Source organism: Rhineura floridana, chromosome 22 (assembly GCF_030035675.1).
Source record: "Rhineura floridana isolate rRhiFlo1 chromosome 22, rRhiFlo1.hap2, whole genome shotgun sequence".
NCBI lineage: Eukaryota > Metazoa > Chordata > Lepidosauria > Squamata > Rhineuridae > Rhineura > Rhineura floridana.
In genome coordinates, this window is record NC_084501.1 from 2,321,402 (window position 1) to 2,439,245 (window position 117,844).

Below are 117,844 nucleotides of genomic sequence, written 5' to 3' on the forward strand. Positions count from 1 at the left end.
AAGACTTTATTGGGGGATAGCTAAATAAAATGTTGAGAAACCATTCTCTGTGACAACAGGCACAATCGTAGCACTCCACGCAATATATACCAGACCCAGAAAAAGTTCCCTTCAAGCTAAAACCAAGCAGATTGTCAACAGCTGAAAAAATATATTTCCAAATTAGATGAATGAGCAAAATGAAAACTAAGGTCCAAGGAAAGCAAAGTAAAGTTGTTCACACATTGGGCAAAGTCTCCAAAAACTGACATATATTATTAAGGGCTCTGCTGATGATGATTAACCCGTTGTGGTAGACAGAACAATGAATGTGTCTATTCAGAGCACAACAGCAGTGAAAAAGCCATGCTAGAGACTACTAGGAAAAGGGCTGAAAAGAAGAGCCATTATATTTGTCTATTTTCATAAGTCTATGGTGTAGCTGCATTTGGACCACCCGGGGAGGAGGAACTGGGAGGGCAAGGGTTGGGGGGGGCACTGACATGGCACTGGCTTCACAATGGTGGTGCTGCTGCTGCTCCTTATTCCTCTTCTTTGCCTCCTTCTTGCTCGAGAAGGCGAAATGGGTGAGGGCGCCTGCGTCACCCACCAACAGAACTGACCCTGGAAGAATCGTGCCAAGAAGTTGCAATGTCATTCCTTGGAAACCACCCCTATCCGCCACACGAGCACAAGGACCCCTGCACTCCCATCACCTCAGCCCACAGCACCTCTGCCTAGCACCAAGCAGTAGTGCAGTGGCAAATTCAGAAGTGCAGGGTCCCTTCGTGACAGTCACAGCCATGCCCTTCCATCTTTTTTTGCTGCTGGTTGGGAATGAGATCCTTGTTAATGCCTTCTCCCACAACAACAGACATCCCTAGGAGCCAATAAGCATGAAAGAGGGCAGCGTTAGCTACTGAGAAGAGTCTTCTCAGTGGCTGACTCACCTCCTTTCACTCTGATTGGCTCCAATCAGCAGGAAAGAACAAGGAAGCATGTTAGAAGACTCTTCTCTGTGGCTAACACGCTCTTTTCATGCTGATTGGCTTGCAGGATGCTGGAGACATTGGGACCCTGCTCCCAAAGAAGTAAGGTGCCTAAGGCCCCCTGGACAACTACACCACTGGCACCGTGACACATCTGGCTCAGCATTGTCCTGATTTTTCTTAACACTTCACCTGCTCAGGCAAGGAGCAAGCCTCATCTGTAACTCTCTCTCTCACACTCAAATGCTTTCTTCCACTTTGCTTTCTATTTATGATGATGAAACCCAGGATCTTAATAATAAATGATTGATTATGCATGTAGCGGCTGTTGCCCATCTGGCAATTGCTTGTTTCTGGAGGACCCCACAAGTGGACTTAATGGAAATCTGGTTCCAAGAACTTTGGGACCTGGCTGTTAAGAAAAAGCCAACTAAAGCTATTAGAGAAAGACAGTTACATAAAGAAACGGACACTTTTTATTCAACTTTGGTCAAGTTTATTCCCCTATGCTGTTCAAACAGAACATGGATATGGGGCACTAGGCTCACGTGGGACTTTGTGAGTCAATACCTTTGTTTGATGAGCAATGTTTTGGCATGTTTTGGAACTGTTGGTGACATTCATCGGGGGGGGGAAGGGCGTTCTTCCTTTGTTGCAGCTTTGTATTTCTGCTGTTATCTGGAAAATCAATAAAAATATATGTATTTTAAAATGCTTTCTTTCTATTTCTACCCTGGATATATTAACAGTATTACGCTATGCATGCTTAGTGAATAAGAAGCCCCACTAGGTCCTCCTAGATGGGAATGTGACATTGCTCTAAAAAAAAGTGCAGGTACTCCATTCCACAGAATACCACCGGAAAAAAAGCACTGAGCCCTGCGATGAATAAAACTCAGAAAAGAAGCACTCTATTCATGTCATGGCTTGGTACAGAGCCTGTAAAGCCAAGGCTGGCTCCAGGTTTGAAGAGACCCAGAGCAAACTACTCTCTAGTGGACCTGCAATTGTGAGAAATTTCCCATAACTCCCCTGATGTAGTTTTGTTCTGGGGCATAGTGAGAAATTAAAATGGTGGCCTCTGAAACCAGGGGGGGGGATTTTAATTTTTCACCATTGGAATACCCCTGAGCAATTTGGCATTAGGAAAATCATGATGAAATTTAAAATGTTGGCTCTCAAGGTGCAAAAGTCATCATCAACAGGCCCTCCCAGAGGGCTGGGGCCTCAACAGCTGCCCAAGGATACTAGGTACTGACCCAGAGCCTAACTACAACCAACCTCATGATTAATGTAAGGGAGTTTGTGAGCAGGAGGCTAATATGCATTAATAATGGCTCAAACAGAATGCAGAAAGAAAAGAGCACCAGTTATTTCCCCTTAAATCCAAAGTAGGGTGTGTGTCTACAGAAGACGGTCCTCTGTTTGAAGGGTTGTTAGGTCTAAGTCTGGTTTAAAGAGAAAGAACCTTAAGAAAGGGGGGTGGGGGGAGCTTCAAGTTGTCCATCAACAGCAGCACCTGACCAGTGCACTAAGCAGATTCACAGGTCACTATAGGTAAGGAGAAGTGTTTCTATTTAAATGTTAGTAATTATACATTTGGAATGCTTGGGAAAACGGGAGGGAGTAGAAAAAGAGGAAGGCCAAAGAAGAGATGGGTTGATTCCATAAAGGAAGCCCCAGACCTGAAGTTACAAGATCTGAGCAGGGTGGTTCATGTCAGATGCTCTTGGAGATCGCTGATTCATAGGGGCGCCATAAGTCGTAATCGACTTGAAGGCACATAACAACAACAAATACATTTGTATCTGCATATATAAATCACGCAGTCCCATCACTTGCCATTTGCTACTCGAAAGGATAAATAGACACAGATCTGACATTAACAAGCAGGAACACCGAGAAGTTGGTGGAATAAAAATTTAGTCTGCCAGGCCACTCTTCTGCTGACCTTGGAGTCACTGGCCTTCCAACAAAATGACTTCAAAGGGGAAGTTTCAATGTGAAATTGCAGTACGTTTGAGTATATTAAAAGGCAGCTCAGTGAAGATGGAAGAGCATTTAGAAGAGGAAATATTGGAGGAGCCCTGACTGCAGGAGTGTGTGTGTGGGGGGGAAGCTGCAGCAGCCGCAGCCACCAGGGAGCGAGCCCGGAGCAAAGAGACTGGTGCCATTTGATGATCTGGGTTGGGGCAGTCGGTGGTGGCTGGACTGGAATCCACTCTGAGTGGCATGGCGTCGCTGGTTCATCATCTCAGTCGTCATGGAGGGGGGATCTCTCCTCCAGGACTTTCCCCTCGGCATCCATTCCTTTGGACTTCTCCTGTGCCCATCCTTGTTCTCACCCACATTTATTTATTTATGTATTGCTTATTGTAAATTGTATTGTTTTTATTGATGTATTTTTATATTTGTGTTTTTTGTAAGCCGCCTTGAGAGCCTTTTGGCCCAAAGGTGGGGTAGAAACAAACAACAACAACAGTAATAACATATTGTTTAGGAGTCAATCAAGTCTGAGGTTTTCTTTCCCACTAAAGTGCTCAACTGGGATAGGCAAAGCTGGGAGTCACCAACTGTGCATGCATTGTGAATAGTCAATTGTGCTTATCCTATATATAAGCCTGAGCCTAGAAAAGTCACAGATCTATTGTGTCACATGAATTTTGTGGCCTTTTCCCTTCTATGTTTCAACCCCCTCATTTTGGAGGTTAACTTGCTAGGCCTGCATGCCTGTTCCTGTGGAATTTGGCTTTGGGAACTGAGTAGCTCGAAGCCCGCTGTTCAAACTCCTCACCAAGCTCAGGCTTTTGTAGAGAACTGAGCAAAACAGATACTGATCAGATGGCAGGAAACACTAAGATCAACAGTTATCATGTTTGAACAGTGATCAAACAGAGCTCATCTCTGGGGATGCATAGGAAGTAAACCAGATAAGACACTAGTTGCCATTCTCAAGGGATGGGAAGTTTAAGACCATTCAAAACTTGAAATCAGACAGAGGGTGTTTTCCATTAGCAGAGAGAGCACAGGAGGCCTGCAGTGTTATAATAATGCTTTGCACATATGCCGGTTAGGAAGGTATGAGGGCACAGAAGCAAGCACACAGGTGGGTGCATAACAACATCTGTATCTTAGAATGTAGAAACAAAACTTCTCTCCAAAAATATCTGTTGGTTCTACCAGTACACCTGATCTGACTTTGCTTTCACTTAGACCACAGTGTGGGACTCCAGGTACATTCCAAGCAGCACTTGAAGCACGGAGATCTGTGGTGCTGCCCATTAGTGCCCAACAACAACTAGGTCCTAGTAAGGTCTAAAGCAGAGGTGGGCAGTCTGTGGCCCTCATGATAGGGCAGCAGGTGTGCTGTGTTGGACTTGGTAGGTCACATGCTATGTAGGCCTGGCTTAGATAGAAAGGGAATGACAAGGATTCTGGAATGTGTTCATGCTAGGGCTCTGGAGAATCTCTGGAACCTGCAATCTGTTAAAAGCAGTTCACCATGAGTTTCACAGGCTGCTAGTGCCCTTGCATTGTGCTTTAACGCAGAGCTTGGGAAAGTTACTTTTTTGAACTACAACTCCCATCAGCCCAATCCAGTGGCCATGCTGGCTGGGGCTGATAGGAGTTGTAGTTCAAGAAAGTAACTTTTCCAAGCTCTGCTTTAATGGTCATGTTTGTGAGTTTACATGGATGTGTGCTATAGGCAAGATCCATCCATCCATCCATCCATCCATCCATCCATCCATCCATCCATCCACCCCTTCTCAGAAATGTAACTTCTGGAAACCTTGGAGGTGAATACAATTGGAGCAATTAGGTAGTCTTCTGGACTTAATGGTCTTACAAGGGTAAGTGGGCAGGGAAGGGTCTTTAGACAGGAATGAATATTATTTCACTCAAAAAATGGGGTAATACAGCCCTACTGCATTTGGGGACCTCTTGCTCCTCAGGGCCCCCCCGGTTGCCCGCCCTAAAGTCCTGCCCTGCTGATACCACTGACTGAACTCTGCAGAATGACACAGCCTAGCAAGCCATTCACACCAACAATATTGTAACAAGACAGCTTATAATGGCAAAAATAGAGATCAAGACCAAAAGGAACTGACCCTGATACAGACCTGAAGCACACATTTAAAAAAAAACATTTACTGCATTTAGCTGATCACATCCATGCCTTCCAGTAGGAGTTGTGTGTGTTTTAAAACTCAGAAGCCTGGAGGGTGGGGCCAGGCAAGCCATCCCCACCTGGGCTGGTTAAACAGGTTTGAAAGTCCAAGAGAAGGAGAGAAAGCAAAGGCTAGACTGAGCATCACAAGAAAATTATAGCCGCTACAAGGAACAACCATTCACAAACTGGATCTACTTCCTGGTGATTGGAGCAAACCTTCTTTTGTTTGCCCAGGTAAAAAAGTGAGTCTGAACTCTGAAGGGGGGTGGGATTTGGTGAAGTGGATAGTGGGGGATTAGGGGGCACTGTGGGATCCATGTCTTCCTCCATTCCGGTAAGGTCTGTTTTAATTTTCTTGTGCACCTTTTCCTTGTTAGAAGTAGTAGTAACCTTCCTTATACCTTTACTGGTTTTCCTCTCTGCAGGCTAACTTTTTTAAAAAATCCCATTGTGTTTGGTGCAATCTATGTCCCTCCGCCATAATGAGAGTTTGTGCGGGTTTGTCAGGGCGAGCGAGGTGGGTAGTTGGTAGTTGGGGAAATGATCAAACTGTCTACAAATGTCACAGACTGGACTGAGTCTCTTGCATTTCATGGGCTTTGGGCTCTAATGTCAACATTTGTTTTTCCGTGTTAGTTGCATGCAAATAAAACCTGGCAACTGAGAATAAGTGAGTTCTAGCTGACAGAAATTTCTACCACCATAACAGCATGTGATCCTTACTCAGAAGTAAGAACACTGACGCTCAGTGGAGTTCCATTCCAGAGAAATGTAGACACAACTGCAGCATTACAGAGCAATTCTATGGATCTTTACTTGGATGGGAGTCCTATTAAGCTCTAGATAAACAGGCATAAGACAGAAAGTGTGCGCACAACGTGTCCACACACACACACACATTGATCTATAGCATATGGGGACATTTTCCAGAGAGCTAGGCATGCTAGTCAGTTACAGCAACTAGCCCCTTTCCAAAAAGAGTGAGGTAACACTTTTAAAAAATGTTGGCAGGGGGTGCTGATGGCTGTAACTGACAAGAAAAGTTAGCCCTTTGAAATCTTGGCACCTATGAAACTGGTCAGTCATAGCCCATCTCCCAAACAGTTTGTGCATCATTTAATTTCTATCCTAACATTCAAGCATACTCCCCCAACCCTTCCCCATTTTATCTTCACAACAACCCTGACAGGTAGGTTAGACTGAGAGCCAGAGTGGCTCAAAGTCATCCAGTTAGCTTTATGGTCAGGTGAGGATTTGAACTTTGGTCTTCCTGGTTCTTGTCCTACTCTCTACCCCACCTTCCACAATATGTGTCTCTTCAGATATTGTTGGACTCCAACTCCCATCAGCCCCAGCCCACATGGCCAATGGGTCAGGCGTCATGGGAGCTGCAGTCCATCAATCTGGAGGACACAAGGTAGGGAAAAGCTGCTCTAATCACAGTACCAGAAAGCATTTTCTTTGCACTAGTAATTTTATAATAATAATAATAATAAATACCTACCCTTCACCAACAGGTCCTAGGGTGGATTACAACAGTTTAAAATTTAATATTAAAAACAATTAAATATTATATTGCCTTTCACCTGGTTGAAATTAAGCCATGATTCAGCCTTGGAATCTCTGCTCTGTACCAGAGCTCTTTGTACATGCTCCAAGTGTCATTAGCCAAACCCCATCGCATATCCTTTTAGATGTTAGCTGCTGCTCTCAAATGCAGGGGTTCATGACAGTCAGGTGCTTCACTGTCTCCCTAGAGTAGCCTTTGCCAACCTGATGCCCTCCAGATGTTGAGGACTACAATTCCCATCAGCCCCAGCATGGAGGGCGACAGGTTGGCTACCCCCCACCCAATGATCCAGCGGTGTTGAGCAGCCCAAAAAAATGAAAAAAGCCACTCTAAACCCTGTTTGCCTGTTGTACATTTTCAAAGCTCTAACCGTATTCTGGGTTTTAAACTAAACCCCTACTAATGTGGTGTACTGTCTAATCTCACCATGTCTCTGAAGACCTTTGAAACAGCAGAAAGCCCGATACGAATGCTCATGATCCAAATAAAGAAGCGGCTGTGGGCTGGCTGCTTTTTAGCTGATCTTAGGAACAGAGGAAGGTCCCTCACTCAGAGCCAGACCCTTGGCCCAGCATTGTTGACCGGCAGTCAGATGTCCTACGGGGTTCCGGAGAGGGGTCTTTCTCAACCCTAGCTGAAGACTGAACCGGGACCTTCTGGATGAAATGCAGGTGCTCAGCCTCCTGACTGATGGCTCTTCCCTCCATATGGAGCAACTCTCAGCCTGGAGGAGCCTTCCACACGGGGCCTTTAGTATATTGGTGGTGAGAGAAGGAAGGTTGTTTCACCGGGCCAGTCGTTCCTGATCGAGAGCTGGTGGCCCAGAAGCAGCTGCCAAAGCAGTGGATCATTTCAAACAGACTGAATTAATTTATTTATTTCAGTCGTAGACCAGCAAAGTTCAAACAGACTTTAAAGTGCTGTTGGTTGGTTTGCATGAGCCGGGCCAAGATTTCTACCCCCAGGTTCCTCTTTTTTTGCAGAACCTCCTCAGCTAACATCCTCCCCCGTTACTCGCCTGCCTTATCTTTGCCCCACAGCTCAGTGGCAGAGCATCTGCTTTGCATGCAGGAAGTCCGAGGTTCAACCCTGGCATCTCTAGGTAGGGCTGGGAAACCTGGCCCCTCTATCTGAAACCCTGGAAAGGTGCTGTCGGTCAGTGTGGATGATAGTGAACTAGATGGACTCTTGGTAGCCTCTGCTTCTCCAGGCTTCAGGACAATTTCATGACCTCCCTTGCTATCGCTACACCAACAATTGGGCTCTCAGCATCTCACAGAGCATAATTTCATCCACCACCAGGATTGGTGCCTTGCATTTTCCAAACTTCCAGCATCTCAGGGTAAGTCCCTTCAAGCATGTGCAAAAAAAGAGAGTGTATACTTTTTAAACAAAATTTCTGACCACCCCCACAGGTTTGCTTTTGGAAGGCAGCCTTGAGAACTGAAGTTCTTGACAGACCCAGCTTTATACTTTGGCCACACCCACTTTGGGAGGCGGCCCCCGGAAGGCTGGCCATGGGTCATTGTGGCCCTTGGCCCCAAAAAGGTTAGTCACCCTTGGTTTTCCTGCCTTAGATGAAAGTCAGATGCACCTTTTAGCACAGTCTGGAAAGTAATTTTGAACGAGACTGCAGATGTTTCATCGCTAAGGGTGTCCAACTTGCTAAGGCTGGCCAAGTTGTCGCTGTAGCCGTATCCACAAGGCCAACAAGTGTGTGTGGAACTGCAGGAAACAGGCCCCACAAAATGGCACAAGTACCTTTCCATGGGTCTTTGTAGGTGCATTCACAGCACATGCACAATAAATGCAGCCCCTCGTGACACATGTTACTGCATCATGCAAAGAATATGTCATTCTCTCTTATTCGTGTAGCACCATCCAGGTTCATCAGCCTTCGCCATCCTGGCGCTCTCCAGATGTTTCAGACTACAACTCCCATCAACCTCAACCAGCATGACTGATGGAGGTTGTAGCCTGAAACATCTGAGGAGCACCAGGATGGGTAGTGCTTTACTGCAGGGGTGGAAAGATTTTCAGCCAGTGGGATCAAGATCTCTGAAATCTACCAAGGAGAACCATCTACAAAAGACAAACACATTTAAAGAGTTCTGAGCCCAAGATTTTTAAAACATTTTTATTTTTATTTTCAGTATCAGACTGAATTGAGCTCACAGTTCTTCTGCACAAAAATCCTCTCCTTGCCCCTTGTTACCCCGGCAAGCTTCCTTCATTTCAGTACAATAATTAGGGCAGAGGGGGAGTCATTTTGTTGTTGCTATTGGTAAGTGATTAGGAATCGGAAACCCCTGTAGATCTACTCCAAAATAACCCAGTAGATCTGGATCTATCCTTTGCCCACCTCTACTTTACATGATAATGTAAGGAAGAGGCTGTGGTGGATTTAATGGTCTTATTGGAGTCTATTTATGTAGAGAGGGTAACGTGTGGTGTTTAAGCCGTGGCAACCCAGCCCATCTGCATTTGATTTGGGGACCCTTCTGAGTGGGGTTCCTGGATTTCTATGGCACCATTGAGGTGAGGAAAAAAGACTTGGGGTCACAGATAGGGAGAACTGAAGCACACCAGCATCTGGGGGGCAGTCACAGGCAATCCCTGCTCTAGAGGTTACAGCCTACATTTCGGCAGGCAGAGCAGGGGAGGAGAGGGCAACAGGTGGTTAAAACAGGGCAGGGTGAGGTGGAGAAGCCAACATGGTGCCCTCCAGACGTTGTAGACTTCAGATCCTATCAGAACCCAGCCAATGTGTCCAAAGGCCAGGGATGCTGAGTGCTGCCGTCACAAACATCTGGAGGGCCCCCCACGTTGACTAGCCTGGCCTTCAGGGGTAACGGGGAATTCATGCTGAAATCCTGTGTCCACTTAACCTGGGAGTAAGCCTTGCTGAACTCTGTGGGGCTTACCTCCAAACAGACATGTCTGTAGACTTTGTTTCAGTTGAGAATTACCGGGTTAAGTGTGATCTATGAAAAATTTCCGTTGATCCTCTTTTTATTGATCCTCTTTTATTAAAAGAGCCGGGACAACTGGATGCATTTTACACTCTCTTAGTCTTCTCCAATCAAAATGCAGCCATTTCTCTTTGTGTAGCTAAACTTTGTGCCGCAGCGTGTAAGGAATTAATTTTAGCCATTTCATAATCTCTTTTTCTGGAGTTTGCAATATGATTATGACTCTGTCATATTGCTGTCCAAACAATTATGTCTTATCTGTTTTACGCTGTCTCACTTTATTTTATTGTATTTGACATATTTGATATATTTGGATAATATGTTTTATGTAGTTTTTATTATGTTCTGGTAATTGATTGATTGTGTTAAGCTTAAAGTTTCACACAAGGGGAGGGAGGTGACACCACATTGATGTTCTTCTGGGATGGAGTTCCAAGTATCAGGGTAGCAAAGGAAAATGGTTAGAACAGCATGGGTGTCTTTCTCTTGCAACAGGCCAAGAAGGTAATATTCTGGTTGGGCCAGGTTCTGCCTTCTGGCTAGGTGACAGCCCAGTTCATCATCACTGAGTAACCAGCACCTCCTTAGTCCTGTCTGTTCTGGATTTAGGAGCCTGGGAATCCAGTTCAAGGGTCTGTGGCTTCCTCTTCAGGCTGGCGACTTCTCTTTTAAAGATTAACCCAGGGTTACAGGTCCCATATTGACTCTCTCTGTAAGCCCTCCTGAAAGAGAGAGAAGGTTGCCTGTGCCAGATCTGTTCAACTGTTGATATTTGCTTGACTTGCGAGGCCTGGATTCATAGGGCTTCGTCCCTCCTGTCACGTACAGATGGGCGTCTTTAAACTGAGTTATTTTGTATGCTTTTCCCTCCCTTCATAGAGACAGACGGAGAAAATGAGAGCAACCAGGCTCTAAACTAGTTCGCATGAGACAGACTTTACCTCTGATTTCCAGATGTACCTGGAACTTTTGGCCACCTAGCTTGAAAAGCCCACGGGATACACTGTAACTGGAACGTCCTGGAAAGATCTGAGGCCTCGAGATGGCAGCTGTTATTCCTTCGGAGGAGGTGGTGATGGTGGTTTTGGGAAAGCACTCGCCTGAGAGGCAGGTGGCCCGAAGTCTCTCGCAAGAGCAGAGCTCCGAGGCTACCCTGCCATGGGATCGAGCCTGCCATGGTTTGACTTGCAAGACGGCGATGCTCGAGGCGTTGGGCAGCGACACAAGGCCTAGTCCTGAGGGAAGCTGGGGAGAGGCCATGGTGGGGCTAGATGCAGACAGTGAGGCTCTCCTCGGAGCTCCCGCCAGCGAGGAGGAGGAAGAAGAGGACAGCAACAGGATGCCTGTGACGGCAGCTCATGTCTTTGTCCCCATTGACCCCTACTGCATCGACTGCACGCCGGTGGCAACTGATGACAGGAAGCAGCAGCCAGAATCTGAGGAGGAGGAAGAGGAGGAGGAGATGGTGCGCTGCGAGAAGAATCTTCTCCAGCTGGAGAACCAGAACTTCATCTCCCGCGCCTACTCAGCCCGCTTTGACGACTTGCCCAGCGACGAGGGGAAGCAAGCCAAGACGTGCGCGGAGAGGCTGCCCTGCCTGCAGAACGGCAGCTGTAGCTCGGCCAACCTCAAGGCTGTGGCCTCCATGGCTGGGGCCACCATCATTTTCCCCTGCCTGATCTACGGCGCGTACGTCTTCCTGCCCTTTGACGCCCCTCTATTGCCGACCATGAGCTCTCGCCTGGTCTACACCCTTCGCTGCGGGGTCTTTGCCACCTTCCCGATCGTTATAGGTGAGCGTGGCTGCATGGGCCATGCCTTTTGGTCTAGAGGGGAGTTTCCCAGCTGCCCTGGGCCAAAGATCAGTGTCCAGCTGAAGGGCTGCATTTCCTTCCGGGCAACCATCTGGGGGCCAGTCACAGGGGGTGGCGAGAGGTAAAAGAGGGCTGAACAAGAAATGTGACTTCGTAGAGTAGGCCAGTGTCTCTACACACTCACACACCCCTCTCCACCCAGGCAGGCAAGATGAGGGCTCCAGGCAGGCTCCCAGGCAGGCAGAAAGACTCAAGGAGGAGGGGGCAAAGCAAGGCCAGTGAGGGGTGTAGCCTGAGGCGAGTCCCAAGGGCCAGGTACAGAGGCCTTGAGGGCCACATTTGGCCCCAGGACTGACTCACAAGCATGTCCCACCTGCTGAATTGGCTATGCAAAACAAGCACATGTTGTTATTTCCAGGTAGTATAAAAGCTGCCATAACTGCTGGTCGTTGTGCTCACTCTCCCTGTTTTTACCAGCTTTTCTTTACAGTCATATTGACCAGAATTTGCATTTGTCAGTACAGAAACAAATACGCAGCTCAGGTGATGCCCGTCCGCCTCCTGGTAATGTCCTCCAGGGCTTTTTCTGCTTTTGTTTTCCGTGTTGACATATTCTTAGGGTGTGTGTACAGAGTCAGACACACTGTGCGAGAGATCAAGCTGGGACCTGTCCTCCCTTTGCTCAGTGAAGGGTTGTGCACACTGAGGATGTTACTTAAATATGCCAGAGTTGCATACAGATCTAGGAGTCCCTGTCCAGGACTGCAGTTGGAGGGAACTGGCGGTGCTATTCACAGTAGAAGCTAGTGATGCACAATGCTGATTGGCCCATACTTGTAATGTCACAAACCCACTTCTTCTCCTCCATTCCAATCCCCAGAGTGGTTTTGCATCTCTTGTATGTGGAAATCCATTTTAAGATGTATAGCAGTGCTAAATTAGGGTATCCCTGTCTCTTTCCTCCCATAACTGAAATCCACAAGCCCCACCCTTTCACCTCCTCCCAGTTCTAGCCAAATTGCTCCTGTGCCAATAGCCTTCTGAAAACAGTTGCTAAGGGGGTTATTGCAAAAAGGGGAAGGGGCCAGGCCTCCTCTGCAACCGCCACCACTGCCATCATCCCCCAGTAATCAAAGCGCTGAACTTGGGTGGATCTTGATCAAGATCCTGAGTGAACTAAGCAATGTGGAACTAGAGCCCAAACTGTGCTCCTTGGCCAGGCACAGAGGCCAAGAGAGGCATGGCTGAGAGATCCAGGCGGGGGGCAGGAGAGGAGGCTTGAATAAAGGTAGGTGCCAAATTAAAGGGGATGGTTTGAGTGTTAGGCTTGGTAGTACAGTGGCCAGTTCAGAAGTGCAGTTTCTTCATCATAGTCATGCTACATCTCCTCACTTGCTCGCTCTCCATCATCGCTAAGAGCTAATCAGCATGAAAGAGGAAAAGGTTAACTACTGAGAAGAGACTTCTCAGTGGCTGACTCACCTCCTTTCACTCTAATTGGCTCCAATCAGCAGGAAAGGACAAGGAAGCAAGTTAGGGGACTCTTTTCAGTGGCCAGCACACTGCTGATTGGCTCATAAGACACTGGAGACATTGGGACCCTGCTCCCAAAAAAGGGGTCTAATCCCCCTCCAAGACCCCAAACAGCTACTCCCCTGGTTAGGCTATCGCCTCAGGTTTAAATCCTACTGGCTATGAAGCTCAGTGAGTGACCTTGTGCTGGTCTCTCTCTCTCAGCGTAACCTACCTTACAGGGTTGTTGTCAAGATAAAATGATGGGGAGGAACCCTGTAGGCTGCCATGGACTTTTTGTAGGACGGATAGGATTTCAGCTTGAGGCAGCGTTCCGTGGGCTGCATGTCAGGGGTGAGGGCCAGAGATTTGGTGGGGCCAGGAGCTGTGGCTGTGACTTCTACTTTTGCATGGTAGGCTACACACACACCCCTCTCCGCCCTCCAGCCAGGCGAGCAAGAGCCATGATCGCAGTTCCAGGACACATCCAGCCGGGCCCAAACACTCAAGGGGAGCAAGGAGCAAGGCTGGGGAGGGGGCATGGCCTGGGAGAGTGTCAAGGGCCAGGTGCTGAGGCTAGGAGGGCCGCACTTGGCCCCTGGCCCTAAACTTCCTTGCTGCTACTTGAGATGAATCTCTCTCCGTGCTCCACTTTGAAAAATAAAAAAATTAAAATGAGAGGCTGGCAGCTGACCTAAAGTTTGCAGGGAGGCTTATGTGGGACGAGGCAAATCAGCCTCCAAAGCACTGTCAGATACATGGCCGCATTGTGAAGGGAAGAAGTAGTTTGTCTAGAGCAGCTTTTGTCAACCTAGTGCCCTCCAGATGTTTTGGACTAATAGAAATTCATCTGGAGGGCTGGGGAAGGCTGGCGTAAGCTTTTAGCATCCCTCCGGCACAGGGAATATTCAGAGTCCTGGAGCACCTTGACGTCTGCTAGCAAAATCCCATCTTGATGATCAGATGCATGTACATGCTTTCTCTCCTCTCCAGGGATGATTGTGTATGGGGTCTCCCGCCTCTGCTTCTCCTCCTTGCAGCCTTTTGGGGAGCTGCGCAGGGAAGTGGAGATCCACCGCCATTATGTCTCCCAGTCGGTCCACCTCTTCATCCTGTACTTCTTCAACATTGCAGTCCTCTCTACTTACCTGCCCCAGGAAGCCCTCAAGCTCATCCCTCTACTGACAGCGCTCTTTGCCATTTCACGGTAAGAGAGAAGAGCCCAACAGCCCTTCCTCCTCGCTGCTGCTCACCTTGAATGGGAAACGTGCAGCCATCCCAGTGAATGGCTGCTGGGGGCAGGGCTACAATTTAAACAACAGGTCCAGTGGGGTCTGGTGGGGAGTTGTGCAGCAACTTTGGGCTCATCTACATGGGAGCATTTCTTCGTAGGAAATACACTTCTTTTACCTTTGCTTTTGATTTGCATTAACTGCAGTTCCTGCTCAATGTTAGCTGCCAATTGCTTTTTTCCCATTCACACAAGCAGGCATTCCTCTGGGAAGGATTAGTCCTGCTTTTTCCCTGTGGCCCTGCCCTCTAATTATACATTTCCACTCACTCTGGTCACTAGGTGACCAAGCATGCTCAGTCTGTTCTACCAGCTGCAGTCAGTTCCTTTATAAAAAACCTGGAAGTGCTAGTATCTGTGTTTTCCCCGATAGGATACAGCTGAAATAGAAATATTTGTTTGAGCAGTGTTAAGCTTTTGCGCATAAGTTAGGTGAAAAAGAAAAGAAAGGCACCATTTGTGAGCAATTGGAAGTTGCTTGTCAGCCTACAGGAAACAAAATGAACAAAGGGTGGAGAGGGGAATGATTGACACACCCACCTAAAAGCATGGGAGTAAAGCTTATGCAAGCACTAGAGAAAGGAAGACTTTTTTTCCCTTCCCTTTTCGTATTATCAGAGGATTGAGTTAGTATGGATTTACAGAGGGAAACTGCGTGATAGCTTCTGTTTGCTGGTAACATCATGTGAACCATGAGAATTAAAAGGACATGTGAGTAGCACCAAGCACACAGTAAACCGCCATGTAGATGAACCCTTTGTTAAAGCTAAGCAGGTACAAATCTGGTCAGTGATTGGAAGGGAGACTGCAGTTGTTTATCGAGCATATATTCTGATTGTTTGTGAGGTTATTTGATGTCACGTCAAGCAATTGCTATCTCACACTTTCCAGTGCATTTTCCTGCCACTTTCCTAAGTGCAAAATGTCTGTTGTGTGGGTATTTCGAAGCGGGTTGGCTGTGCAAGAGTACCAAATCCCCTTTAATTGCGCAAGCTGAATTTGCTGGTGTGTGGCTAAATCTGACTGGCAGAGTAGCGATAGTCTGGAGAATTCTGGATTGTCATGAATGAAAGGTGGAGTGTAGATAAGGAGAAAACAAACAAGTAGTAGTTTGCAAACAGTGTGGCGAAACAATTCATTTAATTTTAAAATATCTATATATCTATATTGGGTAGATCAATATTCCACCTGTCTTTCATCAGGTAACTGAAGAGGGCATTTATCAAGTTCTTGGGTGACCCTCACTCAGGCATTGATCAGGCCAAAGGCTGCTTAGTTTCAGCAGGAGGCTGCCATTAAATATTCCTGAGCGACCCAGCCAGAAGAGAGAATACCTCTGCACAACTCCCTGCTCTGACAGAGCCTCCTGCCTCTGCTGCAGGACAGCTGTTCTGTTGTGGGTCTGAACCGTCCACAATTCAATCCTTCATTCATTGCTGATGCTTGCTGGATGCCCAGTGAGTGAGAATCAGTGGCTTTCCCCCATGCATACACACTCATGCACTGTGCACACTGCAAGCACCACCTGAGGGGTTGCTTCTGATTCACCAGGCACACACCCTCCCCCCCCAAAAAGTGACAAGTGAGCTTCTCTGCAAGGTGTCTGGCTGGGCCATGGAGGTGAACTACAGGGCAGGCCACGTGTGCTTCTGGCTTAGAGAGGTGTTGAAAGGCCCACAGCTCAGGGGCAGAGCACCTGGTTTGCGTGCAGGATGTTCCCTGATGGATCCCTCCTACGAGCAAGGCATTCTCAACAAGTTGGCTCTGGAAACGCTTGTGCCGCTGCCACAGTTTGCTGCAGCAGCTAATGTGGCCTAAAATTGGAAGGGGGAACCCCCCTTTCCCAATCTGTGCCCAGATTGCCTTGCTGTGAGGGAAGAAGGTCCTCCCTAGAGCCGGGCAGGGAGCAAGACTGGATGGGTGGGTAGGTGCTGGCCCAGGGGTGCAAGTGGCTAGCCAGCAGGGCACGGATGTGCTGCCACCAGAGGCCGTTGCCTGAGTTGGTCTGCCAGAAGGACAGTTCTGAGCTAGAGAGGCAGTTCCCCACATTCCTTCTTTCCTGCCAGTGACTTTCCCTCTTGGTTTGGTGAGACGGGGCCACCAGCAAGCGGTCCAGGCGAGTTGAATTGAGCTCCTCAAGAGTGAGGTTGAGCTACAGGTGTGGCGTTTCATATCTATTGGGGAGACTTCTGGAGATTCTTATTCATTCATTTCTTACATTTATTTCCTGCCTTTCCTCCAAGGAGCTCAAGGTGGTGGACGTGGTTCTCCCCCTCCTAATTTGTCCTCTCAACAACCCTGGGAGGTAGGTTAGGCTGAGAGATAGTGACTGGCCCAAGGTCACCCAGTGAACTTTGTGGCTGAGTGGAGATCCGAACCCTGGTGTCGCCGGGTCGTAGTCCAACACCCTAACCATTACACCACACTGGCTCACCCTCTCCTGCTGCTCCGATGTCCCACGAAAGCCAATTAGATTTCCCTCATTCCTCGTGAAGGCAGAGGCAGCAGCCTCTGACACCACTGCCCTGTTTTGACCCTTGCTTTTCCTCTGCTATCCCCCAGGCTCCTCTACTGGCTGGCCTACGCCATGGGCCGCTCTTTCCGTGGTTTTGGCTTTGGCCTGACGTTCCTGCCTCTCTTCACCATGCTCCTGTTCAACCTCTACAGCATGTTTATCATGGACCCGGAGGACATGTTTGTCATGGCAGGCAGTGGCGAGAAGGAGCAGCGGCTGGCCTCCAAGCCTTCATTCTGGGGGTGAAAGAAGAAGCAGGCGGGGAGGGAAAAGACCTCTGGCCTGGCCCCTCTGTTGGGTGGCAGATGTGCTGCCTTCACCTCTGGTCAAGAAGGGGAGGTGAATTGGGCCTTGACCTAATGGAAATATGATAGAATCATAGAATAGTAGAGTTGGAAGGGGCCTACAAGGCCATCGAGTCCAACCCCCTGCTCAATGCAGGAATCCAAATCAAAGCATTCCTGACAGATGGCTGTCCAGCTGCCTCTTGAATGCCTCCAGTGTCAGAGAGCCCACCACCTCTCTAGGTAATTGGTTCCATTGTCATATGGCTCTAACAGTTATGAAGTTTTTCCTGATGTCCAGTCGAAATCTGGCTTCCTGCAACTTGAGCCCATTATTCCGTGTCCTGCACTCTGGGACGATCGAGAAGAGATCCCGGCCCTCCTCTGTGTGACAACCTTTCATGTACTTCAAGAGTGCTATCATATCTCCCCTCAGCCTTCTCTTCTCCAGGCTAAACGTGCCCAGTTCTTTCAGTCTCTCCTCACAGGGCTTTCTTTCCAGTCCCCTGATCATCCTCGTTGCCCTCCTCTGAACACGTTCTAGTTATACAGACCCTCAGGCCTCACTGACTGCTGGGGTACTGCCCCCCTTCCTGGATGAGCTGCAGCCCTGACATTTGGGGCACCTGATGGGCAGGGCACCCTCTCCCTCCATTACTAGACAAATCTGAAAACATTTGCTCCCCTTGTCTTCAAAATGGGGGCCAAATTCTACCCCGCAGGTATTTGAGCTATTCCATATTAGCTACAAAGATGAAATGTGGAGCGCAGGCAGCCCGAGACCCCCGTGTTGTTTGAGAAGTCCGAGGGGGGGCAGCATTTGTAAGTCACTGTCTCCTGAAAGTGGGAGGAGATTAGAGCACCCACAAATGGTTCAAGGACGACCAGGCTGCTGAAATCTCATTGTCCCAACTCCTAGGAAAATCTGGAAGTGGAACCGGCTGCAGCCACCAAAGTCTGAACCAGGAAGTTAGCCTCGTCAAAGGGCAGCATCCCAGTCCAAAGTAAGCCAGACCAGAGGACCTTTGGGCAACGTGGCTTTTGTTGCCTCAGAGTTTTGAGATGACGTGCAGCCAGGAACCATGCCTGCTTCCAGAATGCTTCCCTTGCTGGCATGTTATTATAACAAAAAAGACTGCATCAGCTGGCAACAGCTCTGCAGAAGCCTCTTCCCAGGCTTTGATCTTTTACAGGCTGATGTCGTTTATGTCGGTGGACCCTGTTCTCTAGAGTTACAACTGCTCCTTATCTCTGTCTCTGAATGTGAAGGCCTTTAAACTGGACTAGAACACTCAACTTTGGATAAGTAACTCATACCACAACAAACCTTTCAAAACCACACAGCCATTTTGGTGATTATACAATGAAACTAAAACCACTTGTTACGCAAGTAAATGGGTATATTTCATTGGCACCTTGGCTATCATTCTCAGCCACCGTGTTTGCCTTACAAGCAGTCCCCTCTGATGATCCTCCCAGGGTAGCAACTGTGCGTCACTGCATAGGTTTCCTGCCTTGAGTTGATTTCTCCCAACCCAAGTGGGCGTGGCAGGCAGATTGGGAAATGACAAACAGCAATCTCATCTGTGTTGATCAGGTCAGAAATGCAACCATGGGGTTGTATTCAACTATGTCCTACTCTGAGTAGACCCACTGAAATGCATGAACCTAAGTTAGTCTTCTCTATTAACTTCAGTAGGTCCACTCTGAGTAGGACCAGCATTGAATACCACCATTTTAAGTGGCATTTGACCCTGGAAAGGTTAAGAAAAATATATGGGGGATTTGTCAGCTGAATGTTAGCAACATCACCAAATAAAAACAATATACACATATGTGACAAAATTAAAACTTTGGTGCAGGAGGCTGTAACTCTCAGTTCAACTATTTTTCTGTTGTGATGTGAGACACTTTATACTAATAAAATGTGATGAAATAGTGCTCAGCTGCCAGAAATGACGTGTGCTTCCCAGCTAGGGTGTTCTGCTTCAAACAGGCGGTTCAGATCAGGTTTCGCTCGTGAGCCCAGCCCCACTTTTCAGCCATGGCTCTCCATTGCTATTCCGCTGCTTGCTGGTCACACCAGTGGGTGGAGCCTAACAGAACAGATTGTCTTCAATGCTGGTCCTACTCAGAGCAGACCCACTGAAGTTGACTAACGGAGGTCCATTCATTTCAATGGGTCTGAGTGGAACTCGGTAGTACGGTACAACCCCAGGTATCTGGACAGGGTTTTTTTATCCCTCCCCTTGGTCACTCCTCTGCCTTTTCCCATTCTAACACTGCATGCAAGTATTTTGGTCCCTGTGTGCATGCACCTTTCCAAAAAAGGAAAAATCCCAAGACGTGCACAAGAGCAAATGTGAACACCCTTCGTTATTATATTTCACAGTGGGCAAAACAGAGGCTTCTGTGTTTCGGGGCCACGTGCTGGAGCAACATCCATTTAATTGTGAGGTCTTGCACAAGAGTGATATTTAGGAAGATAGGAATTGCCTTACACCGAGTCAGACCATTGGTCTATCTAGCTCAATGGTGCCTATCCTGACTGGTTTCAGAGAAGGAATCTTTCCCAGTCCTTCCTGGAGATGCTGGGGACTGAACATGGGACGTTCTGCATTTATTTATTATTTGATTTATATTCCGCCCTTCCTCCCTGCAGGAGCCCAGGGCGGCGAACAAAAGCACTAAAAACACTTTAAAACATCATAAAAACAGACATTAAAACAAAACATTTTTTAAAAACGCATGCAAAGCAGGTGCTCTTACCACTGAGCTACAGCCCATCCCCTGAAGCAATTTACCTGACTAATGCTTGCAAAGACTCCCTATTGATTTTTTAAAAGCCTCACGTATGCACTACAGAGATCTTGAGAGAACATTTCCTCCTAACCGGGTTGCTGAAATTTGAACATGCCTGAGCAGGCAGCAATCGGTGAAATGGAAACGGGAACACTCCTGTCATTTGGTTTGCTGGAAACAAAAAACAAGGGTGTGCTGTGGGGAGAAGGCAACGCGAGTAAGGGGTGTGTAGGTGTTAGAGGCCACCCACAGAAACCTCAGATGAGAAACAGCCCACACGACAAAGAAGTGCTAATGCGCTTCCACAGCAGCAGTGACTGTGGCTGTATCACTGGGTGTGTTCTTCTTATTGGGTTTTTTTGCAGAAAGTGAAAATACTACAGACCAAATCACAAGTGCCAAAGACACTTGAAGAGAGAGAGTGTATATACAAGGGTTTATGAACTAATGCTAGACACCTCTGATCCAAGATCAGCAGAAATGCTTGCTCTTAGAGGACACCGTTGATGTAGCGAGTATAGCGGAAACCTGGTGGAACAGAGAAAACCAGTGGGACAGAGTTATCCCCGGCTATAAACTACATCAGAAGGACAGGGAAAGATGGATTTGAGGTGGTGTCGCTCTAAACGTGGAAGAGGGCATTGAATCCAGCAAGCTAAAAGCTTCTAAAGAGGCAGACACCTCCACTGAATTGCTGAGAGAGGTGGTACCAGGCCCCAAGAGTCATTAGTACTGGGGACATCCTATTGTCCCCCTGATCAAAATGCTCAGGGGGATGATGAGGAAAAATGAAATCAAGGAACTAATAATAATAATAATTTAATTTATGTGTCGCCTCTCTGGCCAACGGCCACTCTAGGCGACGTACAAATCAGTTGCAGTAAATGCAGCACGATAAAATACACATAAAATACAATATAACAGGAAACTATAAATAGGAATGATAACAGTTCAGAGTAATAGGCAGTTAGTCCTGAAAATTAACCCTCCCCGGAAGTCCCAAAGGCCTGTCTGAAAAGCCAGGTCTTCAAGGCTTTGCGGAATACATTCAGGGAAGGGGCATGCCGGAGATCGAACGGGGGGGAATTCCAGAGAGTCGGGGCCGCCACTGAGAAGGCCCTCTCTCTAGTCCCTACCAACCTAGCTGTTTTAGTTGGTGGGACTGAGAGAAGGCCTTGAGTGGCTGATCTTGTCGGGCGGCATAATTGGTGACGCTGGAGGCGCTCCATCAGGTAAACTGGGCCAAACAAATGAGAACAGTTGGTCCCGGAACTGACCAGAGGGATGGCGACCTTGGACATAAATCTTAAGTGGCATCCAGGACCTGGTGCAAGAAGCGTTGTCAAACCAACTGGGAGCAGTGACCACAGTGCTATTAAATTAATCATACACATAAATGCCCAATTGCCAAGAAAACCCCAACATTTGAGGCGAATGGTAAAAAAAAAAAGTTAAAAGGCAAAGTCCAGAGGGTCAGATCACTCCAAAATGCTTGGGAGCTGTTTAAAACCACAATATTAGAAGCTAACTGGTGTGTATACCGCAGATCAAGGAAAGTACCACCAGGGCCAAGAGGAAGCCAGTGTGGTTAATGAGTCAATGTATTGGAGGCAGGAAGGCTTTCTTCAAAAAATGGAGGTCTAGTCCAAATGAGGAGAATTAAAAAGGAACACACTCTGGAAAAAGAAATGCAAGAGAATAAAGGATACTAAAAAGGAAATTGAGGAGCACACCGCTAAAAACATTTAAAAAAGATATTTAAATACATTCAAAGCAGAAGACCATCTAGGGAGGTGACTGGACCCTTGAATGACAAGGGAATCAAAGGTGTGCTAATGCAGGTTAAGTAGATTGCAGAGAAGCTAAATGAACTCTTTACATCCGTCTTCACAGTAGATGATATACGGCAGATGCCTGTACCTGAACTAACTTTTGCAGGAAGGGAGTCTGAAGAACTGAGGCAAATAGCGGTGACAAAAGATGAAGTTCTTGGCTTAATAGACAAAATAAAAACTGACGAATTGCCATGTCCAGATGGCATCCACCTGAGAGTTCTCAAAGAACTCAAACGTGAAATTGCTGATCTTCTAAGAAAAATATGTAATTTGTCCCTCAGATCTGCCTCCGTACATAAGGACTGAAAAGTGTCCAATGTAAACCCCAATCTCTAAAAATTGACCTGGGGAGAAGCCCAGAAATTCCAGACCATCTGTCCCAGAAAAACTGGTGGAAATTATTGTTAAAGATAAAATAACCAAGCATATAGAAGCGTGAGCCTTGCTGAAGCGCAACCAGCATGGTTTGTGTAAGGGTAAATCTTGTCTCATCACCTATTGCAGTTCTTTGAGAGTGTCAACAAGCATATTGACATAGTTACTTGCACTTTCAAAAAACTTTTAATAAGTTACCTCACCAAAGACTCCTGAGTAAGCTTTGCAGTCATGGAATAACAGGAGAGGTGCTCTTGTGGATCAGGAATTGGTTAAGTAGCAGGAAGCAGAGAGGAAGAATAAATGGACCGTTCCCCCAATGGAGGGATGTAGAAAGTGGAGTCCCCCAAGGATCGGTGCTGGGGTCTCCTGTGCTTTTTCACTTGTTCATAAACAATCTAGAATTAGGAGTGAGCAGTGCGGTGGCCAAGTTTAATGATACTAAATTGTTCAGGGTCGTTAAAACAAAAAGAGCTTTTGAAGAGCTCCAAAGACTTCTCCAAACTGAGTGAATGGGCAGTAAAATGGCAAATGCAATTCAATGTGAGCAAGTGTAAAGTGAGGCATGTTGACCGCTGGGACTAAAAAATCTTACTTTCACATATACACTCATGTGGTCTGAACTGGCAGTAACTGACCACGAAGAGGCCTTAGGGTCACAGTGGCCAGCTCAATGAAGATGTCAACCCAGTGTGCAGCAGATGTGAAAAAGGCGAATTCCACGCTAGGGATAATTAGGAAATGTATTGAAAATAAAACTGGTATTATTTATTATATCATAACGCCATTGTACAAATCTATCGTGCGACTGCAGTTGGAATACTGTGTATAGTTCTGATCACCCCACCTCAAAAAGGGTATTGTAGAGTTGGAAAAGGTTTGGAAAAAGGCAAGCAGAATGATCAAGGGGGTGGAGCAACTCCCCTATGAGGAAAGGTTGCAGCATTTGGGGCTTTTCAGTTTAGAGAAAAGGCACGTCAGAGGCGACATGATAGACATGTATAAAACTATGCATGGCATGGAAAAAGGAGATAAAGTTTTTCTCCCTCTCAACACTAGAACTCTGGACACCCAATGAAGCTGAATGTTGGAAGATTCAAGACAGACAAAAGGACTCCTTCATGCAGCGCACAGTTAAAACACTGGGAATGGCCTGCCTTCAAGTCGATTCCAACTTATGGCGACCCTATGCACAGGGTTTTCAGAGGTGGTTTTACCTTTCCCTCCCTCTGAGGCTGAGAGGCAGTGACTGGCCCAAGGTCACCCAGGGAGCTTCATCGCTGTATGGGGATTCAAACCCTGGTCTCCCAGGTCGTAGTCCAGCACTCTAACCACTACACCACACTGGCACTCTAGCGCATAGTTAAAACAATGGAATTTGCTCCCTCATCTTGGATGGCGTTAAAAGAGGATTAGACAAATTAATAAAGCTGTCAAAGACTACTAGCCATGAAGGCTGTGCTCTGCCTCCATAGTCAGAGGCAGTCTACTTCTGAAAACCAGTTGCCGGAAGCTGCAGTAAGGGAAGGTGCTCTTGCACGCAGGTCCTGCTTACGGGCTTCCTGTTGGGGCATTTGGTTGGCCACTGTGTGAACAGGATGCTGGACTAGATGGGCCTCCTTTGGCCTGACCCAGCAGGCTCTTCCTATGTTCTTATGATATCCCTCCCTCAATTGCTGCAGTCCCAGAGCAAGTAGCTGTTAGAGCAGAGTGCAAAGGCCGTCACTATCATCCTTCTTGCATTGCAGGGGAGTGGATTGTTGGAAGTGTGGCAAGAGCAACCCGCATTTGGTTCTCTTTGCCTATCTAAGGGGAGATACAGAGAGGGTCCTCCAGCTGACTAGCCTGCCTATGCTTACCTGTGTTCCTTCCATTTTAAACTGATTCTTTCAGGGAGCTGACCTCACTTCCATCCTTCCCAGACCAGCCGAGGGAGAGCAGATATCTTCCCTTTGTCTCTCTCTCCTCTAGCATGGAGACAATGTCCAAGCCTGGCCATTGCACTTCCAACTTAGAACCAGAGCCTTTCCCATCAGGTATGTATTTCTACTAAAAAAGTAGCATTTTCTTATTTTACTAAGTCTAAAGTCTCAGTGATTCAAAGCAAAGTAAAAGCTTGCTTTCTCTCAGGTAAACCACATGCACTCATGCTGCACACAGCTAAACTCTGCTAAATTTTATCAATTCTCCAACAGGGATGAGGGGGAGGGAACAGCAGCCAGGCTTCCTAAGGCCAGCTGCCAAATGCATCCCAGGGGTAACATCTGAACCAGGGACCCTCTTGGCTCACAGCTCAAGTCTCTGCCACACTGAATCCTCAAAGCACCACAAAACACCGGCATTGCCTTAGCGCCAGTTTCCAGGTGAGATGCTTTGGCAGCAACCACATCATCTATATTGCTATCTGGAAACAGATTTGCTTTTAATGCTTTTGAGTTTAGAGTACCCCATTTCATCAAATTCCAGCAATTCATTCAGTTATATGGAAAAGGCCAAACTGGCTGTCACTTCCTATACAAATCCAGAGTCACTCCCCTGGATCTGTGGCTGGGCTGAAAATACAGCATTTCCATCAGATCCAATTTTAGTAGTAGCTGCCTCGCTAAGGCACTAACAATAGCCGAGGCGGAAGGAAAGCACGACTCTCAACAACAGAAAGCAGCCTTGTCAGGAGGCCTCTATCTTACCCTCTTGCTTTTTCCCATTTCTGTCCCCAAGAGAGAAAGCGCAACACAGGCAGGTTGCCTGAAAGACAAGCCAAGGATGAGGGCAGAGGAAGTTCCAAAAATGATGGAGACTAGGAGGGCTCCTCTTCTCAGAGCTCTCTGCATTGCACAATTCCATGCAGGCACAAAGTGGAATCGGTAGAAGACAGCAGTGGCAGTTGGTGGCGCCTTTGACGACTCCTTGAAAGTTCAGATTAAAACCCGGAGCGGATTCCACTGCTCCACTGACATCAAAGCCACCAGCCGCCACTGGAGAATGGGGCCGGGGGGAGGCATCCCAAAGGATTATGAAGTCATCAACAGTGTGGAGGAAGTGAAGGCAGATTCCTCTCTCACATAACATAAACTCAGGGTCACTCCGTGAAAAAAATAGATGAGCAGGCAACTGAGGACCAAAAAATGCAGAAAGAACTTGTGCAACTCACTGCCACAAGATGTGGCGATGGCTTTGAAAAGATTAGACATATTCACGGAGAGGACTAGATTTCTAAAACAACCAAGTAGAACCTGGAATCACAGAGCTGGGAGGGACCTCCCATTCATCCAGCCTCATCCCAGCAATGCAAAAAAGCTACTACAGCATCCCTGCTAAGAGCCATCCGCCCTCTGCCAAAAGCATCTAACAAAGGAGTGATCACCACCCTGCAAGACAATTTGTTCTGCTATCAGACAGCTCACGCTATCATGGGGACGTTCCTCCCGATGCTCAGGTGAAATCTCCCTTCTTTTAATTTCTACTCAAATGATTTGTGTCCTACTAACAAATCCACTCCATCATCTATGCGACAGCCCTCCAAATATTGGAAGGTGACTGTCACAGTCCTCTCTTCACCAGTCTAAAACATACCAAGCTCCTCCAATCTTTTCTTGCAGGACTTGGTCTCCAGGCCTCTCACCATCTTTGTGTCCCTCTTCTGGACACGTCCCAGTTTTGACAATATCCTTCTTAAACTGTGACACCCAGAACTGGACCAGTACTCTAGGTGAAGTTTGGCCAAAGCAGAATAGAGGGCTACCGCTTCTTCTCACAGTTTGGACCATACACATCTGCTGATGCGACTGAGAACTGCATTAGCCCTTTTAGCTGCCATAGCACACTGCTGGCTCATGTTTAGCTTGTGGTCAACCAAAACCTGCTGGGAGGAAGGGCAGGAGGAAGGAGGTGGGGAGGGCGGGAGGAGGAGCCCCATTGTGCTCCTGCTGGAAGGGCGGGATATAAATCCAATAATAAATAAAACCTGTAGATCCTTTTCACATTCTACTGTCATGAGTCACCCATCCTGTATTTTTGCATTTGATGCTTTCTATCCAAATGCAGGTCTTGACATTTGATTTCTGTTGAAATTCATTCTGTGACTTTTGGCCCAGTTCTCCATCCTTCAAAATCTTCTAGAATCCTGATTCTGTCTTCTATGGTGTTAGCTACCCCACCGGAGTCTAGCTCCCCCTCCCTGCTCGAGCCCAGAGACATGGGGAACCTGTCCCCCCCCCCCCACTTCTGCAAGATGTGGCCAGATTACAGTTATCATCCCTGACTCTTGGTTACGCCGACTGGAATGGATGGGAATTGGTTTAACATATAGATGGTCAGATTCCCCACTGCTGCCATAAAAGTTCCCAGGGGGCAGCAGTGAGGAAAAGGGTCCAGCTGAAGAGAGCTCTAGTGATGCCACCCTGGGCTCTTACTGGGAGGAAGGGCAGGATATAAATCTAATAAACAAATAACTAAATAATAAATAGTGATGACGTTCTCAGGCGGAGATCCTGGGGGCTGAACCTGGGGTCTGAACCTGGGGCCTTCTCCACATGCTGGGGCCTTATTTTCATGCTCTCCATTCAGCATCCCTGAACCTAGTGTCATCAGCCACATTGCCTTACTGCCTTGAGATGCCCAAGTGAGAGACAAAATCACCCTCTCTAGTCTGTTAAAGGCTTTATAAGCCCCTTCAAAGTGGTCCTTGTGATGCGTCCTTCCCTGGCTCTCCCTGTCAGGTTCCTACCTGCGCGTGGCTACTGCCTGTCACTAGGCACCACCAGGGACTCCACCAGTCCGGACCGCACTCTCTTATGGTTTACCTATCCGCTCTAGCACAGATCTCAACAGATCCCCCTGCTAGGCAACCACCAGTCACATCTTAATACTAGTATTCCGAGACTCTGAATACTGGTATTGTTACTCTCTTCACCGCTGCCACCATTTGTTACAGTTCCCCTTCAGCCTTGGTCATTACCTTACCCTCCCTTCTGGTCTGTGAAACCCCAGCCAAGGATCAGGCCTTTGGTAAACCAAATTAAGTATTTATTAAAGATAACAGAGCTAACAAGATTAACAAGATTTCTTCTTAAGGCACATAAGCATATGGTTTTACTCAATACTAATCCGAACTCCACCCCCCTCCTTCTTCACTCTCTCCTGGCAAACAACTCTCTAAACCCCACCAAGCAATCCACTCTTTCTCTTCTCCCCCCTATTCCACTCTCACTCTTCCTTTTATACATTCAGCCATTTTAAACACTCAGCCAATCATCTCCCCTTCTACTGCCCATTCACTCCCTCTCTTTCACTCCACTTACCATGTATCTTCTAAAACAACAACACTTACCATATATACATTAATATAGGAACATCACATTTCCCACCCCCTTAAACAACAGCAGAGTATTATTCCTGTTCCAGGATGTATACGTCGCGTTAACAAATAAAAGTCTCTATGGGGAAAATGTCTTTCTTTGTTCCTCTGTCTGGTCACGTCACTGCAGTCCCAGCCACTTGCCTGGAAAGTGTCCTTGCCTTTGATGAACTGGAAGTCCGCTTGATAGTCCTGTAGGGCCCAGGACCACCTCTGCAGCATAGTGTTATGGTTTTTCATAGTCTGCAACCATAACAAGGCCCGATGATCCGTAGTCACTGTGAATCTTCGTCCCCACACGTATGTGCGCAACTTGTTCAGTCCCCACACGACCGCTAGGCACTCCTTCTGGACCGACGAATAGTTTTTCTCCCTCGGCGTCAGCTTGCGACTCAGGTACGCCACTGGATGTCTGCTGCCTTCTCTCTCCTGCAGCAAGACGACTCCCAGCGCCAGGTCCGACGCATCTGTAGCCACGATGAATGGTTTCTCATAGTCTGGTGCTATTAATATGGGTCCTTGGCACAAGGCTTGCTTCAGTAGATCAAAAGCCTTCTGACATTCATCCGTCCATACCACACGCTCAGCACACTTCTCCTTTGTTAATTCATGCAAGGGGGTTGCTATTTCCCCAAAATTTCTCACAAACTTCCTATAAAATCCAGCCACACCCAGAAATGCCCTTACTTGTTTTTTGGTTAAGGGGATCGGCCACGCTTGTATTGCCTCCACCTTGCTCCATAAGGGGGTGATTTTCCCACTCCCCACCTTATGTCCTAAATAGATTACTTCCTGTAGTCCAAACTGGCATTTCTTAGCTTTTATTGTGAGGCCTGCTTTTCTTAAGGCCTCCAATACTGTTGTCAGGTGTTGGACATGCTCAGGCACCAACTTGCTAAAAATGGCCACGTCATCGATATAGGCCACTGCAAAATCTGACATGCCTCGCAACACAGTATTGATTAGCCTCTGAAATGAACTTGGTGAGTTCCTTAGTCCCATGGGTAAGGTCACAAACTCATATAACCCATCTGGTGTACTGAAGGCAGTTTTGGCTCTGGATTGCTCGTCTAGTTCCATTTGCCAAAATCCTTTACAGAGATCTAGTGTAGAGATAATGGTTGCTGCCCCCAGTAACTCTAACATTGCATCTACCCTAGGCATAGGATACGCATCTGGGACAGTAATTTTATTGATTAGCCGATAATCAATGCAAAACCTGGTCGTTCCATCTTTTTTCGGAACCAGGACAATACCTGGCCCAGGGACTGATGGATTCCTTGATCACTCCTAATTCCAGCATATCTTCCACCTCCTTTTTGATCTCATTCAAAACTTTCCCATTCACACGGTACGGAACAGATCTGATTGGGGCATGATCTCCAGTATCAATGGAATGTATAACTATACTGGTTCGGCCAGGTTTGTTGCTAAAGAGATTCCTATAGGTTTTCAAAACTCTCAGAATCTTCTCTTTTACTTCCTCCTTCACCTCCTCTGACCATTCCACTTGATCTACCCCTCCTTTGTCTTTGCTTTCCTGTACCAAATCTGGAAGTTCAGGCCCACTTCCCTCAGGGAATAAGGTAACTTGCAACACCTTTGCATCCCTGGTATGGTAAGGCTTTAACATATTTACATGAACCACTTTGCTTTTGTTTAATTGGTCTGTGGTGATTACATATGTCACTGTGTCAAGCCTTTCTCTGATGGTATATGGTCCTTCCCAGTTAGCCTGTAATTTGTCATGTTTCCTGGGTATGAACGCCATAACCATATCTCCCACATCATACACACGTTCTCTGGCTGTTCTGTCATACCAGTAACTTTGCTTCTCCTGTGCATGACTCAAATTCTCTTTCACTACTTCCATCATTGATGTTAATTTATTGCGGAATTCCAATACAAAATCTACTACAGAAGTTTTGTACTCTCCCAGAGTTCCTTCCCATGAATTTTTTAGCAGTTCCAAAGGTCCCCTCGCTTTTCTAGTAAACATTAGTTCAAAGGGTGAGAAGCCTGTTGACTCCTGAGGGACTTCTCTATATGCAAATAAGAAGCATCCCAACCGTTCATCCCAGTCTTGTGGGTGATCTGGAACATAGCTTCTTATCATGCCCTTCAAAACTCCATTAAATCTGGTTCTGTATTTGCTAGGTACTATCAATTGCTTCACTGGTTCACATTCATCCTTTCTCTCAGCAGGCATCCACAGTCTATATAAAATTCCATTCTCACACACAACTTGATTCCTCAGTTTGTCAGTGAAAGGAATCTGTTGGGTCAGAGCTTGTTCCTTTATCTGCTTCAAACTTATATCTTTATGCAGCTATTCCCTGAATTGATCTGCTTCTTCCCCAGAGACCACTTGATACAGTTTGTCTCCTTCACCAGGCCTCCTAGTGGTTGCTATGGTGACCTGAGGCTGGTTAACAGATTCCACCCTGTTTGTTTCAGCCCCCCTTAATATGGCTTCTTTTTCTCTGCCAAGTTGCTGTCTGGTCACTACATAGATCTTTCCTTGGGCGCCCATTACATCCCTTCCCAGTATTACTGGTTCTTGTTGCTGGGCATTAATGCCTACTTTATATCAGCCCTCTCGGCCTCTCCAAGTCATATCCACCAGGGCCACAGGCAAACTTTCTGGTTGACCTCTCACTCCTTGGATAGTCACAGTTTCCTGAGGTAATATTACCTCAGATTTTATTAAATCTGGCCTCAGTAATGTCTGAGCGGCACCAGTATCAAGCAATGCCCAATAATTTGCCCCTTGTACACTCACTTCCTCTCTCAGACTTGAATCAAGGTCTGTTACTTCTGTCCAGTTTATCTGGCAGAACTGAACCTTTTTCGCTGTTTCTAAAGCCTTGGGCTCTGTTTTCACTGCCCTTGTCTGAGCAGGATTACTAATGGGGTTGGCAACCTCACATTGAAAACGTAGGTGCCCCGGTCTACCACATTTGTAGCATAATTTCTCCTCACTTTTAGGGTACACAGATCCACTCTGGGGTGTCCTGTGCCCTTCAGATTTTAATGGAGGACTCACTCGCTGTGGTACCACATCCCTTCTGCCAGCACTATATGGTCTGGGTTTAAACTCTCTTGATGTTTTCCCCACCCAGCCAGTTCTATTGGAGGCGAAGTGATCCGCCAGCTCTGCGGCCTCCTGCACAGATGTAGGGGAACGGTCTTTGACCAGGAGCCTTATTTCTGGTGGTAACTGATGGTATAATTGATCCAGTATCATGAGGCTTTTCACCTCTTCCACTGACTGAGCTTTGGCACTACTCATCCACTTTCCAAATATATCCATCAACTTTGCTCCCAGTTCCACAAAAGACCTCCCTGTCTGTATCTGGCAGTTTCTGAAAAGCTTTCTAAAATAATCAGGCCCCAGTCTGAATCTTTTAAACACTGCTTCTTTGAATTCAGCATAGGTGACGGGCCTGTCTGAGGGGAAATATTGGTATACCTCAGCCAATTCCCCTTTAATCAGATTTGATAAATACTGCATGTATTTATCTTCAGGTAGCCCCCACAACTGAGCTGCTTTTTCAAAGGTGCTGAGGTAAATTTGAGGATCTTGACCAGGCTCATAGACAGCAAAGTCCTTTGGAGTAATTTTTATTTTTGCTCCATCTCTGTCTTTCCTTGTCTCCTCAGAGTGAAATTTCTCTCTATCAAATTTTAACTTTTCTACTTGTAATTCAGCATCCACTGCTCGTTGCTTCTCCCTCTCCTCAAACCCCAATCTCATTCTCTCAATTTCCAACTCCCTCTGTTTTTCCTTCTCTGCACCTTCCATCCTCAATCTCTCAGCTTCCATCCTCAGTCTCTCAGCTTCCAACTCCCGCTGTTTATCTTTTTCCTCAGCCTCAAAGACCCGCTGCTTTTCTTTCTCATCAGCCTTCCTCCTCAATCTCTCAGCTTCCAACTCCCTCTGCTTGTCTTTTTCCTCAGCCTCCCATCTTAACTTCTCTCTCAAGTACTCTATATAAGCGGGATTGCTTGAATATCCTTCTGGGGTCTCTTCCCTGACAGGTTGTTTTTGCTGGGCAGTTGCAAATCCTATAAGTGCTACCCTCAATTCATCTACCCCTTTACCCTCGTGAGGTAAATTGAATGTTATGCACTTCTCCACCAGCTCCTCTCTTTTCATTTTTATGTATTCAGCCATGGTGTTTGAGTTCACTCACTCTTTGCCACACACTCTTTGCCAGTCACTCACAAGTAATCTTGTTTTGTTATTTCTGTTTGCCACACAACTATTAGGGATTGTCTAGTATTCGTATCTCACTGCTACAGCCAACACCTGTGACGTAGTCTCCTTTGTCACCACGTGTCTTTGGGACTCTCTTTGGTTCGTATCTGGATTCTCTGTTGTTCGTATCCCACCGCTACTGCCACCACATTTCTTCTTAAGGCACATAAGCATATGGTTTTACTCAATACTAATCTGAACTCCACCTCCCTCCTTCTTCACGCTCTCCTGGCAAACAACTCTTTCAAACCCCACCAAGCAATCCACTCTTTCTCTTCTCCCCCCCAGATTCCACTCCCACTCTTCCTTTTATACATTCAGCCATTTTAAACACTCAGCCAATCATCTCCCCTTCTACTGCCCATTCACTCCCTCTTTCACTCCACTTACCATGTATCTTCTAAAACAACAACACTTACCATATATACATTAATATAGGAACATCACAGTCCTCACCCTTCGTCAAATTGCTTTCTAAACTAAGAGCCCCTGCTTTGACCTTTGCTGCAGGGAAATTAAAATAAATAAATAAAAATCATTAAAAACATCAAAGCAGTTTACAACAAAAAGAAAACAATCACACAATAAAAACATTAAAAATACAATAAAAACAAAGGTCAACTATTGCAAAAGGACACGTTTTAAAATGCAATGTGATTACATTTTTCAGCTGAGAACTATATAGGAACATTCAGGAAGGACAAAGATTGCTAGATAATTCAAGTTTCAATCCACACATAAGTCCGGAAGATGCAAATCAGTTCCGCTGATAGTCACAAAGTTCAAATTTTTCAAGCATCCCCAACAGGTGATTATTCCTTCTGCACACGAAGAGTGTTGCGCTTGGAGGGCTGCGAATGCATTTCATCTCACTGTCTTCAAATGGTGATGGTGATTTCTATTATTGTTGCTCTCCTATCGTCAACAAAAAATCCAGAAGACTGGCAGAGTATCATTATAGCTACTTCAGAACAGAAAAGAATCTTTGTGATCATGAACCATTGGAAATTTCCACTGAACCAATTTGGCAGAATACTCCCCTACATGGGAACCCCAGAATCTTGAAGGGGGGGGGGAGACTGCACATCATACATATATAGCTGGAAAACATTGAGCTTCATCATAAATATATATATTGGGGGATTTAAAATATGTATTAACCAAAAAATGCAGATCTGAAATGCAGATTTAAAAAACATATCCCAATGTTTAAAATTAAGAAAGGTGTGTGTGTGGGGGGGGTGCGTGCGCACCCCTCCATCTAGCCACTGTCTTCACCCAAGCCCAGGTACCAGCACAGCCACAAATCACACACACTCATCTGTTAGGATGGTTCACCTCCCCAAATCCACACTTTGGAACAGAAAGACGTGAGCAGGCAACAACCACAGGAAGCAATTTCCAAAGTGAAACCATCTTCTTTAATTGGTCCACGAAAAGACAGGTGGGGTAGACATGCGCTCCCTGACCACCTCTGCAAGTGATCACGTCCCTTTAGACCAAACTCCGCCCCTCCTCCAGATGTTGTTGGACTACATTTCCCATTGTCCCCTGAGCATCGCTCATGCTGGCGGGAACTGACGGAAGTTGGAGTCAGACAGCATCTGGAGGGCACCAAGCTGAGGAGGGGTGCTTTCGATTATGTTGCAAACCTGTGTGCCAAAGCAGCTGGGAGAATCAGCTCCCTCTACCCCCAGCCCAAAAAGGCAAGATATTCGCACAGTCCAAATCAAAGCCCTCCCCCCCCCGCACCTTTGAATGAGAGCTTCAGAACTGATTCCAGTTCTTCAGGCACCCTCTAACAGTTGGACTTAGCCCCCCCACCTCCAATTAAAAAAAATCCCTACCCTGAGACATGAAGGCAGAGACAGACTAATCAGGTATGCCCCCTGTGTTGAGCTGTCTCTCCAAGGCAGCTCCTTTCCCCAACCTGGTGCCCTTCACATGTTTCAGACTACAACTCTGTTTAGGCTACAACTATTATGGCTGTGCTGGGTGGGTGGGAGGGCACATGGCAGTTGTAGTTCAAAACATCTGAAAGGCACCAGGTTGGGACATCAAAAGCCAACAAGGTTCCACAGCAGCCCAGGCAGGGCTGGCTACCTTTTCATAGGGTCCAGCCCTGCCAAACCCTCGACTCCGCCTGACCCCTTAGTCCACCCTTCCATCCCTATCGCTCAGGAGACCAGCAGGCAGGACAGATGAGGTGAGCAATGCTTTGAGGAACAGAGGAAGAATGGAAACTAGTGCAAGGAGATGGAACTAACTCCAGGAAGAAAAAGGTGCATTACTTTAAAATCAATAGTGCAATTTGTCATTTGAGTTTGTTTTGTGGCCAATAGCCTGTAAACACAACAACTAGTGGTTTAACCTTTTGTGGGGGGGGGGGGGGGAGACAAACATGTTGCCAACTTCTTCCCAAATGCTCCTGTGCCGTTCGGCAGCTGTATAATGGGGAAGAGATCCAAAGAGAGATTTTAACAGGAGAGATCCTGTTGAAGTAATAATCATACACTGCCAAGAGAAACTGTTGTAGCCTCCACCATCTCTGCAGAACCGTATCAGGGGAAAAAGTTGTTTCTTTAAAAAAAAAAAAAAAAAAGACACAGGAGCCTTAGTCAGAAAAAAGTTGGCAACTGCAGAAAGGAGGTATTTCAGAGCAGTGATATAAAAAACAGTTCCTTCGTAAATCTAACCCGTTGAACGCAAGACAAAGCTTTTTTTTTTTTTTTTTTTTTTTAAGGCAGACCATCTCCTTTAGGATGGGAAGATGTCTGGTCAAAGATCATTGATTAAACTACACAGCGCAAAATGCTGTTATCTTTCAGAGGGCAGAAGAGAGAGGAATGATTTTGGGGGGAAAGAGCCACCCACCCCACTCTCCAAGCAGAGATTTATACACTCTGGCAAAATTATAGATACTATGCAGTGTGTCACGTTTTAAAAAACAATGTCTGGTGAAGGAAGCGGAACAGGAAATTGCAGCCCCACCTTCCCAAGGCTTCTCGCAGGGTGCGAGGCGGAGAAACGTAGAGATAATTCAGCCTCTCCAACATGGCCAATGCCAGAAAAACACAGAAGCCCATTTGGGCAATCCAGGCCGCAAACCAGGGATGAAGAAGCTGTGGCTCTCTAGATGCAGCTGGGCTCTAGCGCCCACCAGCCCCAGCCAGCATGGCCAATGGTCAGGGCTGATGACGATGGGTGCTGGAGTCCGAGAACACCTGAAGGGTCCCCCTCCCTGTCACAGGTTCCCCGTCCCTGCTGCAAACAGAAATGTCATCGATGCAACCAAGAACTGTGGACCCCTCTTAGCGATGATCATTTCAAGTGGCTGGAAGGAAACCTTTGAGGAGTGATCATTAGAAGCAGAGTCAAACTGTAAAAATGCATTGTCCTCATCCCTCCACAATAAGTTACAGGTTGGGACAAAGCAGGTTACCCCCCTCCAGGTAGCACCATCGAAAATGAGGACACCAGAACATATTAAGTTTTCAGCCACTGAGAAGCCCCCCCCCAGAACAAACTGAAGTAACACACCCCAGAAACAGCAGCAAGAGATGCCCCTGAGGTAAGAAGCCACCAGCAGCCAGTTTGGCCAAGAAGCTCTGGGCAAACGTCCATTTCTGGTTTCACGACAATCAGTTGATTGGTTCATACTCTGAATAGCGATTCTTCCGTGTGAGCAGCACAGTGATGCTCCCCCCAACCAAAAGCGCCACTGGGGTCCCCAGTGCCACTGCAAGAATTGTGATCACGAGTGGGGAAAACCCATCCTTGGGGGGTTCACCAAAGCCGATCAATGCAGACCTGGAAGGAATAGCCGGGGTGGGGAAGGGAAGAGAAGGGTGAGAAATGGTTGTCAGCTAATACTCCACTTTTAGACTTGCTTCTCCCTCCTCTCTATTTATTGTCCACTGTCAAAATCAAGTTTAAAAGATCCTTGGGGCAGGGACCTCTTTGTTTGTATATCTTTGAAAAATAGGGCGATAACGATAGGGTGACACCTTTATTAAGGCCACGTATAAAGTCACAAAATAGCCAGCAAGCTTTAGACTTCCCTAGAACTCTTCTTCAGGCTGAATCCACACTTTGGAGCAAAAACATATTAGAAAAAGCTGGGCATGGTCCTGCAGTCGTAAATGCCAGCAGTTTGTTATGACTCCTTCTAAGATGAAAAGCAGGAGGTGCCTGCTTTTTTAACTACTCTGGTAGGTGCAGAACGATTTCAGGCTGCATTAAAGGCCACCAGGACAATGAAAGCATCACTCTCATTCCCTCATATTTTGACAAGGAATTCTAGCAGTGACTTGGATCTGTACACTTCAGATCTGTGCTGCAGAGTAATTTCAGGCGGTGCGCTAGGTGAGAAGCGGCTTGTTCGGCTGTGGTTCCTCTGTAAAGCACTACTCAGCCTTAGCTAACCTGGTGCCCTCCAGATATTTTGGACCACAACTCCCATCAGCCTCAGCCAGAACGGCCATCTGAGAGCACTAGGCTTGCAAAGGCTGCTGTATGGCAAGGTTGTCAATTAAAAAAATATTATTAATTACAAATGAACTTGCAACCTCTCACTCCTGTCTGCTTCTGAATCCTGCACAACCTCCCAATCCTTCCCTTCAGACTTTCCTCCACCCCCATCACGCCCCTTCCTCTGCCCTTCGCTCCACCAGCCTCCACAGCTCACGCATCTCCCCAGTGCCTCTACCCTTTTACCCTTGTTGGCCTTCCCCCTTGGAACTACCTCCCAAAGCATCAGCATGAAGCCCATTGCTTCACCTTGCCTGAAATCCCTCCCTCCTCAACTCCTTCCCTGATCAGTCCTCCCTCCTTTTGTTCCTAAAGCACTCAGCCCCCCCCCCAATGAGCAGCTCCCCACCTGTAAAAAAAGCCAAAACGTGACCTTGCACTGCTCAGGGGGAGCTGTCAGCAACAGAAGGTTGGCAAACATTTCAGGAAGTGTTCAAAAAGCTTCTGTGAGGTCACAGCAGCTCAGCTAACAGGCAGGCGAGAGGCATTTTCTCCCACCCATCCTTACGCAGGAAGAAAAGACCCAGCTCTTGAGATGGCTTCTCACCAGCTTAGGTGGCCGTTTTCTTCGTAGGCCTCGTTGTCCTCGCTGCCGAAGGATATATTGATGGCGGCCACGCTGTAGTCTCGCCCCTGCTCCTCTCCAAAGTAGCCGTGGGCTATGCTAGGCCTGGGCAGGGTGCGGTTCACCATCTGCAGCGGGTAATACTGGCAGTGGACAGTGTCTCCTCGCTTTGGCTGCAGGGCGCTGTACGCCGCCGTCTTCCACTGGAGGAAGCTTGAGCCAAGACTGCCATTGAGGGGCACAGAAACCAGCTGGGCCATCTGCGCCAAGGGGGCAGCGAGAAGGGAAAGGGGGAAGCAGCCGTAAGATTAGGCAAGGCAGGCAATCATCATCAACATCATCATCATCATCATGGTTTATTTGTATGCTGCCTTTCCATAAGAATCTATGCTCAAGGCGGCTCACACCATGAAAAAAAAAAGTTACATAATTCAATCAGTTGCAAAACAAAATTCATAGTCAAACAGTAAGTTAAAGAAAACAACTCATTAAGAAATATATAATAAATTGAAACAATGCCCTTAAAATTCATAATAAGCTCCAACAACAGAAACACCAAAACATAATCCCAACAACAGCAAAAATAACTTGAAATGTTCTGGCAAATGAATAAAAAAGTATTTCTCTAAAAGTTTTAACTTTCATTGCTGGAAGCTCAAACTCCACAAATTCCACCAAATGTGGAATACCCTGAGACATGCCACAGCCCCATAACTCCCCCCAAAAGCTGTCCTGGCTTCTTCTCAATGGTGGCGCTGTCCTCCTCCGTTAGCCACCCAAATTCCGTGTTGCTCCTGGTTGGTAGAAGGGGCTGCTACAAAGGCAGGAGTTCCACTTCCCATGTCATACCATACAAGGCACTGCCTGTCGATTCAGGATCACAGTTAACTTCAGTGGCTGCTTGTGATGTTCCTATATATTAGTGTATATATGGTAAGTGCTGGTTGTTTAGAGTATACATGGTAAGTAGTGAAAGAGGAGGGGGAGTGAATGGGCAATAGAATGCTTGATGATTGGCTGAATGTTTAAAATGGCTGACAGTATAAATGAAAGGATGACAGGTAAATCTGGGGGAATGTGAGGTGGTGAATTGTGGAATCTGGGGGGAGAAGAGAAAGAGTGGATTGCTTGGTGGGGTTTGAGAGAGTTGTTTGCCAGGAGAGCGTGAAGAAGGAGGGAGGTGGAGTTCGGATTAGTATTGAGTAAAACCATATGCTTATGTGCCTGAAGAAGAAATCTTGTTAATCTTGTTAGCTTTGTTATCTTTAATAAATACTTAATTTGGTTTACCAAAGGCCTGATCCTTGGCTGGGGTTTCACAGACCAGAAGGGAGGGTAAGGTAATGACCAAGGCTGAAGGGGAACTGTAACAAAGGGTGGCAGCGGTGAAGAGAATAACAATACCAGTATTCAGAGTCTCTGGGAATACTAGTATTGGGACGTTACTGGTGGTTGCCTAGCAGGGGGATCTGTTGAGATCTGTGCTAGAGCGGATAGGTAAACCATAAGAGAGTGCGGTCCAGACTGGTGGAGTCCTTGGTGGTGCCTAGAGACAGGCAGTAACCACGAGCAGGTAGGAACCTGACAGGGAGAGCCAGGGAAGGACGCATCACACTGCTCCCCTACAACGGCCACCCCCGCTGGAGTGGAGGGAAGATGTGGGCCTGTGGCAGGCAACGGCAACACAGAGGGGGCGCTAGAGAGCAAGGGAAGAACCCCATAAACAACCATCAACCACCCCCTGCTACTGGGGCTGCAGCAGACGAGCATCACAGCCCCTTGGCACCCTGAATGGGACTTCCCATGGGCAGAAGGCCTCTCCCCATAAAAGATTCATGCCACAAAACCCATTGGTGAGTCTGCTGGCTTAGATGGCTTTCAAAATGACGAGATAAATCCATGGAGAAGGGAGAGGAGGTGGTCTGTAAGTTACCGTGGCTAGTAAGTTAAAATGGGACATCCACGTTCAAAGGCAGTCTACCTCTGAATACCAAATGCTGGGAAGGCAAAGGGCAGGGAAGGGCAGCTACTTTGTGCCCTGCCTATGAAGCGGCCACCGTTGCAAAGAGGGAGCTGAACCCAGCTGGGTCTAATCCAACACAGTTGGTGTTTAGGTTCAAAAGGGATAACGCAGTTTAATCAGGTATGGGAATGCAGGGATGTAGAAAGGCTCTAACCCAACTCGCTCAAGTGCTAGCTTTCTGCTTGCAAGAAAGGTTTGTGTGTGCTTGTTTCAAAAAGAGAACCTTCAAACAGCATTCCAAACCAGCAGTGACAGTACTCACTGCACAGTATCAGGATCCTACCATCTGATTCTGTGGCAGGCGTGGGCCAGGCGTCAGTCAACGCAGCCTCACCAGCCTGTTCAGCTCACCCCCTCACACGAACTAAGAAAACATCGAATACTCCCTCCCCTACAGCAGCAGATGCCAAAGGAAGACCGACGGGACGACTGCCATCTTCCAGAGGCATCTGCCTGCCGTGACAGCCCTTATTGCTGAGCAGCCCCTCTGAAAGCAGGCCATCTGCTCCCTTATGGGCTGGATTTCACAATCGGCCACAGAGGCCCTGTTCGCTCTGCTCCCCACCTGGGCCGCAAGTGCAGAAGCTGGGGCCTTCTCCGTGGAGGTTCCACACCTCTGGAACAGCCTGCCCAGGGAGATCTGGAGAACTCCCTCATTACTGAAAAGCACCCAGGAGCTTTAGCGTGTTGTAAATGCCTCTGCCAGGCGACTCACTGGAGCCAGGATTCAAGGTATGTTACCTCATTGCTCAAACAGCATCAGTCCTCTAATGGTTCGAGTGCCCACTTCAAAGTGGGCACTTTTTTTTTTTTTTTATCTTGTACGTCGCCCAGAGTGGCTGGACAACCAGCCAGATGGGCGACTAATAAATTTAATAAATAAATAAATAAATAAATAAAGTGCTGGCACTGAGCTTTAAAGCCCAGTACCAGAGGTGGCTAAAAGTTTTTGGCCCAAGGGCCAAATTCATCCTTGGCCAGCTCTCCAGGGGCTGCATGCCTCTCTCTCTCTCTCTCTGTGTGTGTGTGTGTGTGTGTGTGTGTGTGTGAGACCTCACACTCTTGCATGCGCACCTGCACCAACAGCACCCTCACCTAATCTGCACCCATCAGCTGAGAAGAGGGTAACCTTCCCCTCTCTGCCCATCAAATGATCGCTCTGAATGACCGGGGAAGAGGCACTTTGCATCTCTATCAGAGTGCAAAGTGTGTAGTTTTTAAATATAAATATATATATATATATATATATTTGCTGGCCTCCAACTCCCATCATCCCAGACCACTGGCTGCTCCGACTGGGGCTGATGGGAAACGGAGTCCAAGAGCACAACTGGGAGGCCATGCAGGCCCTTCACTCCTGCTTTTGAGGCTGGATTGTTACTGCCTCCCATAATTATGCACAATCCTGTTGTTTTTTGCTCACACTGGCTTTCTGTTTTGTTTTATGACCTGCATCTTGCTGCAGTTGCTTTTAAATGTTATCAGTGGCTTTTACTGTGTATTCCTTTTACATTTTGTGTGTGTACTTTACTATTTTTGGAACCTGACCTGAACTATACAAGGATATAAATATCTCAAATAAAGAAGCGATTGCCTTTTAAAACAAAACTAAAGGTAAGAACGCAAGAGCCCTACACCTGGATCAAGTCAAAAAGGGCCCAGCTAGTCTAGCATTTTCAAAGTAGCCAAACAGACAGAAGCCTCTTCTGGGAAGTGTGAAAACCACAATGGCCTTGTTTACACCCCTTCCCTAAGAATTTTGTCACCATCCTCAGTTAAAACTGGGCCTATATGTAATCAACGTGGTGCAGTGGTTAGAGGACTCAACTGGGACTGTGGAGATCTGAGTTCAAATCCTTGCTCAGCCATGAAGCTTGCTGAGTGAACTTGGGGCAGTTCTCTCTCTTTCTAACCTACCTCACAGGACTGTTGTAATGATAAAATGAGGCAGGGGTGGGAGAACCACACATACCCAAGACGCTTGGAGGAAATGGCAGTATAAAAATGAATAATTAAAAACAAATAAAAATAAACAATTTCTAGACAAGAGAAATGATAAGGCTAATGCTTACCTGTCTGGAAGTCACACCCTCTTACCTGGAAACCCCTTTTCCTAACCTCAAATACTTGGAACCAAGTGTTGCTGGTCAGCAGTGAAAAGGCACTCTGCACATGTTTAAGATGTTTAACATGTTGCAAGTTTCAAGTCCCAGCACAGGGCATACCTCAAATATCGTCGGGGTATACTCATCATCAATGGAGCGGATGGATTCCAGCTGCTTACGCCCACCTCTCTTTTCCACCGTGGCAATCTCCAGGGCAAAACGAGAGCGGTTGCCACGGGGAGCAACCTCATGCATGATGAACTCCACCTTGGAGCTGTTGGCTGTGTGCAGGAGGCGTGGGAGTGGGCCGTCGCGGCTGGCCCCTTCGTAAGCGGTCACCTGTGGAGCAGTCATGGGGACAGACAATGAAAAGCTGACTAGGTAAGCAAAGAAGTCTCACCGTGTGTGCGCCAGGGTGGCAGGAGTTGCTAGCGATGGGCTGCAGCATATCTGGAAAAATTAAGCCAGGGTGGGGAAGCCTTAGCTGTCCAGATATCCTTGGACTGCCAGCATTCATCAGCCCCAAGCCAGCACGGCCAACAGTTAGAAAACAAAAATGTATTCCTGCATTGAGCAGGGGGTTGGACTTGATGGTCTTATAGGCCCCTTCCAACTCTACTGTTCTATGATTCTATTCAATGGTGTCTGGAACGTGCAAACAGTTGGGTGCCTGTCGTATCTCGACAGGGATGCTGTTTCACAGAACAGGAGCAGCCCCACTGAAAGCCCCACTCCAAGTTATTGTGGTGCAGGCTTCTGATATTTTAGGGCCTTCAAGGAGAAACTCCTGCAGAAGACAGTGACCCACTGGCTATATTAAGAATAGGGGGTCTCTAAGTAAGGTCCTGAGCTGTACAGGGCCTTGTATGTTTGAACCAAAACCTTGAACCTGGCCTGGTAGCAGACTGGCAGCCTGTGCAAATCTTGCAAGCAAGGTGTATATATGATAGCAACTAACCCCCAACCCCCAGCAACCTAGTCATCGTGTTCTGCACTAGCTGCAGCTCCAGGGTGACCTCAAGGGTAGCCCCACATAGAGCACATTGCAGTAATCCAACTTTGAAGTTACTAATGCATGGACAATGCCATTCCTCACAACTGGGAGCTTGAGTCCAACAACATCTGAAGGGCCAAAGGTTACCTAATTTTGCATGTTTATTTTACTTGTATTTAGTTTAAAAAAGTTTAAAACTTTGAAACTGCTCAATGTTTATTTGCAATTGGCATTAGTTCACTGTTACTAATGAACTCATGAAACAGAAATTTTTCCACAGAAAAATAAAGCACTGGAAAATCTCCTGTTTTGAAACATTTTCCACCCCACATCTCTGATTTGGTACATGCATTATACACACTCACAGGATGTGGCCCATGACAAAAAGATGCAGCCCCGGTCATTTGACCTATTGGAGGGGAAGCAACATACTCTTTTACCTGAAAGGATATGCTTCCATTCCAGGTGGTTCCTCTGGGATTTGAGCAGACTCCCCGAAATGTTGCTGTCAAGGTGGTCTCATTCAGCCGACCATCAAGGCTGTCCCAGGTGAAGTTGGCCAAATTGTAGGTGGGATAGAAGTCATCTGCATGAGCCTTGGAGAGATTGGATGTCTTGGTGCCATTGTACTCAAACACCTAGAAGCATCAACGTTGCGAAACTACTGACTGCAATCCATGTCAAAATACACACATCTCAGCCTCCTCTAGATTCCACTTACACAGCCATCTTCTCACAAAGAGTCCCTCACAAAGCAACATTCAAAAAGGAAACTTATACAAAAACTGACTCACTTTACTCAAGCTGAACAAAAATGTCTTCTGGAAGACTCACAGGCTCACACTTTGGGGTGCCTCCCATGTTGGAAATGACAGACGAATGAGAAGAAAAATGTACAGAGAGGAGGGCTCCTCTGTTAATGCCTCCTGCTGTCTCTGCATTTGGCACAAGGATTGGAATAGCCAGAAGAATCCCAAAGCCATCCAGCATCCTATCCACTCCGATGCAAAAGTCTTAAACAGCCTTGCAAGAAGCTGTGAACTAGAGCAGGACCTAGTTCAAATCTCACCTCAGCCACGGATTACTCTCCTTAGGTAAGCCACAGTCATTCTCCTATCCTTATCTTGCCCCCCCCTCAAAAAAAAAAAAAAAAAACATGCGGCACAATGACAGTGTATTCCCTCACAGGGCTACTGTTACAAGAATTAGCACTTTAAGGTCACCATGTGAAATCTAAGCATCCCCCAGATAAAACTGCAGATCCTGTCGGGTATCGCAGGATATCGCCCTCCAATGGTCTCTAGTGTTTAAGATTTGGTGACCCTCTTGCAGAGGAGCATTAAGTCACGAGGGTTGCAACTCAACAGATGCTGCCATAGGAGGAAACCCCACTGACCTCAAGAGGGACTGCTCGGCTTCCCATCCAGCTGCATGATACCAACTCTTAAGGAATCATTGCATAGTCAGAGTAGGAAAAGTGACCCACCTTGCTCTCTTTCCTACACCAGGTAAAACCCCTTTTTATTTTCCAAGGCCTTCTAAATAGTTATTCTCCCTTTGAAGTGGGTTTTAGGCTGATTTGAGTGTTCCACAACCAAGGGGCCACCACGGAGGAGGCCTTCTCTCGCATCACCACCACTTCACTTCAGGTGGTGGAAGCACACAGAGGAGGGCGCCCAAAAATGGCCCATGTGCCAGCCTGATGTTGAGGCAGGTGATCCTTCAAGTCCAACACTCTGTCGAGTACCCACACAGGCTCTTTGGGGGTGGGGTGGGGCGCTTAGGCCTTTGCAGCTAATCCCTCCCAGTTGACCCGAGAGCACATCTTTCCACACCCCTTTCCAGCCCCATCAAGATGACATCCCTTTCTCCACTCTCCACCCTCCACCTCCCCAGATCCCCACCATACCTTGGAAAAGACAACAGCTGTGGCATACAAGACGCTGTCCGCGGGCTCAACCCAGATAGCTCCAGAGGGACCGGGAGACAGCAGCCTGGTCCAGTTGACATGGAGGCTGCTATTCTGGCTCTGTGTGTACAGCAGCAACACCGTGGGCGCCCCAATGGTGCTCCAGACGTAATGGATGGTGTCCTTGAGACCCACGGCCCGGACATGCAGGAGGTTCACGGCAGAGGAGTTCAAGCCTGGGTTGTATTCCAGAGAGATCTGGAAAAGGATGTTCCCACAAAGGGTTAATTCTGCGTCACAAACATTTAGCAAAATTGGGCCCCTGTTCTCACACAGCAGGGGTGGGGAAAATGTTTTTTAGAAACACTATCTACCTGTATATCTACCTATCTATAAAACACTATTACCTTTTAAATTTTTATTAACTGTTAGTTGCTCTGAGTGCACATATTTGTATAGAAAAGCAACTGACTAATTCAATAAATAAAGAAACAAACCAACCTATGGCCCCTCCCCACCATCTCCCATCAGCCCCAGCCAACGTGTCCCACTGTCGAGGTGATGGGAGATCAAGGCCAGCAATGTCCGGAGGGGCGAGAGGTGTTCTTGCTTTGCTTTATGATGGGGTGGGGGGCCTTTTTCAGCCCAAGGAGGGCCGCATTCCCTTCTGGGCGACCTTCCTGGGGCCACATCCCAGTGGTGGGCAGGGCCAGAAGCAAAAGTGGGTGGAGCTACAAGTGTAAATGTTACCTTTGAACAGTAGGCTAGTTTCCACACACACACACACACACACACACACACACACACACACACACACCCCCCTACCTACCTACCTACCTCTGCAGAAGAAAACGCCGGGCTCCAGGGAAGCAAGAGCCATAATCCGTGTTGAAGGACACATTCTAGCCAAGCAAAAGCACTTGAGGAGGGGGCAAAGCAGGGCCAGGAGGACTGTGGCCTGGAGAAGAAGGTGTGCTATGGGTCAGGCCCCCAGGGCTTGCAGGACCACGCTTGGCACCCGAGCCAGAGGCTGAGAAGGGAGAGGGGCACACAGGAAGCGGTGGTAGCGAACCCAACGTTTCCTTCTGCCAACAAAAAGAGGTTCTCCAGGAAGAGATATTTGCAGCAGGATCTGCAAAGTGGTTTCGCTTGGAATGTGCTACTGAGGTCACAACATTGCATTGCACTCTGCTTTTCATTTTGTTTGTAGAAGCTGTTCACCCTTTGTGCCATGAAGCAGTATTAATGACAGGTTCAGATTCCCATCCCTCTTGCTCCTCCCTGGGTCAGAAGGAAGGCTAGAAGCTCCCTCTCAGGACACAGGCCTGCTGTTTCCGCTTGTGTTACTCAGTATACACATACACTGCTCATTTATTTATAGATTGTGCCATCATTGTGCACGATCCTTTTACAGAGTAGAAGTCTCTGCCCCAAGAAGATTACATTCCAAAAATTCTAAGCAGCCATTCTATCAGGTGGGAAGAGCGGGAGAGAGCCAGGACTGCCGGCCCTTTCTACCTGATGTGCCAAAAGGCTAGCAAGGTTTGATGCCCCCCTCCTTTCATCCAGCTGGCCATTACAAGAATTCTGTAACTGAGAAACAGTGCCCAAGTTTGATCCCCCCCAAACTTCCCCCCCCAACCCCTTTCCCTCTTGGGTCGTGTCTTTTAGACTGTACGCCTGATGGCAGGGATTGCCATTGCCATTTGCAAGACTTTGTAGATGAAGAAACTGTTTTGATTCATACTCCATTCTCTAAGAGCCAGTGTGGCGTAGTGGTTGGACTACGACCTGGGAGACCAGGGTTCGAATCCCCACAAAGCCATGAAGCTCACTGGGTGACCTTGGGCCAGTCACTGCCTCTCAGCCTCATGAAAACCCCATTCACAGGGTCGCCATAAGTCGGAATCGACTTGAAGGCAGTCCATTTACATTGAACCATTCTCTAAAACAGCCTTTGCCAACCTAGTGCCCTCTAGCTGTAAAAACCTTGGATTATAGCCTAATGTACAAAGGTAAGAGTCATACCTTTTGCTCCACCCACTTTTCACTTTGGCCCACCCACCACTGGCATGCAGTGCCCATGAGGAAATAATAATAATAGGTCGCTTTTTTTCAAAAACGTGAAACTCAACGTGATCTACAAAAACATTTAAAATAAGTGTAAAAGTAAGTACAACCTAAAAGGCCCAAACAACATATATAAAAGACCAGATCCAACTCAATCCTACCCCACTAAAAGACAAGCAAAAAATTAAGGTCCAACGGCCTGGGAGAATATGCATGTTCTGGACTACAAATCCCATCAGCCTCAGCCATCCTGCGTGATCTGGGCCTGATGGGAATTGCTGCCCCAAACGGCCAGTGGGCACCAGCTTGGCAAAGGCTGTTTTAGAACTTTTGCGGGCGGGTGGGAGATGAAATATGACCAGATCAGCATATCTACTTCCTGCTGTAAAAAAAGAAATCAAGAACTGAAAACATCACAGAACTGAAAAACAAGGAACACTCACTCTACAAACCAGCTCATTAGAAACTTATTCTAGGCTTGACAATGTTTGAAAATAAAGAGTAAAAGAATCTCTAAATTGCTTTACCAGATGAGGCTTAGGGCAGACAAACAGGCAGCGACAGTGGACCGTGCTCACAAACTTTTATTACTCCCAAAGCTTACCGGAAATGAATGGCTTTGATTCCCTAACTTTGCAACTCAATTGCAGTAGAGACTCACCAGGAGGAAAAGAAAGAGAAAATCCTGCAGACTCTGATCTGGCTTCTAAGAGGGGAATTCCAGAGCATGTTGACATATTTTTCACAGGACAAAGAAGTCAGGATTTGAGGTCAGAAACTCCAGCCTGGAACTACCTACTGCTCTCCCCAGCCTAAGGGACAGGGCCCCAGAGTTGTCTCAAATTGTAGGACATTTAACACACACACAGGTGCCCCACCCGGAGATGAGAGGAGCAAGTGAATCAGAATAATCGAATCCTAGAGCTGAAAGGGGCCTATAAAGCCATTGAGTCCAGTCCAGCTGCCTCTTGAGTATCTCCAGTGTCGGAGAGCCCACTACCTCTCTAGGTAATTGGTTCCATTGTCGTATGGCTCTAACAGTTAGGAAGTTTTTCCTGATGTCCAGTCGAAATCTGGCTTCCTGCAACTTGAGCCCATTATTCCGTGTCCTGCACTCTGGGACGATCGAGAAGAGATCCCGGCCCTCCTGTGTGGCAGCCTTTCATGTACTTGAAGAGTGCTATGATATCTCCCCTCAGTCTTCTCTTCTCCAAGCTAAACATGCCCAGTTCTTTCAGTCTCTCCTCACAGGGCTTTGTTTCCAGTCCCCTGATCATCCTCATTGCCCTCCTCTGACCCCATTCCAGTTTGTCTGCATCCTTAAACTTAAGTGTTCATAACTGGACGCAGGACCCAAGATGAGGCCTAACCAGTGCTGAACAGAGGGGAACTAGGACTTTACATGATTTGAAAACTATACTTCTGTTAATGCTGCCTAATATAGCATTTGCCTTTTTTTGCAGCCACATTAGCCTGTTGGCTCATATTCAGCCAGGTGCACAGTTTTCAGGAGGGAAAATGAGACAATGCAAGAACACAACAGCTTCAAACAGTTCAGAGCCTGGGCCCAGACTACCAGAAGGAACACCACTGTAGTTTCTACAACATGGATATACTCCCTTCTTTGGGTTTTAATCCCACTCTTCTTGCTAGGAAGCTCAGGGTGGCATATAAGGCCCTCCCCCCATTTTAACCCTAGCAACCACCTTAAGAGGCGAGTTAGGCTAAGAGGTGGAGAGCCAGTATGGTTTAGCGGAGCAGGTGTCAGATTAGGGCCAAGGAGACTCAGGTTCAAATCCCCACTGAGGCACGGACCTCACCGGGCAAACACCTGCTTTCAGCCTGACCTATTTCGCAGGGCTGCCATGAGGATAAAACGGAGGAGGCACCCGCCTTCCTGAACAAGTATGGTGACCGGCCCCGAAAGGGATCCGGCTAGGTTGTCAAGGAGGAGCAGAGACTGGAACTCATACACCTGGAAAGCGCACCTGGCTAAGTGCAACCCCTGGCTCCCCTCTGGGAGACTAAGATTCACATGTGGCTCCAGGCCTTAAAATGCTCGGAGCCCGCAAGGAATCCCACCCTCCCTCTCCTTTCCCGTTTCCCTCATCTTTGCCTCTCTGCTCACTCGCCTTGCTTCTCCTTCAACAAAGAAACCCCCCCACAACAAACGTACACAATAACGTCCAAACTCGGCCGTGTATGTGCGTGTGTGCCTTCCCCCTTCCTTTGGGGCACGGCACAAGCTACCAGGGGAAAAGAGTGCCTCTTTGCATGTGCAGAGCGCTCTCTTCTCCTCACGGTCTCGGCCTGCGGGGCGGGAGCCACATGCCCCCAGTTTCGCCTTGCAGCTCCGGCAGCTCCCGAGCTCAAGCAGCGAGAAGAGCGCCAGCGGAGGGTCCCCGGCCTGGAGCCCCCAGCCGGGGTCGGCGAGGGAAGAGGACCCCCAAAGGGGGCTGGGCGCCCACCCACCAGCAGCTGGCGGGCCACGGGGGCTCCCCCGTTCCTGGCCGAGGCAACACCGACTCCCCCAGCCGCCAACGCAGCGCCGCTTAAGGGCAGATCCAGACCTCCCAGCCCCAGCGCGCCGCCGGCCTCACCTTCCTCTGGTAGGGCGCGGGGTCCCCGGCCCGGCCCCCCGCCAGCCACCCGAGCGGCAGCAACAGCAGCAGCCCGCGCCAGCCGCCCGCCGCCCCCGGCATCGCGCCTTCCCGCAGCGCCGATGTTGCAAGGCTCCACGTGACGCAGCGGCTGATCCGTCCGGTTCCGACTTCAAAGGGGAGAGGAGGCTCTTAAAGGGGCCGCGGCACGGAAGAGGCCGCTGTCCGAAAAGGGGCGGAGCGACTCCCTTGTGAGCCGGAGCAGTCGTCCAGGGTAGATCTCTTACTTTTGGGGGAGCAGGGTCCCAATGTCTATAGCATCCTATGAGCCAATCAGCATGAAAGGGGAGCGTGCTGGCCACTGAAAAGAGTCTCCTAACATGCTTCTTTGTTCTTTCCTGCTGATTGGAGCCAATCAGAGTGAACAGAGGTGAGTCAGCCACTGAGAAGACTCTTCTCAGTAGCTAACACTCTCCTCTTTCATGTTGATTGGCTCCTAGGGATGTCTCTTGTTGTGGGAGAAGGCATTAACAAGGATCTCATTCCCAACCAGCAGCAAAAAAAGATGGCGGGGCATGGCTGTGACTATCACGGAGGAACCCTGCACTTCTGAATTTGCCACTGCACTACTGGGATTAGACAAATTCATGGAAGAAAAGGCTACCCATGACTACAAGCCACCATAGTCAGAGGCAGGCTGCTGCTGAAAATTTATTTATTTAAAATATTTCTACCCTACAATAGGGCACTCAGGGCAGCTTACACTAAAACCGAATACATACATAATAAAATTGTACACAAGACCACAAAAACATTAAAATAAATAAAATACAACACACACACACACACATATATATATATATAGGGGAGTGGTGCTGAAGGGACTAAAGAGGTAAAATTAAAATGTAAGGTATAAAATCAGTGTCAGGCTCTACCTTCAGTCCCTCCCAAAGGCTCTCTGGAACAAGATGGTTTTCAGAAGTCTCCAGAAAACCATCAGGGAGGGAGCAGAGCGGGCTTCTTGTTATAAACTAAACAAACAAAATTCTGATTACAAAAGAAAGGCACTTGAAAACACATACTTGAAAGCAAATACTGTAGGGACTTCAAATTGTTTTCTTCCAGGCCTTCAAGCAGCAGCCCTGGCAGCCCCAGGAGGGGAGAGCACTCCTGCGCTAAGGTCCTGTTTGCAGGCTTCTTATTGGGGCATTTGTTGGCCACTGTTGAGAACAGGATGCTGGACTAGATGGGCCCCCTTTGGCCTGAGCCAGCAGCCAGGCTGTTCTTAGGCTCTTACGCTGCATTGAGCCATTTTTTTGTTTTTGGCCAGGCTGGAGGGGATGTCACCAAAATTTTCCAAGAGTGGAACAGCACCAGAGAGGCAGCCAGCTGAGTTGCTTGCGGCAGAAAGAAAATACCACCTTAGTCTTGCAGACCAGAATACAGTACGATGGGCTATGTACAAAGGCCCTGATCTTACAGTGGCCAACCGGATGCCCCAAGGGAAGCTTAAAGCAGGACCTGAGCGCAACAGCAATGCTCTCCCCACTTGTGATTCCCAGCAACTGGCACTCAGAAGCATAGTGCCTCCAACAGTGGAAGGACATGGCCACTGTATAGCTAGTAGCTCTTGATAGCCTTTTCCTCCATGAATTTGTCTGATCCCCTTTTAAAGTCATCCAAGTTGGTGGCCGTCGGTCTCTTGTGGCTGCCAATTTCACAGTTTATTTTATCTGCCTTTAATACCCCAACATTCAGTTTAAAAGGAAAGCCTTATTTGGGTTCTTGTATTATTTATTATTTGATTTATATCCTGCCCTTCCTCCCAGCAGAACCCCATTATGAGAGAATGGGGGGCACTTCAGCTTTCTCTATGCCGTGCATAATTTTGTTCACCTCTGTCATTCATCCAGGCTGCTACAACAAAGAAAAGTGACCAAGGAAGTGACCACCCCTTCCTCACCCATTTAAGAGTGTATATATTCCATGTGTGTTCAGCATCTGAGGGCATATAATTCTTATTTTTAAAACTGTTTTGTACTGCTATTTATAAAATGTTGCTTTGAGTTCTCCCAATGAGGGAAAAGTGGGATAACTTTAAGATATGTGGCTAGTGACCAGGTGTTTCAGATGCATGCACGAGACAGCCAAGATTGGCTACAGTCCTCTCCCAAGGCAAGCCTGGGTTTGCTGGTGTGCAATGTGCGGAACTGGCCTGTGGCGGCTGGGTTTGAGACCACGCCACGGAGAAAGGCCTGCTACAGCTACAGAGAGGGAAAAGTGACCAAAAAAATGTGAAGGGATGTTTTTATTAATAAAGCCACAAAGAAGCTACAGTATACATTTAAATAAAGCGTCAGTGTCTCCTTAACAGAATGAGGGGAGCTGACACGTCACCAGCCTCCCCTCTTTCCTCTCCACTGCAGACTTCAAACAAATCAGTATTTGGACTCTGACTGCACCTGACCACACGGTCAAGAAGAAGATCCATCCAGATTGTTCCCATTTCCTGCAACCCCAGTGCACGGCTTTCCCTGTTGCCTTCCTAACCCCACAGAGTTACTCTTGGGATGCATCTGGAGGTCCAGGCTGCTGCTGGCTTTGATCATTTCCTTTCTTCTTATGGCCTGAAACAATGTCATCAATACGCAGGAGGAGGACGGCAGTCTGGGATGGAGAAAGTTTTTCATTAGTAAGAGAAGAGGCAAAATTCGCATTCAGTACTCCTGTGATTTGCAAGACAACACAAGTTGCTGTCAACTAGTATGAGGCACCCAGATTTTTATGTGGTTTAAAGTGCAAGCCCCAGGGATTTCACTGAAGCCCAGATTGTATCCAAATGCCCAATTCCCATCTTGTATGATGCCAAGGATCTCCCACCTTGGTGTACCCAACACCAGCACGTAACTGAGCATCCATCATTCCCCCCCCCTTCACCAGCATCAAGTAACGCTACTATATTTTTAAAAATTCAGCATGTCGTAAGCTACGGGTGGGATGTGTGGGGAGAAGAGAGATTAAAGAATTATTAATTAAACTAATGTATAATGCATTCAAGAAAGTCAGACTAGCAAAACAGGCCACCTCTGCACTCTCATCAGCCAACTTCATGTACTGCAGAGCTGGATAACCTGTGTCCCTCTAGGTGCTGTTGGACTCTACCTCCAATCAGCCCCAGCCAGCACTGCCAACAGTCAGGGATGATGGAAGTTGTATGCAGTCCAGCAACTTGGCAAATCAAGGTCCAGAGTTGTGGAGCAACCCCTCAGAATTCTTTCAGCGCTCTTGTACGGACACAGCAGCAGACAGACTGCAGAGGGAAGGAAGAGTTTCCCCCAGAAGCGAACTTTGGAATGAGAATTTACTTGTAATTAACAAGGAAGCATCAAGACCTCTTCTGCCGGAGGATGAAAAATCTGGCTTCCACAGAATCATGCTTGCCATTTCTTTCTTACCTCTACAGCAGTCTTGTAGGTCTGCAGTTTGACCGACAACGGCTCCCATATACCCAGCTCTTTCATGTCTGCCAAGGCTCCGGTCTCCCCATTTACTCCCCAGGTCTGACTGCCTTCCTGGGTGTGCTTTGCCTGGAAACAACAATAGCAACTCCTGATGCATTATGATACCAGAAGTGTCTGATGTCCACCTCCTGAATTTGATCCAACAATCCAGATGCCCTTCCACCCACCACTCATACCAGGCCTCTGAAAAGCAGGCAATTCCAGAGGCCATGAAGCAGCCCTAGGACTAATTTTGAAGGATTCCCACCTACTTTTCTTATAATAATAATAAATTTAATTTCTTCGTCGCCTATCTGGCCAATGGCCACTCTAGGCGACTTACAAAATTGTTAAAATACAATTAATAAAATACAGTAATACAATATAAAAAACAACACATCTGCAGCAACAATATTAAAACTGGGCAGGAGGCATTTCAGTTATAACAATTAACCCTCCCCGGATACCCCGAAGGCCTGCTGAAAGAGCCAGGTCTTTAAGGCTTTCCGAAACACATTTAGGGAAGAGGCGTGCCGGAGGTCTTGTGGGAGGGAGTTCCAGAGAGTGGGGGCCGCCACTGAGAATGCCCTCTCTCTTGTACCCGCCAATCTGGCTGTTTTTGTTGGCGGGATTGAGAGAAGGCCCTGTGTGGCCGATCTTGTCGGGCGGCATAATTGGTGGCGTTGAAGGCGCTCCGTGAGATAAACTGGGCCGGAACCGTGTAGGGATTTAAAGGTCAATACCAACACCTTGAATTGGGCTCGGAAAACAACTGGTAGCCAGTGTAGGTCAAACAACACTGGTGTGATGTGATCTCGGCGGCGACTATTCGTAAGTAGTCGAGCCGCCGCATTTTGTATCACTTGTAATTTCCGGACCGTTTTCAAGGGTAACCCCACGTAGAGCGCATTACAGTAGTCTTTCACTCCCTCCCAGCAGGTAACATCTAATATTCAAATTTCACAATTTTGTCTGAGAAAATTTCTAGGGACACATTACAATGCCTTGCCCTCCACCCTGTCTGAGCAGAGAACACATCATTTCTATTCGTGTGACTGCAGCGATATGGAGCATCTAGCACAATTCTTGCTTCTGACAACAGTCAACTATTAGCAGAAATGGCAAAAGGCTGGGACTTAGAACGGGTGCCAGCAAGAGCTGCCCGCGCACACATCAGAACAGTCGCAACAGTGAAAACATCCCTTACCCGTAGCGAAGTGAGTGCACGGATAGTACTTGCACCGCAGTTCTGAATGAGTGTCCTGGGAATGACTTCTAGAGCCTGGGCAACAGCACGATAGGGCCACTGCTCCACCCCAGTCATGACTTTTGACCTCTCTGTCAAGGCATGGGCGACAGCCATCTCAGATGCGCCACCTCCTGGCACCAGCTGAGGGTCTACCAGGACATTACGGCAGACCTGCATAGCATCCTGGAGGTTGCGCTCCACCTCCTGCAAGAAGGCGGGGTGGGGAGAGATTGCAAAGGTTCACATTTCAGTCAGAATGTTTAGCAAACTAGAGCATTTCAAAGCGGAACTAGAGGGGCTTGTTTGTGGGTACAACAACTATATTGGGGGTGTTGTCATGGCATTGCTACCTTCCACCTGACAGTATGGGATGTGCCTGCTTCTGGGCCTCAGTTTATTATCTGTGGTTCTAATCTCCCAGCTGTATATAGTGATACCAAAAGATGGTGCTAGGTTGTGTCTGAATAGTGGGCAGGAGAAGGTATAGTTAGAGTGCAGTGGCTGAACACTACCTGTGCCGGAGGTCTAGATATTCGATCTCTGCCCCCCGTTTCAGCCCTCAGTAGCTTATCCGTTGAGCCCTCTGGTTTGGGTGGTGTTACTGAAGGCCAGGTCAGTCCATAGTGAGATCATGCTTATCCATGACTTGCTTGTGAAGGGGCTGACTTGGCACATATTAGCAAGACCTGGAGAGGTGAGCAGGGTGGTTTTGACCTAACTCCGCTGTGCCAACGAAGCACCAGGCTAGACTGGAGGGTTGAAGGTGTGTGTGTTGCTACTGAACACAGAAGCTTCATCTTTAAGCAGAAAGCCTCTTGATCCCGGGATGGGCTGAAGAGGGTTGGCATCTGATGCTGGGCCACAGATACAGACTGGGGATACTGCTGATCTATCTACCACCTTGTTCACCTGCAGCATTCCTGATCAAGGTGGTCTCTAGAGTGGCTTTGGAGTGTGGCTCCATCCACCTGGAGGTTGTCACCGGGCTGCCACAGGACATCATGGCTTCCATGACAACCAAGGGGGCTCTCTCCAACATATCAGGTAGGGCATATTCTTGATGCAGTCTTTGTCCCAAATGATTCGAGGGATGGACTGAAGGTGGTGGTGGTGATAGGAAAGCAACGCACGCCCGTCATCGTTGGACCATTACCTGGTGAAGTTTGGGCTAGTAGCGGGAACTCCCCCCTGTAAGCTTGGGTGGACCCGTTCAGATAGCCTGCCCTCGGAGACTGATGGAACCTGACCTGTGCCTGAACTCTCTGGGGATTTTCCAGTGGAGAAAGGTGATGAACCTGTCAAAGCCCTGGTCTCGCTATGGAATGACAAGATGAAACGGGCAGCTGGCAGAATTGCTCCTGTCCTCTCCAGCACTGTGGAGCCCAAGTGGCTCCATGCTATTCTGGGGAGCTTACGGCTATGAAGCAAGCTGGATGAGGACCAGAGTGCAAGTAGCACGAGTCTCGCTCCAAAGCCAACCACACGCTGGTTAGTGAACAAAACTGTACCTATCATGCAGCAGTGCAGACCACAAGGAAACATCGTTCTGCAGCTGGCATCCTCAAGGAGCCGGCTGGCAGAGTCGTTTTGGACAGTTCAGAGGTTACTACTCACACTGTGGGGGAGGGACCTCTGGAACATTCGAGGACCTGCTGTGACCAACTGGCTACACACTCTGAGGATGAAGCCGCTGACTTTGGAGTCATCTCGACTCCATCATGGTTGCAGTTCCTGATGAAGCATCCAATGCCAAAGAGAGTGATGTGATGTGGGATCAGTTTCAACTTATGCCATTAGCTGATGTGGACAAGGTGCTGGCAGCTGTATGCTCAACCACTGTGCCCTCTTGACCCCTGTCCCACCCAGGTTATTAAATCTAGCGGGGGGAAGTTCAGTGCTGGCATCCACAGCATATTTAACACTTCTTTGCACAAGGAGGTGGTCCCTGCTGCTTTGAAAGGCAGGAAGCCTGCCCTGGACCCCTTAGATTGGAATAACTATGAACTAGTTGGAACTTGGGGAAAGTGGTGGGAAGACTAGGGGTGGGGCAGCTGCAAGCATTCTTGGATGACACAGATTGTTTAAATCTATTACAATCTGGATTCAGGCCTGGCCTTGGGACTGAGCGGGACTGAAGGGCGACCTTCAGAGAGAGTGAAAGGGGAGTGAGACCTTGCTCCAGTTTCTTGATCTCTCTGCGGCTTCCAACACCACTGAAAATGCTATTCTCCTGGACCCGCTCCATGAAATGGGGGTTGGGAGCACTGTTTTACGGCGGTTCTGGCTCTACCTATGGGGCTGAGTCTGGACAGTAGTACCGGGAGAGTGCCTTTTGGGCCCCCAGCATTCATTCTATGCAGGTGCTGGGGGGCAGTATTTTACAACCACCGCTATTACTATCGATATGAAGCCACTGGCCATTAGCAGTTTTGGGGCAAGGTGCCATCAGTGCACTGATGACACTCAGCTGTTTCTCTCCATAACACCAGAATCATGAGACATCTCTCCTGCTGTTGGAAAATCCCCAGCATAGACTAGGCGCTGCTTACCGCTAAAATCTCTTTGCTAGCACCTCGGAGCATAATGGTGCAGGCCTTGGGCTCCTTGCAGTCGGTGATGAAGCTGAAGTACTCATCCCCAATTTTCTTCACTTCAAAAAGCCTTGCACCAGTCCCAACATCCTCTTCACGCAGCTCATCTGTGCGGCTGACAACACGAGCCCCACAGGCCCTGCCGAGAAAGAGAAGAAATCTCTCCAATGTCGAGGCTCCATATCTGTACCCATGATGGCTGACATTACAATGTTGCACTTCTTCCAGGGATTACTCACAGGTTGTTTTTTCTTGCTAGCAGGTAATTCTAAAGAGGGAAGTGCTGGGGCTCAAGACCTGCCAGGACACTGTGTGTGATCTGCTGTCCAACCCTTCCTTCGAGGCACATCAAGACAGCATTTAATCTAGTTCCCTGCCTGGACTTGCTAGAGTTGCCCACTGCCTGCTCTATCTAGCTACAAAAAGGTTTTTAGTTTTGTAGGTAGGCCAGGCAGTGAAGTGTCCTCCCCAAATGATCCATCTTTCGTACTAGTGATTTTAAGGAGCTTTTGAACCCTTAACAAGCCCCTTACCCCTCACAGCTGGCTTAAGCAAGCTCTCTCATGCTTCCTAAATTTCTGCAACATACACTTATAGAACCCCCACTAAACAGACAGAGCATTAGAGCTTTTACATGCCCTCAGCCAGCATGTAGTAACATGGGAGATTAGAAGGAAATCTGCCCCCTCACCACTGTGCCCTGCACTGGCTAAGATAGCTGCCATCATAAGGATTAAATAGGAAATGTCAGAATGGAGGGGAAGGAAAAGCACCCTGCCCATGCCACGAAGCAGTGTTCCTCCAGCTCAGCATTTGTCTTGCAAAACATTCAGTTGCAATCACCTTGCAATACGGTTGTTGTCAGTTTTTCTCACCCGGCGGATAGCAGTGATGTTGGCTCTCATCAGGAAATGTTGTGCCAGGTCTGAAGACAAAGAGAGCTTGTAAATACAATACACACACAGGGAGGGAAGATTTTATAACCAGATGTTTACCCACACAAACACACTTTTTGTTTACCTGAGATTCCCTTCTCTGTGATGATGAGATCTGGCTTGACTCTGATCAAATGCTCACACATCTGCTGAATAAACTCCTCCTCCATTTGTAGGACGCGAGCAAAGTCCTCCTCACGTGTTATTTCAATGTCAGTCTGTGGAAAAGAACACAAGTGTTTTGGGTGAGGGCTACAGTCCACCGGGCATATTTGATTATAGCATGAACTTGGAATTTTTTGTTGTTGTTTATTTCAATATTTGTATGCCGCTTTTCAGGCCAAAGCCCTTCCATGGCAGCTCAGGTATGTTTCCAATTCATGCAGAATACATGTTTACAGTGGGAATATTTTCCTCCTTTTTGACAATACCCAACGCCTGTAATTCTGTCGAAAGAATTAGACAGAAAGTGACAGATCAGCGTTCCCCAACCCGATGTCCTCTTGATGCTTTGGACTACAACTTCCACCAGCCCCAATTGAAGTCCAAAATATCTGGAGGGCAACAAGTTGCGGGAAGCTGCTACACAACAGTCTTTGCTGTGGTATTAGATCCTAACACCCAAAGAGACAGCACAACTAGGTCCTAGGTCCATATGCTCCAATTCTGCAAAAAAAGAGGGGGAAAAGAGGCTAGATATAGCTGTGAATGCAGAATTCAGTTTCCTCAGAATCTCAGTTTTAAAAAGAAAACTCCAACCTTCTGGCTCTAGGTCTAACACACGTTAACAGTTGTGTGGCCAATACCTGGTGAAATCTCAGAGGCCAGAGGAGGGGCTGAATCAGATTCTGAATGCTCAAAGGGGAGTATTTCAATGCTCTTGTCCCCTCAACGAATTAATTATGCAGAACAACAAAAAAGAAACTGTTATTAGATGTGTTATGGGTTTCAAGGAGTTAATGGAATGCCTGGGAGTATGAGTGATGTAAGGTCGCCAGGCGTGTGTGTCTGTGAGTGAGTGAGAGTTCTAAGGGAAGTCTGAATAAAAGAGAGAGTTTGGTTGTGACAGTTAGGAGTTTTTGTTGTTGGGATTTGGAACGGAAGGAGGGAGGTTGTGTTGGGGGAGTGAGCTGGGTGGAAAAGGGTGGATTACATATTAGTTGGGGGTTAGGATAGGTAGGGAAGAGAGGGACTAAAGATCCATATACTATTCAACATCTTGTATTTTAATAAAGTTATTTTGTTCGTTTAAAATCCTGCCTGTCTGCCTGGTCACATGAGCTATCGTATCAGGATCCTAAAGCTTGTGGTGCAGAGAGCACATCTGTCCCAGGCTGAGGCAAGTGTCCCACAGGGTGGGGATTTCCTGAACCAAGTGTGGGGTGTCAGGAGGGATTATCCCTGGTGAAGGGCGGGTTCGCGACAGTCACCTTCAAGCTATAGGAGAACTTTCAACATAAATAAGATCAATAAGCTTGAGTAGATTTCCAACAATGCAAAGCTCAGGCAAGCACGCCAGAATCACATGCCAATTATGTGGGAAGTGTAAGTGGCTGCTAAAACCTTATTAAATATAATTAAGCAAATTACATGAAATCATTATAATCAATACAACAAATAATTCCTTTCGAAGTACATGGGAGAGGGTTCTTTGACATGAAATCCCATTGGACCAGGATTTGGTAAAGCGCCCCTTAGTACACAATTAGTTCACATCTTAAAAAAAGATTTTTTAAAAACTTTTCATTGATATTTAACACCATTATGACTCAATTTGTTTTTATAGCACAGCAAGTAAATTATGCTGGAGGTATAAGGCATCTAATGTTGAGATGCAACATATGTTTTGGGTCTGCCCTAAATTTTAGACTGACATAGTAAAAAAGTTTGAAATGGGATATATATTACCAATGGATCCTTTAATAAACCTACTTGGGTATATAAAAGATTTATTATTATCAGAAGACAGAGCAACACTTACTGACAGCTGCTACCATGACCATTAGTTATAAATGGAGAAAAACAGGGAGCACCAACTTTGGAGGAATGGCTAACTAAAGAAGGGATGCTGTGAATATGAGTAAACTGACAAATATGGGAAGAGTTGTGGAGATCAACCTGACCACTTTTTTGTTTTAAACAATTGAGTATTTGAATGATTTATTGGTGTTAAATGTACAAGAAACACAAACCCACACAGACTGCTGGGAGTATTATGAGCCTGCATTATTTGACCACAAACTATAATCTCAACTATTGTTTACACGCCTGGCTCTCTTTTGTATCTTGAATGAGAGCCTTCTGTATTTTAATCTGATGATTACAATAAAACCATTTTTAAAAATTATGTGGGTAGTGCATGGGCTCAACCCCTCCAACCTTTGCCAACTGAAAAGCAGATGAGATCTGCAAGCCAACGTACCTGACTCTCTCCTTTCTTGTACTCCAACGAGCAGTCCAGCAAGACAATGCGGGGGTTCTTGATGGTGCGACGCATCCGAGGGTGAGTGATATCTTTATTGATCATGACTCCGCGTAGGACACACGAATCCTCAATGAAGCCACCAGGAATCTGGGTGAGGGGAAGAGCCAGGAGCCATTCAGATTTTGTAGCAAAACAGCACCACTTGAGACACCTGATTCCAGGCTGACGTCTCTCAGGACACAGCCCATCTATGCTTAAACATTTACATGACAGCCTAAACAAGGACTACTACCAAGGGCTTAAGAGCTCGTATAGCATGCAAACGCTCATGCGGCCCTAGAAATTCATTTCAGAGAAACAACTGGACAAGACCCTCCGCAGGCTGATGTGAAAGAAGCTTTGAACCTCATCCTTCTAGGAGGTAGATGAGGAAACAGGAGACAAAATAGCAGTTCCTCGCTTCTCTTTGGAATTGTGACCCTAGGTCTAAAGCAGGAGGGGAGTGACTGGCATTCAAATCTTGTTAGCAGAGAAAGGGAAGAATTTTCTCTTTCAAGAACTGATCCTCCTTCTACAGCAATTTCTGGAAACAGGTGTAGCTATATGTTAGACTGAAGTGTCTGTTTTAACTGTTATGATACATACAAAGAGGCCTTATACTAAGTCAGACCACTGATCAATGTAGCCAGCACCACTGCCTCTGACCTCTTCAAGGTCTCAGGCAGATACTCTTTCCCAGCCCTGTTAGTTCTTTTTTTAAAATGAAGATGCCAGAAATTTAATCTGCATGTGCTTTACTACTGAGCTATGGTCTCACTATTTGTCCAACTTGCTTATTGAAAAGGGCCTTGGGACTAATCCCTGGGACTTCTGCTGGTTGGGAACAAGAGAAAACTGAGGGGAAAGGTAACCTTTTCTGTATTTGCAGGTGTGAAAGTATGAAGTGGGCAATGCATGCAACTGATTGTGTTTTATCAAAACTTTCCCTTTGCTTTTAATGTAAATGTGTTGGTCTTACTTTGCTATTTTTATTTATTTATTTAAAATATTTCTATCCCGCCCTTCTACCCTATAATAGAGCACTCAGGGCGGCTTACACTAAAATCGAATACAGTACATACATAATAAAACTGTACGCAATAAAGATCACAAAAACATTAAAATAAATTAAAATGCATAAACTACAACACACACACACACACACATATGGGAGTGGTGTTGAAGGGACTAAAGAGGTAAAATTAAAATATAAGGCTAAAATCAGTGTCAGGCTCTACCTTCAGTCCCCCCCAAAGGCTCTCTGGAACAAGACGGTTTTCAGAAGTCTCCAGAAAACCATCAGGGAGTGAGCAGAGCGGGCTTCTTGTTACAAACTAAACAAACAAAATTCTGATTCTAAAAGCAAGGCACTTGAAAACACATACTTGAAAGGAAATAGGGACATCAAATCGTTTTCTTCCAGGCCTTCAAAAAGCAGCCCTAGTAATTCACTTTTTCTCCCCCATTGTACCTTTTCCACTTTGGCATATTTCTTGATGTCGATTTCCTTCCTGCCATTCTCTTCCAATTCCACAGTCCTGACAGCATCGAGGGCAATGCTGCAGGCCAGTTCTGACCAGCGACTTATAGCCTTTGTGCTTATGGCACTGCTGATTATTTTGAGCATGGCTTCACGGTTGCCAATGTCGACTGGAGCGCTGCAGAAACAAAGCACGTAATCCACAAGACAAACGTAACAGAAATGCATGCGCCTTCCTGACGGCTGAGCACTCTTTGACTTTGGGCACATCTATTGGCAATGGGAAACCACTTCTGAATACTGCTTACCACGAAAACCCTATTCATAGGGGCAACATAAGTAGGGATCGACTTGGAAGGCAGCCCATTTCCATTCACCAAATCGGAACATACTTTGACCACTGATTTTAGTGGTCATGAAATGCTCTGCAAGGAACTCTGGGAACTGTAATTTTAAGCCCTATTGTCTTCTGTGCAACTGTTCTGGCTTTACATTTCAACTTGACTTTGATTTGTAGTGCTCTGATATTACCCAAGACACAAAGCGGCTCTATACCAAGGACTTCTGCCTGGAAGACCTGCATCCTGCAGGACCAGGCCCCAGGTACCCAGCCAGCTGTGACTGATTGCTACCACCTTGGAGGGATACATAAGCCGGTTGGCTGAGGTGGCCTGGGAGACCCAGGGCCTGCAGGAACAGAACATCGATGCCCAGGGAAAGAGAGTCTGCTGCTGCTGCTGTGGGATCACCACCTCCACCACCCTTCCCAGTGGGACTTCTGCCTGGCAGACCTGCATCCTGCAGGACCAGGCCCCAGGTACCCAGCCAGCTGTGACTGATTGCTACCACCTTGGAGGGATACATAAGCCGGTTGGCTGAGGTGGCCTGGGAGACCCAGGGCCTGCAGGAAGAGAACATCGATGCCCAGGGAAGGAGAGTCTGCTGCTGCTGCTGTGGGATCACCACCTCCACCACCCTTCCCAGTGGGACTTCTGCCTGGCAGACCTGCATCCTGCAGGACCAGGCCCCAGGTACCCAGCCAGCTGTGACTGATTGCTACCACCTTGGAGGGATACATAAGCCGGTTGGCTGAGGTGGCCTGGGAGACCCAGGGCCTGCAGGAAAAGAACATCAATGCCCAGGGAAGGAGAGTCTGCTGCTGCTGCTGTGGGATCACCACCTCCACCACCCTTCCCAGTGGGACTTCTGCCTGGCAGACCTGCATCCTGCAGGACCAGGCCCCAGGTACCCAGCCAGCTGTGACTGATTGCTACCACCTGTCCCTCTTGGGAGGGATACATAAGCCGGCTGGCTGAGGTGGCCTGGGTGTTTTTGTGTGTGTTGGTTCCCCCCCCCTTTCTCTTTTGGGGGGGTTGTTTTAAGGTAGGGCGGTGAGAGGTAGGGGGGGTTCTTGGGGTGGAGGCCCAGGAGTGGTGGGAGGTGAGAGGTAGGGGCAAGGGCCTGCCTGACTGGCAAACAGGGAGGGAGATATGTGTAGACCGGGAGGGGATACTGTGAGAAGGGTGGGGAGCCATGATATTGAAAGGCTGTGCGGCAGATCCTGGAGAGGCGCAAGTGGCAGGCCACACCAGCATAGGGGAACAAGGGATAGATGCATAATATCCACCCCCTGTTCCGGACCTGTCCACAACCAGCAGATAACTGGGGGATGCAGTACTCCATCCAATCTTCGACTGCTGCTGTGTAATGCCAGGTCTGTGGTACAAAAAACAGCGCTCATCCATGACATGATCTTGGATGAGAACGCAGACCTGGTATGTATTACGGAGACCTGGCTGGATGAGGCCTCAGCTCCTATCCTTGAGGCCATGTGTCCAGCCGGTTTCCGAGACGCACAGCAGCCGAGAATTGGTAGGCGGGGAGGGGGAGTGGCAGTCCTCTATCGGGGATCTCTGGTTTTCGCCAGACCCCCTCTCTATGAGACCAAGTTTGCTGATTGCATGTACTGGAGGTTGGGCCCAAAGGGCAGTTTAGGGATTCTACTTGTGTACCGCCCACCCCGCTGCACAGCAGACTCCCTGAACGAGGTGCTGGAGGTGATCTCAAGCGTGCGGTTGCTTTCCCCCAACCTACTGGTTGTAGGGGATTTCAACGTACACGCCGAGACTACCCTTACGGGAGCCCCTCGGGATTTCATTGAAACCATGACTTCTTGGGATCTGCACCTTAGTAATACGGGGCCCATCCGTGTAGCCGGTCATGCTATTGACCTTGTGTTTGTCTCGGGAGGGGAGGGAAGTGTTCTGAAAATGGGGGCTGTTTCTTCTAACCCTGTGTCATGGTCAGATCACTATCTGGTGAATATAGATCTCTCGATGCCGCACACCCTCCGCAGGGGACAAGGACCTATTAGGATGGTCCGCCCCAGACGCCTGATGGAACCGCAGGGATTCCTGAATGCGCTGGGTGATTTGGAGCTGACTGAAGGACGCCCGGCCGAAGCCCTGGTGATGGAGTGGAACAAGGAGATCACTGGGGCTTTGGATAGGGTGGCTCCGAAACGTCCTCTCCCCCTGAATAGAACTCAGATAGCTCCCTGGTATACACCACGGTTGCGGGGTCTGAGACAGGAGGTGAGACGACTTGAGCGCCGGTGGCGGAAATCTCGCACTGAAGACAATCGGACACTGGTTAGAGCGGCAATAGCTGCCTACCAGGTGGCAACAAAGAGGGAATTCTTTGCTGCCTCTATTGCGTCAGCAGAGTGTTGTCCCAGGAGATTGTTCCAGGTGGTCCGAAGCCTGGTCGGTCCAGTTGCTCAGGAACCCATGGAGCAATCTAAAATCTCCTGTGACATTTTTGCTAAACACTTTGCTGGTAAAATCGAGCGCCTGAAGAGCATGATTCAGTTCGCCGTGGATACAGGTAGTAGGCCAGGGTCGGCTAGTTGCATTCTGGTCCAGTGGGATCGGTTTCAGCCTCTTCCCTCTGAGGAAGTGGACAAGGTGCTCAGTACTGTGAAGCCAACCACCTGTCTGCTTGATCCTTGCCCTTCGTGGCTCGTCACGAGTTGCAAAGAGAGACTGAGCGAAGGGATCAAGGCAGTGGTAAATGCATCCTTGAAAGAGGGTGCAATGCCATCGGCCCTCAAGGGCTCTATCCTCTCTCCCATGCTGTTTAACATCTATGTGAAACCGCTGGGGGCCATCATCAGGAGTTTTGGGCTGAAGTGTCACCAATATGCGGATGACACTCAGCTCTATCTCTCATTTAAGTCCTCACCAGAGTTCGCTGTGGATACCATGTCCAAGTGCCTGGAACCCGTAAGTGGATGGATGGGAGAGAACAGGCTGAAGCTGAATCCCGACAAGACCGAGGTGTTGCTTGTGGGAGACAGAGGAAGGCTGGGTATTACGGACCTGATGCTTAATAGGGTGAGATTACCCCTGAAGGACCAGGTCCGCAGCCTCGGGGTCATTCTTCACTCCAGGCTGTCCATGGAGGCTCAGGTCTCGGCGGTGAGTCGGGCAGCTTGGTATCAGTTACATCTGATACGGAGGCTGCGACCCTACCTTCCTGTTCATCTGCTCCCACAGGTGATACATGCCCTGGTCTCCTCTCGCTTAGACTACTGTAATGCGCTCTACGTGGGGTTACCCTTGAACACGGTCCGGAAGTTACAGCTGGTACAGAATGCGGCGGCACGCTTGATTAAGCACAGCCGTCGCCGTGACCATATCACGCCAGTGTTAATAGATCTTCACTGGTTACCAGTTGTTTACCGGGCCCAATTCAAGGTGTTGGTGCTGACCTTTAAAACCCTATACGGTTTCGGCCCAGTCTATCTGAAGGGGCGCCTACAGAATCACCAATTATGCCTCCCGGCAAGATCAGCCTCGCAAGACCTTCTCTCGGTCCCACCGGTGAAACCAGCTAGGCTGGTGCGGACCAGAGAGAGGGCCTTCTCGGTCGTGGCCCCCACCCTCTGGAATTCCCTTCCTTTTGACCTCCGACATGCTCCCTCCCTGACGGGTTTTCGCCAAGCCTTAAAAACCTGGCTCTTCAGGCGGGCCTATGGGATTGGGGAGGATTCATTTTATAAGGTTTTAACTAGAAATTGGTTTTAAATGGATTATGATTGTGTTTGCTTGTATTTCATTTTGTATTACGTACTGCTCTCTATTATTGTAAGTCGCCTAGAGTGTCCACTAACCTGGACAGATAGGCGACCAACAAATAAAATTTATTATTATTATTATTATTATTATTATATATACCATCTAACCCAATATTGTCTGTTCTGACTGTCAACGGATCTGCAAAATCTCAGGCAGAGACGAGTCTTTTCTTGCCTTTTAATTGAAGATGGCTGGCATTTCTTCTCAGAAAGGAATAGAGGCCGGAATCAAATGTGGATTTGCACCTAGATGCACAAGCATTAGGCAAGGTTTTGGTTACTATAACTCATGTCCAGGAGATACATCAGTTACCTGTTCTGGAAGGGGTTGCACTCCCCTGAAGGAACAGGTATGTGGTCTAAGGGCGCTCCTGGATCCATCTTTGTTACTTGAGGGAGTTGGCCTCAGTGGCTAGGCGTGCTATTCAACAGCTTCATTTGATAAGAAAGCTACAGCCATTCTTGAACCGAGATAGCTTAGCCACTGTGATCTTGTCACTGGTAACCTCAATACTGGATTACCACAACACATTCTCTGTGGGGCTTCTCTTGGGCTTAACCTGGAAACTGCAGCTGGTACAGAATAGGGCAGCTATGATACTGACTGGGGTTCCCTCTCAACATCATATATCATCTCTGCTGACGGAGCGACTCTGGCTGCCAATATGCTACTAGGCACAGTTTAAGGTTCTTCTTTTAACAAGCCCTAAGCCATTTGGGACCAGCGTATCTAAAGGACCGTCTTGCCCAATATACGCTCTTCAGATGGAGCACTGCAGAGAGTACTATACGTCCCAGAGGTGCGCTTTGCCTGTGCTAGAAACCGGGTTGTTAGCATTGCAGTCCCAGCTCTCTGGAATCAATTACCAGCCGAAATCAGACAAGCACCTAGTGCGATGACGCTTAGGCACCTACTGAAAACATTTCTGTTTAGGAAACAAAACACCTTTGCCTGAGGTGTAACCCAGTCATTTATGTAATATTAATTTTGTATCTGATTAAATTGCTGTGTTGAAGTTTGTATGGATAGTTTTATTGTTTTTAGAACTTGTGTTTGATTCTGTTTTTATTTTGTACACCACTTCAATGGCTTTACACTATGAAGTGGTCCATACTTTTGAATAACAACAACTCTTTCTCCTCCTCTTGCATCACTTCTACCTAGCTGTGGGTAGAATGGGCTTCCATTTCCCTTACTGTCATCTCTTACAAATGCCCAGAGGTGGGTCATCACCTTACCTACACAGCCATATTCCCTTTTAGTTTCCAGACTTCTTGCTCACCTGATCTTTTTCAGAGAGTTGATCATGTCATCCAGAGCCTTCCGGTATGCACTAATGATCACTGTTGGATGCATTTGCTGCTCTAGGAAGTGCTCTGCAACCGACAACATCTCTCCAGCTAAACAGCAAGCAGAGGGCAGTTAGTGGATATTACTGCTACCAATACCAATGCTTCTGAACTGCACAAAGTACCAAATGATGGGTGTGCTCTACAGTTAGGACACATTACGACAAACCTTTATGCCAACCTAACATCCCCTGGCCCCTCCCCAATTATCTCTCTGCCAGCTCTAGGTATGAAATTGAGGCAAAAACTAGAAGTATCAGCCGTTCTGTGTACAGAGCAGGAAAAAAAGAGTTCCTTTTGACAGCAACACTCCCCAGTGGCCCAAGACAGAAATGTTGTGCTAGACTGTTGCTAGTAATGCTTACAATCAGAGAATCAGAGTTGGACGGGGCCTATAAGGCCATCAGGTCCAACACCCTGCTCAATGCAGGAATCCAAATCAAAGCATACCCAACAGGCTCTCCAGCTGCCTGTTGAAGGCCTCCAGTGTTGGAGAGCTGACCACCTCCCTGGGTCATTGGTTCCACTGTCGTACTGCTCTAACAGTTAGGAAGCTTCTTCTGACGTTTAGTCGAAATCTGGCTTCCTGCAACTTGAGCCCATTATTCCGTGTCCTGCACTTTGGGACAATCGAGAAGAGATCCTGGCCCTCCTCTGTGTGGCAACCTTTCAAGTGCTTGAAGAGCACTATCTTATCTCCCCTTAGTCTTCTCTTCTCAAAGCTAAACATGCCCAGTTCTTTCAGTCTCTCCTCATAGGGCTTTGTTTCCAATCCCCTGATCGTCCTCGTTGCCCTCCTCTGAACCTGTTCCAGTTTGTCTGCATCCTTCTGGTGTCCAGAACTGAACACAGTACTCAAGATGAGGCCTAACCATTGCCAAACAGAAGGGAACTAATACTTCACACAATTTGGAAACTATACTTCTGTTAATGCAGCCTAAAATAGCATTTGCCACATCACATTGCTGGCTCATATTCAGCTTGTGAACAACATCAATCCCAAGATCCTTCTTGCATGTAGTATTGCTGACCGAGTATCCCTGATCTTATAACTGTGCATTTGGTTTCTTTTTCTCAGGTGTAGAAGTTTGCACTCATCTCTGTTGAATTTCATTCTGCTGTTTTCAGCCTTTCCAGACTATCAAGATCCCTTTGAATTTTGTCTCTTCTTCCAGGGTATTCTCTGTCCCTCCCAGTTTTGTATTATCTGCAAATTCTGCTATGCACTCCCTGCACCTCCTTATCCAAGTCATTAATAAAAATGTTGAAGAGCACTAGGCCCAGGACTGAGCCCTGGGGTACCCCACTCGTTACCTTTCCCATTCCTCCACATTACAAATTCTGCAGCATCTATATTTTGCTCACAAGATATAATACTGGGGAGATCCAACCCTTAAGCCAAATGGGTCTCACTGATACGCAAGCACCTATGAACATGTGTTTTATATAGAGCTGGGAAATTCGAATGGCACCCCACACACACACACTGCTTAACACGGTAAGCCCACTGGGAAGTTCTATTGTGCAAGTCCCGTTGAAATGAACAGGAGCTGTGAAGGACCACTACCATGCTCTTGTCCCAATACCATCCATTTAATTAGCAGGCTGTGCCCTGTGTTCAGATCTGTCTTGCCTCCAACGCTATGGTACCCAGAATGACTCCACAGGGATGGCCACCTCACTTTGCCTCCTCTGATTGGGAGAAATACAAAACGGGTGAATCACATGTGGCCATTTAATGAACCTACATGCTTCTTTAATTTACAGTTCCTCTTGAGCCGGGATACATACGTGAGTGTTCACAGAGCACTCTTACCAAGTATAATCACGGATGTGGTCCCATCACCCACTTCTTCATCCTGAGTGCGGCTGATTTCAATCATGGACTTGGCAGCTGGATGCTGGACCTGAATCTGTAAGGAAGGAGGAAAGGTCGGATGCAGGTATTCTACAGCACACCTGTTCCCTGTATTTGCAATCTTGCCTTTCTACAACCTGGCAAAGATAACTCAAGTTCAATCCTGTTTACCTGACACACCTCAAGGAGAGGAGAAAGGTGGTGCCAATAGAATCATTAGCCTGACCAATGACCGAGGGACACTGAGCAAGGGAGGGAGTAATGGCATGGCTAGAGACTGAGAAGGAAGAAAGATGGACTTGGGGAAGGAGGCTGAGAGTAACACCAAACAGAGCGGGATCTTGCCTGAGGAGGAAGCACTGATGAGAGAAGCAATAAAAAAGCCCTGTAGTGCTTACTCAAAAATCCAAAAAAGAAATAAAATATTCTTGGGGGGGGAAAAAGAATTTAAGAGTGACCCTGCTGGATCAAAGACCCCTGCAGCATTCTGATACAGCCATTTGATAGCCTTATCCTCCATGAATTTGTCTAGTCCTCTTTTAAAGCCATCCTATTCAGCGGCCCCCACTACATCATTTGGGAGCAAATTCCACAGTTTAACTATGTTCTGTGTGAAGAAGTATTTTCTTTAGACTGTCTTGAATCTCCCACCATTCATTGGATAAACAGGCTCTAGGCTCAGAAATTAGAGCCATCTGGGTCATTAAAGTAAAGTTTACTTCTGGGGCATCCTCGTTAAAAAGTGCTTCTCGCCCTACAACTTTACAGTTCTTCAGGTTCTACAAATCATGCCTGGCGAGAAGCAGACGACATATTTATTTCTCAAGTTATGCCTGCCTTTTGTCGAAGCACTAGGGAGCTGTGGATCTGGTGGAAGCACCAAGGGAACTTACCTCTCTAAGAATAGCATTGCCATCGTTGGTCATGACAATACCACCCATTGGGTCCAACAGCATCTGCAGCGGGGATTTAGAAATATATGTCAGCTACCATGGAATGCAACAAAAACACAAGAACCGCTGCATTCAGGTTCTCATTTTACTGTGAATTAATGGAGCAATGAAGGAAAAAAGTTCTCTCACCTTCATCATGGCCCTTGGTCCTAAACATGTTCTGATAATATCAGCAATGGTCTGAAATGAAAGGAATTATAAGGAAGCATGATTTTTTTTTTAAAAAAAAAGCTTAGAATGGAGAAATAAGATACCTCTCTGATAGCTACGTTTTGAATTTAAGAACACATTATGATGAGATAAAATAGTTGCTATTCTACTGTAAGCCTAACTGTGCTGCACTACTGTGGAGTATTCATAAACATTTCAACAGCCAAAGAGGAAGACGGGAGAACTGTGTGCTACTGTACGGAAGGGAACAGACAGGCTAGGGAACTTTGCAGACTGTGGGGAAGAGGTAAGTAGATTAGTTATTATAGTGCAAAGGTCTGAAAGATTAATTGCATCATATACTAAAAGCAGCCTTCAATCTTTTCAGACCCACTGCCCATCTTCAACCAAAGCTGCAACAAGGAACCCACTTCCAGGTGTCATTTGTGTGTGTGCGTGTGTCTCTCTTTCTCTCTTTCCTCTTTCTAGATTGACCAGGTACAGTAGAAGGAATACTGGCAGGTGAAGTTTGTGTCCCTGATGAAGCTTCCTTTGTTAGACAATGATTAAAAGTAAAGGAGTGTTGCCTTCTTTCACATCTGGTTACCCTCCTCTCTTTAATCATTGCTTCTCCCCCTCCCAATTTGTGAAAAAACCATAAAAAAGAAATGGAAGTGACGCTACTGGTGTAACTCATCTACCTAATGTGGGTCCCAACCCACTGGCCAAAGACTAACATACTAGGTTGTACTGAAAGCAGCTATCTCAGTTTCTATTCAGTTTATGCAGAAAAATCTGCAAGGACATCCCATTAGTTCTCATGGTTGTTTGTTTTTTTAAAGGATAGACAGCCAAATACTTTTAAGAACAAGGAAAACAGCAGGCAAGTAACTATCTTCACCCAGGTACAGATCAGCCAGCTGGTGCACAGAGGAATTTGGTGAGCCACTGAAAGCAGTGAGGGATACACAGCAAGGCACTCACACTGGCAGGGTCCTCCCCTTCAGCAGATATGTACTCATCAGTATCCTACTTCTAAACCTTAGCTGACCTGGGACATGTTTGACCACGAACAAACTATTGGCTTGAGTGCAAAGACTTTGACTGTTGCTCTGACTTTCCCACAGTATCATCTGTATTTAATCTGAAGATGGGGGTAAAAAAATAGGTCATTGAATAGGATCCTTCATTGCCTAATGGCAATCAGGATTCCTACCCTGACAACCTAGTTAGCCAGTTTATTGCCTTTAATTCTAACATGCCCAAGACCGCAGAAACAATAAAACATGGTAAGCTAGGGAATGAGGAATCTGCAAACTATTCTGTGACAACTCGAATGGGCCACAGGTATCAGTATATCAACAGATTTTTCCAAGCTCAGAGACTAAATACTGCTTGCATATTTACAGAGCTAACTGTAAAAAAATGCAGCAGGTCCCATAGTTGTGCAGCCAACCAAATGCAACTGCATTTAATATTACCCGTATATTGTAGTCATCATCATCTTATTGTATTTGACTAAAAGCCATTACAAACCAAGTAAGAAAATATTTATACAATAACGATGTACAGACAAATTCAGCTTAACAAATCCCCTGTACAATCCACTGCAATCCCACTCAAAGTAATTGCATGAATATGTTTTACTGGCTTAGCAAATAAAGCTGTTTTGTATATAACATATGGATCACAATTTGACAGTAATCAACATACTTTTACAAAGGTAGTCTCACCCTGTAGAGATGTCAAAATAATTCCCAGGAATCTCTCCCTGGGAATTTGACATAAATGACAGTATAGTAGGTAGCGTAAAAGTATCCTCTATCTCTCCACCACAAATACAGAGCCGTAGATTTCTTGGAACATACCTATATCTTTCATCCAAAAATGCTGAGGGTATAGTCTGAAATTGTAATTCTGTGAATGCGATTCTTAGAGAAGCAAAGGTAAGTGTTGGTAGATGTTATGTTAATGTTTATTTATGTTGGCGTGTGCGTATAGAGATCATACAAGGAAGAAATCCAAGTGTCGCATAGAACAGGAATAAGCCAGGCCAGGCAAGTTTCTTGTAAGAGTCTTTACTTAGCAAAAGACATTAGACACAGTTCACTCCACAGACGACTATTCCCCCACACTGAGCTTTTGCAAGAGTCCCTCCTTATCTGCTTGCCAGCCAGCTGCTGACCTTGGCAAACCTGGCGTTCTGTCCTTCCAGTTTAACCCTTCTGCTTCAGGTTTCACTCTCTCTGCTAAAAACCCTGTCTGTGAGTCTCACAGCATGCTTCACTGACCAACAGCCCCCACCTGAGACTCACAGTTTACAAAACTTCATTGTTCTACAATACATTTCTATAACATTAACTTTTCATTACAATACACATCAGTACATGGTTTGTTTCCTTACAGTTTCTATTTACATTTTCAGTTCAGGTTTTGTTTCTTTATTTCTTTATTCACACAGGTTTTACAATGTTTTGTTCACTTTTATTTGATAACACATTTACATTTCATTCTTCAATACAAAACTTCCACATGAGATCCATTGTTTCTTTATCTATTGGCCCTTCTTTTTCCCATTCTACAGGATATTCATCTGTCTCATCATTCTGTTGTGTAACATTAAATGTGAATCTCTGAGGTGGTTGTCCTTTCGTTTTTCTTTCTGATCTCCTAACATTATCTATTTCCATTTCTTCCTCACTCTCAATTTTACTTGGACCTGCACCTGTGTCTGCACTTGTTCCTGTACTAGTCCCTGGCACTTCTGTATCTTGCATTGCCATGTCTTCACTTCTCAGCCTTTTCACAGTACGTTTGCCACCGTGTATTAGATCAGTCAATGCAGTTCTTAATGGAATTTGCTGCCCAAAAGGAACATCTGCTGCTTCCTGCTTGCTTGCACCCTCAAGTAGCACTGTTTGACTGTCTCTCCAAGGTTTATCTATCACCTTTATGCTTCTGCTTAGCACTAATTGTTGTTTCTCAGGCAACCAAACTCTATAATATGAATTCTGAAATCCCAAAACGCATCCTGCCTGAGCTCTTGAGCCTAATTTACCATGCCTTTTCTGTTTTGCAATATGTACCCAGCATTTTGCCCCAAAACGCTCTATGTGTTTCACCCTGGGTTTTCTTCCAGTCAACTTCTCATAGGGAGACATGCCTATTACTCTGTGCGCAAGACGGTTCTGAATGTAAACAGTGTACAGAATACATTCACCCCAATAAGTGTTATTCATATCTGCATCTGCTAGCATGGCTCTCATTGAATCCTGCAATGACCGGTTCCTCCTCTCTGCAGTTCCGTTGGAGGATGGGCTGAAGGGAGCAGTGAGACTCTGTATTATTCCCTTCTTTTCCAAATATGTTTTAAATGAATTACTGGTAAATTCCCCACCTTGATCTGATTTGTTATTCTTGATAACAACCCCATATTGTGTCTCTGTCCTCTGTATAAATGCCTTTAATTTCTCTTCTGCTTCACTTTTCTTTTTCAATAAGAATACATGTGTAAATCTGGAGAAATCATCCACAATTACTAAATAAAACCTTGCTCCACCTTTTGAGCACTGGAAAGGTCCAGCCAAATCCACATGTATGAGCTGATAGGGTTTTGTGGTCGTGCTTTCACAGCCCTTATTTACCGGAGTCACAGTCATTTTTGTTTTATAGCATACCTCACATTCATCCACATGCTCACAATGTGTTAATTTCAAATCTTGACTATGTTTTGGGGTGTTTTTCACCTTTTCAAAATGTGCGTGTGCCAATCTTCTGTGCCATTCATGTAAACAATTTTCATGTTTATTTTTATTAACTCCTATCCAGGCACACATGGGTTTATCAAGCTTGCACTCAACCATAAACATTTGGTTCTGTAATTTCCCTTGCATACATATTTCACCATCCTTTCTCACAAAACATCTATCCCCTTCAAATGTAATTTTACAACCTATTTGAGCCAATTTTCTTACTGATAGAATGTTATATTTTAAACCAGAAACCAATAACACATCTGTCAATATAGTTCCCAAATTACACAACCTGAGCGTGCCTTTTTCAATTGCGTCCTGAGTCGATCCGTCAGCCAGATGAAGCTTCTCCTGCACTGGCTTTGAAGTGTAAAATAAACTTGAGTCTGTGATTAGGCAATTAGACGCTCCGCTGTCAAGAAGCCACTTAGAGTTAATTAGTTTATTGTCCTCCTTAGTAACAAAGTTCACGCTTGTTCTCTGACTTCCAAAGTCCCTGTTATTTCTCTTCTTTAAACAATGTCTCTGTATATGTCCTCGGGACCCACAAAAATAACACATTTTATTCTCTTGCCTGTTTCTTTGATTTTGTTGTTGTTGTACAGCCACAGTCTCTTTTAACTGTTTTCTTATTCTCTTGTCTTCTATTCCACTCTTGTTGAAGTTTCTGTTCTACAAAGTCCAAATTTAGATTTCCGTCTGGTAAGCTTTCCAGGCTAGAGACCATGACGTCCCATTTTTGATCAAATGAAGATAACAGTATATAAACCATCTGAATGTCACTATGATGCACTCCTCTATCTTGCAGCTCAGCATTTAATCTACGAAATTCAGCCAGATGCTCTGTCATAGTCACTTCATCTGTAAAACGCATCTGATAAAGTTTCCGTGCTAAACACAGTCTGCTCCCTGCAGTTTGCTGCACATGAGCGGCTCTTAGCTTCTCCCACATCTGATTAGCTGTCGGCTCATTACTCACCAGCAACAGTTGAGAATCAGACAGCCCCAGAGTAATAAAAGCCTTCGCTTTCTCGTCTTTCTTCAACCACGCTGCTGAAGGAGCTGCCGGAGGGGGGTTTTCTACGACATCATTCAACTCTTCTTTAATCAGAACTGCTCTCATTCTCCATTTCCAGCTGGAGTAGTTTACAGCATTCAGTCTCTCCATCGGCATCCCGGATGACAGGTTTACAGCCATGTTGTCCACTCTTACTTGCCTCTTTCTTGCACTTTCGTTTCTCTCTGCAACAACGTCACGTCAACGACTCTCGAACCCGTTACCTTGTATGATAAGCTGGGCCCATAACCCCTGTTGGCGTGTGCGTATAGAGATCATACAAGGAAGAAATCCAAGTGTCGCATAGAACAGGAATAAGCCAGGCCAGGCAAGTTTCTTGTAAGAGTCTTTACTTAGCAAAAGACATTAGACACAGTTCATTCCACAGATGACTATTCCCCCACACTGAGCTTTTGCAAGAGTCCCTCCTTATCTGCTTGCCAGCCAGCTGCTGACCTTGGCAAACCTGGTGTTCTGTCCTTCCAGCTTAACCCTTCTGCTTCAGGTTTCACTCTCTCTGCTAAAAACCCTGTCTGTGAGTCTCACAGCATGCTTCACTGACCAACAATTTATACCCTGCCTTTCCGCCAAAGGGCCCTCAAGGCAGCTCACAGAAAAAGTAAAGACAAATATAAAAATACATCAACAAGGCAATCCATCAATAAAGCAATACATTGTACAAAAAATTAAATTAAATAGCAAATAACGTTAAGAAAAAATATCCAAGAAAGGCATTCCATCTCGCCTGAACTTACAGTTATTTCAAGGAGCGGTACGCCAGTCCAAAACGGCAACTGATATTGATAGATATTGAGCTCTTTCATGGTTTGTTCAGGAGTGGGGAACATTTGCATCTCTACCCCCCCCATTTCACACACTTTCCTTCAGTGTTGGTTGGGAAGAGGCAGCTTTGCTTTCTCTCAGAGTAGCAGACGGGGGAAAGGAAACAAACAAACAAGAAATGCTGTGGGGCAGAGGAAGTGAGTGGTGCTAACAGAGGAGGTTGCAGATTTCATCTGCCCCATAGGGGATTCCCATCTCTATGCCTACAAGGCTTCATGACGCAGCCACCAATATTAGGCAATTATTTCTCTGGGTAGAGTTTATTCAGGATGGATCACCTTACTCCTGTATAGATGGTGGGTGCATCTGGACACAACGCTGGCCAATAACTGTGGTTAGGAAAATTAGCTTGTGCATGAGTGAAGTGCTAGTGCAAACAACCAGAGCTCTCCCCATTCCTTCCTGTGGGCTAACAAACCACATGCAGTTGGCTTACTATAATCACCATTTATTACCCACTCTTCACCCAAAGGTCCCAGTGTTAGTGTATGTCCATTTGCCCCAAACAAACCACAATCAGGTTTGGACACAGTGCTTATGTTTTGAATTCATCCAACCAACCCAGGTATTTTACACTTTTCTACAGAATATGAGGATGGAATTGGACAGGGTATACACGAGCAAAGCAATGAGAAATACCTCACCAGTCACTGGATCAATATATAGGCTACTTGGTAAATTGGTTCTTATCATTTCCCTCTCAGGGGAGCACACATGAGGTTACCCTATTGTATCATTACAATAATCCTTAAGGGTTGATTGAGAAAGAGTGGCCACCCACTACTCTGGCTCAGCTTTAAAATTTGAAGTTGGGTTCTCTCAGCATCCCTTTCTCAGACTCTGAGGTCTCTCACAGACTAGCGACCAAGTAACACCTCTCCCTTTCACATCCCCAATGCATTTTATGGCAAAATATACCTTAGCTGCATTTATGTTTCCAGTTTGAACTTTTCTGCCAGTCTCACGCTTTGTGTTCTGACCTAAGGCACAGAAAAAAGGAAGAACAATTATTACAGGCATCTGACCCAACTCATTCACAAAAGCTCAGCTTCTCTTTCTTCAAATCCCTTGCTCACATCTACCTTGTTTTCACTCCAGCCAACTGCATTTGCTGACATTCCTTCTTCCTTATTTTCCATTTCATTCCCACCATCAGATTTTATATTGTGTCCTGCTTAGGGCAGGGACCAATCTTGTTTCAAAAACTGTTAAAGACAGTGTAGCCAATACGGTGCCTTCCAGATCTTGTAGACTACAACAGTTATGCTAGCTGGGGCTGATGGAAGTTGTAGTCCAAAAGAACTGAAAGGCACCACGATGACTACTACTGTACGTTAATAGTGCTACAATAATAGTTTGTGTCTTTTGTCACTAATAGCACAATCCTATGCTCAGACATAAGGCCCACCATGTTTAATGGGACACTGTCAGGTAAGTGTGGATAGCAGTGTAGCTTAAGTAAATAAAACAATGCCCCAAAGGAAAAGAAATTTAATATTCCACGAACTGTAGCAGGTAACCTAGGAAATCACTTCTCCTCCAGTAACCGTTAAATAACTGCCAATTGGCAGTTAACCAAGCAACCCTAAATTACAATATAGTTACTTGTGATGTTACCATCTTTATTATTTATTTATTACATTTATATCCTGCCTTTCTTTTCATGAGAAACCCAAGGCAGCTCACATATGGTTCCCAAGCGGTCTCCCATCCAGGCACTGACTAGACCTGACCCTGGCCTTATGTGCCTTCAGACCATAGCCTGGGACTTTACAGAACATCTTTGCTGTGGCAGACCTACAATGCACACGTGGCAGCTTCTCAATCCATATACCCCCAATAAAAACCATAGCAGCTTAGAGGTTTTATTCACAGTTCAGCAATATACAAATTTTGTTGAACAAATACTTGTTGAATAAATACACAGTACTAATTGCAAAGTACTTTCCCAAAATAGTATTAATCTTCTCCATGTAAAGAACACACAAAAGGGAATTTTAAGAAGCAGGTTGCAATCCAGTAACTACAAATCTCCATTCTCTCCACCCCCACAAAGACAAGAAAGAATATGGAATTATTCCAGCTATTATGATGACCAAGAAAATAGCCAATATGGCTTATTTATTTTGAATCTAAAGAGACCAAAGGAGACCTAACTCCCATTGTCAATGACATGGGAACCTATTTATCTTATGATATCTGTGTCTGCAACAGAAAGCTGCTCTAAGTAACACCTCCCTCAACACATATACAGCATAGGAAACAGAGCCCAGACACCCTCCCTATTTCAAATCTTTACCCCTAACATCTCCACAACCCGTTATCTGCCACACACATGTGGAGTGTTCTGCACCAGGGATCCACACCCGTATTTGGCAATTCTCTCTATCCACATGTGTCAATCTCATTCTGATTCTCCTTTTATGAATGGAAGGAAGGAGGATTCAACTGGAAATTAATCCCCTACTGGAGGACAGAGTGTAGTAATTCGAACAAAACAGAAAAAAACCACCCTATTAAGAATAGCAAAAAAAGAGGGGCAGGGAAACAGATCCAAGCACATGGGCAATGTCAGGGAGGGAACGGAAGACACTACTGAGGCAAGACACAAAGCAGAAGCATCCGTTCCTATTGCTGTGCACTGCTTTGAGCATCTTAAAAGTGGAAAATAACGCAAGTAAAACATGGCAGTACAGACATGGGAAGAATGAGAAATAGGGCAGAATTCCCTGAAACACAGGTGGGATGGAGCAAGGAGAGATGGTTTAACATAGCGGGAGAAAAAATATTTGGGAGAGTGAGCAAGAGGCAGATCTCAAGACATGGTGTAAGGAGGAGACCAAGGCGAGGAGACCCTCCACTCCCACTCAATGGCTTCCTGACAGAACAGGGTACAGTAGATTAGGACCCCAATGCCTTGAAACAGCTCAGCCCGATATGCAAATACATTACCTGGGAAGGGAGGAGGCAGGTAGCAAGCAGGGAATTATGGGGAACACATAATTGAAGGGAGTAAGACGAAAGTCCCCCTCCCAATACACCCTTTTTGAGTATGGGGGAGTTAAATGAAGCAGGGCATTCTGGGAGGAATTTGGAGAGTGCTGGAGAAATGCCAAACATAGTTTTTGGGAGAGGGAGGGAAAGAGATAAATGAATTATTGGATTGTGAGAGAATTACTGAAGTGGTTGAACAAAGAGGGCTCCTAATAGCCACTTTTGAGGCCTTCTTGGTGGCTGCCTCCGATCTCTGGAGCTCCCTTCCTAGTCTTTCCTGTCCCTGCAGGCTTTGGGGGACTGACTGCAAGGGCTATGAAACAGGGCGCTGTTTTTACTGATTTGCACTTTGTGCTTTTCAAATCGCTACCTTTTAATCAGTTTAATTACGTTTTAATTAACTTCTGTAAGCTTTATTTGTATGTTTTCTTAACTGTATTTGTTTGAGTTTTTGTAAGCCACCTGGAGTCCCACTTCTAGGGGGAAAGCGGGATATAAGTGTATAGAATAAAGAAAAACAAACAAATGAGGAGAATTTAATGGTGAAGAGGAAAGGCTTCTACACTGCTCGGGGGCAGGCAGATAGAAGCAGAAGAGAAGTTGGTGGGGGGCTAGAAAGGGGGCGTCTCTCTCCAATATATATTCTGGCGGCGGTTGGGGAGGGAAACGAACAAAGCAGAGGATTATGGGGGATGGGGGGATCCAGGTAAGGAGCCGGCTCCCACACGCGCTTTCTGACACGTGAAGGAGCCCATTGTGGGGAGGGGGGAACCCTAACCCACACATCCTTTTGGGGGGGGAAGGCTGAAGGAAGGATTTAGGGCGGGGGGATAACTTTGTGGAGCTGCAGGAAGAGCCCCCATTTATGGGCGGGGGGTGCACGCGGGGGCTTCCCTCATCCACCCTCTTCCCTCAGACTCACTGAGCACGAGGACGGGGCGCTGGCCGAGCATCTTCGAGGCGAGGCAGGGCGAGGTGAGGGGGAAGCCGGCGAGGAACCTTCTGGAGGAGGAGGAGGAGGAAAGAAAGAGGAGGGGGAGAGAAAGCGCCGTTTCACCGCGCCCGGACAGCCTAACCCGCCTGCTAAGGCCGCTCCGCCAATCAGTGCCGGCGCCGCCGCAGTAGCGGCCAATGAGGAAGCGGACTCCTCCACGATGGCCCCGCCCTCCGCACTTCCAACAAGATGAGTTGACAGGACAACGAGCTACTCATTCTTCCCTCCCCACCCCTGCGCGTGCGGCGCTTCTCTCTCTCTCTCCCAACAAATGGGGACAGCAATGCGGCTGCGCGTCCCCACTGGGTGCGCCTGCGCATAACGGAACCAGCCAGGCGCGGTGAAGCAATGGCGCCTGCGCAAAGGCGTTGAGGGCGAGGACTGCGCATGCGCACAGACTCCGGTCAGCGGTTGGATGGATGCAGCCTTCCCATCGGCGCTCGCTGCAGCACTTGCCGCACTCCGCTCCCGACCAGTCACACCCCAAAGGCGAGTTTTGGGGGGAACCACAGAGAAGCTTCGGAGTCCTGACTGGCCCGAGCCTAAGCATGATGGGATGTGTGGTCTTGCGTAGTGCCGGCCGGAGGAGCATCATGGGAGTTGGAGTTTCAATCCCAGCCCCGTCAACCCTTCCCCGGCAATCCTCCCCTCCCCGCCGCTGGGCATGATGGGAGCTGTAGTCCGCTCCTTGCCTGTTGGAATCACGACAAGGTTTGAACCGCAGCAAAAAATTAAGACCTCCCCAAAAGAGCTACAGAGATCAGTACAAATAAGGTTCGTTTTAAAGATACCACACAAAAGGAAAATGCACTGGATGGGAGAAGGAAATAAGCAAGCACAAGTTCACATTCTTAATAACAGTTATAAGTTGCAGGCACTCTTCAAAGATTATCTGTTGGTTGCCAGACTTGGTTAGGGCCACCTAGTGGGTTTGTGGCAGAGGCAGGATGTGAGGCAAAACAAAAACAACCCCACCCCCATAACCACACGTTAGAAACTATCTAAAGACCAGGATAAAGGTTATTAAAATAATTTAACACACCCCAAAATTATTAAAATTAATAATATATACAGTAAAAGCAATAATACATAAATCAAACACACCAATAATAAAGACTGCAAATGATAATTGAAACTGCCCATTACGAAGCTAAAGCATGAACCAATTTTATTTTACTGAATGTACTGTTGATACAGAATCTTACAAATCCCAGTGCAGCCCTGTTTTATCTTCGTAAGAACCCTCCTGGAGCAGGCCAATGGAGGCCCATCTAGTCCAGCTTCTTGCTCCCACTGTGGCTAAACGGTTGTCTCTGGGAAGCCCGAAAGCAGAATAGGAGCACAACAGTCCTCTCTCCCCACTTGTGACGTCCAGGAACTTGTATTCAGCCGCATACGATCTCTGATACTGGAGAGAGAACACTGCTAGTAATTATGGGTAGTCTTATCTTCCATTAATTTGTCTGAAGCAATCCAAGTTGGGAGCGAATTCCATACTTTAACCACACGCTGTGTGGACTCCCTTTTGTCTGTCCTAAATCTTCGAGTGCTCAGCTTCTTTGGATAACCTGGGTTCTAGTCTTATGGGACAGGGAGAAAAACTTCTCTTTCCACCTTCTCCACACCATCCATAGCTATGTACACTTCCAAACTAAAAAGCCCCTCAATGTTGTAAGCAATCCTCAGCAGAGTGTGTTCCAGCCCCTCGATAATTTTGGTTGTCCTTTTGTGAATTTTTTCCAGCTCCACAATCACTATTTTGATGTAAGGTGATCAGAACTGTACACAGTATTCTAAGTGCAATTGCACCATATGCATTATGATTATTGGCAATTTTATTTTCAGTTCTTTTCCTAATGATTCCTAATGAACCTGGGCTGACAGAGAGACACCCCTGCCTGCCTCCCCCCAAGAATCTGGAGACAACATTTGTCATGAGGAGCTATGAAGTGCCAGCATTGGTCACATTGCGTCAAGCAACCTTAAGACTTAGACACTTTTTTATTTAACTCAGAAAGCTGAGATGCTGAAGATTGTGCTAATTTCTGCTGCATCTAATACCTAAATGTCGAAGTTTGTGCAAGCTGGAATATGCCTACCCTTCGCCATAGACAGGAGGCGGCTGGTGGCTCCATGTCCTCTTCCATTTTCACAGACAAAACTGGGGGCAGTCTTGTGAAACCCCAATTCTCATACTGCCTGACCCTCACTGCATGTTGTGGAAGGCTCCAGTCTGCCCCCTCTATCCTCGATTAATTTCCTCTGTAATTGTGTAAGAGTATCTTATGCACTTGACGAAAACTGCTGTTAATAACGTGCCCTCAGTTAGGATTGTTCCGCAGCAAGTTGGGCCTGAAGTAAATCTTTCTCTAAGCACCAGGAGCCTCTTCCTCTTTGCCCATCCCCTCGTGGTGGTGTCCTGGCTTTGTGTGTGTGCAATGACACTAGCGATAGAGATAAATTAAGATGCATCTGCCCTCTAAGGGCTTGAAAGCACATGCTCTGTGTACAGGAGGGTCCTGTCATTTCCAGGTAGGGTTGGGAAAAGACCCTGGCCCGGAACCCTGGAGAGCCGCTGTCAGCAAGTGGTGACAGAACTGAGCTGGATGAGAGGTCCCCAACCTTTTTGGACCGAGGGACTTAACTGGAAATCTAAGAAATTGTCACAGGCACTACAAAATACCCATTTCACAGAAGAAAAACTAGTGGTGCTCAGAACCACCCCTTCCTCAAAACGGCAGCTACCAAAACCCAAATAAAACAGACAAAGAAAGCAGGCAAATAACAGGCAACAGAAGCCATCCCCCTTAAAATAGTAACAGGTAGTAGCAATAATAATAATGATAATAGCCAGAAGACCTTGGTGGGCTCCAAGGAGTGATGCCCGTGGCGGTCATGGACAGCCCATTGGGGACATCTGGAGGGCCACAGGTTGGCCATCCCTGTTGTGGGCCAGTGGGCCACTGGTCTGGCTCAGAATAAATCAGCTCCCTCTGTCTCTCTCACTCTCAGAGTGAACGTCCAAACCAGCCTTCCCCAACCTGGCACCCTCCAGATGTTTTGGACTCAAAAGTCCCATCAGCCCCAGCCAGCATGGCCATCAACTCCCTGATGGGAGTTGGAGTCCAAAACATCTGGAGGGTGCCAGGTTGGGGATGGCTGGTCGAGGACTGAGACTCTGAGGAGGATGCAGAACCCCGAAGAATGACAACACAAGCAACTCACCCCAGATTGCAAAAACAAAGCGAAAAGAGGGGCAGTGACTGATCGGAGGGGGGAGGTGCCCCCAAACGGGCTGTTTTGCCAGGGGCAGCGGGCGTGTATGCTGTGGGACTGGGGGCTGAGCTGGAACAAACCCCAAAGGCCTCTCCAAGGTTTGCCTCTGACATGTCAAGCAGCTGTCAGCCTGGGAATGGAAGGACCCTGTTGAGTGTGCTCTAATCTTTCATTTATTTCTAACCACAGCAGCATGAAACCAGAAAGACACCGGAAGACCTTCTTGACCCTAAATAAGAAACATAAGCCTCTCCCTCCGGTCCATATGAAAGGGGAGTTGCTTTCCAATCTTGGATCTCATTCTCCCCCCCCCTTATTTTTTCATCCCCCCATCAACGTTCTTGGAAGATCCCGCTTGTTATACTAATAACCATTCCCTTCCTTCCTCTCCTCCTGTTCTAGGTACAAGTTCCAGTCCTGTTCGGATGGAGCCAGAGGTCAACCCCCAGGATGAGAAGCAGCATCGCAAAAGTAGGTTAGACCCTGGCCTTTCCCCCTTCTCCCCCAGCTGACACTTTAAAGCAGAGATGGGCAACCTTTATCAGTCCAAGGACCAGATTTCCTTGTGGACAACATTCCGGGGGGGGGGGGACACGTGCCAGTAGTGGAGGGGGCCAGAGACAAAAGGGAGCAGGGCAACAGATGTGACTCATATTTTTTTATGCACACATCCAGGAAAGCAAGAGATAGAGTTCGAGGGCCATTCTATGCTGGGAAGTAGGGTTGCCAGGTCCATGGCCTGAGACTGATCCTGTATCTTTAGGAGAAGAGAAAGTCAGCCAAGTGCAGGTGTTCTTGCAACGCTGTAATGGGAAAAACCACAAGGTGGAATTCTCCCTTCCCTCTGCACAACGTTTAAAGATACAGAAGACCTCTTGGAGGATGGGCCTGGCAACGAAGAGGTCTTCTGTATCTTTAAAGGTTGTGGAGGGGGAAGGGAGAATTCCACCTTGTGGTTTTTCCCATTACAGAGTTGCAAGAACACCTGCACTTGGCTGACCTTCTCTTCTCCTAAAGATACAGGATCAGTCTCAGGCCATGGACCTGGCAACCCTACTGGGAAGTGTCCCAAGGGCCAGAGAGAGAGGACTGGACTGAGGTTCCCCACCCCCTGTTTTAAACAAAAAACAATGTCCACTTAAATGGCATATACACCCTCCCATGGATGTGCCAGGCCAAGCGGTCCAGAGGCAAGCAAGCCCTCATAGATGGGGGCCCCAGAAGCAGCTGCTCAAATAAAAGCGCCAGGACCGAGTCAGTAGCTGGATGGGGCCAGGTGGTACCAGATTTCCCTTAAAGTTTAGTTATTTATTGGACTGTTTTAGTTGAAAGTAAGCCCTGAGAGCAAGAGCTTGTTTTTTCCCTCCAAAAGTTGCCATAAATTTGCATCAATACATATAGATTTGCATATGTAAATTGTGTCATGGGCCTGCGCCCTGAGTCTACTAATTAGATTGTTTGACGTTATCTTTGTGTTCATCCAGGTCATTTTCCTAAATGTGTTTTAAAAGGAAAAGGTTCCATGGTGCTTTCCCTTGTCCTATTTTATGGCTGCACAGTAGTTTAGACCTGAGCTGTTCAGCAGCTGAGATGCAGTACAATTGACTGCTAAGGACTTGCAAGATAACTCTGGTCTTGTAAAGAATTTAGGCTTGATGTAGGCTCTTGTGTTCTGCCAGGCTTATTAAAGGCCCCAGAGCTAAATCTGGAAGATCAGAGAAAAGTACTCCATAGCTTTTCTTGACTGAAAGACATCAAAACTAAGGGTTCCATATTTATATATTTATAGAGAAATGAGAAGAATACTTATTAAATAAATGAAAAGAGCAACCTGTTCACCCCAGTAAATGACTATAGTAACAATCATCTTATATTTTTCAGATACACCAAGAAGATCCTCGCATGTCCCACGTAGGTATTTTTGCATCTGGGGAATGATGCAATGAAAGACAATAACTTTCACTTGGGTTTTCAACTTTTCAACCAACCACTGCAGCTGTGTCTTTAAAAGCGGTTTGATGTGCAAGAATTAGCAATGAAGCTTTCCTTGGCATGGAGATAAAAGTGACTGCGCTCTTTCTGCAACAGATCAAGCTGTTGTTATTGGTGCAATTGGCAGCCCAAGATCCCTAATTGATTCCTAGTGAGGGAGAGATGTGAGCATCAGCTTAACCCTCTCTTTGAAAGCAGTGGGACAGATGCATATTTATTTTGGAACAAATCCCATTGTGTTCACTGGAATTTGCTCACAGATAACTGTGTACAGGATTGCACCCTAAACATTGCTCAGCATTGAATATTCTCAATTGTAGTTTTCAGATCCGGAAAAATAATAATCATTTCAGAAAAAAAGATTTGGCAAAACAAAATGGAATGATTTCTTCTCAGAGAAGAGAAATATGACATTTGTTTCAATTTAATTTTAATACTGTATTTTAAAATTGCTGTAACCCACCCTGGGAGCTTGCAGTGAAGGGCAGGTAAGAAATCAAAATAATAATGATGATGATATGGCAAGAACCCTCTCCTGGAATTAATATTTTCAGTTCAGATCCCTTCTGAATGTACACTGTAGAACATATAATTTTTTGAGAGAATATAAAACATATATTAAAATTCCAAAATGTATAAATTACTGCTGAAATATGATATTGAGTCAGAACAAGTTAAGGATTATGTGATTAAACGGGCTCAGGATGTAGCGGGAAAAATACCTCAGTCAGTGTTTGGGAATATAATGGTGTAGTGCTCATAGGTTTTTGCTGAATACTGCTATAAGAAAAAATTGTTCATAGGTAGATCATATATTATTTCAGTGTTGTTAAATAAAATAAATAAAATATTCATCTATTTGCTAGAAAAGTGGCGGAGAAGGAGGTGGTGACTTCTTTCATGTGGTAGGAATGTGCAGTGACCTCTGTGATGCGTCCTTCCCTGGCTCTCCCTATCAGGTTCCTACCTGCTCGTGGTTACTGCCTGTCTCTAGGCACCACCAGGGACTCCACCAGTCCGGACCGCACTCTCTTATGATTTACCTATCCGCTCTAGCACAGATCTCAACAGATCCCCCTGCTAGGCAACCACCAGTAACGTCCCAATACTAGTATTCCCAGAGACTCTGAATACTGGTATTGTTACTCTCTTCACCGCTGCCACCATTTGTTACAGTTCCCCTTCAGCCTTGGTCATTACCTTACCCTCCCTTCTGGTCTGTGAAACCCCAGCCAAGGATCAGGCCTTTGGTAAACCAAATTAAGTATTTATTACAGATAACAAAGCTAACAAGATTAACAAGATTTCTTCTTAAGGCACATAAGCATATGGTTTTACTCAATACTAATCCGAACTCCACCTCCCTCCTGGCAAACAACTCTCTAAACCCCACCAAGCAACCCACTCAGTTCTCTTCTCCCCCCCCCCCGATTCCACTCTCACTCTTCCTTTTATACATTCACCCATTTTAAACACTCAGCCAATCATCTCGCATTCTACTGCCCATTCACTCCCCCTCCTCTTTCACTCCACTTACCATGTATCTTCTAAAACAACAACACTTACCATATATACATTAATATAGGAACATCACATTTCCCCCCCCCCTTAAACAACAGCAGAGTATTATTCCTGTTCCAGGATTTATACGTCGCGTTAACAAATAAAAGTCTCTATGGGGAAAATGTCTTTCTTTGTTCCTCTGTCTGGTCACGTCACTGCAGTCCCAGCCACTTGCCTGGAAAGTCCATCGGCCAGTACATTGTCCTTGCCTTTGATGAACTGGAAGTCCACTTGATAGTCCTGTAGGGCCCAGGACCACCTCTGCAGCATAGTGTTATGGTTTTTCATAGTCTGCAACCATAACAAGGCCCGATGATCCGTAGTCACTGTGAATCTTTGTCCCCACACGTATGGGCGCAACTTGTTCAGTCCCCACACGACCGCTAGGCACTCCTTCTGGACCGATGAATAGTTTCTCTCCCTCGGCGTCAGCTTGCGACTCAGGTACGCCACTGGATGTCTGGTGCCTTCTCTCTCCTGTAGCAAGATGACTCCCAGCGCCAGGTCCGACGCATCTGTAGCCACGATGAATGGTTTCTCATAGTCTGGTGCTATTAATATGGGTCCTTGGCACAAGGCTTGCTTCAGTAGATCAAAAGCCTTCTGACATTCATCCGTCCATACCACACGCTCAGAACACTTCTTCTTTGTTAATTCATGCAAGGGGGTTGCTATTTCCCCAAAGTTTCTCACAAACTTCCTATAAAATCCAGCCACACCCAGAAATGCCCTTACTTGTTTTTTGGTTAAGGGATCGGCCACGCTTGTATTGCCTCCACCTTGCTCCATAAGGGGGTGATTTTCCCACTCCCCACCTTATGTCCTAAATAGATTACTTCCTGTAGTCCAAACTGGCATTTCTTAGCTTTTATTGTGAGGCCTGCTTTTCTTAAGGCCTCCAATACTGTTGTCAGGTGTTGGACATGCTCAGGCACCGACTTGCTAAAAATGGCTACGTCATCGATATAGGCCACTGCAAAATCTGACATGCCTCGCAACACAGTATTGATTAGCCTCTGAAATGAACTTGGTGAGTTCCTTAGTCCCATGGGTAAGGTCACAAACTCATATAACCCATCTGGTGTACTGAAGGCAGTTTTGGCTCTGGATTGCTCGTCTAGTTCCATTTGCCAAAATCCTTTACAGAGATCTAGTGTAGAGATAATGGTTGCTGCCCCCAATAACTCTAACATTGCGTCTACCCTAGGCATAGGATACGCATCTGGGACAGTAATTTTATTGATTAGCCGATAATCAATGCAAAACCTTGTCGTTCCATCTTTTTTCGGAACCAGGACAATACTTGAGGCCCAGGGACTGATGGATTCCCTGATCACTCCTAATTCCAGCATATCTTCCACCTCCTTTTTGATCTCATTCAAAACTTTCCCATTCACATGGTACGGAACAGATCTGATTGGGGCATGATCTCCAGTATCAATGGAATGTATAACTATACTGGTTCGGCCAGGTTTGTTGCTAAAGAGATTCCTATAGGTTTTCAAAACTCTCAGAATCTCTTCTTTTACTTCCTCCTTTACCTCCTCTGACCATTCCACTTGATCTACCCCTCCTTTGTCTTTGCTTTCCTGTACCAAATCTGGAAGTTCAGGCCCACTTCCCTCAGGGAATAAGGTAACTTGCAACACCTGTGCATCCCTGGTATGGTAAGGCTTCAACATATTTACATGAACCACTTTGCTTTTGTTTAATTGGTCTGTGGTGATTACATACGTCACTGTGTCAAGCCTTTCTCTGATGGTATATGGTTCTTCCCAGTTAGCCTGTAATTTGTCATGTTTCCTGGGTATGAACGCCATAACCATATCTCCCACATCATACACACGTTCCCTGGCTGTTCTGTCATACCAGTAACATTGCTTCTCCTGTGCTTGACTCAAATTCTCTTTCACCACTTCCATCATTTGTTTCACTGGTTCACATTCACCCTTTCTCTCAGCAGGCATCCACAGTCTATATAAAATCCCATTTTCACACACAACTTGATTCCTCAGTTTGTCAGTGAAAGGAATCTGTTGGGTCAGGGCTTGTTCCTTTATCTGCTTCAAACTTATATCTTTATGCAGCTATTCCCTGAATTGATCTGCTTCTTCCCCAGAGACCACTTGATACAGTTTGTCTCCTTCACCAGGCCTCCTAGTGGTTGCTATGGTGACCTGAGGCTGGTTAACAGATTCCACCCTGTTTGTTTCAGCCCCCCTTAATATGGCTTCTTTTTCTCTGCCAAGTTGCTGTCTGGTCACTACATAGATCTTTCCTTGGGTGCCCATTACATCCCTTCCCAGTATTACTGGTTCTTGTTGCTGGGCATTAATGCCTACTTTATATCGGCCCTCTCAGCCTCTCCAAGTCATTTCCACCAGGGCCACAGGCAAACTTTCTGGTTGACCTCTCACTCCTTGGATAGTCACAGTTTCCTGAGGTAATATTACCTCAGATTTTATTAAATCTGGCCTCAGCAATGTCTGAGCGGCACCAGTATCAAGCAATGCCCAATAATTTGCCCCTTGTACACTCACTTCCTCTCTCAGACTTGAATCAAGGTCTGTTACTTCTGTCCAGTTTATCTGGCAGAACTGAACCTTTTTCGCTGTTTCTAAAGCCTTGGGCTCTGTTTTCACTGCCCTTGTCTGAGCAGGATTACTAATGGGGTTGGCAACCTCACATTGAAAACGTAGGTGCCCCGGTCTACCACATTTGTAGCATAATTTCTCCTCACTTTTAGGGTACACAGATCCACTCTGGGGTGTCCTGTGCCCTTCAGATTTTAATGGAGGACTCACTCGCTGTGGTACCACATCCCTTCTGCCAGCACTATATGGTCTGGGTTTAAACTCTCTTGATGTTTTCCCCACCCAGCCAGTTCTATTGGAGGCGAAGTGATCCGCCATCTCTGCGGCCTCCTGCACAGATGTAGGGGAACGGTCTTTGACCGGGAGCCTTATTTCTGGTGGTAACTGATGGTATAATTGATCCAGTATCAAGAGGCTTTTCACCTCTTCCACTGACTGAGCTTTGGCACTACTCATCCACTTTCCAAATATATCCATCAACTTTGCTCCCAGTTCCACAAAAGACCTCCCTGTCTGTATCTGGGAATTTCTGAAAAGCTTTCTAAAATAATCAGGCCCCAGTCTGAATCTTTTAAACACTGCTTCTTTGAATTCAGCATAGGTGACGGGCCTGTCTGAGGGGAAATATTGGTATACCTCAGCCAATTCCCCTTTAATCAGATTTGATAAATACTGCATGTATTTATCTTCAGGTAGCCCCCACAACTGAGCTGCTTTTTCAAAGGTGCTGAGGTAAATTTGAGGATCTTGACCAGGCTCATAGACAGCAAAGTCCTTTGGAGTAATTTTTATTTTTGCTCCATCTCTGTCCTTTCTTCTTTCATCAGAATGAAACTTCTCTCTTTCAAATTTTAACTTTTCTACTTGTAATTCGGCATCCACTGCTCGTTGCTTCTCCCTCTTCTCAAACCCCATTCTCATTCTCTCAGTTTCCATCTTCAACTTCTCAGCTTCCATCCTCAATCTCTCAGCTTCCAACTCTCGCTGTTTATCTTTTTCCTCAGCCTCAAAGACCCGCTGCTTTTCTTTCTCATCAGCCTCCCTCCTCAATCTCTCAGCTTCCAACTCCCTCTGCTTGTCTTTTTCCTCAGCCTCCCATCTTAACTTCTCTCTCGAGTACTCTATATAAGCGGGATTGCTTAAATATCCTTCTGGGGTCTCTTCTCTGACAGGTTGTTTTTGCTGGGCAGTTGCAAATCCTGTAAGTGCTACCCTCAATTCATCTACCCCTTTACCCTCGTGAGGTAAATTGAATGTTATGCACTTCTCCACCAGCTCCTCTCTTTTCATTTTTATATATTCAGCCATGGTGTTTGAGTTCACTCACTCTTTGCCACACACTCTTTGCCAGTCACTCTCACAAGAAATCTTGTTTTGTTATTTCTGTTTGCCACACCACTGTATCTGGATTCTCTGTTGTTCGTATCCCACCGCTACTGACACCACGTGTGACGTAGTCTCCTTTGTTCGTATCCCACCGCTACTGCCACCACATGTGATGCGTCCTTCCCTGGCTCTCCCTGTCAGGTTCCTACCTGCTCGTGGTTACTGCCTGTCTCTAGGCACCACCAGGGACTCCACCAGTCCGGACCGCACTCTCTTATGGTTTCTCTCCCCGCTCTAGCACAGATCTCAACAGATCCCCCTGCTAGGCAACCACCAGTAACGTCCCAATACTAGTATTCCCAGAGACTCTGAATACTGGTATTGTTATTCTCTTCACCGCTGCCACCATTTGTTACAGTTCCCCTTCAGCCTTGGTCATTACCTTACCCTCCCTTCTGGTCTGTGAAACCCCAGCCAAGGATCAGGCCTTTGGTAAACCAAATTAAGTATTTATTACAGATAACAAAGCTAACAAGATTAACAAGATTTCTTCTTCAGGCACATAAGCATATGGTTTTACTCAATACTAATCCGAACTCCACCTCCCTCCTGGCAAACAACTCTCTAAACCCCACCAAGCAACCCACTCAGTTCTCTTCTCCCCCCCCCAATTCCACTCTCACTCTTCCTTTTATACATTCAGCCATTTTAAACACTCAGCCAATCATCTCGCATTCTACTGCCCATTCACTCCCCCTCCTCTTTCACTCCACTTACCATGTATCTTCTAAAACAACAACGCTTACCATATATACATTAATATAGGAACATCACAACCTCCCCCCCCCAAAATCTGGAAATTAATCAAGACTCAAATGTCATATTTTAGACATTAGATAAATATATTAGATACCACTGACCCAGTGTTTTTTCTTTTAAACCCCATTTGGCCTGCCAGTCCTCACCACAGCAAGTCTGTTTTCTGAGGGAAAAACCACACAACTGACATCATATGTGATGTCTAGTGTGAGGACAGGTAGGGGCAGGATTCGATCGGCTGCTTGTGACGTGTATCCAACCCCACGGAAGCATGATTGAACAGGATTGGGCTAAGAAAAGGTTCACCATCCCTGTGTTAAACTGTACAAATGCTTATACAAGGACATAAGAAACTGGCATCATACATAGTGTCAGCAGCAAAAAGTTTGTTTCTGAGATCTGTTAATGTGGGAGTGAACCTTGAAGTTCATTCATTAGCTCAGAAGAGAGGAGAGGAGAGACAAAGACAAGATAAATTTGCAAAAAATTGGCAAGCCTTTATTAAATCTAGCAAATATTTGAGGCTAATCCAAATATACAAGTATTGCAGTTTTACATTGCTTTGAAGTCAGGTTTGATGAAGATGATTAAATTATTATTTATGCTATTGTCAAAGGTTATGATAGAGATGCTTGTCCCTCCCCCCCCCTTTTCACTTTGGTTATTTCCTTTTGAAATAAAATGCAAGTTTGTATTTAATTTTGTAAACATTTTGTAATAGTAATTCTGCAGATGTTGTATTTAAATTTGGCTTTATTTTTTCCTTGGATAAAAAAGAGTGTGTATTTGTAGGGGAAGTGCTTAACATTGGCTGGATTGTGCCCCTGTTTTTGGTGGCTGCTTCTTCTAACCACCACAGAGCCTTACTTTATTCTTGGCTCAATCATTGCTTATTGACAAAAATAGCATTGTTGTGACTGGGAACAGATGCAGCCGCCCAGGTCCTTGCTGGGGCTCCCACCTTTTCAACTGGCTCCTCCTTGTGCACCCCCCAGCACCTGCTGGCATCAGCAGGTGATGCCCTTCTCCAAGCTTTGAAAAGGAGCACCTGTTGGTTTTGGCACATGAAGCCGCTGTGAACGACAGAAGAAGAGGCAAAGCTGGTTTATTTCTGGTCAGCTGGCAACCCTACCGCTCAGCTGGATGAATGCTGCTCTTTCCCATGCAAGAGGACAAGATAGTTAATTGCACCTTTGATCCAAAGGGCTGAGGCTTCTCTATCTCCAGGACAGGAGGAGTTTTTGTTTTGTTTCGCTCAGCTGTTCTGTGGGGCTCAGCTACTTGGCAGATTCTTTAGAACTTCAGTGAAAACTGATACTATTCCTGCCTGGAAGTTCACTACTACAGGAGTCGCCAACATAGCACCCTTGGGCACTGTTATGCCCACCAGTACGTCCTATGACTCCTGTTAAATGTCTCAGTAAATATCTCCTCAAATATCCACAATGCCAAAAAGACTACTTGCTCTTCCTGCTCAGTTCTTGTTTACACAGGCCATGCCATTCCTACATTGAACATGCTCCCTTAAACACACCCACTTTGCATTGGATGCAAGGACTGAACACCATTTGGAACAGAGGAGAGCTACAGAGAGTTTCTCTATGTGAGCAAGTGGTGGGTGGTGGTGGCTGATTACTTTTCCCCAATGATGTGGGGGGGGGGGAGATACCCGCACCATTTTATGGTCCTGCCTCTTCTTTTGCTCTTTCAGTTGTGGCAGCTGTTGTGTGTTAAGCCATGCTGCCCATGGCAGCCATTTTCTGACTGGCACCCATAGCACTTTCTCAGAATTCCAAGTGTGGCCACTAGCCCCCAACGGTTGGCGAATCTAGTAACTGTGCCATTGTTGCTGAAAACCGCTGCCATGCATTTAGCTCTCCTTCCAGCCTGCAATGTCTAGTGCAGTGGTTCCCAACCTACGGGCCGGGAAGTAATCCAGAGGGGGCCGTGAACAGTAAAGAAATGAATTATTAATTTTTTTAAAAAGTCTTCACTCCTTCTACACTGTCTGCTTTCCGCTGCCGCTGCAGATGACACCTCCCCCTTGCTCCAAACGAGAGGGGAGGCCTTTTGCTGAAGCGCCAGAGCGTCTTTCAGGCGCACTAAGGGCAGGCATCTGCCTATAAAATACATGGCAGATGCCAAAGGTGACTGAGGGTGGAGCTACCAGGAAGAAGAGGGAATTACTAGCACTGATTCCCGTCTCCTTGCACTGCTGCTACTGACAGTGCCCTTACTTAGAATGAGAGGAGAGGGCTTTTTGTGAAGCAAAAAGAAGCAAGCCTGCAAAGAAAGGCTGCTTTCCCCCTTCCTTCCTGGCAGCCAGCCCGCCTCCCTGGGGGGAGGGGGTCACAATTTTTTTTCAGCTTATAAAGGGGGTCCCGTGCCCATAAAGGTTGGGAACCACTGGTCTAGTGCATCTTAAAATACTTTCCTATTTTTCCCTCACACAGGACAGAGGGAATGTCTTTTCCAAGACAATGCCTGCTACTCAAAATAAATGACGCTTCTTGCACAAGGCAATTGTTTTTTTTATCCGTATGAAAAGACATGCAGATTTAACCAATTAACATCTCGGTCCAGCAACTATAACTATATGTTATATTTACAGTGTGGAATTTATTCTTGTATTGTAATATTTACTATTTCTTATTTTTTATTACGGTTGTATTACTTTTGTTTGAAATTGTCTTGCAATTGTTTGCTTTCGTTACAATTTATCTCAATTACTGTGTTTTTGCTTTCTTGTTGTAAGTCGCTTTGAGTTCTACGGTTGAAAAAAAGCGACTAACAAATGCCAGTAATAAATAGTAATAAATAAATAAACTAACCCAGCTCATATGATCAACTGAGCTGAGGTTACTTTTAATGGAGTGAGAGCCCGAGTGATTTGATCCCAGGATTCCAAACATCTTGGCCATGCAACATGTTTCATTCTCTCCCCACCCTTCTCTCTCCCCAGGGGAAGACTTTGAAGGCCCTCCGCCTCCTTCTTTTAAGCCTCTATGTCCTGCCAAGCCCTCGCCCAGTTTTCTGGAACTCCCGTCCACTCAGTGGAGGCCCAGCCCAGGCCTGCCGTATACCCAGACTGCTCGGATAGGGAAAGTAAAACGACATTTCTGTAAGTTAGGGAAACCTCCTCATACTTCACACACGTGTGTGGAGTCAACTTAGAGTTGCCACTTAGGCATTGCTAAAAAGGGGGACACAGATTTCTCGAAAGTTTGTATATGCTCATTCCTGTGTATATGTTAAGGAGAATGTAATTTGAGCAGTTAATGTGCATAATAACTGGGCATTATGCACATTCACCAGGCCTCATGGAGAATGTGCACATTAACCTTCCACAAGGAGGGAATTGTGCACATTTCCCAGTCAATGTACATAATCTCCAACAGGCTTTTGGGAATGTGCATATATCACTGAAATTTTGTACAATCTCTGGCCATTATGCATGATCTCCAATAGGCCTTGGGGAATGTACATATGTTGACTGCATTTTGTACATTCCCCAGGAAATATGCACATTCCCCAAAGCTTGTGTGTGCAAGCCGGGCCCTCACTGGTAAATCCAGGTTTGTAAACTGCAGAATGGTAAAATATTCAGGGGCAAGCAGGACCACCACAATGCAATCTGTGTGGAGGAGCTGCCCTTGAAAAGCATTTGGCAGCCCAAATCCCAACAGGGTGGATCTTCAGGGGCTTTTTATACCAATGCTCGAAGGCTCCCTGTTCTCTCTGAGTTTTAATTTACGGAGCCCAGAATCGCTTAGGTCCAGCCCTAGTTACTCATAGCCTAGCTTAAAATTGGAAGGGACCCTTGAGCTTATCTAGTCCCACCCCAAACTCACTGCAGGAATCTTGCAACTGAAGCATCCTTGGGGCATGGCTGTCCAGCCTCCTTTTATATACCTCCAGCAAAGAAGGGTGCACAACTTTTGTCCTGAGGCAATCTGTTCCACTGTTGCAACAGCAGTTATTACCTTTAGGAAGTTTCTCCTCCAATGTTTAGCCAAAATCTGTTTCCTTGCTATTTCCTCACATTTGTTTTAGTCCTGCCCTCTGTTGGAGCAGGTGGCCTCAAAAGAGGGTGGATTCTTTGTTAGAGATCTTGATGCACCTCTCAGGGATGCTGTCGTGGATTTCTTGCACCAGCAGGGGGATGGGCAACAGGAGTTCGCCTGAGGAAGAACTCTCTGTGTGTGTACACACTGAGGCAGCAAGCGTTTGAGAAATGCATTCTGGGGAACAACAGATTATAGCCTTTCCAGCTATAAGTGCTTTGGATCAATGAATACTGTGGGACAGGGGTGATATGAGGATGACATTGTGTGTACAGCCCCCCAAAATGCACCTGCTTGCTGCGCTGGATGCACATTAACACACAGTGTGCACCCAGCCTGACACATCGAATCATAGAATAGTACAGTTGGAAGGGGCCTATAAGGCCATCAAGTCCAACCCCCTGCGCGATGCAGGGATCCAAATAAAAGCATTCCCGACAGATGGCTGTCCAGCTGCCTCTTGAACGCCTCCAGCGTCGGAGAGCCCACCACCTCCCTAGGGAAGTGGTTTCATTGTTGTACCACTCTAACAGTTGGGAAGTTTTTCCAGATGTTCAGCTGAAATCTGTCTTCCTGTGACTTGAGCCCATTATTCCGTGTCCTGCACTCTGGGATGATTGAGAAGAGATCCCGGCCCTCCTCTATGTGACAACCTTTCATGTACTTGAAGAGTGCTATCATATCTCCCCTCGGTCTTCTCCAGGCACATTGAACTGTGCTTAGAACAGGCAGCTGGCATAGATGTCTGAGTCGCAGTGTAATGCACTTGTGGCAGCTCTGTCTAAGGCAGAAAGAGGTCTTTTCCAACCCAACTGCCTGAGATGCTTTTAGGAGGAGATACCAAGGACTGAAACAGGGTGCCACCTTCTGCATGCAAAACATACACTCTCCCACTGAGCTGTGACACCACCAAAGTTCCAGCATTCATTCCGTGTCAGGCTGTTGGTCCATCTAGTCTGGCACTCCACTCTGACCAGCAGCAGTGTTTGCCAGCCCAACTACCTAAGAGCTTTTGAACCAGGGACCTTCTGCACTTCACTGAAGGTGACCTCTTAATGATGCCATTTCTGCATCGGGCTTGGACAGCCAGGGCACTACAAGATGAGTTCTCTCTGTCTCCCCCCCCCCATTGCAACAGATGCCTGATCACCTTTTAGAAGTCTTGTTGTGAGGCCTCTACAGGGGGCGCCCATGGCACAATGGCACCCTTGAGGACTTCTCCTGGCACGCACAAAGCCTCTGAACCAGAGCTTGGAAAAGTTACTTTTTTGAACTACAACTCCCATCAGCCCAATCCAGTGGCCATGCTGGCTGGGGCTGATGGGAGCTGTAGTTCAAAAAAGTAATGTCTAAGCTCTGCTGTGAACCCTCAGTCACTGTGCTCTCCCTCCCTTGAAAAGTGCACCGAGCTGAAGGAGGATGAGTGACGCTCTCTCCCACTTCCTACTGGACAGCCACCTGTCAAGGATGCTCTAACTTGGATTCCTGCATGAAGCAGGGAGTTGGATTCAATCGCCTAACAGGCCCCTTCCAACTCTGCTTGTCTATGGGCTCCTGCTGGAAGGAAGGGCGGGATATAAATATAATAAATATAAATAAATAAATAAAATTCCTCCGTTTCAGCTCTAAGTGCTTTTCAAGGCTCAGATTAATTCTACTAAATTGGACTTTTACCCAGATCCCTTTGAAAAATCAAAGTATGTCAGCACTTTCTCTCTTCCTGTATTGGGGGGGGGGAGAAGTGACCAGAAAGGGTGGCACCCATAGCAGTCACTCAGAAATCCAAATGTGCCCATCAGCCTAAAAAGTATGGTGCCTCGTTCCTCAGGATTAAGATGGGTAAGGGTGGAGGGAAAGTTCACTGGATTAGACAAAACATTACTCTGTTTTGCTGATTATTTTTGCTTCCTTTTTGCTTCGGTACCTACCCCACAAGCTTTTGGGATGAGGGCAGGTGAGAAAGCTAAGTAAGTAAGAGCCCAGAGAGCCAGACTTCCCCTGCAATCTGTCCTCCTTTCCCTTCCCAGCTCCTGAACATCAGCCCCAGGAATGCTTTGGCCTGCTCGAGTGCATGCACAACAACATCCAGACCCAAACGCAGATTGCACAGGCGCAGCTGTCCCTCCTTGAAGGCATGCAAGAGTCCATGAACATCCTCCTTTCCAGGCAGGAGAAGCAAAACCAGGAGCTGATGGGACTGTCGGATCAACGCACCCCGAAGGGCTCCGCCTCCTCTCCCCGCCCCACCAGCTAGCAGCATGTGCACCTGCCCTTCTGTCCAACTCAGCGCCTTCGCAGACTACCTAGAGCAGAGGTAGCCAGCCTGGTGCCCTCCAGATGTTTTGGACTACAATTCCCATCACATTGGCTGTGGCTGATGGGAGCTGTAGTCCATAATATCTGGAGGGCAACAGAGCAACCACATACCTCCTATCGCTTACTGTGACAGTATACAGTATATTAGTAGTGGTTGTAGAATTTGATTTTTTCTGTGCTAGCTGGCAGTATTATGCAGTGTGGGAAGAAGCGATTCAAAATAAACATGATTCTGTACTGTGACCTTTTCATTTTCTACATCTCTCATTCAGAAGAGTATGGAAGTGGAAGGAATCTCAATGTACATATCTAATATATATCACCATAGCAGTAGATTATCTAGGGAGCCAATTCCCTTGGGAGGTGGTCAGCTCTCCAACACTGGAGGCATGCAAGAGGCAGCTGGACAGTCACCTGTCGAGGATGCTTTAAGCTGGATTCCTGCATTGAGCAGGGGGTTGGACTGGATGGCCTTTTAGGCTCCTTCCAACTCTATGATTCTATGATGGGTTACATAATTCAGCCTGCTTGCCTAATGCAAGATTTTTAAAAAACACAGTTGCCTCTAAATACTGATTGCAATTTAGCAAAGACAGGTATCAGGGGTATGCTTTATTATATATACTTTGCGATTACATCTTTTGTTATTTCATTTTGACTGCAGGATCTTTCTGGGCCAGATCATGACTAGGATCAGATCACAAGTCCACTTTAGAATCCACGTCCTGCAGACCCCATTATGAGATGATCTAGGGGCTGCAGCAGTGCCTCCCTTTTACTTTCATTTTTATTCCTTTTGCAAAGGTCCAGAAGTCATCCCGTCGCTCACAGCCTGGGGCAGCTAGCACATGGCGTTTGCAGCTGTTGTACACTCTGAACGGCATACAGCAAGTCCCCAATGGGTGTGACAGGACTTGACAATGTTCCATCCTCTCAGAGGGAATTGTGCTGGGGAAAACTGGTCTACACTGGGGGGGGGTAGTTCCCCACCCTACTTAAAGGGGGAGAGGAACATGGCTGTCCTCATGTGTAAAAACTGGTCACTGGCTGTCCAGGATTGCAGGCAGAGGTTCTACCATAGATCCTTTACTAGAGGTGCCAGAGACTGAGATTTAAACTGTCAACACACTAGTGGCCAGATCAAAGCGTTGGAGGGGGAATGGTTGATATGCCAATCAGTTGCAAAATTATTATTATATATTATCTTTCTATTCCCAGAAGGAGCCCAGGGTGGCAAACAAAAACACAAAAAACCCCACTGTAGAACATCTTAAAAGCAGAGTAGGGTTCGAATCCCCCCACAGCCACGAAGCTCACTGGGTGACCTTGGGCCAGTCACTGCCTCTCAGCCTCATGAACACCCTATTCATAGGGTCACCATAAGTCGGGATTGACTTGAAGGCAGTCCAGTTTCAATGCACTAGAAGAGCCAGTGTGGCGTAGTGGTTAGAGTGTTGGACTACAACCTGGGAGACCAGGGTTCGAATCCCCACAGAGCCACGAAGCTCAGTGGGTGACCTTGGGCCAGTCACTGCCTCTCAGCCTCATGAAAACCCTCTTCACAGGGTCGCCATAAGTCGGGATTGACTTGAAGGCAGTCCAGTTTCAATGCACTAGAAGAGCCAGTGTGGCGTAGTGGTTAGAGTGTTGGACTACAACCTGGGAGACCAGGGTTCGAATCCCCACAGAGCCACGAAGCTCAGTGGGTGACCTTGGGCCAGTCACTGCCTCTCAGCCTCATGAAAACCCTCTTCACAGGGTCGCCATAAGTCAGGATTGACTTGAAGGCAGTCCAGTTTCAATGCACTAGAAGAGCCAGTGTGGCGTAGTGGTTAGAGTGTTGGACTACAACCTGGGAGACCAGGGTTCGAATCCCCACAGAGCCACGAAGCTCAGTGGGTGACCTTGGGCCAGTCACTGCCTCTCAGCCTCATGAAAACCCTCTTCACAGGGTCGCCATAAGTCGGGATTGACTTGAAGGCAGTCCAGTTTCAATGCACTAGAAGAGCCAGTGTGGCGTAGTGGTTAGAGTGTTGGACTACAACCTGGGAGACCAGGGTTCGAATCCCCACAGAGCCACGAAGCTCAGTGGGTGACCTTGGGCCAGTCACTGCCTCTCAGCCTCATGAAAACCCTCTTCACAGGGTTGCCATAAGTCGGGATTGACTTGAAGGCAGTCCAGTTTCAATGCACTAGAAGAGCCAGTGTGGCGTAGTGGTTAGAGTGTTGGACTACAACCTGGGAGACCAGGGTTCGAATCCCCACAGAGCCACGAAGCTCAGTGGGTGACCTTGGGCCAGTCACTGCCTCTCAGCCTCATGAAAACCCCATTCACAGGGTCGCCATAAGTCGGAATCGACTTGAAGGCAGTACATACATACATACATAAATAAAACATATTGAAACAAAACATATTTAAAAACATGCCTTGAAGCGAATTTTTCTTTTTAAAAAATAACATCCTCAGGCTGCTCCCACCAGGTTTTACAGAACAAGGTTCCAGCCTTCTTGGTAAAGGGGTGGACTCACCTAATCAGGGACTTCCCCATCCGGCTCGCTCTGGTGGGCAAATGCAAACGCAATGCAGCGCCCCAGGCGGGAGCCCAACCTGGACCCGCCCGGGGCGGCCCGCCTGCAGGCGCTGCTCTACCCCGAAGGCGCAGCTGGGGGCTCCGCTTGCAGCCTTCCCCAACCTGCTTGTCCTGCGACTCCCATCAGCCCCAGGAAGCCCAGGACTCCGGAGGGCACCAGGTCGGGGACCGGGCTGAGCCGCGGGAGGACTACGTTTCCCAGCAAGCCCCGCGGCAACAGGGGCGGCCACGTGACACCAGAGGGGGCGGGCTTAGGCGAGCCGAGTGCTGACTCTCTCTTCCGTTCTGCTGGCGGCCGCAGGAGTCGAGGTGGGGGGCCGGTTGGGAAAGGGGGGGTCTCTAGTCGAGAAAATGCAGGCTAACTGGCGGGGTGGGTGCGTGGGGGTTCTACCAGGGGAAAGGGGGGCTGGGGGGATTCAGTGCTGCCGCCCTACTCTGAGTAGACCCATTCACGTGAAGAGGCATGAGTTACTTAGGTTCATTAATTTCAGTGGGTCTACTCTGAGTAAGACTTAGTGGGAAACAACCCGGGGAAAGGGGGGGTCCTGGAGGAGAAGATTGTGGGTGGTTCATGAGAGATGCTCTTGGAGGTCACTGATTCATAGGGTCGGCATAACCCGTAATTGACTTGAAGGCACATAACAGCAACAAATCCTGGCCAATATATGCTACTGGGGAATGGGGGGGGGAGGCTCCTAATATTTGTTTGTTTAATTATACATTTATATACTGCTTAATGTCTACGTTCATACTACCCTGAACATGCTCGGTCTCGTCTGACCTCGGAAGCTAAGCAGTGTCAGTCCTGGTTAGTACTTGGATGGGAGACCTCCCGGGAATACCGGGTGCCATAGGCTTTAGAGGAAGGCAATGGTAAACCATGAAAACCCTATGGATATATCCAAAAAAGATTCATGGGGCACCATAAGTCGTAATTGACTTGAAGGCATATAACAACAACATACTGCTTAATTATTCACATTTCTAAGTGGTAGAGGGAAAGGGGGGGGCTTCAGGGAAACTATCCTGGAAAATGAGGAGTGGATAAAAATAAAAAGTTGTGTGGTGGAGGGTTTCTCAGGAAGGCTGTCACATAACCACGCTGAGCACTTCTGTTTTGTTGTGTTAGATCACAGGAAAGCTGCCTTCTGCGGACTCAGGCCATCCGTGCATCGAGCCTAGCATTGCCTACACACCCAGCGTTCCCCAGCCTGGGGTCCCCCAGATATTTTGGGCTAACAGGTCGCATTGGCCCCAGCCAGCACGGAAGTGGTAGTCCAAAAGAGACGGAGGGTGCCAGGCTGGGGGAAGCCTGTCTACACTGCAGGGCAGGAGAAGGACTTTCCCAGCCCTAAGTTAAAGATGCTGGGGATTGAAACTGGGATCTTTTGCGTGCAGATCATTTCCTCTGCCTCTGAAGAGCCGTTCTTCTGGTTTTCTTAAATTGGTTGTTTTCAAGGCCTGAAGTCTTCCTGTACAAAAGCATGTAAAGAATTGTGAGGGGACAGACTTTAGATCAGGGCTGGCTAACCATTTTCAGCCATTAACAGTTGGCCGGCCCTTCAAGCAGTGGGCACAGCCTCTGCATGTTTTATTTGTATTTATTTTAAAGCATTTATAAATAACTTCCTATTTTTAAAAAATCTGGAAATGGTAACATGCGCTTGCTTTTGCACACACACATCCCCCACGGACATACACACAGACTACCCATACAGCACACACACTCTCCACTCATGCATGCTACTTGAGCATGTAGTACTTACACTCTCCACACACACAACATGTGTGCACACATGCCAGCCCACTTCCCAATTTACCTGTGGTGGCACTGGGTGACTGCAGTGGTTTCAGTGGCTGCTTCTGGAGTGGTGTTGAGGAAGTCACCACCTTTGGGGGCTGGCCAGAAACAGAAAAGGAGTGCTCTGATCTGCTCCAGTGTTTTTCCAAAGGAATGTCAGAACACTCCTTTTTTCTGGAACACTGATCAGCTCTTGGTGCTGCTGCAGAAACAGTAAAATTGGTAGAAATGGCCAGGAAACTGATGAGTCCTCACAAATGGCTAAGCAGGAGGCCAGGTCCAGACCACAGGTTTGCCACCCCTGCATTAGGTGGTTGATTTCCTTTAAAGTAACGTACTTTTGAGGCATGCCCATCTTTCTTTTCTGTTCAAGTGTGGATACTCCAGATCACTTATTGTGGATTAATTACCTCTTAAACACTCATTAGCCATTTCAAAGTTGTGTTCACTAAGAGGCAAAGTTGTGGTTTTAACCTGTGTTTTGTCAGATGGCAATGTTTTACCAATGTATCAGTTAGGTTAAGTGATGGAACAAAATTTTAATTGACTAAGAAAGCTCCCCCAACTAATTTGATAGCAGATTTTTTAAAAATAAACACACATTTGAGACACGTATGTATAAAACTGCAGGTGGCAAGAACCATGGTAACAAAGGATTCCCCCTACTCTCTCTCTCTCTCTCTCTCTCTCTCTCTCTCTCTCTCTCTCTCACACACACACGCACGCACGCACACACACACACACACACACACGCACACACACACTGTTCTTCCAACCCAATTTCTGCTACAACGAACCCATGCACCATATGAAAGCAAAGAAAATATGCTGCTTCTTTCAAAACTGCTTTACCTACATGCAGATTTATGTACGTTTAACCAGTTGATTGACCAGGAAACCTCATACAGTTCATCAGCTAAGATTTGATTGAATAGGTGAGAGCTCTAGTGTTAGTGGTGCAGGATGGGATGGTCACCAATTAATTCAATATTGGAGTGGGTGAGTCTAGGTGCTTGCCTTTCCTTCTTCCTCTCCTGGTTTTTGCTTCCTGCATTGATTCCATTTCACTGCCTCATGCTTTAAGCAAAGTCACCTGTTTTGCTGCCAGGCTACTCTGCTCCTTCAGGTGTAACTGCAAATCCATCCCTTTCTTCTTCCTTCCAGATGAAGCTGTTGATTCTCACCGTGCTGGCCGCCATCTCTTCTATCCGATGTGAGGAAGGGGCCAGGCTTCTGGCCTCCAAGTCCCTGTTGAACAGATATGCCGTCGAGGGTCGGGATCTGACTTTGCAGTACAACATCTACAACGTTGGCTCTAGGTAAATCTCTTGAAGGGAAGGCTAATTGTCGGCTACTGCCTCCCAGGAACTTTCCATCTGGGAAAGATACCTACAGTGGGGAGGGGGTTGCACTGACTGAGTGGAGGTTCAGCTTCATTTCCCTTCCCAGGTGTCCCCTGCCCCAGTGCAGTGTGACTGATGCTTCCATTATCAAATGGACTGCAGTAATTTGAATGACAGATAATTAAGGCCCGCCCTATAGAGATGTGGAGGTAGAGGACTCCCCATCTATGCATAACGTTCCCATGAATAGTGACTCCTAAAACAGTATCAGAAGTTCATGCTGTGTGGCGCTCTAGGGTATACTTAGCTCTTTTTAAAAAATTGATACTTATTTTATTTTTTGCTCTATAAATGGTATCCCGCTGTTCTGCATTAAAATGCAGTGGTTAATTTTTAAGTGTCATCCTTTGAGGAGCCTGGAGAAGCACACGTGCTTCTTATTTCCTCATAACAACCCTATGAGGTAGGATAGCCTAAGAGAGCATGACTGGCCCAAGGTCACCTAGTGAGCTTTGGAGTTGAGCTGGATTTGAACCCAGTTCTCCCTGGTCCTAATCCCTCACTCCAAGTGCTAATCCTGCACTCCAGCAACACTATTGCCGGGCAGGGCTGTGGAGTCGGTACGCCAAACCTTTGACTCCAACTCCGACCCTGATTCCTTTGTTTTTCTACTGTCCGACTCTGACTCCACACAAAATTGCTTCCAACTCCACCACTCTGACTCCACAGCCCTGGTTATGGTGAAATGCTCAAATACAGTTGACTTCATGGGAAGCTTCTTTGACATTGTGAATTTATATATTTTTTTAAATTGTCAATCAAAATTACAAATATTTTTCCTGAAAAAATAAAAAGTATAAAATATCTGTATAAAACAATATATTTACCATATATTGTTATAATATTATAAGTTTGTATTTTGAAGTTGGAGTCGGTACATTTCTACCGACTCCACCCAAAATTGTTTCTGACTCCGACTCCATGACTCCGACTCCACAGCCCTGTTGCCGGGTCCGATTTCTCTAGGAAGGGGCACAGCTGGTGTAGTAGATGAGACTCCTGGCCACTGCTGCTACCCAGTTATTTTTTATTTAATTACATTTCTAGACCGCCCTATAGCAGAAAGCTCTCAGTTACCCCAGAGCTGGGCTGGATCTACCACTTCTCCAATCTGTGGAGTTGGTGTTTCGGGGGAGTCCAACCCTATCCAAAACAATAGACATCATGAGATTTCCCCAACCAGCAGAGCCTCCATCTTGTCTGGATTAAACTTCCGTTTATTCACCCTCATCCAGTCAAAAGCCTCCAACCCAGTTAGAGGTTTTTACAATTAAGTGCTATACAAATTCTGTTCAATAACGTAAACAAAGCTGCCCACAGGCATCCTTTTAGATCAACCCCCCCACACCTCCTTTGGTTCAGATGATGAACATGAGAGGCAGGGGGGAAACTGAGTGTCATTCGCATATCGGTAGCACCCTGGCCCAAATCTCCAGCTGCCCTCTGCCAGCCATTCCATGTAGCCAATGGGGAATGAGATGGAACCCCTGTGGCACCTACAACCTGAAGGCCATGAGGTGGAGCAGTCGGTCCCCAGCCCCTGGGAAGGACAGGGGCCACTCTAGAGCAGTGCCTCACCATCCTCCCTGGGTGATTCAGAAGGGCATCATGGTCAACTCTGTCAAAAGCTGCCAAGAGATCCAGGAGAATCCACAGGATCTCTCCCGCTTTCCATCTCCCAACACAGATCATCCACCAGGGTTACCAAGGTTATTTGCAGTCCTAAAACCCAGGTTGGAAGCCAGATTGGAATAATGTGTCCAGTCCCCTTTTCACACACAGACACACACCCTCTCTTCAAACGGTGGCTCGTTCCTAATACTGTTATCCCAATCCATTTATCTGTTGGCATAAAGTGCTGCCTTAGAAGTGGAGTTGTCGGACGATTCATTTCCTCCAGAAGACTTTGGCATTGTTTCCGGGATGCTCAATGTCAAGTGGGATAGGATCGCACCGTATCCTTTTGCACAGAGTGTTGCATGGGGAGTGGGGGTGGATCTCCTTAGAGCACTTCGAGTCCCAGCTAAGTTTCTAGTCTTTGTTTCCGTGAGGAGAGAGCAGCTTTGAAAAATAGTATACAGTGGACTCAGAAGGCAAATAAAGAGCCCAAGTCTGTCCTGCCTGCCATAGCTTCTCTTAGGGCTTATTCACATGCTCAAGTGAGCATGGGACAATGGCATTAAAATCCTGTGCGCAGTGATAGAATTGGTGAGGTAGGTGGGAAGAGATAGATTTGGTCTTTAAAAGAAATCCGTAGGTCTCACCCACCCACCCAACTCTTCCCATTTTGGGCAATCATTCCCTTGGTGGCTTATCTTAAGAAGCAGCTGAGAGAGCCATCACCAAAGATAAGGGGGCTCTTTCCCCCCCCCCCATTTTTCAGGCACTGCCTGTGCGTGTTGCCGGGAGCCCTTGATAAGCGCTTCACACAGCACGTCCTTCCATTATGGAATTTGCTGCCCCAAGATGCGGTGATGGGCACCAGCCTTGTGAGACAAACAAGGGACTAGATAGGCCTTTGGTCTGATCCAGCAGGACTGCTTCTGTGTCCTGAAGCTGAGTGCCTGCATGCACCGTGATGCATTTTCAAGTGGGCTGCTCACAGCCAGAATGTGCCTGATGTTTGTGTGAATAGATGCGAGTGTGGGAGTTTGCTGGACTTGTATGAATGTGAGAGGGCAGCCCTTGCCTCCTTTGAGTCCTTGCCTCAGATCCTGCTTTCTTACAATTATCTTGCAGTTCCTCCAGTGCTTCTTCATTTTATTTTGATAAAAGCGAGAAGAACATCACCCTTCACTGTACACTTTTATTACATTTCTTACATTTCTTCCTCTGATCTCTGTTTCTGTCCTCCCTCTTGGCTCCTCCATTTAGATCTTAAGCCTCTGGACAAAAACATAGGAGTCGCCCTAATTTATCTTCAAGCCCTGAGCAAACGCGAAGACCCATGAGCAATAAGCCCCAAACCATCCTCTTCTCTATCTCCGCCCTGCCCGGCAAGCACCTTTTCCTCTCTGCTCCCGCAGTGCAGTTTCCTTCCTTAGCCACGGACTCCTCAGTGCCAGCAACGTGTCCCACACGGTAGTCCTCAGGCCCCTGAAAGCCGGCTACTTCAACTTCACATCGGCCACTATCACGTACCTGGCGCAGGAAGGAGGCCAAGTGGTGGTGAGTCACGGGTGCCTTGGGCTGAGTCCACAGGCTCTGGCTTGGCTCACTAGCCAAGACATTGTTTGCAGTTGCCATTGACCCCTCTCTCTCCTAAGTCCTGCGATTCGTGCAGGGAACTTCAGGAAGGGGTATGTGGGTGTATGAGAGAGAGATCCTGTGCTGGGCTTTGGCAGATACTGCAGTCCAGGGCTTGCTGCTGCCGTCTCCTACAAATGGGAAGAGAGCGAAACTACCCGTCCTTTCTCTCTCGAGGCCTGCATGGAGGAAAAAACGGTGGGGTTCTCTCAAAAGCTTTTTTTTTTAATTATTTTTTGTCTGAAAGTACAGGGGCAGTTGTCAGGGAGGAAAGGGGCATTTGCTGTCTGCAAACAGACAAGGAAATACATGGAACTCTCAATGTCTGTGATAGTTACTCCCTTCCCTCCCCCCAAAAAGCATCCTATCCTGCTGTGTCTCACAGGAGAAGAGGAGATATTTCCTCTGTGTCCTTGAGGAGCAAGAGGTTGGACTGAACTGCTGTCTACTTGACTGGGGGTGGGTGGGAAACCTGTGGCTCTCCAGATGGGACTTCACCTCCCATCGTCCCTGCCCCTCCTGATAGGATGTTGGGAGAGAAGAGTTGCCATCCTGAGGGGAGTTGGAGTCCAATATTACCTGGAAGGCCCTCCTCTCCAAAACAGGGAGATGGCATGAATAGTATAATCTCTCTCTCTCTCTGTGACAATCCTCCTTGCATGAAAGCCAGCATTATTATTAATTATTAATTACAGCTTATTAATTATTTCTTAAGTCATGCCTCATTTTTTTCTCCAAGTGTGTTGGGGGGCGGGGAATAGGACTCTTGGAGTTTTGCCCTTTGGTGAGTTTTGGGATTCCAGATCGTTTTCCCACCCTTGGCACTGCATGCTCCTTGATGAGCCAGCTGGAGGTGTGGTTTCAGCCAGGTAGCTGATAGCTGGGTTGTCATTCCTCCTCAGTGGGCTGTCTGAGTTTCAAGGGGGAGGGGGTGTCAGGACAGAGCTTCTGCTGTTCTTGTCTAATGATGAGGCCTCTTATGTCCTCAGGCACCATGGCCCATAAATAACCCCCCCTCTTTTTTCCAGGTTGGCTTCACCAGCGCCCCAGGACAAGGGGGGATCCTTGCCCAACGAGAATTCGACCGGAGGTTTTCGCCACACTTTGTAAGTAAACACAGCGGTGCTGTCAGTGTACCGAATTACAACGGGGGGGGGGCTGCTGGTTCCCCATCCCTGTGGTAGGGGCTTACCATAGCTGGGCCTCGCTAAAGGCCGGGTGTGTGTGCAGGGGAGACATAGCTCAGTGGCAGAGCACATTCTAGAAATCCCTGACATTTCTAGTTCAAAGAGTCCAGGATCAAGGAAAGGGAAAAGCCTCTGCCTGAGGTGTACAAAATTATGCGCGGTGTGGAGAAAGTAGTTAGAGAGATGTTTTTCTCCATCTCTGATAAAACTGGAGGCTGAATGTTGGAGGATTCAGGACAGACAAAAGAAAGTTCTATTTCACACAGTGCATAGTTAAAACTATTACTATTATTTGATTGATATCCCGCCCTTCCTCCCAGCAGGAGCCCAGGGCAGCAAACAAAAGCACCAAAAACACTCCAAAATGTCTTAAAAACAAAAGACTTCAAAACATATTAAAACAAAACATCTAAGATTAAAAATATTGTTAAAAGAAGGTTTAAGAACATATTAAAAAGCAATTCCAACACAGACACAGACTGGGATAAGGTCTCAACTTAAAAGGCTTGTTGAAAGAGGAAAGTCTTCAATAGGTGCCGAAAAGGTAACAGAGATGACGCCTGTCTAATATTTAAGGATAGGAATTCCACAGGGTATGGAAACTATGAGATTTGATTCCACAAGAGGCAGTGACTTGGACAGCTTAATAAGAGAATTAGACAAATTCATGGAGGAAAAGGCTATCAGTGGCTACTAGTCATGATGGTTATATGTTCCCTCTACTATCAGAGATGAATTGCCTCCGAATTCCAGTTGCTGGGGATCATTAGTGGGAGAGAGACTATTACGCTTGTGTTTTCTTCATGGGCTGCCCTGGCTGGCCACTGTGAGAACAGGATGCTGGACTAGATGGGCCTTTGGTCCAACCCAGCAGGGCTCCTGTTACGATGTTGGACCCTGGAGAGAGCGCCTGTCGCTCACAACAGTACTGGACAAGGGGGGCAATCAATCTGGTTTGGCATAAGGCAGCTTCCTGGTGGGGTGGTGGCATAGCTCCATGGCTGAGCCCCAGATTTGCCCGCAGACAGTCCCGGGTACAATCCCTGCTGGCATCTCCACTTGAAAGGACCTTTGGTAACAGGGCAGGGAAAAGCTTCTGCATATGGAGTTGGAGAGCCGCTGCTGCGATTAGGCCAGATGGGCCCAACTCGGATCTTCCCCTTTCTGACTCTGTTTCCCCCCTCTCATCTCATTTTCTTTCATGAAGCTGGATTGGGCAGCCTTTGGGGTCATGACCCTCCCCTCCATTGGCATCCCCCTGCTGCTCTGGTACTCGAGCAAAAGGAAGTACGACACCCCCAAGACCAAGAAGAACTGAGCCGGGCCTGGCAGATTTTCCTCCCCGCCACAGTTCCAGGAGCACTCGGCAGCGATGGCAGAGCAATCAGTGGCTTTTCCAAATGAATCTGGGCATTGTGATGCAGAGCGGAGCTGCAGTAAAAACGAACCTCGGTCAATCAGTCGTGGATAACCAGGCCCCATAATTTCTGGCTCCTCTTCTCAGCTGCGCTGCTGAGAGACCCATCCAGCCTCCACAACAGAGACCCCACCCTGCCCCTTCTGCACATCAAATCTGCTTTTCTTAGCCAAAGAGAGCACTGCAAGAAAGCGGCTCATCCCTGGAGAAAACATCAGAGCCATAATGGCACTAAAACGTGAACGGTTTGATATCTGCCTGAGAGATCTGTTTGTGGCTCAGAGTGGTGTGTGTTTTTTATCGTAAAAATAAATCACGAATCTGCGGTGATTTCTTTTTCCTCCTTAGTGTAAAAGCAGCCGTTGCCTACTTGGTGCCCTCCTGCCGCCCTGGGCTCCTTTTGGGAGGAAGAGCAAAATATAAGTTTAATGAATAAATACTACTCCCATCAGTGCCAGGCAGGCAGGCCAATGGGATGATGATGGTGTAGTCAGGAAAAGACCCCATCCAGGTTGGGAAAGGCTGGTGTAAAGATTTGCCATCAGCATGTGTCGAGAGAGCACACTGAAGAGGAACAGCAGCGATGGTTGATGTGTGTCGTATTCTGTGGAATATTCACAGCCCAAGTCCAAAAGCAGGATGGGTGTCGGGTGGAGGGGGTAAAACTATAACAGGGACAGGGAATCTGCCCCTCGAGATGCTACCCAGCCAGTATGATCAATTGGGGATAGTGGGAGTTGCAGTCTAGCAACATCTGAAGGGCCACAGGAGTCCCCCATCCGTGCTCTACGCAAAGATTATTCAATTGTCGGAGAACAAAGGCTCAGTCCTGTGACCTGAAGAAATTATGCATGGTATACGCATTTTTTTCTTATTTTACTCAATTTGTTTCAGGCCAAGGCTGTCCGAGCCCTGGAAATCTTACTCGACCATTGTTTAGACCTAGGACCGAGCTAGACTATTGATCCATCTAAGTCAGTATTGACTATAAGAAATTATGCTGCGAAGGGTGGAAATTTCCACTACAGCAACACTGGCACAACAGCTATTGTATCCTATATGCCGGGGTTGCCAATGTGGCACATGCCGGTGCCTGTGTGCCTCTTAGTACCTCCAGTGGTGTCCATGAAAGGTCTTGATAAATATCCCCATAAAAGTCCACAATGCATGAGGGAATATTTGCTGTTCCAGCCCAGTTCCTGCTTTGACTGTTTGCTTGGCCTCTCCTACATTTGAACACTCTCCCTTAAATGTGCTGCGTTTCATTGGATGCCAGGACTGGGCACCCACCCTTGTGTACAAGGCCTTTTTTCTGTTGGTGGGGGAAGAGAGCATGCCTGCCCTATTTTGTGATCGTGTTTCTTCTTCTGCTCCTTCAGTTATGGCAGCTGCTCTGTGCTATGCCCCGCCCCCACAGCGGCCATGATGTGTCTGGTGCCCACGGCACTTTCTTCAAGTTCCAAATGTGTTGGAAAAAGCTCAAAGGTACACAGGCTGAAAAAGCATGGCAACCCCGCTGTGCGCATTCAGCCAAGAGTCAATGAGCAGAATGCTCGAGAAAAGTCATAAAACAGCACAAAATGGACAGTTGTGTCTCCAGTATCTATGGAATCACCACCAGATGCGGCATGGTGCTGACAGTGCCCACATGTCACCTGCACATGGAGGGAGCCATCTCCCCCCCGGCCACCTCCCTTCACTCCCACACAAGCAGGGCTGCTAATCCATGAGGTCTAGTAACATGGGCAGCACCGTCCTCTTGCAGGCATCGCTAGAGGAAGGGGTCCAAGTTGTCCTAGGCCCAGCACCACGCACAAGCGAAGATAGGAGCTATTACAGAGCGGGGCCTCCTTATAGCTCCTGTGGCAGGAGGCTGTCATGAGCCCCATGGAACATTTCTAGAGTGATGAAGAAGATGATAGAAAATGGGACTCGGGAGGGTTTAGTGGCTTGCAATAAGAAAGTGTTAAAGCAAAAGGTTTTAGCACTTTTGACAGTGATGTCTCCTCCCTCTTACTTCCACTTACAACAGAAGGAACGCTGGCTGACCAGGAAAAAATGGAAATGGACTGCCTTCAGGTCAATCCCGACTTATGGAGACCCTATGAATAGGGTTTTCATGGTAAGCGGTATTCAGAGGGGGTTTACCATTGCTTTCCTCTGAGGCCGAGAGCCAGTGACTGGCCCAAGGTCACCCAGGGAGCTTCATGGCTGGGTGGGGTTCAAACCCTGGTCTCCAAGGTTGTAGTCCAGCACCTTAACCACTACGCCACACTGGCCCTGGCTGACCAGGAGCCAGTCCCTTTTCCTCCCCTCCACCCCCCCTTCACCCAAGCTGCAACCACTGCAAGCATCTCCTCTAGGAGAGGAAGATCTCAATGAGGTGCCGCATCCGCCGCTGTCCCAGACATGCAGACAGCTGGCAGGCTAGCTGTCCCCCACTTTTCCAACTAGGAGGAGCGCTTGTGTGGACACGCATTCCTGTTCTGTGACACCTTCCTCACACAAGTAGAAAAAGCCCGCCCAAACCTACTTAAGGGTTGTAAGGAGGGGTGTCTAACTACTGCAACAATGTCTTAGCTTTGAGTAGTCATGCCTAGTTATGCTGTGTAGAGTTGCAAAATCTTGTGTGACCTGTCGGCTGATCCATGAAGGGCTCTAAACAGACGTTTTTCATTAAATGTACTGGAGAAAAATACACCAGTGGGTCTGAATCTGATTCCTATGGGCTTGGCCAGGACAGAAGCCTGCAAAGAAGACAGGCAGCCCTCCTTGGGACAAGGGTTCAAGATCTAGAGAGTAAAAAGAAGACTCTTGCCCATCAGCAAAAGGGAGGGGGCCAGGACACACACTAGAAGGAGCAACCTCCACAGGCTCATAGCTTAGCGCTGGGGTAGTCAACATGGGGTCCTCCAGTTGCTGCCGATCACAACTCTTGTTGTCCTTGGCTGCTGCCCATGCTGGCTAGGGCTGACAGGAGTCCAAAATATCAGGAGAGCACCACGTTGGATACCACTGGCTTAGGGCACAGAGCTGGGAACAGATGTGGGTTCATGCCCCTCCAGGGGGAAATGGGGAGAACAGGCTCCCACTCACTTTTTGAGCCTTGCCATGTCTGGCTTAGGGACCACTGGAGAGTCCACAAAGCACACACTGCTCTGTCCACTTTTCTGCTGCTCTCACCTCTGCCCACCCACTGACCGTTATCTGCTGCCTGAGATGGCCAACTCACCCTGCCCAGCGACAGGGCTGGCCCTGCATATCCTGCCTTTCCTGGAAGGAGCTCAAGGTGGCATCCATGGTTCTTCAGCCCTTTTCATTCTTTCTCTGAGGTGGGTTAACCCGAGAGAGAGCCCCTGACCCAAGGTCACCTAAGTCAGCTTGATGGCTGTAGGGGAAAGTTGACCCTGGTTCTCCCCAGTCCTACTCTGACACCCTGATCGCCACTTCACAACGAGCTTGCCACCATCCATGTCCCAGGAGTGGCTCTAGTTCAGCGCCAGAACAATGGTAGAGCGGTTCTTTATGTGCAGAAGGTCCTAGGTTTGATCTCAGGTAGGCCAGGGAATGTCTTCCCCCATCTGAATCTCTGGAGAGATGCTACCACTCAGGCACTGTTGCCATGTTTTGAAAGTATTAATTTCATTTATTCAAGAGCTCTCTGTCACATAAGCTCTTCAGGCATATAGTTACCAGAGATGGTTGCTATGTCTAATACAGGGGTCACCAACCTTTTGGGGCCAATGGGCACATATTGAATTTTTTGAGAAAGTGCTGTAGGCACCAGTCACAAAATGGCTGCCACAGGGGCATGACATAACACAAAATGGCTGCCACACAGTGTGTGGAATAACACAGAATTAGAGAGGGTACAGTCATTGCTGCTTTTCTCACCCTGGATGATCTCATGTTTACCCTGAAAAGTCAGCTATGTCCTGACTGTGGAGATACAGCTGTTCAAGGCAGAAGAACCGTTTTCCCCAATGCCAACTCCAGACCAAAGTCTAGGTTGCCATCCTGTACCCATATTTTGGGGAGAAAGCCCCATTAAACACAAAGAGACTTACTTCTGAAGTAGACATGTATACAATTGTAGGGGCATCCAACTTTACTCCCAAATGGTCCCATCTAACATCTCCATAACACTAGGCTCCCTTCTTCCTACAATGGCCTTCTGGTAACTGGCCTGGCCTGAGGGCACTTAAACCCTTCTTGCCAAAAGCAAGTAGGCTAGATTAAATGTTCCTTACCCAGTCTCCATCTTTTAGCTAAATTTCTATCTTAATTTACAATCAGATACTTTTTTTATTATATGCTTCAAGCAACTGTGATTGATGCTTAATGTATCATGCTTAATGACATCACTAGGGTTCGCCCCATGACTTCACTAGGGCCTGCCCCATGACATCACTAGGGCCCACCCCTCTGACCTGGCAACCCTAATTGTACTGTAAATTAACAATACAGTGTATTTTTAAGCTGTAGGGCTGGCTTTAGGGCCTGCACAGTAGGAGACACGTCTAAGCCTCTTCACAAAGTTTTCACATTCGCCTTTTGAGGGAAAGGGAATTATGTAACATTCAACCACACATTGTGTAGCAGTATTTGCAGAAAATGACTTCTAGGGACTACCTGATGTCAGATGAACTCACCACAGGAATGATGCATGCTGATGGCTTGCTGAAAAGGAAGGGTGCACTACAGAGATTTAAGAGACTACTAGAAAATAAGACAGAAGCAGGAAAAGTGCACTAAAGGGGAGGGGAAATGGGAAGCTTTCCTGTTGCATGGTGTCCAAACATCATTCACAACTGACTTCACTCATTAGCTAAAAACACTGACAGGCAGGAGCAGCCAGAATGGCTCATTTCACAGAAATTTCTTAGAAGGGTCCCTGCACATTCTGCTTCAGAATTTTCTTCCTAGGAGGACTAGAGACTTTATTTTCTAAAGAAATGAAAGCTCAGAGTCTTGGGCCAATGAGTCTCAGGCTTCCTGTGGGTGCCAATGAAAGCTTTTGCAAGTGCCAAGGTGCCCATTGGTGCCAGGTTGGCAACCCCTGGTCTAATAAGTGGCCAGCCTAATAGCACAGAGAGATGGCTGTGCAGGACAATGTTGAAGGTACACTCTGTCTCCTTCGGGTGCTGCAGAGATCTTTGCCCAAAGACTGCTCTGACTCCAAAGTCTCTGCTCAGTCTTTTAGATGTTTCAGTTGTAGATTCCCCTTCAGGGTGCAAGGACTACGTGGCAAGTAGATCCTCCCCCATTAGGGTGTCTCTAGGCAAACGGGCATAACTCTCCTGAAATGTGATGTTCTCCTTCCAAGGCATGTCAGTTCACTGTCTTATACCCTTAATGTTTTAGCCATCTTGCTATTTCTTTTGCAACCCCCCCTCACATTCATTCCAAAAATCCATTCATCCATTTTAATTCATACAATTCCAAAATTGTCATAGTACAAATAGTAATATATTCACAAAACCTTCAGACTCATTAGGTGTGTGACATAACAAGCTAGATAGACATATGGTCTGAGGCAGTGTAAGGTATTTATTTACCAAATTTATATCCAATCCTTCCTCCCAAAAGGAGCCCCAGGGTGGCAAACAATGAAAACACATTTAAAACAATTCTGGTTACTTAGCCCTCACGGTGGAAAAAACCCTAAAGGAGCCAACCCTCCCTGTGATTATATTGATTTGAGATTTGTAAGACATTGGGGGCGTTCCTACATTTCACTGTTCCAGCTTCAGTTCATCCCTCTATGTCCTTCTCATGTCACTGCTGAGGATCACGTCTGTTTTCATGCCTTGCAAATTCCTGTTAATATCTCCACCCAGTATCATGCTCCTCTTAGCAAATCAGTTAAGAATCCCTGGTACTTTATGCAAAGAGCCCAACTGGCCTCCATTGGGAGCATATGCTGTGGTTAGAGTCATCTTGTGGGTTTAGCATCCCCTTTTCAATCTCAGGGAGGTTTGGGTGGAGTTAAACTCCCACGATACTTACTCCAGGATCAATTCTATAACGTCCTTCTTGGAGGAAACATAAATAACCAATACTGAGAATTTTTCCTCAATTGTTTGTGTACTGTGTGGAAGATTCCAGGAAGATCCCAGTCTATTAATGCAACCTGTGTAAAATTAGCAGGTAAACCATAATAAATCCTTTGGAGTTGAGGCATTCAAAATAGGTAAATTTACTCCAACATTTTTTAAAAACGTTTTCCTTGGACAAGAAGGGGTTGTCATATCGGTCAAGACTTATTTTTAAGGGATGAAGCCACGAGGGAGGAGGGGTGTGGTTTGAGGTGGAGGGAGGGGACAAGGCCCTCAGAAAGCTGAAGCTGGCTCTGGTTCTTGCCAACAGATTGCTGGGGAAGGGGGATGCAGAGGGCCCAATCCACACACAGATTTAGCTTGAAATGTGAACTGAATAGAAATTCTTGCCCATCTCTCGTCTGAAAGGAGTCACTGTACATCAGTGGTACATCAAAATCTGGCAACTAGCCTTAGTAAAAAAGATCTTTCAAAATCTGAACAGGGCGGTTTACAACAGATGCTCTTGGAGGTCACTGATTCATAGAGTCGCCATAAGTCATAGTCGAATTGAAGGCACATAACAACAATAGGGTCATAAACATGAAACAAATGAAAATGAATGAAAAACAATGATTATTTTTAAATGCCTTAGAGCAGGGGTCTTCAACCTTCACTTTTTGCCCAAATATGCATTGCTAGACCCACTTCTCAGTTTTTCTGCCATACTTTGGAATGGCTGTGGTGTTGCTGTAGTGAGTCATCTCAGGCCAGGCTGAAACCACGGAGCAGTCCACCACCACCCCACAATTTTTCAGAAACAACACACACACACACACCCAATTTTTCTCTTGACTTCCACTTCTCTCTGCAGGAGTTCATGTTGGGGAAGGCTGGGCCATCAGCATGTGTCAAAACAGCACACTGAGGAGAAACAAACAGCAGTGGCAGTGACTGTGTGCCAGATTCTGTGAACTATTCACAGGCCTAGTCCAAAAGCAGAATGGATATCTGGGTGGGGTGTGTACGTGCAAAACTCAATAACCAATAATCGAGGATAATGGGAGTTGCAGTCTAGCAACATCTAAAGGGTCACAGGAGTTGACCTGCTCTACACAAAGATTATCCAGTTGTGGAAGGTCGAAAGCTCAGTCCTGTGGCCTGGAAAAAATTACATACAGTGGACACATTTTATCTTATTTTACCCAATTTATTCTAGGTCATGTGGAGGAGGCAAGGGTGTTCAAGCCCTGGAAATCTTATTCAACCACTCCTCAGGCCAAAGAAGCTGTCTTACACTGACCTAGACCACTGACCCATCTATCAGAGCAATCCAATATATGTCTACTTAGAAGTAAGGTCTGTTGGGTTAACATAAGAACATGAGCCTGCTGGATCAGGCCAGTGGCCCATCTAGTCTGGCATCCTGTTCTCACAGTGGCCAACCAGGTGCCTGGGGGAAGCCCGCAAGCAGGACCCGAGTGCAAGAACACTCTCTCCTCCTGAGGCTTCCGGCAACTGGTTTTCAGAAGCATGCTGCCTCTGACTAGGGTGGCAGAGCACAGCCATCACGGCTAGTAGCCACTGATAGCCCTGTCCTCTATGAATTTCTCTAATCTTCTTTTAAAGCCATCCAAGCTGGTGGCCATTACTGCATCTTGTGGGAGCAAATTCCATAGTTTAACTATGCGCTGAGTAAAGAAGTACTTCCTTTTGTCTGTCCTGAATCTTCCAACATTCAGCTTCTTTGAATGTCCACGAGTACTAGTATTATGAGAGAGGGAGAAGAACTTTTCTCTATCCACTTTCTCAATGCCATGCATAATTTTATACACTTCTATCATGTCTCCTCTTACCCGCCTTTTCTCTAAACTAAAAAGCCCCAAATGCTGCAACTTTTCCTCGTAAGGGAGTCGCTCCATCCCCTTGATCATTCTGGTTGCCCTCTTCTGAACCTTTTCCAACTTTATCCTTTTTGAGATGAGGCGACCAGAACTGTACACAGTAATTCAATGGGACTTACTCCCTGCTAAGTGTGTATTGGATTACAGCCTAGGTCAGTATTGTCTATAAGCAATTATGCTGGGAGGGGATGGAAATTTCCACTGCAGCTACATTGGCGTAGCATCTATTGTATCCTATATGCCAGGGGTCACCAATATGGCACATGCCAGTGCCAGTGTGTTTCTTAGTACCTCCAATTGTGTCCATGAAAGGTCTTGGTAAATATCCCCATAAAAGTCCACAATGCATGAGGGAATATTTGCTGTTTCTGCCCAGTTCCTGCTTTGACTGTTTGCTTGGCCTCTCCTAAATTTGAACACGCTCCCTTAAATGTGCCACGTTTCATTGGATGCCAGGACTGGACACCCACCCTTGCGTGGAAGGCCATTTTTGTTGTTGATGGGGTGGGGGAGAGTATGCCTGTTCCATTTTGTGATGATGTTTCTTTTTCTGCCCCTTTAGCTGTGGCAGCTGCTTTGTGTTATGCCCCGCCCCCACAGCGGCCATGATGTGGCTGGTGCCCGCGGCGCTTTCTCCAAATTCCAAATGTGCTGGAAAAGTCTCAAAGGTACACTGGCTGTAAAAGCGTGGCAGCCCCCACTGTGCACACTCAGCCAAGGAAGTGAGGGGAATACTCAAGGCTCAGGAAAATTACAAAACAGCACAAAGATGGGTGACTGTGTCCCCAATAGCCATGGAATCACCACCGGCTGGGGCATGGTGTCGACAGAGCCCATATGTCACACACACATGCAAGCCCTGCATGGGTATGTTCACAAAATCTTCAGCCTCATCAGGTGTGTGACATTCTGGGCTGTCAGGCCCAATGGTCTGACTCAGTGCTTCCCAGCTTCCCAAGTTCTCTTCCCTCTCAATAGCCACCTTGCCCCCAGGGGATGGGAGAAGACCCTGAGGCAGCCTTTTCCAGGCAAGCCGTTGTGCTTGTCCATTTTGTTTCAGGGTCCAATTTTTGGTGATGTTTACTGTTTTCATGATTTTACATCAACTGCTTTCTGAGGTCCACCTGAAAAGTGGTATATAAATACCTTAAATAAGTAGTAAATAATACACCGGACTGGTTTTATTAATTAGTACTATTAATTAAATAGTAATAAGGTACAGGGTCACAAAGGTGAAGCAAATGCAAATGAAAGACAAACCATTAGTATTGTTTTTAAATGCCTTCCAGCAGGGGTCTTCAAGCTCTGCAGAGCAAGGTCCCTCCACATTTTGCATTTCAGGACTCACTTTTCATCCGCCAGCCCGCCAGCCCACCCGCCAGCCATATATTTGCATGGTCGTGGTGCTGCTGTAGGGAGTCACCTCACACCAGGCTGAAACCCAGGAGTTGCTCCCGATCCGCCAGCTACTAAGCCC

At 46.9% G+C, this 117,844-nt stretch overlaps 5 protein-coding genes and 1 pseudogene across 14 annotated transcripts; 4 read left to right on the forward strand and 2 right to left on the reverse strand.

Annotated features, from left to right (window-relative positions):
* Window positions 1-5,230: 5,230 nt before the first annotated feature.
* On the forward strand, window positions 5,231-19,038 carry TMEM79 (transmembrane protein 79). Of its 5 annotated transcripts, none has more exons than XM_061606817.1 (4): window positions 5,231-5,381; window positions 10,561-11,474; window positions 14,001-14,214; window positions 16,861-19,038. In XM_061606817.1, the coding sequence occupies exons 2-4, from the start codon at window positions 10,724-10,726 to the stop codon at window positions 17,057-17,059; spliced, it is 1,164 nt and encodes a 387-aa protein (XP_061462801.1). In that variant the 5' UTR covers window positions 5,231-5,381; window positions 10,561-10,723; the 3' UTR covers window positions 17,060-19,038. The 5 variants fall into 5 exon arrangements, with proteins under 5 accessions (XP_061462801.1, XP_061462800.1, XP_061462803.1 ...); XM_061606816.1 differs by having other exon boundaries at window positions 5,231-5,373; XM_061606819.1 differs by lacking the exon at window positions 5,231-5,381 and adding an exon at window positions 5,449-5,473.
* A 13,312-nt stretch (window positions 19,039-32,350) lies between these two features.
* Window positions 32,351-48,694, reverse strand: GLMP (glycosylated lysosomal membrane protein). Its single transcript, XM_061606240.1, has 6 exons — window positions 48,523-48,694; window positions 43,853-44,110; window positions 42,384-42,581; window positions 41,070-41,288; window positions 36,804-37,081; window positions 32,351-35,536 (listed from the first exon to the last, which is right to left on the reverse strand). The coding sequence occupies exons 1-6, from the start codon at window positions 48,622-48,624 to the stop codon at window positions 35,368-35,370; spliced, it is 1,224 nt and encodes a 407-aa protein (XP_061462224.1). The 5' UTR covers window positions 48,625-48,694; the 3' UTR covers window positions 32,351-35,367.
* Window positions 48,695-50,815: 2,121 nt separating this feature from the next.
* On the reverse strand, window positions 50,816-79,076 carry CCT3 (chaperonin containing TCP1 subunit 3). The gene is made up of 14 exons (XM_061606435.1): window positions 78,759-79,076; window positions 75,761-75,822; window positions 69,170-69,220; window positions 68,981-69,043; window positions 68,046-68,142; window positions 66,163-66,280; window positions 60,733-60,919; window positions 59,220-59,369; window positions 56,883-57,015; window positions 56,706-56,787; window positions 55,821-56,001; window positions 53,230-53,475; window positions 51,978-52,109; window positions 50,816-51,189 (listed from the first exon to the last, which is right to left on the reverse strand). Exons 1-14 carry the CDS (start codon window positions 78,787-78,789, stop codon window positions 51,082-51,084), a joined length of 1,641 nt encoding a protein of 546 aa, XP_061462419.1. The 5' UTR covers window positions 78,790-79,076; the 3' UTR covers window positions 50,816-51,081.
* TSACC (TSSK6 activating cochaperone) lies at window positions 78,520-97,017 on the forward strand. Of its 6 annotated transcripts, none has more exons than XM_061606438.1 (6): window positions 78,520-78,542; window positions 82,296-82,376; window positions 82,507-82,577; window positions 83,988-84,017; window positions 93,363-93,521; window positions 96,492-97,017. In XM_061606438.1, the coding sequence occupies exons 1-6, from the start codon at window positions 78,529-78,531 to the stop codon at window positions 96,716-96,718; spliced, it is 582 nt and encodes a 193-aa protein (XP_061462422.1). In that variant the 5' UTR covers window positions 78,520-78,528; the 3' UTR covers window positions 96,719-97,017. The 6 variants fall into 6 exon arrangements, with proteins under 6 accessions (XP_061462422.1, XP_061462421.1, XP_061462423.1 ...); XM_061606437.1 differs by lacking the exon at window positions 78,520-78,542 and adding an exon at window positions 78,860-79,319; XM_061606436.1 differs by lacking the exon at window positions 78,520-78,542 and adding an exon at window positions 79,326-79,604.
* Window positions 97,018-99,363: 2,346 nt separating this feature from the next.
* SSR2 (signal sequence receptor subunit 2) lies at window positions 99,364-108,755 on the forward strand. The gene is made up of 6 exons (XM_061606442.1): window positions 99,364-99,680; window positions 102,337-102,491; window positions 104,432-104,530; window positions 105,635-105,743; window positions 106,850-106,927; window positions 108,216-108,755. The coding sequence occupies exons 2-6, from the start codon at window positions 102,337-102,339 to the stop codon at window positions 108,324-108,326; spliced, it is 552 nt and encodes a 183-aa protein (XP_061462426.1). The 5' UTR covers window positions 99,364-99,680; the 3' UTR covers window positions 108,327-108,755.
* On the forward strand, window positions 100,110-100,228 carry LOC133375276 (5S ribosomal RNA; annotated as a pseudogene).
* Window positions 108,756-117,844: the final 9,089 nt, after the last annotated feature.

Excerpts from the sequence above, each read along its gene's own strand:
- TSACC (XM_061606436.1), top strand. The coding sequence starts at position 79,495 with ATGATGGGAGCTGTAGTCCGCTCCTTGCCTGTTGGAATCACGACAAGG. Across the intron at positions 84,018-93,362 it reads AAGATCCTCGCATGTCCCAC|GGGAAGACTTTGAAGGCCCT; the intron begins GTAGGTATTTTT and ends CTCTCTCCCCAG. Across the intron at positions 93,522-96,491 it reads GAAAGTAAAACGACATTTCT|CTCCTGAACATCAGCCCCAG; the intron begins GTAAGTTAGGGA and ends TTCCCTTCCCAG.
- SSR2 (XM_061606442.1), top strand. The coding sequence starts at position 102,337 with ATGAAGCTGTTGATTCTCACCGTGCTGGCCGCCATCTCTTCTATCCGA. Across the intron at positions 102,492-104,431 it reads ATCTACAACGTTGGCTCTAG|TGCTGCCTTAGAAGTGGAGT; the intron begins GTAAATCTCTTG and ends GTTGGCATAAAG. Across the intron at positions 105,744-106,849 it reads AGGAAGGAGGCCAAGTGGTG|GTTGGCTTCACCAGCGCCCC; the intron begins GTGAGTCACGGG and ends TCTTTTTTCCAG.
- GLMP (XM_061606240.1), bottom strand. The coding sequence starts at position 48,624 with ATGCCGGGGGCGGCGGGCGGCTGGCGCGGGCTGCTGCTGTTGCTGCCG. Across the intron at positions 44,111-48,522 it reads CCGCGCCCTACCAGAGGAAG|ATCTCTCTGGAATACAACCC; the intron begins GTGAGGCCGGCG and ends ATCCTTTTCCAG. Across the intron at positions 35,537-36,803 it reads GAAAACGGCCACCTAAGCTG|GTCTGCATTGATCGGCTTTG; the intron begins GTGAGAAGCCAT and ends TATTCCTTCCAG.
- CCT3 (XM_061606435.1), bottom strand. The coding sequence starts at position 78,789 with ATGCTCGGCCAGCGCCCCGTCCTCGTGCTCA. Across the intron at positions 75,823-78,758 it reads GCGCCCCGTCCTCGTGCTCA|GTCAGAACACAAAGCGTGAG; the intron begins GTGAGTCTGAGG and ends TCTGTGCCTTAG. Across the intron at positions 68,143-68,980 it reads GCAATGCTATTCTTAGAGAG|ATTCAGGTCCAGCATCCAGC; the intron begins GTAAGTTCCCTT and ends CCTTCCTTACAG.
- TMEM79 (XM_061606817.1), top strand. The coding sequence starts at position 10,724 with ATGGCAGCTGTTATTCCTTCGGAGGAGGTGGTGATGGTGGTTTTGGGA. Across the intron at positions 11,475-14,000 it reads CACCTTCCCGATCGTTATAG|GGATGATTGTGTATGGGGTC; the intron begins GTGAGCGTGGCT and ends TCTCCTCTCCAG. Across the intron at positions 14,215-16,860 it reads GCGCTCTTTGCCATTTCACG|GCTCCTCTACTGGCTGGCCT; the intron begins GTAAGAGAGAAG and ends GCTATCCCCCAG.